This window comes from Syngnathus acus, chromosome 10, assembly GCF_901709675.1.
Source record: "Syngnathus acus chromosome 10, fSynAcu1.2, whole genome shotgun sequence".
NCBI classification, from domain to species: domain Eukaryota; kingdom Metazoa; phylum Chordata; class Actinopteri; order Syngnathiformes; family Syngnathidae; genus Syngnathus; species Syngnathus acus.
In genome coordinates, this window is record NC_051095.1 from 21,436,167 (window position 1) to 21,561,724 (window position 125,558).

The window sequence follows — 125,558 nt, forward strand, 5'->3', positions numbered from 1 at the left end:
CTGTCTGCGCTGGCCGTGCACGTGCCAGCGATTAGCTTTTCACTTGTGTGTGACTGTGAGCCAGCGACGAGGTTAGCTTGCCTCATTAGAATGAGAGCACTTCAACGGATGGCCGAGATTTAACGCCCCTCCCGATACGGATTCATTCATTCTATTCTTAACTAATGCTTCCGCTAGTAGACAGGAGTTGGATGATGCATGCGCGTTGCTATACCGAGTGTGACTGTGATATGATGATGATTATAAATCCAAGGGAGAGGACAGATGGTGAGGTACTTTCAAGGTTCAAGCAGGTATAACAACTCTGCAGAGGCGGAGGGAGGGGCGGGGTCAAATTAGCCAGAGCCAAAGACAAGACGAGAGAGTGCAGGCACAGTAAAGGGAGAGCTGGTCCTTGTTAGCACACAATTCATCAGTCTCGGGAGGTCAGGGTTCACACAGCCCTGAGGGGGCAGTGTGTGACCCCTCACCTTTCACCCATGACACCGATCCCAGCACCTGGAGCTGCGGTATTTCCTCATAACATTTACTCGCAACATTTTGTCTCAAAAACCACATTGGTGACCCAGGGGCGTTTTCGGGGCTCATGTTCACTTTGAACTGGTAAGTAACATTCGACAGTCTCATAGCGGGTACTGGTTTCCACCCGGAGACTGGGTGGCATAGAGGGAATGGAGGTAAAGCAGCAGTAGGAGTGGGGGTGCGATAAAGAGATCACAATGAACGATGTTGCTCGAGTGTGAACGTGAGCAAAATAAACAACCCCCTAAAATAGTTTGGAGACTTGTTCATCTATCACCTGTGTCGTTTCTGTCACGTGTGAGCAATGCGGTGCTTGATCACAGAGCAGGAAACGGGAATCATCGACAATCTCCCAAACTGGGTTAACATTGTTGAAAATCCGTCCGGGGGCACTGATGGTACTTAGGTGACACATCAAGTGACACAACCATTTTTCTTTGAGGTTTTTGTATAGCACACCATATGGCTCGCAAGTCCGCTTTATAGTTTTGAGGTTTGGAGTCGGAATCCCAGCTCCGGCTTTCTGCGTGGACTTTGCGTGTTCTCCCCTTGACAAAATGATCCTTATGAACCCCCAAAAAAGGCTGGAAATGCTTGAGAAAAAGACCACCAGATCCTCTGTGTCTTATAATATAGTTGTGGCAAACCTCAAAATATCCCAAGGAAAAATAATTATGGAATTTAGCATATTTCTTGTCATGAGCTTCTTTTATGGGCGGATCTGTCACATGCGCTCATTCCACTCCACATACTGCTTGGCCTGTGGAGGTTCCTGACGTCAACCACCGGTCTGCATCTCATTGTTTTGTTGTTTTTATTCATGAAGGTTTAGGTTCACTCAAGGACACATTGCCACCCCCCCCCCCCCCCCCCCCCAGACCCCTACCCCGCTCCTTCCACTGTCTCTACTGAGCAATCAAATAGGTGCCATAGTATATCAAAAGCTGTTATCTAATGCTAACGCTAATCTGATATTTGGGCTTGCAGCTCTGCTTACCTTGCGTGAAACTACCGCTGGCTGATTTAACTTTATTACCCCACAATTATAATGAGCATCCATCACAATATGGAGACATCCTTAGCTGGACATGAATATAGCATGATTATTAGAAGCTAATGCGGCTGGAATGAACAGCAAGATGGATGTAAGTGACAGACGCAGGGTGGAGAGCAGCTTCCAGGTCTTGATTAGCCCACTATGCCCGGCCGGGAATGATATGTCTGTACGCAAGACATGGGAATGAATTGGGGTCCGACAGTGATCTTATTTGTGACCGCTTTAGAAGGAATGCTGTGAATCCGAAAAATGTCTTTAAAACGTCTCCTAAGAACTGGAACTTGGGCAATGAAATGAGTGATCTTGGAAAAACAATCCACTAGCCCGAGTATAACAGAAATGCCCCTAGTCAAGCCAGTATGCTGACAAAGCAGACCAAATAGGTGGGGATAATGATTTGACATGTTTCCAATTTATTTTGAAACCGCTTCCAAGTGTACCTTTCCAGGGTAAAATTGCTTCCATTTCATAGAGGTCTGAATTGGCAACTGGGATTGGAACCACTTTTTCCATTGATTGGAAGTTGGTTCCAATTATGGCGTGTAATTCCAAATACACAACATATTGCAAAGAAAAATGTTGATTTGCGTTTCCCTGTAAGGCTTTCACACAGGATTCTGAGTTTCGAAATTTCAAATTGGACAAATATGCTTATTGTTTTCTGTCCTACTGATGACTTTTCAACATTTAATGTTTATATGGAAACCATAACTGCCCGCTTTAACATAGTTGACATACTATTTTTAAAACTCAGTTCAAAGCATTGTATGAGCCGCTTCTCAGATGAGTTTACAAACTCATCTGTCTTACAGACAACAGTTTACTCAACAGCTCTAATAAATATGACACAGTGGCATTCACTTGCATGGCCTTCACCCGCTGACCGTTCAACTCTGACCTTTTACCCCACCCAAGGTTGTTGACCTTTTCCTTCATACTCATCCTCATTTCCCGTGAAGACTTTATTCACCCTTGCTGCTACCAGCTTTTAAAGTATTCTTTCTTGCTGATTGACAGATTGCAAGAGAAATGAGCCAAAATGCTTCGGGCTAATGAGACAAGCAGGGACACACCCTTGTATGTCCCTCTGCCTATCTTTTTTTTGGTCTGCTCCTTCCTCTGCTTCCGTCTCCTCTTTCTGGTGCCCCTCCCGCCTTTATTTATGCCTGCAGAACCACTTTGTTGTGCTTTTAGAGGCCGGGTTTGTAGTTGGAGCAGATGCTGAGGCTGATATTCCCAGATCCTGCAGCGAGCAGAGATAAGAGCAGATTTATGCCAGAGTGAGGGAGCATGGGAGTAATTGCTAATGCTTTGATGGTGAGGCTGAGTGTGTTTGTGTACCCTCAGCTGCTTACTAACAAGGACACCTTTAGATTTACAACTTTGTATTACCTTATTTTTTGTCTCCATTGCTTGATGCCAAAAGTGCGCACATTTCTATTTTCACTATTTCAAATACAATAAATTGATTTGGGGGAGTGCTGGGCAAGGCCCAAGATCTTGTGAGAAGGCTGCAGAGAAAGGTTGTTGCTGTAATGGTCTTTATTGCCATATATAGTATCAAATGTAAAAAAACAAGTTAACCCCTGTAAAGTATATTCATCAAAACTATGATATTTAATGACAAGCAACCAGTGGCAGAACGGCTTTCTCATTTTCAGAAATAGATAGAAACAAAAATATAGCCATGGTTGTTAATTTTACACTTGATTGTTGGCCCAAAGACTCAACTCCATTTTCCATAATATGTTGCCTTTTGTAATAAATGACAATGGACATGATGATGATGTTGCAATATCTTTAATGTGGTTCAGTTTCTTCAGTGAATATCTCTATTTTTCATCTGCACCGCTCAAATTCTTCTTCCGTCTTGCTGCGTTGTATTGAAAAATTGCAACCTAATTTGACGTTAGGCAATAATTTCATGGTTTTATCGTTTTGTTTCTCGGTACCACTCAAGCAAATTTGCTGTGTTTTTCCTTATGTCTAGCCATTTGCAGCATGCGGGCACTGCCTTCAGGAATGTTTGTGGCCATTGTATTTATAGCTGCACTGAAAACGCATGACATCATCAGAACAACGGATAACATATCTTATGATAAGGTTATCTCGGTGGGGATTTTCTATGGCTCAAGTACAAGTGTATTTTCCCAGAAGCAGATGATGGCTACCGGAAAGATTTGAGGGGGGAAAAAAAGGCACATATGTATGAAATTAAAAATACATATATTAAAACACAGCTCCCATTACAACTTGGCATATAATTAATATGATCAAAGCTGCTGTGGGACTCTTCGCTGCACCTTCCAGCGTAAAATAGAAACTCAGATAAGGTGACTTTATTCAGTCCTCAGATTAGAGGTGGAGTGTAATGGCTCTTGAATTCAGTTAAGCAGTGAAGTGAGATGAATCATGTGCTCCTGAATCCTGAGTGATGATGTCACAGAGGATGTGTCAGTGACACCAGGCAGCAACAATGACATCTTAAGCCAATGAGCTTTGGAGCCTGACCTGACTCTTGACTGCTGTAAGTGGACTCATACTGGACGGATGCACACACAATTGCATGCACACACACACACTTACACACTTAAACACACACACACACACACACGCCCCTCATACAAATCTTATCTTCCCACTTTTGGCTTGGCCCTCACCCTCGAGTCTTCCTGTTTATTCCCACAGCCACTGGCAGTCGAGCTGTAAGAGGAAACATTTTGAAGAGGAGAAGGTGGAGATAAGTGGATGTTCATCAGAAGCCCACGCGAGATGGAATAATTACATGACTCACACCACAAGATCTTATAACACAAGCCAAAATCAGTATATGGAAACAGGAATCAAATTAGATGCTAAATCCCTCTGTGTCATTTAACACCAATCATGTCTTCAGCACGTTAGCTCTGTTTGGGCTCCTTCTTTTTCTTCAGGTCCTGCCAAAGAGAGCCAGCGCTCAGTTCAGAGGGAGTGACGTGAAGAAGGTTGGAGGAAGGAGGGGGGGCAATGAGTCAGATCCTCCACTCCAATTATTTCTGCATCCTGCAATGCGCGCTCAAAAGCATAACAGCCTCATGAGTAAGAAAAATACACATCCACAAAATAACCCACACTTTGAAATGCATGATTATTTTCCTCCCCCAAGAAATGCACGCAGCAGATCGAAAATAACACGAGAATCGCAGACACACAAACACACATCAGTTGAACCGGAGGTTGTTGACCATCACACAGCCGAGGGACCGTGCTGGGGGGAGGGTGGCTGAGGGGGCTTGGAGAGGTCGCTTTGAAGTTTCTATTCAGGTCTTTGTCCCATTCAGGCTGCTGGCAGTAGACATCTCTACGAGAGGTCGGCTTCTCCCATCATCACACCGTCCCGCCGCACACACACACTCGAAAAGAATAGCAGACATGTCTGCAGGTCCTGTCCATCACGCAGAGCGTAATTAGGATGGATTCAAATGCAGCCCTTTTGTAGCTTTCTCACTCTCTCCTCTCTCTTTCACCCCCAAGCGCCACTCACTTCACTCTCCTTCACCAGCTCCCTCCCTGCCGCTTTCTCTCATTCCAACCTCACCCCCTTTTCTCACTTTTGTTGCCTGCTTTTCTCAGCAGGGAGCGAGGCACCTCTCCAGACGTTTTTTTTCTCTCGCTGCCCTCAGCCCCCTTCTATCCCCTTCTTCTGTGGACGCTCTCCCACTCGTTTTGGCGCTGAGTGTGACCTAATGTTTGACAGACAAGTAGCCCTGGAGAAAAGATGCATCTCTCAGAAGCTTGTAATTCTATTAGAATGGACAGAACATCCCCCCCGGGCAAGAATTTGGCATATACTCTCCATCAACTTCGCTCTTCCCCAAGCCCTCCAGGCCGCAGACTGGCAAAATGCAGTTTCACGCGTACAAATAATCACACAGTTAATAAAATGTGTGTGTCTGCCAGCGCGTGCCTTAACGACCTCTCTTCCTTCGTCAAATTTGTGATCTTCAACTTCAAAAGGACAATTTCTCCTCTTGAAATCTCATTTGAGCTCTTGAAAAAGCTGTAACGGCGGGAGCTGTGGTGAGTTAAGATTAAAGGATCACAGCCATCCACTAATTAGGATTGCTATCAAGAGCCGCCGCCGTGTGTTTATATGTCGACAAAAATGGTTACACAGAAAACGTCTATTGTCTGGGCTTGCCATCAGATCTTATTAGTGATGTGACAGAGGAGGGATAGGAGGAAGGGGGAGCGATGCTTCCATCTCCTGCCGGGATGTTCCAACCAGCATCTGTTTATCAGAGATGATTATTTGTCTGTAATCAGCACTTCACCGTCAGTCATGAGATGATGGATGGGAAAGATGGAGAAGGAAGTGAGCCATCGAGCGAGGAGGAAGATGTCTGGCCGGCAATCAAGCGCTGCACAAACAGGAAATGTACGTCTGCGGATGGGCCCGGCTGTTTTGTTTGGCCTTACTGGTATTCCAGTAGAATCAAAGCGGAATGAAACAACTCGTGCGACAGCGCCCAGAATAGCCCGTTTACATGAACCGAGTTTTCCCACTCTTTCAATGGCTCGGTGTTTGGAGAGAATCTGTGTTGTTTATGGCCGTGTGTATCCGGCACTATAATAGAGGACACTTAACTCTGCGTGAGACGGATGGCAAACGGGTGAGTGTAAGTGTGTGTTTTTTTTTCAGGATTCTATGTGTTGTCTCGGTCGTTAATGGCCGCTGGATATTGATTACAGCTGGAACGTCAGCGTCGCATGTTCCTCGTCCTCTCTCAGATAACGAGGGTTAACCACTTGACCCCGTGCATGCCGACGGGCTGGGCTCATAGCCGCATCCACGTGGCCCGATAAAAAGGCACGGTTAACGGAGAGGCTACGGTCCGGCACGCTCCGAGCCCGGCCCGTAGATCACGGCGGTGTCACGGAGCCGCACCGGGGGGAAATGTGCCAGACTTCATTAAGGGCAGATTAAAAGCAAGAGAAAGCTACTTAAACTGTGATTTATTTTCACTTTGAGGTTGCTGGCCTGACTACCGGCTGGCTGCCTTATCCAGGAATGATGTCATGCTTTCTGTGTTTGTTTAGTGCAAATATCAGATTGGACAGGAACTTTAGCCTTTGGTAGCGAGGGTTCAGCTAGGGGGAAACAAAAGAGTCAAAGAAAACTGCTCTGCTTTCATTTGATTTATGCTGCTCGAGTAACCATTATTAGAATAATGGAAACACATTTTCGACACACGATTAAATTCATGTCTATTTGTTGCGGCGGCTCCTAAGTTAATTCTGTGGCTATTAATAGAAGTACTAATCACCGCCAAGTATACACATTAACATGATGACCTCATTACAGGGAAATGCCACCATTTCTTAGACGACAGTCTCTTCTGTGTGTGTGCGTGGGCCACGGTGTGTAGGGACCTGAAAGCATCGTTCAACACTCCTTTTTCCCTTATAAGCACATCGTTCTTTCTTAAGCCGTTGTGTTTTTCTCCAGATCTTTCACATTCTTTCCATAATCCCCGAGAAATAGATACAGCGACTTGTTGTTCTTGTTCCAATGCCACGCGTCATGGTAAACGCTCAACATTCATTTTGATTGCTTCCCACAGCAATATTGCCCTTGGCAAATAAATGGCTTTTGATCCCGAGCTATGTAGCCTGATCATGGTCGTGCAAGATGTCGACTATTAACGCCTTGGAGTCCCATTCCTATTGGACTGCTACCACCGGCTGTGGTAGACCTCAAGCTCTTCGATGCAGGCTGCTTTCGACAAGATCAGGTGACAATCTGAGGCTCTGCGCAGCAGAGGTATCAGGTTAAGCCCAAACGTCAATGTCTTTAGGGGCCGATATAATTAGTTTCTGAGCTATTTGGATAATGTCGCTTTTTATTTTCACGACATTAAAAAAACAAACCAGATTTCATTTTTTGGGTCATTAAAGTCTTGACTTGCTGTGGCAGTATGTTTAGGGGCATTATTCATTCATAGCGTTTTGTAGCATTTGGCTGGATAAGAATGCATACTGCTCGATGCAGTGTGCAGAATTGTCAGTCAGAACTGGAAGGCAGTAGGAACATTTCACTTCTAATATAGTTCCACTAGTATATCTTGAATGAATGAGCAACTTCTCTATTTGTGTCCTGGAACAGCATGACCTTCAGGTCACTTCCCAATGGCAAAGACGCAAAGACTCACAGTTACGGAGTCCCAGGTGTTGACCACACATACGGATTTCGGAGCAGAAATATTGGACATGTCCAACATTTACGATTATTGGCTCAGACTGTTTTCTCAACAGATCAGGGAGGAAAAATGGGGGTAATAAATCAGGACAAGCTTTTAGCGGCCTGTATATGATCAGCCATTTGCTGACTTAATTCTCCTCACCCTCATACCGACCGGCATGTGCGTGTCCTGTTTAAAACCCATGCTTATTTCATTCAGAAATAAATGAAAAAATACAAATTGAATTATCTTTCTGTTTACAAAAAAAAGGAATTCCTTGGATCCATGGATCAAAATCGAATGGGTTGTTCCTCTGCCCATGCCAAGTTGTTCAGTGAAAACAGTGGTCTATTCTGTGGTCTTGTGTTGTCCTGCTTCAACAAATAAACAGACTACTTGATAGAGGTGACACAATTGTGAAAGCACGTTTGAGAAAAAACGTTTTTTGCAGTGTGGCAGAAATTGTCTCACTCGTAGTTTTGAAAACTATCAGCCACATCGAGTGTATCGTTGTTCACAGCCAACAATGTCCAAGCAGAACAATTAAATGCTCTTTCAGTACTGAGGTGCTTAAGAATACCCGTTTTTTGTGAGGTTTTTTTTTTTGAGGGGTGGGTGGTATGCCCTGTAACTTCTCGTATGGGCCTCGGCTCAATGAAATTTTGGAAAGGCGCTGCTCAACAGCCGCATGCTCGCCTCACATTCTTACCAACCATCACCGCCGTTAGGGGGCAGCATTGCTTGACCAAACCTGGTCAAAAGTGAGGAGAAACTCTCTCCATGCGTCTTCCAAACTAAACACACACGGCACACTCACAAAGGGGGCACAGACATGGACATGATCAATTATGTGTCAAGCATTTCTTCCTCAGTGAATGAATGGCCTGCAGTGACTATAGGCTACCGGCCTGCTATTGTTTTTAAACACTGGAGGATAAGTTCTCATGCAGTTCATTATTCCGAAAGGGGACAACTCGAAAGAGATCCAAAGAGGCCATTAATCACCATTCCCTTCAAAGAGGGGAAAGACAGGACCAGAATAACTGCCACTGTAATCCTATACAGTCGCTTCGGAACATTTGAAACACTTCAAGTGTTACAAATTTAGACGTTTTGTTTACATAGAAATGATAGTCGCTCACTTAGATTTATTTCAGCGTCAACATTGGAGATATGTTTATGGGCGAGTGTTAAAGGGCCATTCCGGCAAGTTTGAATTTATAGGGGCGAGAGTTTAAAGTCCACCAGGATGTCATACAGTTCGCTGAAGTTCCGCTATGACAAAAAGTCATCGCAAAGTCCAAATGAATTTGGGTCGATGAGGTGGCTTGGGTGTGTGGAGCAAAGCCCGATACTGGTTCGCTCCTTCACCCACCCCACCCCAAGAAATGCCATCGCTTCCTGCTTGCGAGTTGAAACGGAGCGATGTGATTGGCTGATACGCGCGTGATGGGCGGTCCCCAAAGCCCAGCTCGCTTCAGATCGGGTTACAGTCAGGCTGGAGCCGCTGAAGAGAGTGCGATTTGGACACGGCCAAAGAAATACACCGGGATGCAAGAAAGCGCTTGGATTGTGAATCACTGAGCAAGCTGACTTCACCTTGTTTTGTTTTATCCACCCGCACGAGTGCTTTATTATTGTTATTATCATTTTTATTTTTTTATTTCTGGCCAAGGAGCGCGTCCGAGTCGGAGCACAGACCCGGCGGCAACGCACGCCGAGCAGCCCCTGGAGACCGGAGGGGAATTTACAATAGAAACTCACTTCATTCCCAATAAGAATAGCGGGGAGTGACAAAGCACCCTGGAATGTCTTGGAGCTTTTGGACCCCCAACTGGACTTGTGACTGATGGATGGATGTGGAGGCAGCGACAGGTACCAGTAGACCGACAAAGAGCGAGATTTGACAACGCTGTCTCGCTGTGCGTCCCTAGCCTTTAAAAGCTACAATTTATTTCTAGTTTAATTCTCTTGACCAGAAGGTCGCCGCTCGTGCGCCAGCAGCCACAGGCCGTCCAGGACACTTGTCGTGCACCGAAAGCGAGGGTTCAGTCAAGGACACTGGGCCCGGACTAGAGCTCACGAAGTTGGCCACAAGGACATGACTGTAATCGCGAGCTCACATGCTCCCGACTGACCGACGCTCACCTTCTCACCGGCCCACACTCTCATAAAGGCTGTCCGACTCCGCGCTGCCGTGCTGGGCTTTGCGTCCCAACCTTCTCGGCTCCCACTCTGTGTGTGCGTGCGTGCGTGTACATTTATCAGCATGGCACTACTGGCTTGTTGGAAGTATTACCTCTGGATCTTTATCTTGACGTGTAGAACGGTGCTACTTTCAGCCAAATCTCTGGAGAGCATCGTTTGGAGCTCGCAAAATCCCAAGTAAGTCTCTTGTTTCATTTATTTTTTGACTCATCGGGTGCGTGCGTAATGGAAGAAAACTTGCCAGGGCGCAGTCCTGTTTTAAATGTTCTGTGAAATATGGCAATTATTCACAGCTAAACTAAAATTTTTTTTTTTTGTGTGTTGATTAATTTCAACCACCAGCTACAGGCGTGCACACTATAAACAAAACTTCCCTACAGGCGCCATGATAAATGCTTCATTATGACAAATTGTAACATGCACCTTTATACGCCACATTAATAAGAACATTTTTGCTCTAATCACGGCTATGTGGGAGTTCTTAGAATTTTCCACTCATTTCTCCTAATTGTTGTAATCAGCAGGATGTAGTAGATTACAAGTGGAAAGGTGCAAGCCAGCTAAATGAATCAAGTTTGGTCCAGGTGTTCTGAACACTGGCCCATTGGAGGGCAGCTTTGCACCCTTCCAACGCCGACCCACGGAAATGTGTGAAGCCGTGCTTTCGGATAGCAGGGGAATAATAAGTGTTTTAAACACTTGGGAGCTGAATTGCACTTGGATCCGATTTGAAGTTCTGTTCATCAACTCAGGGAAATCAGGGGTTAGGTTCTCTGATGCAAGCTGCTGGGAAAATATCCTATTTTTCTCATCAAAACACAGCAGTGCAAGCCCAGACGGCTTTTAATAAAATACTTTCTGGTAGCAATTATCACCCACTCAGAGTCAACTCCCGTGTTTGCGTGGTGTTGAATCGCACACGCCTTGTGGGAAAATTTAGTAAAAAGAAACAAAAAACAAAAATAGCCTTTATGTGCTAGAGAGCTGACCTTCAGCAGCAAGCGAGGCCAGAATTGATTTATCCCCGAAATGTCACATGTCATAGGAGCTTGTTGTGCAGCCAGTGGGTAGGAATATTAGTTGTGCTCATTGGTGTATTTATATTCGTACAGAACGTATAGAGAATGTGCGTGAGGTCTGAGTCGGAGCCTCACACGGTGACCCGCTCGTCAGCCCTGGTTGCCTTCAGAAGCAATAATCAGATACTGAAGTTAAACTCATTTAAACACCCTCGGCGGGGTCTAGACAAATAAAGAACAATGTGACATTTATTACATTTATTGATTTATTGTTGATGTCACCTGAAGGGATTTTCTTCAAAAGTTGCCACGCTGCTTTAGGGAGTCAAAGATTATTCTTCCATCTGTTTCCCCACTCCGCTCTACTTCAATTCCCCCCGCTGACCGAATATTTCATAAAGTTCACAGTGGAACAATAAGGCGCTCGGCAAAGTGTTCTCCCCCAATCTAATTATCCCGCTGCTGTGTGCTTTGAAAACAATAGACAATTATCTTGCCGTTTGCAGGCTTGGCAATAACAACAGACAAACCTGTTTTTCTTCTGAAACGTATCCGTCAGCAGCGCTGTCTGACGGGCAATAAAAAAAAGAATACTTGTACAGCAATCAGCATTGTTTTTTTTTTTCTTTTTTCAAATAAATCCGTCCGAGTCGGGGCCTATATCGCTCCGCTATGATAACGCAGCGATGTACAGTACAGTACACTATCAGGTGACTTATCTCGATTTATGATGTCCTACTTTCCGGTCCCAGTTTGGGGAAAACTGCTGTCTGGGCTAATAAATTAATGCAGCCCTCTGCTTGCACACTGTACCACATATACACACCAAATAACACAATACCAGCACCTCCCCGCAGGCCATGAGTTATGAGCCTAAGTATAGGAAAGCAGAAGGGCTGGCCCTGTTATTTTTATTTAGGTGTGTGTGTGTGTGTCTGCATTTATGTTCACGTCGCTGCTGGTGCTCCATTAGTTATAGATTTTAATGTGTTAGAACTCTGGCGCCTGTCTTATCAATAATTGCAAGTCTACCTAATTGATTTCTTTTCAGTGTGTTTGAACAGCAAAGATACATCATGACAAAAGTGCATTGTGGGAAAGAGTCAAACAAACTTTTACTTCAGGCTTGAGACGGTAATCCATTAACTGATCAACTGAAATTCTGTTGATTCTATGGAATTGTTTGTGAATTCATCACTGAAACTGAGGCCAAATGAAATGCGCTCTTTGGTCCAAGCCAGCAGGGGTGCTGTTGATAGTCTCCTCTGTGCGGCATTATTTCAACTCTGGCATTTTTACAGGAGTTCACAACATTCAGTATGAATTCCTAATACCACCATTAATAACAACAAACTGTTGAAGAGAAAACAATTAATGGTTAATTGATCATTTATTTCCCCTCATAGTTATTGAAGGACATTTTCTAAAATGGCCATTCCTACTTCAGTATAGATAATTGAGATAGTGGAGGAGAAGCAGTGCAGGAGCTTGGATGCTTCAGCATCTTGGCTGGTAAAAAAAAAAAAGAAAAAGTAACATTTTATCAGAGCAAATCGGATTAGCTCTCATTTAGCTGAGTGGGATTACTCCAGAAAATGTCACTTTCTTATGACTGATCACGTCCTCTCGCTATGACTGAAACCCGTACAGCAACACGCACACGCACACACACACACACACACACACACACACACACACACACACACACACACACACACACACACACACACACACACACACACACACACACACACACACACACACACACACACACACACACAGGAATACTGCAGCGATGCCAATTTCATGATAATCTGACAAGGTTGCTGCGAGTGGCTCCTGCACGTCCTCTAGTCCAACCCTGGCAAGCTAATATTTACCTCATGACCCGCAGTCATGGCGGCCTGTTTGCCGTAGCTCAGGAGGCAAACAGCATGATGGGAAAGGCTGGGAAACTTTCTTGCACACCTTTGAAATAATAAGGCAAGACAACGACTGCAGGCTGGCCGACAGTCTGGTGCACTGATGTTGAACTCGCATTTTGCTGAGGCTTGGAAACACATTTTCTTGGCCTCTGACTTGCATTTGCAGGCCACAAAATACAACAAAAAAAAATAGCATAAGAGGGTTTTTGTGTTGAGAAAGGTCAACACTAGTCTCTCGTTATGTCGCTCCTTGTAATGCTGCTGTCAATTGGTCTTAGCTGGCTGACTCACTTTAACAGTTGACTGCTGTGGTTTAGTGCATGCTTAATGCTTCACTAAATTTCAAGACTAATGTGGATTTGATTAGCACTGGTCTTTAATATCTTATTAAAGGAGAAAATAGCCTCTTGATAGGAGTTGTTGCAAGTTGAAAGTCAAAAAGGGTGATGAAATTGCTTTCTTCTTTCAGATTACCGTTCTATTTAAAGTTCAAGTTTTTCTTCTCTAATTAGCTTGATAAGGTAAAGGGGAAAATGTTTTTACAATGAGCAATTAGTCCAAAAGAACCTATCTGTCTTATCTTTGTTTTTGTTTTCTTATCAAGCTCTTGTCAAGGCACGCTGTTTGAAGGCACGCCGGCAAATTCTCGACTTCTAATCAATATTCAAAAGACTGATCTGTGCCGGCATTCAAAACACAATTTCAGGAGGAGCTTAAAAAGAAAAACTTGCTCGCTAAACCCGAAACCGCCATAACCTGTTGAACAAGAAGCAGAAAGAGCCCAAGCCCAGCAGGAGGATTTGGTTGATTGCACGGAGAGCTCCTCTCTGCTGCTGACTGCTGTGCGGGTCACTGCTGAGAGGGTCAGAGGCCTGCTTGCCCCCCTTTATCCCTGCGATATGCACCTTAGTGCCCCGTTCACTCTTAAAACTGGGAATTGTGTTTCCCTCTGATAGAGATCTCATTACATGCAGAGGAGGACTTAGAGCCCGAGCGCCATTCCGAGAGCTGCCGGGCGGCTTCAACCAATAAGAAATACTTTTGCAAAGCAACTGGCGCAAACTGCTGCAAAGGCAACCCGTGTCTCAATACGACGACAGCTGCGTTTGCTTTTATGTGCCTGCACTTCTGTGTCGACATGTCTGTTGTTTCAGGGCCGCGTAACGACACACACACCTGGGCCCAGAAAAGGAGTAGCAGCTCCTTGGGATATTTCGGGAAAAAAATGTTTTCTTTTCCCTCATGGTTTCAATCCAGATGGAGTCACTTTATCCGCTGGTGGTTTGGCTGCCGCGTCACTGAAAACTGATCATACTGATTTTCTGTGCTATTGATGAATCATTTTGCTTTATTCAGGCTCAGTTCTGTTCTGTGAAACGAGTTGCATTCGCAAATCATTTAAGTTGTTTTTCCCCGCTTATCCTCTGTGCGTAGTCCATGTGTTCCCGCCCGGCCGGCCGACGTGACATGAGCTACAGTTGGTTTTCTTTGAAGACATATTATAGGACTGATTCACAACTGGAACAACAGCTGAATGTAATAAATGACTCGGAAAGACAGGCCTCCGCTGCCCTGATTCATCTCATATTAGTTACTTGATGGACAGAACATTAATTGAAATGATCAGCTGCCAATACTGAAGTCATTCATAATTTTGATACTTATTTTTTTTCCCTCAAACTAAACTTACTGCCCAGACTGGGTGACACTACTTTTAGCTTATTCCTTGACTGTGTGTTGCCAATCTTTTTTTTTTTTTTAACAAATTGCGGCATTAGAAAGATGATACTGTGGCCATGTTAATAAAAATTAGGATGGGAAGCAAATGTAGTGTATGTATACTACTGGAATTATTACATATATTTTAGGGATATATTCTTAAGCCTTTAACACAATTTGACATCAAAGAATTAAAAAAGAGATACAACAATTAGACATGAATTAATTTAAATAGTTCTAGTTCTTTAATAAGTGTGTACACTAACTTGTAAGGTAATCATGTCATAAAAATCTATTATGCATTTAGTTGTTTATTGGGAAAAAAAATCCTATTCTTGTTATTATTGTCAGTTTGGTGACAGTGGTGATTTTTCTTGCAGTTAAATTTAAATCAACAAATGATTTAAACTTTAGGAACCCATTAATAACACCCAAAACTTTACGACAAATTTGAGTCCTCCAAATGACCATTATAGAAAGTGTTGATACCGGAGCACTTCTCGGTTGACTGTTGAATTTCGCACATAAAACGACACCTCAACACTTTACAATCCTGCACATTATTGAGAAGGTATAATTACCATAAAAAAAACTGCCAATTTGGTTTTACTGCACTGCGAGGACCGCTCGGAACGAGTAAAATCAGTACAATTTCTGCCACTGTGCAAGTTCACACTCTTGCTAAAAAACACGAAGGCTGCATGTGAAAGGGGCAAGTGTAAGCTTATGGCAGGCGGCAAACGAGTGCTTGAGAATGTCGCCGCGCTATTGTTCTTTGTTCGGCCGCAGTGGAACATTAAGGAAGTGTGAGGAGTGTGCCAGTGCTCCCCTGTGAAAGTGTTGAGGAAGAGTGCGGAGTGGCTCAACAGTGGCTGCCTTACAGGCTGTTAGCGAGCGACCTTCATTAGACAGAAACCTGGCCTGGCGGGGAGTGGGAGGAAGTTCCCATCAGTCTCGGCAATGCCAAGCGCCTGTACGGCCACGGGAAAATCTTCCTTGAATATTTTCTACTTGCCTCCTCGACTGAATTAATTGAAAATGTTGGTATGCCGGGTTTCAGGAAGTAGGGAGAAAGTTGAATGCGCAAAGTCGGCCTTTGTTTGGCCATTTGAGTTCTTTTACACAAGAGCAGATGAAAATGAAGGGGATTAAGCAGCAGAGGAAAGGAAGCTAATATAGAGCGTTGAAACACAGCCCTGGGCTCAACCACACATCCTTTCAGACCAGCGTACAGCTCCCAGATTACTTCCATGTGTCAGCGCGAGGTGGAAGGCGAGGGAATAAAGAAGCAGGGGGACACGGGGAGAGAAGTTGAGGGATTGAAAAGCGAGCAGCTTTGGATCGCTGGAGATCAGCGCCGGTGTTGGACAGTGGAACGGATCTGTGTGACAGCCATCTCTAAAACCATTACCCTTGCGGCTCCCGCCGGAGAACTCGTAACCTCCTCATTCGGACTGACTTCATCGTCTCTCTCGCTGTGCAGCTGAGGCCGACCTCATCAGAAGCGGGCCCAAACTGCAGGGCAGGGCGACCAGCAACCTTCACAGCCGGCCGCGCTGCACGTCCAATAGGACGACATGACTCGTGATTGGCACGGATGTGTTTTCCTCTGGTTAGCGGCACCGCAAAGACTTTTGTGGGGACGCTGCTATTCACTGTGCTTGGACTCGGGGGAAGGGGAACTACAGCGTCCAGCAAGGAAGCATTGGAAGGACAATTTGTTTTCCAAAACCTTAACTTATATGGCTCTTCTCAGAAAAGTGTCACTCTCATGGGAAAATTATTTTCTATTTTTTGGAAACAAAGTTATTTTTCAAGTTTAGGCAGTGTATATTGAAAGGGATGCTACATGCCTGACCTCAAGGCTTTTAAGGTAGATTTCTCCCAGACGCACACCAAAATATAAAATAATGAGAACGTTACAGTGAAAAACGGGAAAATTACAGTATTAAGCTGGGAAGTGATTCAAATGGATTACATGTTTGAAAAAAGTGACTAATGTACAGATGAAATGTTATCAAAAGTTCATATAACAAATCTGCCATGGTTATCAGAATTATCAAGATGTTGCCACAAAAATATCAAAGCGACACTCACCAAAAGCATTGCAAAAAGTTCGGTCGGTCCGTCCGTCAGTCTGTCCGTCCTTCCGTTTGTAGGTCCGTCTGTCCATTTCTCCCACTATCTATCTATCTATCTATCTATCTATCTATCTATCTATCTATCTATCTATCTATCTATCTATCTATCTATCTATCTATCTATCTATCTATCTATCTATCTATCTATCTATCTATCTATCTATCTATCTATCTATCTATCTATCTATCTATCTATCTATCTATCTATCTATCTATCTATCTATCTATCCATCTATCTATCTATCTATCTACACTGTGTAATTTTGTTTGAAAAACACATGGTATTAATTTTGTTTGAAAAACACATGGTATTGCTGCTTTAGTACTTTGGATTTAGTGCATTTGAGACTGTAAACCAACAAAAATGAATTTCCCAGAAAATGTAGTACTTAAAATGACCACAGTGATATATTTAACTGAAGACAGAAGACAATTGTCTGTTTTTTAGCCCAATTCCTTTCTTTTTAACCAAGGTCAGCAAAGGCACAATTATTGGGTGGCTATCAAGATCATCTTGACGATTGTCTTGTGGTGTGGGTGTGTTGATTTTTTTTCTCCCTCTCTCAGCTATCTGTTATGAAAACAGGTGGGGCCAACAATAAAATTTTTTCGAAGTTAGTGATTAAAAAGAGATGTGTGTGTGTGTGTGTGTGTGTGTGCGCGCGTGCGTGTGTGTGATCAACACTGAGATTGGACAAGGGACAGACTATGTTTGCGATGTGAAATAGAAAGTAAATCAGAAGTGAGGATTACTTCAGAAAGGACATTCACTCGGTTGATTGTTTACATAATTCCCCCGCCCCCCCAACTGCCCTCCAAGTAAAGAAATGCCACATTGCTGATGTCGTTCCGAACAGGCAAACAGCCAGCCTAGCTTATTTCTACTTCTTTTTTTACTACTCCTTCTTTGCAGACTGAATGTCCTGTGGCATCATGCTGCCCGTCACAGGTCATTCCATTTATGACACCAAACGTCTGGTATTGAGGATAAGCCTCTCGATGCGACCGTATTGGTTAGTTAGTGTTTTGCATCGCTGCCTCACAGTCAGGCGATCCATGTTTGAATCGCTTTTTAGAACATCTCTGTGCATAGTGTGTATGTTCTTCACGTGCTTGTGCGGGTTTTCTCAAAAAACATTTTGAAGATGTTAATTTTATATGTGTGACTATGGATACAAATGATTTTTTATATTAACATTCATATCTATTTGTGCCCTGTGAGTGAGTGACCCAGTCTTAAACCCTGCCACTTGCCTGAAATCAGCTTGTCTAGGCTCCAGTTACCTGTGACCCAAATAAGGACAAGCAGAAAATGGATGGATAGACTCTTGATTGCCAATGGAGGTATTGTGATACGTGATTTGGTCAGTACACCACTCAAAATAAGAATAGTAAGAACACACATCCTGGTGTTTATTCTTGTCGTGTGTGGAGTTGTCACCTAGAAAAAGAAAAAAAGGGTTAAGGTGCTAAAAATGTTGTCTTGATGAACAATTTTGTGTGTTAAGTATAATTATTCAAAACCCAAAAACTTTTTTTATGGTAACCTGTAAATAGTTTCTTTGTATATATAAATATAAATATAAAATAATTCTACACTGTCCCCCTGTATTGATTGTATGCCATAAGATTGTGGTCATTTCGTTCAGAACTTTTCTCAGTACTTGTGCGCTGTTGAAAAGAAAGAGAAAGTAATTAGCATCAAAGTACTTATGACTTCAGATATGGCTGTAAATCCTGGACGACTGAATGAATCATGGCCGCACGAAATGAGCTCTGAACATCTCATCAATGATCATCATGGAGCTCTTTGTTCACTGTTATGACTACACTAATGGAGTGACAGTGTAATTGAATGGAGTGGTAAGATAATAGAATGATAGAATGATAAAGTAATGGAATAGCATGGTACAGGAGCCCGCTTTTACCCAAGGGATCCCCCAGTAAAGTGTGTCAGCATGGCAGATGGGTGGTCTGCAGTAACCCCCCTCTGTCCAACACACACAGCCATGGTAATTATAAAGCATCATAATCCATCTACGGCATACAGAGGCAGAACATGGAGACTATTAGTGAGAGCATGGAAATGGCACAGTGTATAATCCTCACGACTTTGCCACCATTAGGCTCCCTGGGCCCCCAGCAAAAAAACAAAACAAAAACAGTCATTCCTCCAGTAATTTAGTTGTGCCCCCCCTTCCCACAAGCTACTTCTGTCTCATGTGAGTGGGGCAAGAAATGTTTCGCAAATTTATAGATGAGTTGATATTTGTCCTTCGCCTCCACCATGCCCACTGGCAACAGCCCCGAAAGCCTTTGAGTGTGTGTGTGTGTGTTTGTGTTAACCCATTCTGCCAAGTCTTGGCTCGGCTTTTTCTAAGCAAACTCCCAGCAAGAAGCCGCTCCCCCCTGTGTCAGTGAGGAGCTGGAAGAAAAGGCCTACGGGACTCCCGCCGCTCCCAGGCCCGGGCCTGGCCCTTCTTCCCGCGTGGGCCGGTCCTGGGATTTGCTGCGCGCCGGGGCCCCGCGTGGCAGCTGTGAGTGACGCTTCAATCGGCGCTCCCCAGGACACCGCAGCGCAAGGCCGCATTCCCTTTCACGCCTCGGAAACGGCGGAGAAAGACAATTACACACATATTCAGCAACCTCCTCTCCTCAGTCTCTCCACAAGCACGCATCTGTGATGTACAGCCATTTAGCAGATCAATGAAAAACTTCTCTCAAGTTCCTTATGTTTTGCAAATACGAATTTGCAAATTGGTTTAGCCATCCAGTCTGCCTGTCTGCAACTTGATTGAAGTTGTTCTTGTTTACTTTATCCCTTGAATTTTTCCCTGCCAAAGTAAACAGCGTAACTCAGCTCTTTCCTTTGAATGTCCCGGGATATTTAGAAAATGTAAGTAATGGAAAAACATTTGAGCCTTAAAGTGGAGTTAATGCTATCATGTATGGATTGTCCGTAAATTGAGTTTGTCTCTGGCCTGGTGGAGGAGGAGGGACTCGCCAGCCAGCAGGATTTGAGTCTCTTAATTGAATTATTTTGATTGCCGACTTGATTGATGGAGTCAGATGTGGAACGTTTTCCGTGAGTTCTGTCCCACTAATTTGTCTTCCAATACAGCCATACCAGACAGATACAATAGGAACCTGCTATCAATCACAGCGACAACCCGGAGCGTTTTGTTTATAGAGAAATGGGCCTGCCATGAGCTCTGAGTTCCACAAACCTTCCAGACAACATAAAACCAACAATGACATCAGATAGCTGAGCACTCTAAAGTCTAATCTTCATATAATGCCACGCTAAATCCCACAGAGACCTACGGTGGGGAAAATGTTTTTTTTTGTTTGTTTTTTTTGCCCCTGTACTGTGCCTTCCTCTCATGGCCTTTAGCTCTGTGTGTGTGTGGGCGAGTGTGTGTCCTCGCATGTTGGGAGGCGCGACCAAGAATTCAAGAGTGAATGGAGATGTCACTGTCAGACACTGGCCTCCTCATGAATCCCCTCCAGGATGACCATATTGGCAGCTGTGTGTGTTGAGTGAGAATGCATGTCGGGGGGCATCAGCCCCCTGCCCCTCCTCCATAGCGCCCTCCACCCCCTCACCTCCCACGCCAAGTTCTTACAGCGGTGATTGCTGCGCAGTGGGGCACACGTCTATATTTCATCCTATTCATATGAGGGGAGGCTGCTTCATCCCTTGCACATGTGCTTCCCATTAGATGGGTGTTTATTCTCCCCCATGATGTGCACGGCCATGGAAGCCTCTCATCGCGCCTATATTGGAAATAGCAGAAAAGGCCTGCTAAAACAAACACAATTTCTTCAATCTTTGCAGCCAGCAGATGAAATGCACAGAGGATTTATATTGGAAGTTGTCTCTTGGATTCAGCTGTGGTCATAATGCACACTTTAATATCAAATAGGTTGGCTATTATGCGGCGCTCTCCCTGCAGTCTCATCTTCTCCTGCACTGAAAACTTTGACTACTTTTAACTGTTGTGCGCATCTGTCTCCCACTGTGAAACATGACAGGCCGCACCGCCACATCACTCCTGTGCTCTCTTCCTCTGTCTCCGAGATGAAAGCCCTTCTCTGCAGATGGTCCCTTCATGCACGCTGGGCCTGGCTCGTGTTGCTGCTTTTTCTCATTTAATCGCTGCACCTCAAACTTGTCGAGACTTTGTGTGTGCATTAAGGTCTTTTTTGAAAACTTCCTAACTATGTCTGTATTGTGGACTTTCTCCTATTCTGCCGCTGCCCTGCTCGGGATTGGAGTGGAGACGGCCGGCCCACATGTGGCCACCAAATAGAGCTGAGTGGTGGGTCTTTTGCACAATGAAATGGCAGCAGGAAGGGAAATGATTTCTCTTCTTTTGAAGGGACTGCGGCAGTCGCTTCAAAGCAGCATATCTGGCTGAGACTTTAAGCGGCCTTCCCCCCGCATTAGACGTGCGTCCCGTGATGAGCCTTTGAAGGGAGCAAGCATTCCTGGCGGCGAGATTGCGCTGCACGGGCGTCGGGGTTCGACCTCTTCAACATTGTGCCCTCCGCTCCACCGAAAGTAAACGTGTTCACCCGAAAGCTGCAATGTGACAACGGAACAGCTGCCGTGTCACGTTTGGATGTAGCGGAAGGTGGCGTGGACGCGAGCGCTCACTTACGAGTCAGCTGTGGTCGGCTCGCAGAGATTAACATTTAAGTGCGCGCTACAGATGGCGGTAATAGCGATCGGATAGCGTTTGTAATGGAGACGACCCAGTTTGTAATGGCTTCCTAAAACAACACATGGAGCGTCTTTACGAGGCCGCAATCCGCCCGACTATTGTAGCGCAAATGAATGGTGTGAATGGGAATAGCACCATGTCAAACAAGCTATTTATTAACACGTAGCCACGTTTCATTTTAATACCGACAGCCTGCGTCTGGCCCGCTGAGTGTTATCAGACTATAGCAGTCAGGCCGTCGCTCCCCTTTTGCATTCACTGTTAATGAGCCCAATGATGTGTGTCTGCGTGATTGCATCAGTCAATAAGGTGTTCAATAAGGCCTCTAGAAACCTACTGACAACTTAGGCATGACTGCTGGGATAAGATCTCTAGGCAAGGGAGGTGAGAAAGATCATTTGTCTGGCATTGGGTAAGGACATGCGTAACTGTCTTTTACTATCACGACTTGAGAGTAAACAGAAAATAGACCTGTCGCTCAAATTGTCTGATAAGAGACTTGTTTTAAGACACACAAGGCAGCTGTGTATTAAAACGGTGCCCTAGTTAGTGGAACACGGGCTGGCTATCTCCCATACGCAGATTTGGCTCCATTTGTTTTATGTAGTCAGTGCAATTTATTCTTTTTTAATTTCAAATAGTTTTTTTTTTTAATTACGTCACTGCTTGAAAGGTTGCTTGTGCTTCATTAGGCTCACACTTCAAGATTTGAACACAGGCTTCTTTTATTTTGTATAGTTTGCTCTCTCTACCAAAATAGGTTTCTTTCCACAATCAAAAATAACGAGCAAATACCCCTGCCAGTGTGATAAAAGCCGCTTCTATTATAAAGCGCACAGCATTTGATTGATCTGTCCCACGCTCTTGATCCCTGGGCTTGGCTGATTAAACCTATCCATCAGCTTCTCTTATCAGCGTACTCACAGATCGACCGCAGGACACTGAACTAAACCCCTCGTATTGTTGTTACACCGAAAAAAAGTCAAAGGCTAAGGACGGGGAAGGGAGAGGTTTGCCAGACAGAACTCTTCTCTTCAAGGCCAGAATGAAGCAAAAAAAAAAAAGTCACGACATTGTTTTAAAGAAATGCCGTCTGTTAAAAGGGGTCTTAGATAACTATCTGTCATGGGTGGCACGCTCAGCGGCGCACACTTAGCTGCTGCACATATTGAAATAACCTTTCAGAAGAGGTTGAACAGCAGCACTGCACATTGTGACAAGAGTGTTTCCCCTCTAGAGGGAAATCAGAAAGTGATGTTTCCTGTCCACCGTGTCAGCTCGCCACTGGTGATGTGACCCCGCACCTGCTCGCCACTCACACACACATCACACAGATAATAACGTCTCCTTCACTGACAAGCTGTCATTCCCACGGCGGTGCACGCACACGCACGTAGGTATTTGGTTGAAAAGGAGGGCAGACAGTCGGCGTTATGAATCATCGCAATGATTTGCAAGTCAAATAGGCAGTTTCATAAGACGCGCCAGTTGTTTTTTGGAAATAAATTTGAATTTCCCATCATCCGAGTGACTGTAAAAGCAAATCCAGGCTACTAAAACCGGTATGATTGCATGTCACTTTGCTCTCATTTACTCGTGAACATCTATCGCCATCATGTTGTCAAGTAGATAAAAACATTGGTGTAAAAAGCCCGCAGATGGGCTTTTATGACTTCTAAGGGCCGTTTCGTAAAAGATAAAACGGCACGCATTGATTTCAAATCTGAAAAAACAAACAATTTCGCAAAGATCAAGTCAGGCTCTCGCGGCAGATGACGATCATATCACAGCTTGCATCGTCGCATTCAAATCAGATAGCAGTGTCACGAGTTGACAGCTTTCTTCCCCACAATCTAAACACTTAGTTGGAATCTGACGTTGACAGGAAATGGTTTATTGAAATCAAGTTGCAGCGCGCCTTGCGCAGGCAGGTGGGGACCTGCCAGCGAATTTGTGGCAAGGGGGAGGCAGTGTGTGAACTTCCCCCCAAATGCTCGCCAAGAGAACTTGCCCACACGGCACATTCATTAACCTGCGAGCCTAGCTAATCTCTTAGCCGATTCATTTAGTCCTCAGAGAACTCCTGCGTATTAATATCCTCTCTGTGTGGCTACTCGTGGGATGCAAAAGGAGCGTAGCCATGGCGATGATTGTGTCATTATTTTGCAGTCACATGAGTGATATCCCAGAGGGCTGAAGCTGGGTTGTCCAGGCCGGTTGAGAGGGACTGATTAGAATTGCAAATGTCCGCCAAGTGTTGTGTTTATTGTGTGTCTCAATATTGGAGACAATCAGGCGAATCAAAGCCCTCAGCTGGAGAGATGGGACCGAGGCACGGTGGGCCTCTCTGGTTGGCACCGTGTCCTCACTGCTTCCTCCCCTCCTCTCCCCTCCCCTCGCCTCCCCTCCTCTCCTCGCTGCTCCATCAACTGGGCTGCGCGTGACGGCTCTGAAGTACTCGGATACAGCTGGAGAAAGACAAGGAGACGTGCGGAAAGAGCCACTAAATCTTGCGTGCTCAATCACTTGTGACGTGGCCGCCCTCTCGCGCGGCTCAGAAATATTAAACACGTTTTATGATAATGAAAGCGCCGGACATAAATATCCCGAGCAAAGTGCTCAAGAAATTTAATGTCTTGTACGTTTGCTCAGAACACAAATTTGTCATTGATTTCATCGCTTTCTGAATCATTAGAGGCATAATCATCAGCTTTTCATCAGTGGAATTTCTGTTCCACCCCACATAGGCAAGCTTGCAACAAGGAAAAGGGAGTGAGTGAGTTCACATCCAGACAGTATTAAGGACTCAGGACACCTGCATGCGGGCCTGGAAATGGATCCTATTGGCACGGTGCCTTCATTATGCCGGGTGACAGGCGGCGGGTGCCCCAAGCAAATCACTTGTGAATGCTTCTTCCTCAATGACCGGCCATTACCTCATTATTGACTCAGTGTTTGTACAAGATTCCACCAAATCCATCTGAAAGCCATCCAGTGGTGTTATGTGAGTCAGGAAGCTGCTGTTTCGGCTCCGGCTCCTCTAATTGCCTCTGTCAGTTGCACTTTTAGAGGCCCATCCGCTCTCGTCTTGCCACTGTTGGACTTGGAAAGAACATGCGGGTCCATACTGTAAAGTCATTACTCGCGCAGGGACGGACGTGTGTGAGGGTACGTGCATGACCCTGGTAAGACCTCAGGACATACATGCTCTCTGCATGACCAGTCCCGACAGGAACGGAGCGACTCAGGTACGGGCATGCATATTGAGCAAGTTTGACTACAAGGAAGTGACTGTTCAAAATATCTTTCATTGCACTTGTTCCGCTTAAGGCAAAGGGAAAGTTAAGGGGAAGAAATCACTCACATTTGCAGTGACTTGCGAGGCCATTGTTCGACATTTGTGCTCGACGTGATATGATCAAGAGTCAGCAGCCATGAAACATAACGCTGACTGTAGCTTTTGTAGCTTGTGGCCTGTTTTGTGCCTTTGAGCTTGACAAGCAGCCAAGAGAGCGAGTCTTAGAATTTTCTCGGTGTGTGTGTGTGTGTGTGTGTGTGTGTGTGTGTGTGTGTGTGTGTGTGTGTGTGTGTGTGTGTGTGTGTGCAAGGAGAAAAAAGAGAACGAGAGGGAAAATTGTGTCGGATCGCAGACGTGGCGGGCTTGCAAGTGTGTGAAAGCAAGGAGAGAGTTCATGAGGTGACATCTCATCAACTGTTTGACTTTTCTCAGTTTCCCACGGAGGCACTTTTAAGAACAATGCTGACGGGAAAACAAACCCACCCAAGAGCAACGATTCAAATGCCACAAAACATCACTGTTTGTCATTCGCCTGAATTATTGGTGGCGCCCAAGATTACAGGCAGGGGAAATACATGAGCGACTAGCCCATGTGTAGAAAATACGTATCAGCGAGCAGACTCATCCAGCTATCCATCTCCTAGTGCAATACAATAGCCGGAATACATTAAAATAGTGCTTGTCTGAAGAGAAGGGCACACAAGATAAATATTGTATGTTCCTCCCCCTTGCTGCTGTCCCTCACATTGACAGAAGAACAATGAAAGTATTTTGAACTTTGCTCTCTGATATTTTACATCTATCTTCAATACAATGAAAACCTATTTCAGTCTGTGCACTTTGTCTTCCTTTTGTTATTAAAAGTAAAAAATTGTCTTTAGTATTCCACACTCTTTGTTATACACATTAACATATTGACAGTATATGATATCCCATAGTACCATGAACGTAAGTCATCCCCTCCACCACTTTATAAAAAAAAAAAAAAAAAAATGCAGTAAAAGTACTGTTTCGACATACTACATATTCAAGTAATAGTAACAAGTATATTGTTTCAAAACTACGCTGGCAAGGACATTTTTTCCCAAAAGTTATTTGAGTGAATGTAGCAAAGTAAATGGATAGCACCTCCCCTATACACACATCCTGTGCAAGGTGTACAGTATCGCACTGAGAGAACTGACACATTCCAAGCAGAATTTGGGAACATTAACTTCAAAATGCAGCTTTTCTCCCAATCGCCCCAAACTGTGCCTCATTATTCAGTCTAAAAGCGTGATCCCATGTGTTTAAATGAGCCATGCTGAGATAGCAGGGCAATTGTCAAAAATTGAATTTAACCGTGACTGGCTCTATTGAAGCCAAAAACAATTAAAGTTGCCAGGGCAAAGCTGTGTGTGCGTCTCTACATGAGCGTGTGTGCTTTTATTAGTACAGTGATGTGCTGATTAGGTTGCATCATTAAATGGCTGGTTGCTGAGAGATGGTTTGCTTATAATGGCGATACGGAGAAGAAAATGGCTGCTGGTTAACAGCCTATGCTGTCTGCTTGGCTTTGATAATGGTTATGATTCTTCCCCCCCAGTTTCTTCCCTCAAGTGCGAGTGAAATTCAATCTTTTTGGAGAGTGAGATGCTATTGTTCGTCTGGGAGGTCTTCCTGCTCGCTTCCCTCGTCCTCTGCTCAGTGCTGATTGCAACCTCACATGCACGTCCAGCTCTTGACTTGGGCTCTGCGGCTCTTGGTCCTTGGGGGTCTCTGTGTGACTGTCAAGAAAACCTTCTCCAAAAGATCTGTCTCTGTCTCTGTCTCTGTCTGTCTGTCTCTGTCTGTCTGTCCCCCCCCCACATCCGACACGTGTGTCGGGCAGGCTAAGACAGAGCTGCTCAGACACGTTCAGGCACACATATATCTCCGAACACAGTCACACATTCAGTGGGTTCTCGCCAGGCGGGTTTTGGCAGCCACTGTAGACTGGGCCTGTGGAGAGATCTTTATGGAGCAAGCAGAGCCCATCTGTGGCTGCTCCTCGGGGATGGAAGGCAGCTGGCTGCATGTATGTGTGCGTGAGACAAAAAATGTGTGATGACCAAGCCTTATGTGTGTCGCAGAGGAATGAGGCTAAACTTGAGGAGATACATGAGATATGTGCGTGACTCAGACGCAAAAAGTGAAACGCTACGAAAAAAAATAGCGACCATATAAGAAAGCAGTCGTACGCCACTTACAGTATCAAGAAATCATTCACTCTAACATTCAATCCAAAGGACAATTTTGAATGTTACCCAGAGAAAACCCTCACAAAAGTGAGGCAAATGTGCCATCCACTCATCCACCCTTCCGCCACACCGTAATGGCTTCAAATTTACATATCATACTTTGGCCAAAGAAATACAAATCAAACCCTTCCAATGTTATTCATTTTTGGGGTCCTAAAAGGCAGTACTGCATTATGCAGACACTCATCATAAACTAAATAGGACAAGCCAAAATAAACATCTGGCCCCCAAGAAAGACTAAATCTGATGGCCCATTTATTTATGTTCAGAAATTGGTAACAGCATGTTTGAAAATGTGCGGTTACATAATACATGACAATGTTCAAGTTTTTCTTTCCAATGCATTTTGGCGTTTTCCAAGCCTAGGATCTTCACTTTTTGTTCGTAATGAAGACAGGGCAAAAATGGGCTCCATGTTTTATCTGCGTGACTGCACAATTGTTTCTTGGAAGTATTGGAGGTCAGAGGTCCCCTCTGCTCATAGGGCCGATGGATGCTAAGTGGAGACACAGCGAGCGAGCGTCTGGGCCTCTTCTCGCTGTCACCGATCCTGACGATGACGTTCAATCATGACCGCACACAGCCCGTGTTTAACTGGCCTGCTCTTAGAGAGGGCTGGGCCCGGCTGCGAGGAAAACCGCAGAGGCCATGAGAAGAAACAGATTATGCGCCTTGGACTCCGTAATGAGTCCTGACACTCGTCTCGCTCAGCAGTCCTCTTCAGCCTGTTGGTGTACAAGCCGGTCCACTTGTTTCCTCCTCGTGGCAAGGCCATCTGGGTGTCATCTTGTTAGCTCATTACGGCACCGTGTTAGCCCCCCGTGTGACAGTGATCGAGAGCGAGCATGTACTGAGCTTGTTTGGTGAACATGAGAAGTGTCTCTGTGTGTATGTGTGTGCACGTTAAAGCTTCTCCATGTGCGACTGTTATGAGTCACACAGAATGTGGTTTTCTCTGTGTGCCAGCCTGTTGACTAACTCAAGAGTGTGTGTGTGTATCAGTGAGAAAAAGAAGGAGGGTGTCTGCCTTCACACGTACAAAAGAATCCCTCTGCAGGGAGATTGGGCTTCTTCTTCATTTCATTTTTGCTTTTCCATCTCTGGTCACAGCCTACCCATAATGCAGTTTGTATAGCTCATAGGTGATCCAATTCCGCTGCTGAGTGGGGTCTTGAATAGGGATCCAGTCGATCTTGCTACGCTAAACAACTCCTGAGCCAGATGGGTTTTGTTTTCTTTAATTTGAGGAGGCTTGTCTATGCCGCCTCCTTGTGCACTCCCGTGGAGGTGACTTGTTTACTGCGTTTAATGTGAGGAAATCTGTGTGTACGCTGCAGGCCGCGTGTTTATACATGCGAATGTGTGTGTGTGCGTGTAGTCGATGGGATCATCTGCCTCCATGCCAGTCTGTCACAATCCAACATTGTATTTTAGCTCTTTGTGCTCACAAGCTTGATGAGCAGCATGCTTTCTTAAGACGGTAAGTGCTAGAGAGAGACACACCTTTTGAGACTGGCAGCTCTCAGGACTTTGAAGGATCCACTCAAGCAACCCGACAGTGACAGCTTTACCATGCATGTCTTTCTCCGTAATATGAAATGATCACACCAGTCAACAACTCTCAGTGGATCTTAACCACACATGAAGTGAGACGGTTCACATGCCACTGCTTGAATGTTTCTATTGTGTGAGCATCACTCTATCTCTGGTGGAGCTCATAACAGTCTGACAGATAATTATTTCACTTTGATTTTGAAGGAGGACAGGCTGAACCCTGTGTACCTCATGATGAAAAAAAGGCCCTAGCCGTCACAGCGTCATTTAATCGTCATTTAATCTGGCTTTCATTTTGTACATATTACTCAACACTCAAGTTCTATACTGCAATACACAGCTGAAACGCCCCACAATCGCTTCCCGACATCGGAATGTTACGACGTTGCTCGATACATTAATCAGACGGCACAATCCGACGCTCGCACGCTTCACGACATCGAATTGGTCTATGTAGGCCTATAGACCGGATGACGGTAACATTTCATGATCTGCCATTAAGGAAGTACATCCTCGGAATCTATAGACTATTGATTGAAACGACACGGTCACCCTATGTGAGGGGTCTTTAGTGATAATGTGCAGGGCGAGAGTCAGAAGCCACACTGATTGTGTGTATAATGTGAAAAAAATGGTAATTGGCTAGCAAGACTTTTCCTGGTGTGATAATTAGCACACTGATAAGGAGGAGAATGAAGTATTTTGTGATGTGGACTGCATTTGTGTATGCGGGTTGGTTTTCACACTCTTGTGTTCATTTGAAAGGTCATTCGGCAATCCCGAAGCCATGTTGGAGAGCGTGAGAGGCTTTTTTTTTCTTTGCTGTACCTGCATCTGAGCTGTTGACTGATAATCCTCTGGATGTGTTGTGGAGAATTGATTTCTATCTATATGTGTGACATATTCCTGCTGCTGCTCAGGAGGAACAAATCAATTTTATGTTGTTTTGTCGATATGGAGTGTCTCTGGCTCTTCCTCCCCCAGTTCCTGTGTTTTCGGGTCCATCCATTCAAGCAGTAAAGGCTGCCTGCCAGCGTGGCACTCGGGGCACCGGCCTGAGTTGACTGGACGAGGCGAGGGGGGTGGGGGATGAGGGCCGCTTTGAGGCTCTGTGAGGGGTTCTGAGTGGGCCTCGGCGTAGGCGGTGTTTTATATAAAAGTCGGCGAGGGCAGGGCGAATGAATAGGGGTGGCTGGGAAGGTCCAGGATGCACCCCACAGTGCTTTTGTACACTCTTACATCCATGTGTGTGTATGGGAAAGTGGGAGGCTGAAGCATATGTGAGATCATGTGCTCATATTCACCAGTGGAATGTAAGATGTGTTTTTTGGGGGCGTTTGGAGGCAGGGGTCGGTTCTTTTCCTCCGCTTGGTTGTTTTCTGTTCTCTGTTCTGCGGTGTTTTTATAAGCTCTTTACAGGATTGAGCTCACATTGAAGCCATCCAGATGAAACAAAACCAACCTCTTTGGGTTGTTATGAAAATAATTCTTTCTATTTTGTTTGGTGGGGGAAGATCCACCTAATTTGACATTAGGGGATAAGGCCTGTCTCACATTGAGGGATTTGCCCCCCCATGAACTTTAGTTTATCTCCACGCCTGTTCCTCTCTGCACCAAAAGTCCTTTCATCAACATCTCTTACAAAGTCTCTCAACATCATGAATGAAAGATGCAATTCAACCTCCCTTTTCAAACCGCTCTCCCTTTTGACCCCCTCTAAAGTACAATAATCTTGCGTCCCACATCCCCTCCTCTCCATTGCGTGGCTGTTTGTAGCAATGGATTGCTGCTGATTAAGCCAGCCGAGAGACAAACGGGAGACAAAGTCGCAGCCCCACCAGTTTAGTTTCACATCCTGGACGCAAGTTGGCATGGAGCTTGCCAAGTGGAGGGCTTTTAAACTGGGCTAAACGCTAATTGCTGCCCTATTTCTTTTATGTTGCTTCTTTCCCATCTGCGATGGTGCTTTCAGACCTCCGCCGCAGCCAGAGCCTCATTACAGCAGACAGTTGACAAAGACTGGGAAACAGAAGCGGGATAGCAATCTAACCGCCGACTACAAGACATGCTCGGAAAATTGAATCAATGACAGGGGCCAGCTTGTGATTAAATCCTTGCGGGATATTAAGTCGTTGGGATTTGGGAAATCTTAATTATTCATCTTAATGGTTGTTGCTGTCTTTGATACTGAAACAAGTGGTATGTTAAACTGACAATCGAAAGCTGGGATTGGTGGCCTTTTGAACGAGAACACTTACAAAAGCAATATCTGCTCAAAAGACTAGAAAGGACCTACTTGTTGAGTGAAACAATTCAAGGTCTAACTATGATAGTCTTTCTTTTCTCCCCTCCGGTTCCACACTTGTTTGTCTGCTATATGTTTTGTCTGTACAGAAAGGACAAGTGGAGGGGACACAGCCAGAGAAATGTGGAGAAGGTGAATGGGTGAAAGGATAAAGCAAGAGAGGATGGGATTGTGGAGAGAAATAAAGGAGAGAGAGAGAGCGTGAGGACTAGAGGGAAGGTGGGGACTGGGGAGTAGATGGGATGGTCAGCAACAAAGCCCAATGTTGCCATGGAAACATGTTTATGCCTCACTGATGCATCTTGTAGATCCAATTAGGGACTGATTGTGTCCAGGTCTTCATAGACTCACGTACGTGAACCTGGGTATGGTGTGTGCGTATACACGCACGCACGCGCGCGCGCATGCACACACATGAAGGCTGGCTGTTGCTGCTGAAATGCAGAAATTTTTTAAAAGACGTTAGCCAAAGGATTCTCTGCGTTCTCACTCTTGTAGGCCCTTGAATTAGCGCAACCCCCTCACCTCACCCTCGCGAGCCATGAACAATGGCGATGCAGCCTTTTTCAAATTTTTGCCCTCATATCATGACCAAAAATGAACAAAAAATGCAACGTTAGAAGCACCTGCGAGGGGCGATTTGGTCAATTCCATTTCACATTCCTCCTTTCATGTGATTGAAGGCATTTACTCAGTAATGTCTCTCTAAGAAGGATGCCCATGAATGGTGAAAGGCTTTAATCCGATCATGTTCATTTTCATGGGGAGTTATTCAACGGAAATGAGACTTTTGAAATGATTGCTTTGTGCCATGGCTGACCTTCTGCCATATCCCCATCATATAGCACTCACACGCTCTTCTGTCTTACTCATATTCAAAGTACTCTACCCAGCCCATCTGAAGTGTCAGTTATTTAGTGGGCCATGATGAAATACGGGATGCAGATAAGGTGGGAGATTAGAGACAGTGACCCGGCCCCTGATGTCTTGTTAAAATGTGAGGTATCAGAAATAACAGCAAATGCATTGCACACAGTTAAATCCTGCTAAATCCGCCGGCATGGGCAGATCTTACTGATAGGCTCGCTGCTGTGCTCACTGTCTGCGACCATAACACACAGATACACACACGCACACACACCCGTGGTCAGTCCGGCTGTCTGGGTTAATGCTTGGCTAACTGGGACAGCAGATCTGAACCATGTTGACATTTTAAGCCTCAAACAAGTCCAGAACAATGATTCAGCCCAGTCTGACCCCCCCCACAATCTCCCCACCCCTTCCCATCAGACCGCAACCTCAGCCCGTTTTGCTGAAAAAAAAAAATCACATGCACACACACACAAGCAAACACACCTTTGTACACACAAACACACACACACACACGCACCCGCTCACATGCTGACCTGTATAAACACACACACACGACTGCCCAAACACACTACAATTCCACGGTGTAGCCCTGCCCCCACTTGTCACACACACTCACACACATACTCGTCTCCTGCTCACAAGCTTTTGTGAATAAAAGAGAATAGAAGCTGATCTGATTGAGTTGGCAGAAGCAAGCGAGGTGGAGCGGTACAGTAAGGCCAAATGGATTATCTTAATCCCCTAGCAGATGATCAGTCAGTGGGAAGATGAACCAGGAAGCCTGACCCCGCACTCTGTTTGCCACCTCATACTCGGACCACTGTTGTCAAATAGATATCATGTTCAAACCGGCCTAATATGTCAATTATGTTTACAGTATATTCCGTGCCACTCTCCCTCTAATCCTTTTCATAACTGCCATTTTGTGTGTGTAGCCTGCTTGTTTCCTTCCTTCCTTCTGTGTGCTTTATTTCCAACCTGTGTATGAGAAGGAACCTCTGAGGATTTGTGTCTGAACATAGTCAAGCTGCAACTTGTCATGTGTTTGCGGGCCCAAATTAGCGGCTCTGCCTAAAAGCCAATGCACGAAGACTTTAAAAACATTAAAGCCCGAGGTCTTAGGACTATATAAACTGTTTTGAAATTATGTGGCTGCTTCTCTAGACTTCTTTCATGATCTCTTACTTTCAGTGTGTCCTTTTTTTGCCTCACAGATTCGTTGCTGGCAAAGGCCTGATTATCTACCCAGACATCGGGGACAAGCTGGATATCATCTGTCCCAGAGCGGACCAAGGCCGAGAATATGAATACTACAAGCTGTACTTGGTCAAGAGAGAGCAGGCGGAGAGCTGCAGCACGGTCCTTGATCCTAATGTCTTGGTCACCTGCAATAAGCCAGAGAAGGACATCAAGTTTACCATCAAATTCCAGGAGTTCAGCCCCAACTACATGGGCCTGGAATTCAAGAGGAACGTCAACTACTACATCACATGTAAGTTTTCTACGAAAGACGATGTATTGCTGTCGTGGTTTAACATTCACTTAAGCAGAGAAGCTTGACGGAACAAGTAATACACTCTGCTACACACTCTGTTGAGCGTTGACATGTGTGACGGGGGGGGCTCCTTAGTTTAACTGTCCTTTAATGGTGACTGCGGCATCACCGTGGCAACAGCCCAAAGTCATGTACTTGGTAGTTGTTTAAGGTCAAAGTGGAAGTGGATTCTCAGTTAATTTGATGGTTTGTATAGTATGGGCATTTCTAGATTAGTTAAAAAAAAAATCCCATTCATCATGCTTTTACTTAAAATATGCTGAGGTACTTGTGGGTTTGAAGGTAGAAATATCGCACTGGTTATAAAGCACATAAAGAAAACATGCATTCCACCACAGCCAGCGCCAGCATTTTATTACTGTTTACATTATAACCCACCCGTAAGAAAAGCAATGAAATCCGACACAATGTTTTACTATAAACGTCATGAAACTCAGCATTTAAGGTTCAAGAAGTCTTTAATGACTTCTCATAAATAAGGCCATTGTTGAGGTGCCTTTGAGCAAGTTGTTGTATACGCCCCTGCAGCTTACAATAAGGGCAGAACTTTTTGAGAGCTCTCCTTGGATGTCTGCAAAGTGTGTGATCTTATTATCTGTGTTGAGTGCAACACAAATACACAGCAATTTGAACGTCCTCATGAGGAATTATTATCAGTATTTTAAAAATCAATGAAATTAAAATTAATACCAGACCTAAAACATAGATAGAGAGAAATGTTGCTTGGTAAATTATAATATCATTGTATCACGCTGATAGAAACCCACAGGATAGTATGATTTGATTTATAGTCTCATCTCATATGAAACAGAACTATTATACAGCTTTTTTTTTTTTAGATTGTGCTAGTGGTCCTAAAATAGTGGCCACTGTGTATGTTAGAAAATAGTCAAATAAATTTTAAAATATTTTTGTACACTCACTAAAGTTGTCAAATATAACACTATTTATCATAATGGGTATTGTACCATATTTAGATTGTGTTGGTGGTCCTAAAATAGTGGCCACCGTGTATGTTAGAAAATAGTCAAATAAATTTAAAAATATTTTTGTACACACACTAAAGTTGTGACATATAACACTATTTATCATAACGGATATTGTACCATATAACAGCATATTATTTACACACACAATGATATTTATTGTGTATGAACGAGTATGTATATATGAATAATAATAATAATATATGAATATTATCCAAACACATAAAGCGATACCAGATAATTTCCCTCTGTAGTCCATCTCTTGTTAGAGTTTCCTTGTTGCTACTGAGGGAATGGAATGCTATTATTTCTTTTCCTCCGCTAAGTATTACCCTTGCACCGATAGGGATTTCTTTTCTCATTCACCACATTTATAGAACCAACGTGGCATCTGTCCGCTTGTCAACATTATTCTTCCGAGAAACTATATTTTTCCTCGGCGCTTATCCACGTACTCCTTTTACATTTTGATGTTCATCTAGGACTTCAGAACAAGGTGACAAGATTGTGTTCCTAAAACGCAACCTCTGAAACACTTCATTTATTAGTGAATACATGCTAGGCATAGGTGGATGTTACTTCAAGTATTTATTTCCATTTTTTGCACTTAACTGCATCCCTTGGAAAGTGGTTGAAGTTCCAAATATTTTCAGTGGTATTTATTTAGCCACTGGATATTTGTGTTTCTTAATCTTTTATTTTTATTTTATGGTCTAGATAAAATGTATTTTATAAATAAACAGAGAAATTATTCCTCCCAAAATGCCCTAAATTTCACATGTCTTTAAGAAAAAACTATTATGTCGGGATATTTCTTGTTATTGGAATGTACGTTTTTATCCATAGTGCATACCTGTAGTTTCGTAGAGAAATAGACGTGGGAATGTTCATCTATGACCTACTTACCTTTCACAGTCTTATAAATAAACACAGTTGAACATTTTAAATGTTCTCTGACATCGACAAATGGCCTCATGTTTGAACGACCAGTAAAACTAATTTACAGAATAATCTGGTGCATAAAAGAGTGTGACGTTTCTACACTGCTTGTCTCTTAGAGTATGTTAGCACCCCCTGAAATAAAAATTCATCCACACTCTTTTAGTAAATACCACATTTCTTTCCCTTTTTTTTCTGAGGAAGTTCCATTGATATTTGTGAACTCAAAGGCAGAGTTTAAATGAGGCATGGGGATGCTTTTAAAGGGCTACAGTGGCCAGGTACATATTATGTGGGCCGGAGGAAAAAAATGCTTTCATTTTATTTTTAGAATACCCAAATGACTTTAGGGAACCCTTTTGGTATTAATGTCTCTGCTCCTACCGTTTGTTGCTGTTTTAATGCTACATTTACTTTATGATCCCAGCGGCTACCTTTCAAGCATGGTGAACAAGAGGGGCTGGGTTAGAGACAATGTTGGGGGACAGGATGGGAAATGTTGACAGGCTGTAATCCCCGTTGATTCCTCGCCAGATTTTTAACCGTCAAAAACTTTGACAAAGCAGTCACGGGGTGAAAGAGAAACTTCATCGGTCGTAGTAAAATGAAGTGAATGCTATAAAACATTACAAAATGGAATAGGACGTAACAAAACTTGGAAGTGGTCTGTAGTAGGATGTTCCACTGTGAATTTTATACGAAGCAAATTTTAAATTGTTTTACTAATGATAGGAGAGACACCGAGTGGTGTTTTTTGTTGTAATATCAATAATTAAACTTAAACAAAGAATATGATTGTTAACAAATAAATAGCTTCAAAAATAGAAGAATGGACTTTTTACCCCACAAGGGAATAGTAGAGCTTTCAGACAGGAGGAGGATTTGAAGAAACAATTTGTGTTTGTAGACTTGACTTGACAATAGCAACTTTATTGAAGCACTCTAATGTCTTTGCTGTGTAAGAGTGTATTGATGGGAGCAACTCAGAGTACTTGCCTGCAGTATTTCGGCAGACGTGCAGATTCCATCCAAGTGATGGTGCATCATTATTAGCCTCATATACTGTAAGTTTCTCGTGTCAGCAGCAATCAGATGTTGTATTTGTCTTTGTTGTATGTTAATGCTGTTGTCCTTTGCAACAGGACGAGCTGACTTGATTTCTTACTCTGCGGCCTGTGCATTACACCGTGGCTCACTTCATCTATCATGTATGCTGTACATACAATATAATGACCATGCCAGCCACATGCAGTGTGCATTTAAACCCCCAAGAGACAGTCAGTGAGAGGTGAGCACATATTTGCGGCTTTTCTGTGCTGTAGAGTCCACTGTATGTTTGCGTACAAAGGCTTGCCTTGTAAATGTCACAAGTGGGAATGTAGTCCACCCACTCGGCAATAGGAAGCAAATCTAAATCAACAGAGTGAGCTTATCTGGCCTGATTTATTGTCAAACAAGGGAGAGAGATGCAATGCGAGAGCTCATTTCAAAAGTCCATCTGCACTTTGACCCTATGGGTCTTTTCCTTGATCTACTTCACTGCCCCCTCCACTTTATGCTTCATGACTGAGGCTGAACAAGCAACAAAAGGTGTGGGGTAAAGTAAGCAACAAATGGTGCCTGTTTATGTGGCTCTCTGTTGGCCTTGTGTCACTGCAGGGGATGTCCGCCACTTGGTTCCGTGCATCCCAGGCAAGCTCTGACAGGCGTGCGTGTGTGCGCATGTGTGTGTGTGCATGTAAAGGGTCACAGAGACACAGCAGGGGTCAGTAATGACAACCCTGCTCTGATCTAAACTCAAACTCCAGACCAGCTCCAGCAGCCTGTGCCATCCATCAGTACTCACACACACGCACGCACGCACGCACGCACGCACGCACGCACGCACACACACACACACACACACACACACACACACACACACACACACACACACACACGAACGCACACGAATAACCAAACAAACTGGCTGCATTTCATTGTGTTGTCTAAACACGGGATTTGGAATGAGATGTTTGTGTGGAAAATAGCTGTGTTGAGTTTAAAGGCTGTAGATTGCAGAGAGAAATGACTTCAGACTCAAGGCTTTTAAACTAAATAAATTAGGCCAGGGAAAGGGCTTAGGCCGGTCAGCTATTGCTGCAGATAAACATGTGGAGTCACTAATCATTGCCTTTGTGGTGACAGTCAAGATACATTTCTGACAAGCATCGTTCTGATGAAAGGAGGAGCCTTGCTAATTTCAAAGCTAACTTAAAACTGACACGACTAGCGTGGAATTAAGTGCTTGGCTGGTCCAGTTCACTTTTCTCAGACGTTTGGCTGGAACTGCGTTTAAGTGGAGAACATCTAACGTTGAACAGCAAAATAGCACGGAAACTAATATATGTTTGCCCTCTGGAGAGCAAATCCACTCGCTAAGCAAAACTGGAACTGGAGATAAATTACAGTAGACCAGGCTGTACGTAAGGTTGAAAGTACAATATATGAATATAGTATAAATTATTAATAATATTCAGCTGTAACAAATTAATGTACATATGTAAATGTAATATCAATATAGTATAAATTATTAGTAATATTCAGCTGTAACAAAGGACTGTTAAGAACATAGAACATAAAATAACAAAACAGAACATATCGCTTGCTCATGTTATTTGTTTGTTTTTAAAATAGAGTCCTGGGTTTTCATTTTGAATTGTTGTCAAGTCAAAACAAAAGTAAAAAAAATACATTTAGCTTTGCTTGTATAGGCAACAAGAAAATAACTTGCTGCTATACACAATGCAAATGTAAGAAATAAAAACTGTTGATTAAAAAGAAAACCAAATTATTCATTATATTGTCACATTTTTGTAGTTTGTTAAAAGCCTTGTTTCAGGTCCCCGGAATTAGCCTAGAAAAAGAAAAAAAACCCACGACATTTATCTGTATATTTCGAGCCTTGATGCAGGGTAAGTTTGTTCATTTTTACTCTTTGATTGAGTTCTCTTGCTAAAATAGTCGCATGAGTGCTGACTATGACTGTGTTCTCCAAGGCTGAGGCCGTAAGGCAATAAACAGAAGCAGCCAGTCCTCATACACCCCTCTAGTCCTTTCCCTTCATTCCTTGTGTAGCTGGCAGGGTAAGCCTGATCCTTCCTGACATCTGTCACTCCCCATCTCAGTGTGCCGTCGTGGACTCAGACTTCCAGAGCGGAAAACTGCCGCAGCGGGGCACAACCTCACCGTCGGAAGACTTGCGCCCTCGTAATGACTTGCGGCAAACAGCGGAGATGTTTGTGCTCCTGTCACTCAGTGAGTTTGACGCTAAATCCCGGGAAACTATCTCAACTATGAGCAGCAAGGGAGAGCCAATGTGTGTCCACAAACAACCTGTCACGTAAATATTTAGAATTACCTTTTCTTCTTCCTATAACCCACGCATGGTTGCTCAAGCCATCTTTAGACACAAGCCGACATTTGACAGCTGTTATTTGACACTGTAAAATGATGTCTGTCGTGCTCAAGCCTGACAGGGTATTTTTTTCTTAGCGTGGGTTTTATTTATGATTAACAACCTACACGTTAAAAGTTGCTGTTCCTTCCCTTGCCGCGCCATTGGCTTCTGCAAACACTACAAATAAATGTTATTTTACAAACCATCTTGTTTTTGGGCTGAGGTTGAAGGTCAAGTATGAAATCCCTGGTCAGGGTTTCATCAGATTGTCCCCCTTCCCCTACATTTGCCTGGAAGTAAACGTAGTATGTGCAGATCATGCTCACTCGCATTTGGTTTGATATAAACTACATCAGGCCCCGATTGAGATTCTGCACAATGTTTCTAAAAAGAATGTTAGATGTCATCTTTTGGAGTTATCAGTAAATTACCATAATCAAATCACAGCCCCCTATTCAAGTGACATGCATTTGTCAGCTGCGCTCTTGAAAAGACAAAGGCATTTTGAATGTCAGATTATAGAGATGCAAATGACTCACACATTTTCCAACTTGCAATTAAATGGGTTTTTAACATCTGGTAACCTCCCTCGATAAAATCACGCAAAGATTTGAATTACAGGAAAGAGACTGCTGCAGATTTTCTTTTTGTCTGAATGTTTGAGCCTCGTGCATGCTTTTTATCAATGTAGAACAAAGGACAGACTCTATTGTTGCACATTTATCAGACTGTAGACATTTCAAATCACTTACAGAGCGAGCAGCGTGATTAGATGTTCTTATTTTTGACAAGCATCGTAAATGGATGAAAAATGAAAAGCTACACCACCCATAACAGTGTTTGAATGCAGTTTTATAGCCAGCATACCAGTTTGTGTTTGGAGTCTAAATGCTAAGTTAGCCTTCAATGCAAACATCACCTGAAGAAAATCCAAGTTGCTCATTGACTCGGGCTAACTGTCATTGATGTTACCGATTAGCGTTTTAAGTTGCTAATCGGTAATACTTTTCAAAGTAAACCCCGCTAACAGCGAGGTTAGCCCCAGTGGAGCAGCACGGCCCAGGATAAGGAGATTTAACCCCCCTGTCTTAGTGTTTATGGAGCAGCAGCGTAATATGTGACTTTCTGCTTGCTTTGCAAATCTATCCAGGCCTGCCTCTGGTACTTCTCCTTTGGATATTTCATTCTGAGGGGGTTAGCAGGCACCGCATTATTGCCTTTCGTTTATTACAGAGGAGTTTGTTTAGAGTGGGGTATGTCGGGGGGGGGGGCGTCCATGAAGACTTTGTTGCAGAGACAGGCAGGCCTGCTTACGTGGCCAGACAAGTGAATGGTTGTCATTGGTTACGACTAAAGCCTTCCATCCTCGATGATATATTCATGTATTCATCTCAATTAGTCGCCTTCGTACGACTCCTAACACACTCAACCGAGCTCCACGCTTACCTTATTAGAATACTTTACCCCACGCCTCGCTGTCTCCCCCCCTCTCATCATCCCAACCGTCATTATTCAGCCTGTAAGATCTCTAAATGTGTTTGTGAGCCTTGCTAAGATTGTGTTTGAGTCACTCGCTCTAACTGATAGCTTGGATCTCCTTACAGCACAAAAGCACACAGACAACAACACTCCCATTCATTTTTTGTTTTGTATTTCTTCTCCACCTCATTTGCCAACCTCTCACACAATGTTCCTTTTCTCCGTTAGCTCTTCTCAAAAGTTAAAAGTAAGCTTCCTTGTTTCATTTATTTCCATCTGCAATGTCAAACCCATCTTGGTGCATTTAAAACCTCAAAATAGCTTGAGGCAAAAAGAAGAGGAGACATTTTAAGACTGCTGGAAAGATTAATGTTTGGGGAAGTTATTGCAAAGAGTAAATATTAGAGAAGAGCATCATTGGCCTTATTTATGGTGAAACATTGCAGTTTGTTCCTGAATAAGAACATATAAGCATGATGAAACAATGGCAGCTTATGCTCTTTTTAACACATGCAAATGGATGTTTCCTCTTCTAGTTCATGTCTGAGGTTGTTTGCTCTGTGCTTTGCCAACAATACATATTCTTTTTTTCATGGGCCAATGGCTAAGCTGAAATCATAGCCCTCTGTCAGATGCCCCCCCCCCCCAGGAAAAAAAAAATCAGCGGTTTCTGTTTTCCAAGGCACGTTCTGAAACGACTTTGTTTTCCAACAGCCGCTCTGTTGCACCCTCACGGCTCCTGCCAAGAAGTCCATCTCCCCGAGCTGGAACCTGAGCTTGTTTTCTCAATCTCATCGGAGAAATATGGATTTATAATTATGGACGTTATTAGTTTTAATGCCTTATCCTTTTCTGAGGAAAACCGCTGCCTGCTCGACGTTGCCGCAAATGAACGGTGGTGTGAACATTACTGCCGAAAGCCAATTTTTTTTGGGAGGGAAGCAAGAGGAAAGAGTCTCAGTGATGAAATTGAATCTGCTCTGAGCAAAGCAAACAAACATGAATCACAAGGCGGTGATAGAGATTGCTGTGGTTCTCTGACGGATAAATAGGGAATATAAATACTGTTGTGCGGGCCAGGGCTGAGCCTGTTTCTCTGAATTCAGCTCGGTGGCAAAATGTCCATGTTCCATTCCAACCTGACCACAGTCGCACAAACGCAGCAACAGGAGGAGACAAACGTGTGCGTGCAAACACAGGAATAAATATCCTCAAAGCCACATCAGCAAATTCAAATCTCTATAAACTCATAACCTCACACTCGCATGCAAATAGAAATCCGGAAAAGAAAACAGCAAACCGCATGCACTCATTCTCCTGCCTACCTTGACTAGCGACTGCTGTGCGCATGTGTTGATAGGCACTCAAACCACGACAGGATATTTTCACTTTGATTTTGGGTGCGAATGCTGGTGACCACAGTTTGTTCACGTTGATGGATGGATACTGAAAATAGTGTCATCAAATAAGTACGCGCTACATAATTCAGCCTCTGATGGCAAGATTTGATTCTAATCCAAACCCGCGAGTCTGATTTTGTTCCCTCATTCTCTTCCTTTTCTTTTTTTCCTGCAACATAATCTTGCTCAACTCTCTCTAGCCTTTCACTCTTTAGATCCTCCCTACCTCTCCTCTTCTGCCGCGCACTGACAGATCCTTCAGGAAATTGTTTCGAATCTGCCAGACATTTTTGTGTTGTAGCTGTTTATTTGTATTGGGAGGCTCAGGGGCTCCAGGGGCCTCGAGAAGCCGTCGCTCCCTCCTGTATTGGAAGCGAGGTTAAGCTCCCAAACGCTTTAACCACTCTGCGCCGAAAACGCCGATCCTCGATCAGCATGGCTTTATCGTGTAACCAATACCGGGGATGAGGTGAGAGGAGCACCAGGGAGGACGTAATCAGTGTGTGTTTGCGCTCCAGCTACAGGCTCGGTGTGTATTAGGATGTAATCAGCATTTTCTCAAACCGTCTGATTGGACTTTTGACAACTACTAAACAAAGGAAAGAAGAATATTTTTCTTTCCGGCTCCGTGTGACCTTATAGGGCAGTGGTGTTCAAACTACGGCCCGCGGGCCGCAATTGATAGTTTTTTTAATTGGCCATTTTTAGTTGGCCTGCAATAAATTCTATAAATAGAATAGAATATGGCCCATACTTCAGCTTTTGCCTGAATGTATTGGATTTTTTAATTTCAACACCAGGGGGATCTACTGTTCAACAACTACTGTTGTCAAGGCAACTGCTTGACCAATGAGGACAAAAGTAGACAAAGAAGAAATTTATCGTCCCCAAGATACTCAACATTGCAGAACCAAAGAAACTAAAGTTAGAAAGCGAGTGAAGATAGTTTTAGACACGTTGGTACAGTGAATATTTCTCCAAAGAAAAGGCTACAATGGCCAGCTTCGTGGTTGCCCAACTCATCGCAAGAAATGGCAAGCCTTTGTCAGACAGAGACCTCATACAAAACTGCTTCGTTAAAGTTGGTGAAATAATGTGCCCGGAAAAGATGCAGGACTTCAAAAACGTCAGTGCCGTTTCCAATTAAAGTGAGGAAAAGATATATTCCACAATACCCGATCTCGAAAAGTTTGTAAGTATAGGCGTTCGAAAGTAGAGGCCACTGTAGATTGCTCGTTGATTTTTGGCACGATTGCCATCGGATCATCACTGTAGTTAGACAGCCCGATTTACATACCCAGCGCAGCTGATGTTGACCAGAATCATTTACCAAAATTAGATACACTTCTGTTATTAAGTCCAGTTCAGTCATCAGTCAGAAATCTGATGCTGCTGTTCTGAGAATGAGCTACCAAAGCTTTTTAGGAATAACTCAATAAAGATCCATTCATGGAAAGCAGTGATGAATGCAGTGTTGCCTTTAATTATAATCAACAATATAACATATTTGACAACTTTTAATTGATTTTTCCAACTTTAATACACTAAAGTTAAGGCTAAGTGTAAGTAAGTGGCCCTCCCACTCCCATTTGTTTATGCATGTGGCCCTCATTGAAAAGGTTTGGACACTCACTGAAGTTCGTCAGCTGTGGTCACAACATCACAAATGACATCACTCAATTTGAATAAGAGCTTGTGTGGGTATTAGAGACCCTCTGAATTGTGTTCAATTGTGTTCACTTTGTGTATGCTAGCAGGTAGCTGTCCTCTTGGCTTTAGGTACGACGTTGAATGCACATGCTCGGTGATAGGGACAATTGTAAGCCCCACCACCACCACCATGTTTTTTTTCCTCATGGGCTTCTATTTTCTCTTCCTTACAATACGTGGAATCTTCCAAGTGCTGTCACTTCTAGTTGATTCCATTGGATTTATTCTTAAAGCACCAAGTCACAGTAGCAATTATCTCTTGTCATACAGCGCAGGATTAGGTGCACCTTATATAATTAAAGAGACTCCGTGAATGAGCATTTGGCCACAATGGTGAAAGAGAAAATCTCCTCTAGCACAGAGAAAAACCCTAGACAGTAAGAATTGATCAACTAAATATACGTACGTTGATGTTACAGATTCTATTTCGGGGACATATTACTAAAATTAATAATATTTTCTTTTAATTATTGAACATTGAAAAATCACTCAATTCTACACACTGTCCCTTTAAAGAAAGCAAACAGCCAAGCATTCATGCGAATCAATCAATTTATTTGTCTTACTTCTCCCTGAATCAAAATCCGTCAGACATTTTGGACAATTGTAAGCTTCCATATTGTCAGCCACATTCCAATACCTCGGAGCGAGGAAACTGGAAATATGCTGCCAAGAAGAGAAAAAGTAGAGATTTTCTCACTGTTTTATTATGCTTTCTACTTTTTTTTCAGTTCCACAAGCCATATATGAATTAATAACAGGTTATTGAAAAGTATGATTTGATGTCGCAATGCATCTAAGAAATAATGATTTATTTCACTCCTATTTTCTTTCATTTTCACTTCTTGTTTCTGGCCAGGTAGCCCAATATTTTCTGTTTTGCATCCTCTATGTGTGATGGCCCGCAGTGTGTTGTTGTTTACTTATTTCTGTGCCATCCTTGACGTGTGTTATTGCGGCGAGGACGGCCCGACCCGCTTGTCATAATTCAGCCTGAAAAGGTCAGTGACGATGAAGCACCCTTCTCTTCGATGCATGAACAGACACAGTCTTGGAGCAGTGCACGCACATGAGTCATACGCACACACACGCACACACACACGCACACACATACTGAAATCCCAGCACATTTGCATAAATGCACACACAACTGCATTTTTTACACACATAAGCGCTTGTGGCGAGTGTGGATATTTTGTCTTTGTCTCTTTGTTAATGTGTTCCAGCTCCTTGGCTCTTTATTTTTTCATTCAGGAGTGGGGGGCGGCGGGTGTCTTACTGCTGGGGTATTGCTCACAGATGAGCTCTTTGGCACGATAGATTTTTGGAGCCTTGTGGCCTTTGACATGCCACTACTATCTCCCATCACATTCCGATCCATCCCACTGCTCCTTTTATCAGCACAATTGGCTGATTTGTGGCTCGTGGACCTTTCCATTGGAGGAGGGTGACTTCTTTTTGGAGTCCAGAGTCCTAACCCACCTTTTACTTGAAAGACAACCAAGACCGGACAAAAGATGAAGAGGATCAGTTTTATCATCGGGTGGGATTTACTGAGTGAACCAGCCTCATGTGATTATCAGTGCAAATGAGGTCCAAAGCGCAAAACTTCAGTTAACCTCCTGCTGGGAACAAGCTCACCAGGAGACCCTTTGTCTGCATGTATCTGTTGATTACATAACCAGACAATAGAGCATGGCTCACAAATGTGGTGTTTTGTTCTAGCAGAAAACAACAAGTAAAGCTTTTAAGACGAGGTTTTTAATCAAAAAATGTTATCCTTTATCTTTTTAATTTATTTATTAGCCTTTATTCAAACAGCTGATCTAAAAACAAAACGAACAAGGTGATGAAATTAACACGTACATTGACACGTTCCAGGGAAAGAATGAGCTAATGAGGGATTCAAAAGCAGACAGGGGGCAGCTTCTTTCATGAAATCAACATTTCCACCCCCAATAGCTTTTCATAGCGCACATACCACAATTACATACAGTCGAGGTGTCAGCCTCCTGCCATAAGCGGCTGTAATGAAAGGTTGTCATAAGGAAAAGAAGGGGTTTCCATTCGACGGGAAGGCATCGTAAAAGATGAAGGTCTGGATTTATTCATGCCGCAATAAGAGCCTGTCGCCTGCAGCTTGTCATCTCATCCTCCTCTCACTGATCTCCGTGCTAAAAAAGACGATAAACATCTGTATCGCCATATAAATCAATGATTCCTCTCCGAATACTCGGTCTAAAGCATCTCAGGTCCCTGAATGTTTAAAATCCATGACTCAGTTTTCCTCCTCTTTTATTCTTCTTCAGAATGGCATGCTTTTGTCGCCTTAAAGTGAGAGAATCTAAGGAGGAAAAATCATTCTTGAGTGAAATTGCGAACTCCTAATACATGGCGAAGGGTCACTTTGGATTTATTTTACTAGGTGTGCTAATATCACCATGTAAAATGGAGCACTTCACTTCACTGTAGCAGCTTTATAATAAAAGGAGGGCATATGCTCACTTGAAAAGCAGCACTTGACGACCAAAATGTTCCTTTGACATACAAAAGTGCTCCAGCTAAAGAGTGTGTGACATGGAAGTGTCAAGAGACTGCATTGTCTTTGTCTTTAATAATCCCCATGCTGAATTTGCTGTGTCAAGGCTTTCTGTTTTGATTGTTTTGGAAATATTTACTGCAGCCGCTACGAGTTATTTCATTTCATTACAAGACTCTTTCAGTTTTCCCTTTGTGATACTTTCCTTTGGTCATCAATTTTCTCCACACATGTGAGTTTTTATGCTTAATAGAGAATGAAAATATAATTATATGCTCAATTTAACCGTGTTCGCCATTTTCTTTGAAGCAATGGTGGGAGGACTTATCAAAATGTTCAGTAATGCGCCAGTGGTGATGACAAGCCAGTCGTGTCAGATGTTGAAAGAATAACACTACCCCTACTGCTTTCTATTGTAAAGAATACATTGGACATACATATAAATACATTATTGGGTCACTATTTTGCCCCCCCCACACACACACATCCTAAGCAAGGATAAAGCTTGTGTATTTACTATTGGCTAGACACGCTCAATAAACAAGCCCTGTGCATATACTAGTTGAGACCAGGATAAACAGTAACCAGCAAAACTCATATGAACAATATTAACCTTTTGCTTTCGAGTGTGTGTGTGTGTGTGTGTGTGTGTGTGTGTGTCGGCGGGGGGGTAGGATGACATCTCTCCCCCTGACCCAGTTTTTCCTCTGCTCATTTCTCTGAACACGCAACATTTCCAGTGCCATTAGTTAACCCATGTCACCATCTGAGAAGGGAGTTTACAGGCAAGTATGTGCACTGGCTGTATTTTTGTCTTCTAGTGCTTGTGTGGGTTGTGTGCTGCACTTAGGGTATGTTTGTTCACCTGCGTGTTTTATGTATTCAAGGGTCACCAGGATTCCACCAGGGCTGAACCATTTAGAGAAAAACAAAATGATGGCCATGTTAATAGCAAGCATAAAAAAGAAAAAGAATCCCGATCAGAGGTTACTGATGCTATGATATATATTGAGGGGATCCCGATCTTCCAGGCAATTTGGGGGCAGCGTGATTCTGATTTTATATTAACAGCATTACCTTTTGATGATACTCCTCATTCCTGACATGACTCACCAATGTATCATTCAGCATCCTTTGTGGCTGGCAGTGCGCATTACTGTCAGACATTTGTGTAGCACTATGTTCCAACTGGCCTACCCTTTGCACAACTATCTTAAATGTTTTTTTCATCTGGAGCAGGCACACTTAGTATATAAATAAATAATGTCATTTTAGCTGTTCATTTACGTAGTGTCCATTTTTTATACTGCTAGTGCAACTAGCCGTGATGCTAAACGTTCTAGTCCAGCAACAAAGCATTGGTCAAGATGGGTAAGCAGTATTCATTGCATTTTGGCAGCTTTTGTATTGACCTGGCATATCTGTGTTGTCAGTCATTTTTGCAGGTGCAGATCTGCACTTGAAACCTGGAAAGTACATAGAAAACACATTCGCGCACATGAATCAAAATATTACTGCAAGCCTCAAAGCCCTGTTTTAGGCTGCACATGATGTGGATAAAAATGCTGAGGTTTTCAGAAGCTGGAGCTCAGTCGGACTGAAAAGTGCCATTAGGGACAATTAGCTACTCTGTCATTAGGGAGGCTTGCGTAGGCTCCTGCCAATAGATTATATTATTGCTGAAATAGCTAGTAAAGGTGAATTGTGAAATGTTCCGTGCAACACGACCATGATGGGCTTACATATAACATTCAGGGTGATGATGATATTATGAGTGAATATTTCAGCAGCTGTCATGCTCTTACATTAATATTATGCACAAGCGTTAATGAATCTACACAGCCTCCTGCGGGAGTTTCTATTTTATTGTGCCAATCGACCATCATCAAAATTCCACTATCCTCACTCCCCTTGGCGCATTCCTGTCAGATTATATGGGTATCTGCTCCAAGGCATGCATGCACATTTTGAGCAGGTCTCATTCCGTGCGTAGTTGCGTGCGCGTGTATGTGTAGAGGTGGCAGACGCACAGGGGAAAGCTGGAGGATGCGATGTGCTCCAAGATGAGTGTGTCCACATCTGTCATGTTGGAGTGGGCTCACTCTGCTCCTGTTTGAGACAGATGACTTATTCTGCTCCCTGTGGTCGTCTTGTTATTCAGCATCCTTTATCGCCGACTGATCTGACAGGCGACCTGCGTCGCATGCACATATTTTATTTCCTCATATCCGTGCATATGGAAACTTCCGATGCGATATTTCCGGTGCGCCGTGCTGGCGCTTGCAGGACAATGCTGTCTTCAGGTGTTTGTGTCACGGATGCTTTGTGCAATGAATGAGAGCAAGGGGGTTTTGCGGCATGCTGAGTTGGGAAATGGAGAGTGGAGAGTGCAGTGGTGTTAAAGCTCTTCCCTGCTGGATTCAGCACAAGGTGACACAAAGACACCCGCAGCTAAATGATGCAGAGTCTCTCTGTCTGCTGGCTGATTCCTCTATTCAGACAGCGCAACACACACACACACACACACACACACACACACACACACACACACACACACACACACACACACACACACACACACACACACACACACACACACACACACACACACACACACACACACACACACACACACACACAGATTCACTCTCAGACGCGTTGGGAGGTGATGACAGGCCCTCCGCAGAGGTTAAAAAGCTTTTATGGGCAGTCCTGAAGAACCAACTTGATAAGACTGGCACTGAAAGTCCTTAGATACAAGACCAAACCATTACCAAGAAAAAGAAGATGGGCATATACTCAAAGGTGTCGACACGCATCATGAAGAGGCCTGTCCAAGCACGCGCACACGCACTAACATACCGATGCAGAACGCAATCACAACCAAATATAGCGACGAGCAAACACAACCCAGAGTGGAGAGTTAGAAAATTGGTTAGTGTGAAAGAATCAAGTTGGCAGACATTTGTTTTGCACGCGTGCACGCACACTTGCGCACGTACACACGCACGTATGCTCCCTCTGCCTCACAGACAGAGAGATCACCTCCCACTTGGTTTTCGCTCCAAACTAAGCTCACCTCCTCACTTCATCACCTCCTTTCAAATTTCCCTCACCGCCATATGCATGCACGCACATGGCAAGCCCTCCTCCGCCTTGTGCACGCGCATACATGCAATCACACAAGCGCACTTCAGACAGATCAAGTCTCACTCCTCCCTGACTTGCACACTCTGGTGTGCTTAAAAAAAGGAATCACCAGCTTCCTCTCCTCTGCTGATGATTCTCACCCAGCGCTCCTCTTTCAATCTATCTCCTCTGCCAACACCCCCATCACCACACACCCCTTCCTCCCTCCCCCCTTCACCCTTCCACAGCACCGCCACCCACCCCGCGCAAGCCCATAGTGCTCTCTGCTGGGAGGATTTAGAGGTACCCTGTAATTTCGGTGCCGGAGGAGCTCTTAAGTCCCTCCTGATCTTCTGGCTACACAAGCAGCCAGCCTGCGGTGTTTGTCTGGGTGTGTGGATTTTTGCGTGTGCATGCATGCATGGGTACATTATACTTGCTTTTAATGTCTTCTGTACATTTTTGGTAACTATTTTAAGTGAACGTTTTTCCGTGTGGGACTGCGAGTTTATGCACTTTAATTTGTGTGTTCATACGCATGAGCGCAAAAGTCTAATCAGGTGACCCCAGAAAAGGTGTGCCCCTTCAGGCTGTAGTTTGCAAGCAACAGTTGTGCTTTCTATGTCCTAGTCCGAAGTATGTTTTTTTCCAAGCTACTGCCAGGATCCATTATGGAAAAGAAACACCATAATGAAGTACAAATCCGGCTGCGCATACCTAATTCATCAGAGCTGATATGAAAAGTCAAATGTATTTTCCTCGAGCTGCAGCAAAACCTGTCTCGAATGCTATCCTCGACGAGACGGCGAGCAAGAGGCTCTAGGTTGATTGCATTTCTCCATTTCTATTTCTAGGACAAAGAAATGAACGTCTGATAGGCTGGGACATCTATTTAGCTCCATTTCATTCAGGCGTAATCAGGATTTGGCCCAGCCCTAATACTCAGGATTAGAAAGGGTTCAAAGTGCAAACATCCACATTGTTTATATTCCAGTCTGCTATTCCACTCAACATGTCATGTCATGTGTGTATGCGTGCAATTGTGCGTGTACGTGCGAGCGTGTGTGTGTGTGTGTGTGTGTGTGTGTGTGTGTGTGTGTGTGTATGTGTGTGTGTATACATGCTTGTATGCATGTCAGGGCTGCAGGAGGAGGGTTATCTCTGGAATCATGCCCATAAACCCAATCTAACCCTCTCTGTGCTCATTCATGAGTGAAATATTTGTGCAAATAGCCTCTTTTCCCCCCCTCCCCCGCTCCTCTTATGCTTTGTGAGCGTAAATAAAAATGAGATGGAAATATGGCAGGTATGAGAAGTGGCCATTTCTGTTGTGATGCAGTGTTTCATGCATAATCCACACTCCTGAGTGCTGCCTGCTTTGCCCGAAATGGCCAATGTTTTGCTTTTATGCTAAGTGTTGGTTATCAGATTGTGGTTTTTTTTTCCCAGTCCCCCTCGCAAATATTGACATTATAATGGGCGGTTGCTGTGACTATGAGGTGCCTGCTCAGCTCGCCCAAATGTAAGTCTGAATGCTGTGCAGAGCGTTAGTGGTGCTGATGGGAGGGAAAAGGGGAGCACTGTGTGAAAGGTAGCCAATGAATGTCACCCCTCATCCACTTTCTCATTAAACAACCTGTTCTCTGTCTGTCACATGGGCTGTCTCTATCCTCTCATTCTGTGCTTTGGGCAGATGCCGCACACACAGGCTCACAAAAGTAGATGTATACACCACACACAAGTACCCACACAGACAGCCGACTGCGCTGTATGGAAGCGAGCCCCTTGGGCTGGACAGGAATAATAAGCAGCAAATGATTCATGACGGGGATAGGGAATGTATTCAGCAGGACCACCTGAGTGACCTCATTTAGCAGACCTGAGAATAAATATAGAGCAGTGCATCACACTCTGGCCTTAGCTGGTGTCGTTTGGGTCGGTCAGCGCATCATCTCTTATACGTCACTCGCTCTTCTGCTTGGATCACCCCACCCTCCCCACCATGAATACCTAGAGAGGGATTCTGTGCATTTGTGTTGTGATTCATATACACTACTGTGCCAAATAGGGCTGGACAATGTGACTGATAAATATATCCTGATAAAAGTCATTTTTATCAGGTGATATCAATACACAATACACACATTTTTAATAATTCCTGACAAACATTTAAGTTGAAAAATTCATATAGAACATGTTAAATCAAAGATACCTCAAACTATTGCTGTAATACACAAGGTAAGAAAAATCACTTAATGAGAATGCTTTGTTTTGGTCGTACAATCCAGTGATTGTTCCATATCTGCGGTTCGCTTGAGCAACTGACTGACAACATTCCACCGTCGTGCCTTTGTGACAAGTTTGAAAATAATAATTACAATTAAGTTGGAAAGAAAAAATGGGTCCAGAGGATGTATATGCCATTTTTTTTTATTTTTTAAACTGCAAACACTACCTTTAAGGTTAAACACTAGTCAGTTTGATAGGCTTGCCAACTGCTTTGTTTGTATTGGGACATTTTTGCCCATTTAAAATAAAGAAAATACTGTATGAATAATCATCTCCATTATTATTATTATTTTTTTGACTGTGTAAACCATTGTTCACTTCAAGCAAAACTTACACTTCTTTCTCCAAGTACAATGACACATGGTGAGGCAACTTGAATGATCCGAAACGTTAACATATACTCTTCTTCTCTTATTCTTCTCTATTCCTAACATGAAAAGGTATTTTTTTGGCCTATTCGAAAGACACAAAAATTAATCAAAAGCAAAATAGGCACAAAGGTAATGCTTTGGTATTTACTGATCTGAGATCTCACTCGATATGCGAAGTCTGGAAACACATTCCAAATGTACGACCTCAGGGGCGTTTGACTTTAGAAGTTCCGCTGTACTTATTATGAATGTCGACACAAAGTAATGTGTGCATGTGTAGCATTGGAACGGAAAGCTTTGTTCAAAGCCAGCTTTTTCTCCCGTTAGGCTGTCTTGGCTCCAACATGTGACTTTAGATATTTCCCATCATGGACGTTTGGCACCTGGTTTCTCTTATGACTTCAGCAGCTGTAGATCTTTTGTTCTCCCACCAGTCACTCTGCGGCCAAGCATCCACACCCACAAAGAAAGCTTTAAATCATACTTCCATAAACAGCTTTGGAACTGACTGCTTTATTCTAAAGAGGAACATTTCTTCATGCAATGACCACCTCTCTCTCTATTCTGGGCCGGCCGGCCGCTGTTGTTAATCCGTTTTTCTTCGTCATTAAATCATTAACAGAAGGCTGTGAGTTTCTTTGTTCTTCTTTTTATCCCCCTGTGTCTTTATCTCAGTGGAGACTCAGGAAGACCCAATTCCCCACTTTCCTCTTTCCAAAACACGACATGACCGACGAACTGGTAATATCTGGAAATCCCGATTTGGATTAACATCAGTGTGCAAGGATGAAATGAAAGAGCGGAAGAGGGTTAGATGGGGAAGGGAAAAATAGAGTGAGAGGAAGAGGAGATGGAGTGACTGAGAGGCTTTCAGATTAAATGAAAAGCTGACAGCGTGTCAGGTTGGGATGTTTGAGAGCTGCGGCTGGCAATCATCTTTTCCTGGGTGAACTCGTGACATGATCGATGTAAATACTCGGATATGTGACAAGTTATAACGACAAACACAATATTTAACAGTTGGTGAGTTTTTTTGTGTAAGTGTGTAAAGTGCAAGCATGCACCTCATGTGTTCAACAGTTGTTGCTGTCGCCTGCTACTATCTTGAATAATACTCAAACGTGGGATTCACAAGGAAGAATACACAAGGAAATGTGGTTACGTTTGGACACAGTTAATCAGATTATTATTTCCGCCGGCACGACTAAAGCATGGAATTATTTGACGTTTAAAATGGCCCGAACACAAACAACATATAAAGTGATCATCTCTTCATAAATCCGGCCTGCCTCCAGCTGTTGGCCCAAACAGAAGCCTCAAAGGGCAAAGCTATCATTGTGCCACATCGGTAATGCTGGAACCTGTTCAGTCAGCCTGAAGGAATAGTTCATTTAGATGACAGATGCAAGTTAACACTGGGAAGATTTGCTCTCCCTGAGTGGATATAAAATTCAGAGCATGACGCTCAACTCTTAGTGTGATTATTCAAGTGCCTCTGAGCACATTCTTCAAAGAGCTAATTCTTTTGGTTAACTTGGCTCCGGAAATGTAAAAACTCTGAAGATGGTAAATTGGTTGGAAAATGGATGACTAAGGTGCAGAATGTCGAAGACATTACGACAGTGGAGCGGTTCTGCTCTCCTTAACAGTTGTCCTGACATGCTCTTAGCGTGGCCTTAGAACTAATGTTATCCCCCAACCACCCACCCCGTCCACAATAAAAAAATAAAATCGATAAATTAAGCAAGCAATGACTGAATTAGTAACCTCGATTTGACTTTTTCCTTTCTTTTTTTATATAGCTAGGAAACAATCCTTTTTGGCCCTGGAACAGGGATAAAAGTCACTTTTTTCAAGGAGTGCAGGTCTGGTTTATTTTAATACCATGCAGGTTGGATTAGTAAATGCCAATTAAGTACATTTATTTGAGCACTAGCACCGGCATTAACTTGTGGTCACATTGTTGTGGTTCAGTTAGCATTGGCCTTTTTATTTTTTATCGCAGCACCAAAAGCAGCAGCCAAAGCAATCGATTGGAATGTGTTTGTATCAAAACTTAGAATTTGAGACATCAAGAAGCATTTCCAAAGTGTAACCTCACCAGCCTAAAACAGGTTGTATCTATTAGTTTGATTGTCCGCCACCGGGATTTAGATAATAGAAAAATAACACCACGATAATGGGAAACACACCACAGTATCAGTTTGTTTGAATTGAACCAAACTTAACATAGACCAAGATGGGCTGTCACTTGTATAGCGTTTTTCTACCTTTGGTAGTCAAAGCGCTTCACACTGCTCCCTCATTCACTTACTGATGACATGGTCACAATAGCTGGGAATCGAACCCCCAAACTCTGAGTCACGCCGCCCCGAGGATATTAAAACTGTGCAACTTCCTCTTGCTCACATAATCCTCAGTATTATTTTCCTCACAGCTTTTTTTTGTACAATCCATTATTTCTTGATGAGTTTCTAATGCCTGCCTGCTGTCTACAAGCGAGAATTTGCTTGTGACGTGGCATTATTGCATTAATTTGCACAAATTACCACATACTCTAGCCACGCTAATAACCAAATGTTGTGCTTCTATTCATAATTTAGAGACTGAGTTATGATCTGATATATAGCACAATATTATTGCATCATATTATTTTATTGTCCTCTGTTTTGCCAGAGTCTGAAGCTAAAACTCATCCGGGCCAACAAAAAGTCAACATTAATTATATTTAGAACTGACAGGACACAGATCAACCGGATTAGTCTTTTGAGAGCAGCACAGGCCCATTTTAAGCCTATTTGAAACAGCACAAGTTAAATTGCTTGTAGATGCAATGATTCATGTGGAAGCAGTGCTTGGACCCAGCCCACAGCTTTTCTACAGCTTAGGCGTCAATGTTCCCGGAAGCCACAGCATCCCTGTTTACCCAAAACCTAGTGGATGTTTGGTCATTTTTCTCCCTATTCAAGTCCTGCTGTTTTCTCAGGGTCTGTTACACTATTTATGAGATGCCATAGGGAGGACAGGGCTGCTCCCGGAGAGCCCCGAAGACTCAAAGGCGCACCGTGGTTCAGCCTGGAGCCTAGCACAGATGCCAGTACGTTCTCTGAGCCCGTCACGTTGTAATGGGTCTCTCACGTTCCGTTAAGGCTTTCTACGGATGAATCATGAACACCGGGCAGCTTTGGTGCCCGTTTGTGGCCAGGGCAGAGTCGCATCAAGCTTAACTGCCGGGCCCGGCTCCAGAGTTTACATCAGCGAGGGCGGACACATACTGCCGCTCAATAAATGTTTGATACCACCTTCAAATTGTGTTACACCCCTATTACGTACTGTCAAGTTGAGATGCGTGCCCCCCATTTTTCACTTTTGACAATTTAAACATCTTGCCACTACAATCACAACTTGTTACATTTGTCCATCACGTCCCCTTGTGTTGCCTCAAAACCATCCCATTTTGTCCACAGTGGCTTGAAATGGGACCACCTGAAATGTAGTTTAGATACAGTATAGCTTTAGCCTCTCTTTGTAGCAATACAGCTGGGTTTCCAAAACCCTGATCTGGGTTGTGTTTCTCCCACGAGGTGTGGAGGTGAGATTGCTATGTGAATAGTGTGATGTCATACCAGGGCATTCAATTGGAAGAAAATGAATGTGAAAATGAACAAAAGTTACAGCAGTGGAGGAAATCCAGCATTTTGGCTTCTAACTTTCTTTATATTTTATATTTAATACATATCAGTCCTATACCAATAAACTTGTCTCCTAATCCTTTTAGTGCTGTTTTTGGTGTAATCTCCTTAGTGTGTGTCTGCTTAATTTCCTGTTCCTGTCTGCCTTCGGTCCAGTGTCAGGGCACAGTTATCCCCAAATTGCAGCACCATGAACTGTGTCAAACATCAGTTGGCCACACAAACATGTGACACAGACATAAAATATTTTTATTTTACTTGTGGCTTTAGAATGAATGTCACTTTTTGTTGTAAGATTTTTAACATGTCGTTTGGTGAGAAATTAGTATTTTTAAAACCACTTCAGACAGTAGGAGAGCATACCTATTTTCTTTGGGGTGTGCAGCCTTCTAATTGGGTTGTACCCCATTTTTCTCACAAAATCACTGTTGCTGCCTGTGGTGGTTCGATATGCTTTAGGTAAAAGGGAAGAAGTCGAGCTAGGTGAAGGCTGAAAAAGTAGCCGTTTCAAGGGAAGGGAGTATGTTTAAACAACAGACAAAACGGAGATGGAGATCAGTCGGGAAATTCCAGACGGAGAGCTACCACGGCATATTAACCCCCCCACACACACATGCACACAATGCCTTGCGCATAGCCACTCAGTGTTAAGGTCAGCGCTACACTCCATCTCCCCAGGTCATTATCATAGGCCCTAAAATAGACAGCCAATTGTGTCATGGTGTGTGAAGTGAGCGTGACATTGAATAAACAGCCCTCGACCCTGAGCCCCTCGCTCATGTCAGACCAGAACACATACTTGAAAAACAAGCGCAGAAGCTGACACTCACAATCTGCACAACTGGACACAGACAAATATTATTGTTGCATTTAGTTCTCTGCGCTACCAGACGGCCATGGCACAGGTGGCCCCGATCTGGGAAACTGGAGGTGCCCGAACTCTGGCTGGTATATCTCACGACTACAAATAGATGACTCCCTCCACCACAACCAACAATAACACACACATGCTGACCATGGCCTTCTCAACCACCTCACAATCCACTGTCCAATTTCCCTGTTCAATTCATTTGATTACACTTTATTATGTTAATGAGAGCTGCAGTGTAGAGGTGCTGGTCCTTGTTTTAGGGTGAGAATGGCGAATAGCTGCAACGACTAATCACTGCTTGTTTGATAAATATTGATCAGTCCTGTGCGTTATGGACGTGCTCATTAACCAGTGTATCCTTTTTTCTCTCATTTCTCTGTCTTCCTAAACCCCCCCCCCCCTACCTTCCTCCCTGTCCTTGCCCTTCTGTTCATCTCCTTCTCCCCCATTAGCAACCTCCAATGGAACAGTAGAGGGCCTGGAGAACCGCGAGGGAGGCGTCTGCAAGAGCCGAGCCATGAAAGTCATTATGAAAGTCGGACAAGGTAAATGTGTACGCACCTCCAGTGTAGAGCACAATGCAGCGCTGATGCCTTACAGCCATGTTTCACTTTGCTGTGACATTTTCATTTAGCACTCTGTCTGTGTCGAGTGTGACTGCCTGCCGCTGGCCTCCAACAAGGCTTCTCCTATTTTATTATTTTTATTTATATGTCAGTGTGCACACACTTGTCCTCTTGTGACATACATTCAATAGATGATCTATCAGGCACAACCAGGTAAAGCTAATAAAATATTATACAACAGCCCTGCAATAAATCCAAATCTTATCTAGACACGATAATGTATACAGGATATAATATGTAAAGTTTTTAATACATTAAATATAATCTTACATATTTGTTATGTAAATGTTACTTTTATTAGACTTTTTCCAAACATTTCATTATTTTGCATTTCATTATTCATTATTTCATCATTATTTCAGCATACAAGCATACAATCCCATATGAAAATTGTGCGATATTTAAATTACGTGGGCCAGTATCACGATGTTGATATTTTTTACATTTATTGTGCAGCCCATTAAAAAATGAAGCTTGTTAGTATACATATATATACATTTTTTAATCCATCCACAGTGGTTAGCTTATCCGCTGCCTCACAGTGCAGAGGTTGTGGGTTCAAATCTTGATTCAGGCCTTCCTACTCCAGTTTCCTCCCACATTCCAAAAACATGCAAGGTAGGGTCTTTAAATTTTCCATAGGTCTGATTGTGAGTGTGAATGGTTTGTTGGTTGTTATTAGCAATTGGCCCGAGACCAGTTCGGGTTGTACCCTGACTCTCACCAAAAGTCAGCTGGGATAGGCTTTAGCATACCCGCGGACCCTAGTGTAGATAAGTGGTGCAGAGATTGGATGGATAGAAAATATACATTACATGCAGCATGTCACGAGATAGTGTTAATTGTTATGGCTACAATTTCTGTACAAACATTTTACATTGTATGTATAAAAACACATTCCATTCTGTTGTAGCAATTCAATGTAAAATCACTATTTATTATCATTTAGAACAACATTCTCCACATAAATCTTTACAGGATATAAAAAGGTTTGGCAATGCATCGCTCCACAATTATGCTGTTGGTAATGAAACATCAAAAACTAATTTGTCAACCATTATTAAATCACAGTACAATCTTTGTTCTATTCATATTTAATCCCACATCATTTAACAAATGTACCTGCACTTTTTGTTACAAATAAGGATTTATGAATGTGTGCAAGTCATCAATATATCATTTATATACTTCTGTTTATCAATATAATGAAGAACTCCAATTACACACAGTCATGGTGCATGCATAGTCGATGTCATTTTGCACTGATTTGTAGTTTATGAGCCGACATAACATACTTATGTGTGTGTATGTTTTGTATGTGTGTGTGTGTGTGTGTGTGTGCGTGTGTGTGTATGTGTGTTTGTGTGCGTGTACTGTATGTGTGTGCACTTTTAAGAATGTATGCACGTATGCATATGAATGTGTGTGTGTGTGTGTGTGTGTGTTTGTGTGTGTGTGTGTGCATACTCATGCACATATATATACATATATACGTATATATATATATAGATATAGATATAGATACATATAGATAGATATACACACACATGCAGTACATATGCATACACATAGATATGATTTCTTTATGGCCTTTCATGTAACTGAATTGGATTTCTGTCATGTGTTCTCAAAACTAAGTTGTGTTCGTGCATAAGCGGTTAGTGGGAGCCAAGTGACTATACTGGACTTAAATAATTGGGGTTTGTTTAGATATGTTTGGACACAACATTTGCTTCGCACCATAGTTTACTTACTCAGCAGATTCCCATATCATGTATTTGAGAGGGTGCCTCACACAGATGTGTAAATATGCACCTTCTTTGTAGCATCCTTGCACGCACCCACGCTCATACTAATGTCTATCTAAGGGCATGATCTTCTGGCAATGATTTTCCGGAAAGAAAGGGGGCGGGCTTGCATGTCAAACACACACACACACACACTCACACACAACTGCAGATGTCTATATGTGTGTTTGCAAGTTGATATTTGAATGCCAGATAGCAGAATGAGCGCAGCATATCCTGGCACTCGATTGAAAAATAGAATCTAACGAGCTGCTGATGTTAGCAAGGTCGGCGTTAGAGCAAATTCAGCCGATACAGTGAAAAAATGCCCGCAATCATTTCACAAACAAGCAGGCGTTGCATTATTCTTCCATGTAGGTCACTTAAGGCATCCTGCAGGCTGAGATCTCACCACCAAAAGACAACACAGCTGCATGAGTGCAGGCAAGCTTCGACTTTAGGCTTTAGTAAGGGGAAAACAAATTTGGGCGCTTAATGGAAGTCAAAAGCAAACATCTGACGCAAGGAAAGTTCTTGGAAACTTCTTCTCACTTCATTTGTGTGCCTGTTGCTCCCGGCTGTTCCTCATCTTCAGGAGAGCATGCGCTTGCAAAATGGTTTGAAGCGGTCTGTCACTCACAATCACTGTGCCCTGAAAACCTGGTTTAGAAAGATGCAGTCTGAATTTCTTTTTTTTTATATATATATATTCAGTAGATAGAGTGCCTAGCCAACCCAGAAACAATTTGGCAATGGCCTGTGAGTAATTTCAGCCCTTTTACTTGAGTTGTATTGTAGCTTTCAGTTTACCAATATGTGAAAAGTGGAAAAATACTCTACCATACATTTGTAACTCCTGTAACCAAGACTGATTGTAAAACTGCATTTGGTTTTGTTGTACCTAAACAAAAATGATGATGAACATTTGTAATTTGACACATTTCTAATGATATTTGGAAAACCCAACTTCGGTTCATTTTGTTTATTTAATATAAAAAAAAAGAAATCACACACAAATGAAAAGTGCATGCGCTATGAATGGAATCTGGCTGAGTGTTTTGATGCACTTTAAACGACTTCCATATGCGAAGATGAAAAATAAAAAAAGAGACATTCCCTATTAAATCACTTGATCAGTTCTGTGATTTTTAATTGTTTCATGCAAAACGCTAGTTAGCCTGGCAGCTCCTCCCCTTTGCTTCAATAAACTTAGTTGCCCTGCAGCCATTTCCTGCTGTGTGGTCTGACGTGCTCATTAAACACAGAGATAATGTACTTTCAGTCTCGGTCGTCTTCTCTGGAGATGTCAGGCTGTAAAGTCTAACCCACTTCCTTGGATGATGGTGTGACATTGAACATTCAGAATTACAGATAGTTATGCACATTAAAGCAATTACACCATTTGGCGCATGTCATTTGTCATTCAGTGCTTTAAAGAAATAGTGTTGACAATCCATCGTTGTTTTATGTCCAAATCATAATTGAGCTGTGTTATTAATATGTGTGAGCCATTGCACAATTCTTTACATGCCAGAGTTAATGAGGGGGGTTGTTTCATTTTTCAGACTTTAGTGGTAAATTGGGAGAAAAAAGACTTCTACTGCACATATTACATGGCTTTGGTGGTTATGGGTCAGAGTAGTCATGTTATTTTTTTAACAACCCTTGATAAAGATGTGGAACCCACGAAGAGGGCATTTTCACCTTTGGTACAAAATCCTGCTTAATTCTCATAAGATCGGGCTCCACCAAATCACAGCAATCTCAGAGCATGTTTGAGTTGGGCCATGGTTTGAACCACATTTCTATTTTTAAAGAAAGCCAAAAAAAACTTTTTAACAGGGAGGAAGAAACAGATGGACTTGGGGCGGGGAAACACCCGCACCGGTTTGTGGATAATTTATGAACTTTGTGTCGTCTGTATTTTGTATTTTGTTATATAATTGAATATAAGTCCAATTCCAAAATGGTGGTCCATGCTTGGCTCCGACCCCAGATGTCATTGTGTTTAATCCACATTCCCTCTGTCTCTCCAGCCCAGTGCCAACACTTCCTGTAGCCAAATCTCCCATATGTCCACTCCCCCTCCTTTTGCACTTTGCTCCGCGGGTTGCAATTTGGTGACCCATCACAGTGTGCAATATGTGCATTGTTTTATCGCGGGCCATGTGACGGTGAATCATCCATGGTGAAATGATTCATCCTCTCAAGTCATTTTACCTTCAAATGTTTTGTATTCCGTCCGTTGGGCCGTTTAGATAAGGATCTGTCCAAATTCTGCACCTCTGTTGTTGTTCAGTACTCTTTTGTCTGCCGCCATCGAGCCGCCCAATTCGTTGGAAATATGTTGACTCACCTCCTCGTATGCAACTCCCTTCCTCCCTCCTTCCTAGCCTCTGCAGCTTTATCATTGTCTCCCTCAACCCCACGCTCCCCTCCTCGCCGTCTCCCTCCTTCTGGCGGCTTGGCACTTCTGACTTTGTCGCTGTCTTTATAGCTAAGGGAAATGTCAGCGGTACGTATCGAAAAATGGGTCAGAACACGCAGTGAAGCAGGCTGCACATGCTCATTGGGTAACAAACACTATGGGGCAAGTGAATCAGATCACTGTGTCCCCTCACATCAACCGTAATGTGCGAATGTTTCCACCTCGTACTGCTGTCTTCTCATCAATTATTGACACTCCACCAAGGCTCACGGCATCGCTCGCTATAGTGCCGCGCTCGTGGTGAAGTGGTGGCCTGAGCATTAGGAAGACAAATGTGTTAATAGTGTGATTGTGTTTGGATGCTCAAGATGAAACAAAATGTTTGCGTCTGCAAGAATGTTACTACTTTTCCTTCTTTCTCGCTTGCCTCGTGCTATTTCATGCCGTGTTGAATACAGAAAATACACGTGGCATTTCTGCACGCATGCAAAAGCTGCCTGCTCACAAACACTCGTCCTCACACGTATCCCCGTGAGCGGACCCGAGGCACATGCAGATAAAAGGCCAGACAAACGAGGTGCATCGGATATTGTAGTGTGCAACCTGTCCGACCGGCCTCGCTAATAGTTTATAAGCGTCTGCCGCCCGTGCCCTCGTAAAAGCCGCACGGCCGACCCACCGGTGCTCACCGCACAAAGACTTCAAAGTACGAGTGTTGAAATCACTACAGACAGACTGATAAACTATCTGGTTCCCTCACGTTCCCCTTGGAGCGACCCCTCCTCTTCCTCGACTCCCACTTCTCTTCCTGCCCTCCTCCTGAAAAGTGTGCCTCTTTTCAGGCAGAGTTAAAGCCAGTGCAATAAATAAGACATATTATGGCCTTTTAACATGATGAATAATGTAAAGCAATAAAAAGTTAATATATAACGACTTCACCCTCATTCTGCCATGCCTAAGTGTATTGTAAGTAGAGTCTGGCTTGTGTGTGTTTACCCGTGTGTGTGTGTGTGTATGTCTCCGTGTCAGAAATGTCTGCTGATGTAGATGTGAGCTCGTTTTTTTACGACAGGACAGGGATCTGCTGTGTTTCACAGACGCTCGCTAACTGGTCCTTCCTCTTTTTGTTCTTTCATGGTGACTTCGAAGAAGCTCCCAACACGTGCAAAGATAACCTTGTCTGTACTGTACATGAAAGCTTTATCAAAAGATAACACAAATGATTCCGTTCTCGAGCAGACTAACATGCCATTGTGATGCCGCATATGTGCATTGCCAACGACTGACTTTTTTTTCTCATTTCCCACAGTCCCAAATGCAGTCAACCCTGCAGCGCCAGAGGATCCGCAAGATAACGCCATACCGGAGTCTAGCCCAAATCCTCTAGACCCGGATCGATTAGGACCTGCGATGCCAGGAAATCCTGGTAAACACTCTTTATGCTCTCATCAGAAAGTAAATGTTAAAAATAATCAGAGCCCACAGGCTATCTCTAAATCATCATTTATTTATCTATCTATTTTTTTCATGCCGTTGATGTGGCACAGGTGGTAAACAAGTGTCGAAATTTAACTCAATATTGCACATAAAGTGTGTGCAACATCCAAGACTGTACGTTAATTGGCCACATTAGAAACATGCACGGCATCTAATGAGATCTACTACAAGATTTTTAGAAGCAATCCTCCCCTCATATAAATAACAAAGCTTAGTTGTAAATGCTCGCATCACAGATTATTGAATGTCTGTTGCAGTTGTGTCGACCTCCAAATCAATAAATAGCTGGTGCTAAACTTCACTCACTAACAAATGGCACACATTGTTGGCAACGGGTGTAAAAATAGTGTAGACCATGATATTTAAAAGAGGATTTTGCTCTTTAAATAGAGCTGATGGTTTTCACCATAGAAAATTGGTTTCAAAAAAGTTTTAAAAAATAACTGCTAATTTTGGGGAAGCCAGCAACCGCATTTTTCTTTGATTTTGCTCGCCCCGATGAACAGGGAGACAACACCTGGATCAGTGGTACTCACTAGGTGGCCGGCGTGCCTTTTTGTGGCCCTTGAACAGTTGCGGCGCTCTGCAAGATCAGACGGAACCAGTTTAGTGCGCAGTCAACCAGCCCATTCATTATGTATGTGAAGCCGCGGGTGCATGTAGCAGGTGTGCCCTAATTGAAAAAAATTTACTTCGCTATGTGTTTTGGTTGGATCAGTATCTGTGTGTGTAAGTGTAGTTAAATTAGTGGCATGACACAAGTCATATCTTGTCAGTATTGTTGCACCAGAATGTGCGCTTTGATTGTTTAACATGATATATATTAGTATGTGTAATCTAACAGCATTTTTGATATTGTTTTTAAGTGGAGTAATTTATTATTGTTGTCAGTTATTTTTATTGACAAACTGTTCGGATTTACATACCAATCTGTATTTTGTTATTATTTCTGACACTCTAAGTGTTAAACCCCAATATATATTTAATTATTTATTCAAGTTTGTACTTCTGTTGCTTAAAATGAAAATGACATTTTGTTATGCACATGACAGCATGATCGCATGCCACAGTTACTGTCTCTTTAGTTTGAAAAATATATTTGTGGCCACTTGGGATTAGTATTTTTGCTGAAAAAACACTATTTCCCCACAATTTTAGTTGGCATCTCAAAAATGTTTACGTAAGTGGAAAAGTTCTGCCTGCCACGTCTCCATGTCCCTATGGTACGCTGGTAGAGATGCTATTTGCAGACACAAAATTAGCCAGCACAATTCGTCTTAGGTTTGACATATGGATTAAATTATTAAATTTGCATATACTCCAACAACAATGTGCAAAATGAACTGAATGGCAATTTAGTGCATTTGGCAGATGAAGTCCTGGTTGTGCCCGGTTAGTAGATCAGCTCCTCCATCTGTTTGCACCCATTTCTGCACATAAAAAAAATTAGTGACTCAGGGTCCAAGAGTTATGCCTAATTGTTTGACTATCTTTTTTAATCTGGATGAGAGAGCGAGAGAGTGAGAGAGACAAACACCTCATTACCTTTTACATTGTATTGGAGCTCATTAACTTGTGCAGGTTTATCCATGTCGGGTGAGTGCATACTTTATTACTGAATTAATGACACCTGCAATTAGGATGGTTGAAGAAATCATTTGAGCCTCCTCGGATGCCCTGAGCCCTTCTTGTTTGCCTTTGTCACCAGCATCTTTCATCAGATGTTGTCCTTTCTTTCAAGATCACTTTTCACTTTTTGACTTACTTCACAATGTGTGCGTGAATACTGTACAAACACTGTATGCATACTGTACATATTTATACATGGGCTATTTCCGCGAATTTCACAGATTTCCGCAATGTTTAAAATTCTAGGTGGTGTAAAAAATAATTCTTTGAAAAGTTAGGGGAAAAACCTTATTTATTTTATTTTTGTTCTCCTTCCGCGACTCTCACCTTCAGAGACTTTTTTTCATTCCCGGGCCCATGCCTAATACATATATACGTGTGTGTGTGTGTGTGTGTGTGTGTGTGTGTGTGTGTGTGTGTGTGTGTGTGTGTGTGTGTGTGTGTGTGTATATATATACTATATATATATATATATATGGATGAGAGAGAGCGAATATATGAATATATATATACGTGTATATATATATATATATTTTTTTTTAAAATATTTTTACTTCACCGTCTGGCCCAATGTGATAAGGTACCCCTCCATTCAATAATTGCTTATTTGACATTAGCTGATCTACGAAACGATTTCCTAATATCCCTTTTCCCTATACTCAGGCTTTTTACCTGTCTGCCTCTGTTAGATCAGTGATTATGTCAAGTGAATAGGTGAAAGGTGGAATGAAGGAAGTGTCACCGCGGCTTGAGGAGCTGATATTTCTGGAATGAAATTTCTGACAGCCTCGTTCCAACATTACCGTGTGCAAAATGTATGAAATTCCTGGCGCCTCTGATTGCACAGATAAGGCGAGGGCTCGGTAGCTTTCAGTCGTGTCATTTTCTTGTCATTAGCCTGAAGGCGCAGCGTTCGGCTTCTCTGCCAATGGTTAAGTGCGCAGTGGTCAGTCAAGTGTGCAGACATAGTCATTATGTAGGATGGCAATCTGCACGCTTATCTCAGGAGCGAGAGGCTCCTCAACATGTTGCTGGAACGGAGGCTTGTGGACAGTAAGGAGGTGGTGCTGCTGATAATGGGGGGGTATTTGCCAGCAGCTGCATGCGTGCATGGAAAAGCGATTTGGTTCAGATTTCACTCACTGAAGGAGGCAATCATTCTTTCTCATGTCAAATAACAAAAACTGCTGGTTCCCCTCTTATTTGTTATTCCCCACCACCACCACCACAAACCCCTCTTTTAAAATAAATAAAGGATGCAAATCAGATGTTATTATATCCCCATGTCAATTCGTCAAAATTTTGCTGTCCACTCAAACGAACTCCAAATTCTGTGGGAGGCATTGTTTTTAGTTGGCCAGTTAGCATGGTTGCTTAAAAGTGTACCAGTATCTCAATATTTCACTGTTCATCAGATTATCAGCCCCTGTAGGCATGTAAAAAAAATATGATTAATAATTAGTTTTTCACCAGGAAATGCATTTTCTTTGATTCAAAAGCTATTTAGACACTATTCGAAGTACTTAATGCCCTTATAACTTGATATGACGTTGTTAATACATGACAATACTCAAATTATGCTTTTTCTTTAGTTTGATGTTGATTTTTTTTTCATAACCACCTTTCTTGCTTGCTGCGCTTGTTAAACTCGGTTACAGCAGGCCCTGCAGATATGCCCTGAAGTCACAACCAATTCTCAAAGTGACTTTTTTTTTCCCAGCTGGCAAATGGCAAGCGTTACTACCGGTAACTGCTTGTTTTGCGAATGTTTTAAACCCTGTCTCCTTCTCTCCTCAGACACGATTAACCAGGACCAGTCCAATTCCTCTGCAAACTCGGACGGCATCCTGGGCTCCAAAGTGGCCATGTTCTCGGTCATCGGGGCGGGATGTATCATCTTCCTTTTGCTTATCCTCCTCCTGGTCATTCTGCTCATCAAGATGCGCAAACGGGCCAGGAAAAACACACACTCGCAGCCCCGCCCCTCCGCATTATCACTCAGCACGTTGTCCAATCCCAAGATGCCCGGGGGCACTGCTGGCACGGAGCCCAGTGACATCATCATTCCGCTGCGGACAGAGAACAACTACTGCCCTCACTATGAGAAGGTGAGCGGCGACTATGGGCACCCGGTCTACATCGTTCAGGAGATGCCCCCTCAGAGCCCCGCCAACATCTACTACAAAGTCTGACGCTCAGCAGCGGAAGCAGCCCAGAGGAGATTCGGATTTCGGTTCTTGGAAGAACACTGCTATTTGTTGTGGGGACTTGATAGTTACTTCAAGCCCGTGTTATTTCTACCACCTGCTGCACAAATCTGGAGAGATGCGCACGGACGAATATCTAGACTGATGAGAGAGATTTATTCTGTGGGTTGTTATTCTTTGGCTTGTTTGGAAATCCCCACCCTTACTTCCTCCTCCCTTCACCTCCCACCTAGTGTGTCTCCGTTGAGGGGTGGCGGAGGTGCGGGTGGCTGGAGCGAATCAAAAGATGGAACTTTCTGGTTTGCTGTCCCCCTTTAATGGACCGGATGTAACCCTAACTGGCTCCCTGACGCTACAACACACAAACCTTGCACGCTAACCAGAAACAGGCAGTTTGTGTTGCACGTGTGTGTGTGTCTGTGCGTGCACCTGCGTGTCAGAGGGGGTTCCATGTCGGGCCGGGCCGGAGAACTTTCCAGATAGCTCAGGTATCAGACACAGTGTGTGACATATTGTGTTCCTGTCCCTTCGCACCTCGGATATTTGCCTTACTATTTTTGATGGAGGACTTCCCTGATTCAGTTCACAAAGCAGTTGTATTTTGTTAGACTTTTCCTACAAGTGCACAATGTATAGAGTTGAATAGATTATCATTATTATTACTCATCACACCCCTCATGTCATCCATCACAGTAGAAACTTGCGCCGTTGCTATCAAGGGAGTGTGTCTTTTTTCCCATGATCTTTGCCATTACTCTGGTATTTATGACCTACTTATGTGTATTTTAGGGTGCGTCCTGTGTGTGTGTGTGTGTGTGTGTGTGTGTGCGTGCGTGCGTGCGTGCGCATGTGTGTGTTTGGGCATGCCCAGACCTGGGACCTGAAACGACCTACTTGCTTGGGGAGTTAGAACAGTGGAGTTTCTGTATTGGAAGCTTAAAAAACAAGAAGCCAAATTCCTCCAGCATTCCACTTGGATCTATTTGAACATGTCATTATTTCTGGTGAGCGTGGAGGATTTTTGTTTAAAAAAAAAAAAAAAAAGGCAACAGACGTGTGTTTGCTCCAGTTTGTGGTGCAATGGTGCAAGTAAGCAGTTTGGTCTAAGGGGTGGTTGGCCTACATAGTTAGGTTATCCTATGTAAGTTGAATGGCTAACCACAGATGGATACACTATCGTCTGATGCCAATTGGCTGCCATCTGTTGATGAGTCAGTGGAGTTCACACTAATATGTGCCATCTCAATGCCCACGTTCACCAGCCGGGGAGGAGAAAATGTCGGGAGTTGGCTTTAATTATGGAGGAAGACGGCAAGCTGAAATAGTTTTCTTTCTCCAGGCTCACACTGGTTCTGGTGGGAATTAGGGGGTGGGGGGGTGCGCATAAAATTCCACGGTTAAGGTGTCGAGCCCGTGAGGAAAGTGCAGCTGACTTAGCAGCAGCAGCACCGGGAGCTTGTATTTGTGCGCACTGCAGCTGTAGCACACATGTCGCGTTGGAGTTAATTGCTTGTATTTGCAGTTTGTGTGTGTGAACGCTTTTGTGGTTGAGCAGACCTGTTTGGGGACAGGAAGTAGGTGCTCAGCCTGGCCGCCAAAGTTAGGAGCACGTAATGATGTGTAAGGGGAGAGGACGGCTATTCCTCAGCATGCAAGCTGACACACACGTGCGCACACGGACACATTAAGACTGACGGGTCCAGGTTGATCTCCGGGTCAGACTGCCGCTTGGTGTTTACTCACCGTCAGAGGCACCTATCATCTTCAGCCACATCCATGGATGTTAGCCGCTGAGTTAAAAGGCAGCCCCGTTCGAGGAGCCCGGGAAAGACTCTTGCGTGTCGTTAACCTCAGAGTTAACAACCTAAACAGCTGCCTGGGCTTTTGTGGTCCTGTGTTTTAACTCAGCATGCAGCCCTCAGCGTTCCTCTGCGAAAAACATCGACATCAAATATTTTGCTTTCGGATCAGCGTGCCCCCACCTTCACTAGCCAAGGGAGTCATTACCACATCACCGCAAACCATATTTCATTTTCATCCATACTTGTGACCACTTAATCTTATTCAAGTTGGGGGAGAAACATTAAAAGAGAAATGTAAATATATGCATAGAACCCAATTGAAGATGTAATTTCACCTGAACACTGCTTATAAGTAAAAAAAAAGAATGAAAATAAAATTAGAATTTTGTAATGGAGGATATTTGTAAATAGCTGTCTTTCTAAAATGTGTTTTGTATGACTCCTTCTTGTCTCACTTTGCAATACGTCTGTTTTCATTTCTTCCCAAGTCAACCATGTTATTGCAACAATGCTGTCAAAGCAGACTTTGATTTTTGACTTTGACTTTGACTTGCAGTGTCCCGTGTTGTCTTTGTTACCGCAAGTGTTGCAAAAAAAGAAATAGCTGGGGGTTCAGAGTTTTGACGTGGCCATTCAACATGCTTCTTGTTGTCTGTGACACTGAGCGGCTTTGAAAAGGAGAGAGTTCATTCCAACCACCAATGACAAAATCCTGCCCATGTTGCAAGCAGCACTTAACTATGATAAACGAATACTTTGATCAATTCCGGTGTTTATGAGTTACCTACACTTCTGCCTACGGTATACAGTATAGCAAACCAATGAAAGATGAAACTCGTGTCTGTTTTAATAAGTACAGACACACACACGCAGGTGCGAAGAGGCGGGGGAGGAGAGGAAAAAGAAAAGGGGCCATGTATGACAGTGTGACCGCTCTCCAATAAATCATCCGCTTCCCACCGCTCATTATCTCCCAGGCTGTCCTTTGTTTTACTTTTTTTTTTTTTTTCGCCGCCACCTCCCTCAGCCCTTGTCATCCTTCTAATTTAGCACGTGGATGTTGCTCGCCATGAGCCTCACCGTAGGCTGATGTCTGCCATTGTTCAAAGCCACAGTATTATTTTTCAGTGTGCATGTATAAGCAAAAGCTGTTAAAATTGTTTCCCTATGTTTGAATCATTACTGTCACATTTTATTATTTGATTTCAGTTTTTATTTTGCATCCATTTTTTTCTTTTTTTTTGCCGCTTCTCAGCGTAACCTATCGGCACCAGCTACAACGGAACGACAACGTTCCGCCAGTTTGGAAAATACTGCATAATGATAAATAAATTTTTCCCATGGAACTTGGCCTTTCTTTGTTCTGTCTTTGTTTTTTCCCAGCAAGCTTTAACAACACAAGATTCTTTTCTCATCTTGGTGACCACTTCATAGCGGAGGCAGGAACTAGGCCGCCCACTCTCGCTGTGCTTCCCGCTCGCACCAACACCACCTCCCCTTCCCCCCGGCTCACCTCGGGGGTCAGCAAGACACAGATGGGTTTGTTCTGATACATTAGTCAGATTGAAATCACACACCGGCTTCAGAAATTCATATTCGGCGGGTGTGGTCACGCTTTTTAGTAGAGTAACTAATATCCGTATCAAGCCACTCTGCCGTGTTGTCCTCCGAAATTACATTTCTTCATACATGATTACATCTGATTGGCTGCACTTTGCCTTTCCATTGAGTTTGTCCGAAATTACAGGCTGTGTTTATCTGACTGAAGAGCAAATTCCCCGTCCTTGGTGAAAGCAGAGATGGCGTGAAACATCATTAAAGCAATGGGCATTTTCTCTGACAAACACATCAGTCTTGGTGGGTATACTACTTTAGTGGACGTGAGTGGGCGTAGATGAAGAAATTGATGGCCGCAGAGCAAAAAAGTCCACCGAGAAGAGATATGACATGCCTGTGGCTCCAGTGCACCCCAACAAACACACACACATATACCACATAACACCGCATACATACTCTGTTGCTTTCATGGTGCCCCAGGCCAGCTACGTTCATCTGCTTTCCTGGCTCAGTCCTAAGATGCCCCAATAGATCCACATTACTGTGTGTTTATTAAAACCTTCTCCCCACTGAGCTATTCTATGTTGCGTGTGTGTGTGTGTGTGCGTGCGTGTGTGTGTGCATGTGTGTGTGCGTGTGTGTGTGCATTTGCCACAGACATCCTGTGTTGTTGCACTCATCGTCACAAAGTAAGAATTTTTACTGCAAAAGAACTCACTGGAGTCTATTTTTTCATCATTTTTGGGAGCGAAATGTATGAGATCATTTTTTAATGAATTTATTACTCCACATTGACTTGTCCGGTATATTTAAACTGAATAAGGATTTGACTCTTTAAACAGTATTGCATCATTGAAATATTTTAATTATTAATAAATGTCTCTCCTCGGTTTTCAGCATTTCCATATGTCAAAACGTGTACATATTCAATAGCACTTTTTTACACCCCTGTGAGTTCTCACTTGATATGTGAGCATGTGCAATTCCCAAAGCAATTTTTTGTCTTTGTCATGTAACATGGAGGTTCACACGTCCTTATAGATGGAACAAGTCACCTGGGATAGCAACAGCTGCCAGCACTTTGGAATGGCTTGGAAACAATTTCACGTTATTTTTCTCATATCTATGTCTTTGAATACCAATTGCGAAAGACACTTACTTTGCATTTGTAATGTGGCATGAACAAAACAAAAAACAATGAAGCAGATAAGATGTCAAAACAAAATTGCCCTATTTATCCTACAATGATAGTTTGAGTACGGGTGAATGAAATGGGAAACTAACATTTTGTGCTAAACATTGCTATTGTCATTACACGGTTTGGATCCTAGAGTTTTCTAATTTTTTCAGAAATCACATTAGGGGCTAAATGGAGCAGCATATATGAAGTAGCAACCCTTATGTGGGTTCCCCCCTCATACCTTGGCAGCTCCCACATTCCCAAAGCATGCGTGTTAAGACTCTAAATCAGAGGTGTCAAACTCATTTTTGTTGTGGGCCATAGCGTAGTTATGGTTTCCCATGTGTGGCCATTAATGACTTAAATAGAAATGGATGGCTCCTCATACTATCACATGCACACAACAGCATCCAGTGATAAAAAGTAGGATCGTGACAACAATCCGTCGCAATATCTCACTGTTACTAAAAGGAAGACAATTTACAGACACATGATTTCCCTTTGCGGGCCACATAAAATGATGTGGTGGGCTGGATCTGGCCTCCAGGCCTTGAGTTTGAGAACTATGCTCTAAATTGTGCCACAGGATTAAATCTGAGCGTAAATTCTGTATTGTCTGTCTGTGCCCTGCAATTTGGTGTACCCAACCTCTCAGACAAAATCAGTTGGGATATTCTCAGATTCACCCGTCAGGATATTTGCTCATGATATGAAATAAGGGGTCTAATTCAACTTGGTGCTGCCAATGGAGCCTGTAGGGAAGCCACAAACGGAAAATATAAAGTTGTCAGTTGAGAGTGTAACACGATAGTGAACCAGAGGAGGGAAAGAATTCAATAACTTGTACAATCCTTTTGACGGCGCTCGTCGGCTCAATCTTCAAGTTTCGACTTGGTTTGTCTTGATGTTATTTTACACCGTCGGCTTCCCGTGCAAAATCTGCTTTGCATTCCCACATTCCCCTTGATCCGCTGGCCAGTTCAATCTGGTCAATTCCTCTGCTGTGACCGCACGCCCGGGGGGAGAGGGCATCAATAGCTCTTAAGCCTGTTGGTGTGCCATCTCCAAATGTTTTTTCATATGGAGCGTGCAGGAGACCCGTAACTTACACCGGAATCAATGTGACATGCAATGGGAATTGTTCTTTGCCATGTAATGCGCATATCAATATTTTATGAGTTAATGCATCACTCACCGTTCGTAAATAATGCACACAGGCCTTTCATCAAATGTTGCTCATCAAATATCAAGCAGATTTTAGGATGGTTCACAGAGCTACGAGATGAAGGCACGAAAGGAGAGTTAATTATAGTCAAAGATTCTCTCTCGCTTGAGACAAAACACGGTATGAATGCTGAAAAGTCTTTATTTCACTAATTACTCTTCAAGTTCTCATCATTCTACCCCATTCACATTTTGCGCATCAATTCCAACTTTTCCGATTTGAAAATACTCACCACATTCATTGGAAGAATTGTTTTCCACATTCCCCAAATTCCTACATTTCCCACAATTGTTCCTTTCCTGTGAAAATGCTTCTCACTGGTATTTTTGTGGACGTTGTGCAATATGAACCCATGCTTCCATGTTTGATAACTTATGAAACCAATTCAAATCATTTCAACATCTGACATTTCTGCACATTCAGGACATTTAAACTGTTGTTCACATTATTTTTAATTATTCCACATTGTCCATAACAACATTCTCAAATCAATACAGACATTTTTCTGACCTACATTCTCCTTCAGCATTTCTCGACCGATTCAAAACATTACCTTTTTTAAATAGTTCAGCTCATTCAGACCTCCTGGATACTACTACTACTACTTATCACAGTCCCCAAATTCTCAATTTTCACCATAGATTTTCCAAATTATATAAATTTAGGTGATTCAATTCATACTACTCGAATTCCAGTGTGAATATCATCAGTTATTTTTAAAAACATTTGAGCAAATGTGTTATTTCAACGGCATGTGTCCTGCTGGCAGTTCTTCACATTTATCAGTAGCCAAGAATAGCTCTTACTTTAAAAAAGGTTGCTGATCTCTTTTCTCTGTTCTGCTGATCTCGTTTTATACCATAAAAAGAGGATTTAAACCCACACATGCGCACACATAAATTGATGTCACTGTTATGACCACAATGTGACGAACTGAGCTTATAATGAATGGGCCCTGTTCTCAGATTCATCAATCATACACAGAGTGACAGAACTTTAAGAGAACTACCTAAACACACACACACACATACGCACACACACACACACACACACACACACACACACACACACACACACACACACACACACACACACACACACACACACACACACACACACACACACACACACACACAGTGTGCATTACAGGTGTGGAAACCACGTTTGGAAATGGGAATAATTCCATCTTTTTATTCCGCTCCACCCCTTTTAAAAAGGAACAGCTTGCTCTCAGACTTCCTCCGTCTCACATCCCATTTCCATCCACACTCCCTCCCTCCCTCCCTCCCTCCCCGATCCACACATTTTTCATCCCACCACCAACATCAGCACCTTTCCCCTCCTCCATCTCCTACTCTCAATTAGGCCTTGCCTGGAATCGTAGACATTATCTCTGCTGGCCATTTATATAATACGACTCCAGAACGCATTTGCACAATTTTCCAATTACAGTATTATGCCTTGAAGCTTTGCTTCCTTGTGACTTTCTCGTTCCCCTCGTTCACTCAAACTACTTTTTGTGTTTGACACCAGCAAAGAGTCACCTTGCCAATACAGTCATACGCTGAGGAATGGGAGCTTTCTTTTTTCGTATCGGTGTTGGGAAGCTAATTAACAATTTGTCCTGCTAAATGGCAGATAGGTGAAGGACAGGGAAGAGCGTTGCGATATCTGGGCCACATTTTTGATGAAAATGTTGAGTTGTTTACAGTAGCAGTATTCTTCAGAAAACAAACTTAGGAAGACCAAGTTAACTGTACTACAATGTGAACATTTCAAACATCCATCCATTCATCCATCCATCCATCCATCCATCCATCCATCCATCCATCCATCCATCCATCCATCCATCCATCCATCCATCCATCCATCCAGCCATTTTCTGTACCGCCTGTCCCCACGGGGGTCGCGGGCGTGCTGGAGCCTATCCCAGCAGTCATCAAGCAGTAGGCGGGGGACACCCTGAACTGGTCGCCAGCCGACCGCAGGGCGCACAGAGACGAACAACCATCCGCACTCGCACTCACACCTAGGGGCAATTTGGAATGCTCAATTGGCCTACCAAGCATGTTTTTGGGATGTGGGAGGAAACCGGAGTGCCCGGAGAAAACCCATGAAACACAGACATCATAAATAATTCATGATGGTTTATAACCAACAAGGAGCCAGCAAAATATATTCTATAATTTGTACGTAGCAACACAGAAGAGCTAAGATTCTTTTTAATGGGGCGGGGGGGGGGGGACATGTTTGTTCAGTATTTTCTTGTCAAGCAAAGTTAAATCTCTTAATCAAATAATTACAGTTGTATGTGCAGCATGAAATACATACTGCAATACATATTTGGTGCTTCACTGACATGCATATCATATACAGTATATAAAGTACAGTTGTCAGTCACAGTCTCAATTTTAACTACTACTACTACTACTACTACTACTAATAATATATTTATTAAATAGCAACATTTGTCAGTTTGAATTTATTATGAAAATATATTGATTAGTGAATACAAATACAAAAACATCTATTTTACTCATCGTGGTATTTCAAACAATTAGATGACAAAAGCGTTAGTTCTAGGAAATGATGAAACGATTGTATCAAAAGAGCCACTAGCTGCACAAGTCACCGTAAAACACTAAACTGGACTAAACATTGGCACTTACGTATATGATTAAAGACTTCTCCACTAAAAGAATTTGTAGTGATTTAAGAGCTTTTCGGGGGTGAGATTGATGACAAATTGTGCCCACCCACTTTTAAAAGCTCGCTTCCTGTTTTTTTCCATTCCCAGGCAGGCAGGCAAGCATTGCAATGTGGATTTGTGGTCTGTCACAGTCTGACATCACTCAGTGCCTGAATTGGTAATTCATTGCCACCAATAAGTGTATGCACAGCCCTCTTGTTCACTTCAACCTGTGAAAATATGATAGGATTAATATGATTATATAAGATTAGCAGAACAATTTCAGCTTCTTACGAACAAACATGGGGGCTCTGTGTCCCAGACACCTGTCAATCAGCAGCCAAAGAGCTCCCTCCCCACCACCAACATTGTTCAGTTGGTTAGGTGGCCACCCGTACCTTCTTTTGCGGACTGGGCAGCGAGGAGTCCCTCTGCCCGCAGATGACCGCGTTTGCCGTCCTGGTGTGCCAATTTTGGATAAATATCTGCGAGACAACCCATGGAGGTCGGCTTATGGAAATGTAAAAGTTGGACTTTGAAAGATTCAGAGCAGCGGACTTTGAGCAAGGAGACCAACTGTGTGGCCTCTTAAAGCACCTTCTTGTCGGATAGGCAGCCGAAGGAGAAGCCCATAGGTGCAAATGTAGGTTAAATGAAGCCTAACAGATTTCAGTTGAATATATAGCGAACTATGAACAATTCATCTTAGATAAAGCCTCAGAACGCATTGTGTTTGCGTATCTTGTTGACTTATGAAAGAAAAGAGACAGACGTGACAGAAAAGGCACCTAAGCTGCTCATTTTGTGCACACACACACACGCTGCTCAGAAACTGCTAATTTCTTGCTTTTTTAAGTCCGTCATAGAAAGGTGAATCATTGTATGGGGTTTGACATAAACGATGTCTGTACAATGATTTCCAATGGACAAACTCTGATTGCTCCCTCACGTGACTCCCACCAAGACATGAAGGGAGGGGGCGTGGCCACATTCCTCTTTAAAAGTGGTCATCTCTAAAGCAAGTAGTTATTTCATTTTTTTCTCCAAAATGACCTGTGCTTGTTCATAAAAAATAGATCATCACGGCTTTTGTGTCTCTTTAACCTACACTCGAGGTTGTTCAGTTCTCAGGAGAACAATTATCCACATTTTGTGGTTTCAGTAGCATCATTTGTGAGTTTGTGTGTGAGTGTGTGTGTGTGTGTGTGTGTGTGTGTGTGTGTGTGTGTATGTGTGTGTGTGTGTGTCCGTAGCCCCTGTGAGCAATCCTCCTCCCCTCCCTTCATTGGGGCTTGGGACCAGCATAGCCAAGTTGCACGAGTCACTACACAACATAAATAGGCCACAGTTTTTTTCCTCTATAGTTGCAACATTCATCACAACATTACATTTTCCCTGCAATCTAAAACTAATGAGCTTTACATTCATACTCTAAGGTTGACGCCGTCTGTTTGGATTATAGAGTTGTGCTCCAGGGTGGCCCAAGAGCTGAGTGGGTTATTGTATCAATTCCTGGAAATCCAAGCCAACGCACAAACATCACTGACCACCCATCTGCAAAATAACTGACCTAAATACTGGCTAACATCTGTGGGGGCAGAAGTGTCGGAGGCTAAGGGACAGAGAATATGCAAATGAGAGCATGCATGATTGTCTGTTTGACTGTGACAGCAAAAGAATAATAGAGTATTGTGTACACTAACAGAGCTTCTGTGTGTTGAGATTTTCATCCGAGCTGAAAAAGGTCACATCAAAAGTAGTTGAAGCGTAGAAGCGCAGTCAGGAGCACCAGTAAGGACACTTGTCAGGTTGTATTAGACAACGCCTCACTTGGGTGACTGACCTGAACATGGGACCCCGGGACTGCCCTAGTTTAAAGGGTGCAGCAAAAGATTGGCTGTATGTGCGTATGTATGTGCGTGCGAGTGTGTGTTACTCTGCCTAGGGTATAGCCATTTATCCATTGGGAATCAAAAATTGCACTTTTTGCAGGAGCAAAAACCGCTCTGGGGGAGTGTTGTTTCCAAGGCGACTACTTTTTCCGCACGTAAGACGCTGACATCAGTCGAACTTAGGCATGGGGGGTTGGGGGTGGTCGGCTGGGTTAAGTGAATATTCATGAAGGGCAGGGACTCATTTCAGCTCAATAATCACACACGCACGCACGCACACGCACGCACACGCACACACACACACTCAAAAGAAGCACACAAGAAGTACAAGGACTTTTTCCATTTCAGCAGGCACATATTCATCTCACGCTTCACTGCACTCATTCATATCAAAGGTGAGCGCTTGTAACATACAACAGCTGAACACACACACTCAAAGACACACGTTCACACACACCATCTAACTTAACTTCCCTCGTAAAAATAACGTCTGATAATCGTGAATAACATCATGACGGTAGTTGTTTCTGCAGCCACAAGCTCAATTAGTGCCTCTCTTGTTTCCTCATGAAATAAAAATGTCTCTGGGCTAAAGCTGCCATATGCAAAAGAAGCAACGGCTTCACTTTGAGCAGATGGCTCCTAGATGCACCGACAGCTGGATACGCGTTCATGCCGACATTGTTATACACTATAATTATTAAGTGGACCCATTGTAGGAGTTTTCCTCCTCTGCTTTCTACTTGGTACTGCGGAGGCTGAAGTGGTTGTAAAGTGGGAGGAGCGGACTGCGTGATGAGAAGATGAACTCGAGGGCAGCCAGTCAGTCTGGACGTTTGGCAGCGAGACAGCAGATTCCATTTCCATGCCATTCTGCCTTGTCTCTAGCGGAATCGGACTTGACCTTCACAGGCGGACGACTCTAGAGGCCCGGGCCTGGGCTTTTTACCTCAAACCAGATATGCTGCAGCAGCAGCGGCACACAAGAACGCACAATGGGAAAAACATTTGTGCATTCTGCAAGATAGAATGCACGCACACACACACTCCAAAAAGTCTCTTATAATTTAGTGTAAAGGAATGATACAAAGGACTGAAGAGACCAGATTGTCTTTAGAGAGCCAACCCTCGGCGCAGATGGCTCTGTTTTTCATCTTTGCTCTCATGAGATCTCATTTTCTGAGCTCTGTTCTACTATTTCACTGTTTTCTACCATTTCAGTTTGTTTCTATAAAACACCAGCTCAATCCGGTTTTACAAAACAAATATCAAACAAAAGTAATTACGTTCCAAGGCTGTATTTTTTTTGGTCTTATTCTCTTAGTTGGTTTGAAAACCCACCCCCCACCCGCATCTTTAAGCAGAACAGAACTTCAGCCACTCAAGGTTTTGCTAACCCCCCCCCCCCCCTTAAAGCTAGACTGAAATAGAGCTTTACAAGAAAGTGACTCTGGGCTCTCCGGTTAATTGACCACCTTAATGAGTGTCAAACTGTGTCGGTCATTAGATTGGGGGTTGCTAGGGGTCACCGCTGGCGTGAGTCAAACAGAAAGAAAGTAACGATGACAAAAAGGAAGGCTGTGGGAATTGTGCTGTATATTTGTGTTTGTGTGCCTGCGGTGTGACGGATGGTGTGGCGAGATTTGTTCATGTGCACCGCTTCGGGGCAGCACCTGTCCCGCTAAGTATCCCTGACATAACAGTCGGAGCGGAGGATATTCTTTCATATCTACCACATCCAGATTTGCCCTCCTTCATCATTCCACCAGCTTCATTAGTTTTTCTGCCTCTGCAGCAGCTGGCCGCTTCTAGACAAAAATAAATCTAATAAACAAGTCGGGGGAAATAGAAAAAGCTCCAGTAGTTTGCAGGACCCTGCTGGGCCTTCTGTCATTTTCCATCTCCCCCTCAGCTCCACGATTTTAAAACCAGTGGCAGTAAATGACCGGCATCATTGAGTCTGTCGTCGCTGATGAGATTTTTACTTTCTGATGATCACGACTCCCTCCTGAGAGGCGTGCATTTACAGCCTCATTTCGAAAGCATATTGCAAACAAACACGCCATGTCCTTGTCCCTGGATTTGGTGTTCCATACAAAAGCTCCTCAAGGGTACACGCAGACTCGCTCATACGCGTGCAGGCACGTGCACACACCTAAAGCCGCTGTGTTATTGGATTGAAATGGAGCCCACCATTCATTTCCTTGGAGTATTGATTTAATCAACAGCGTATCATGTTGGAGCCCGTATCATTTGATGAAACACATACTGCAGGCGGCCAAAAGAAGCGATCCATCACCATTTAGTCGGACAGGCCTGTGTAGTCTAAACACGGAACCATTACGCATGGTTTAACATGGACACTTTGACCTCTGGGAGGTGACAAGGTCAATGATATCATTAGACAGGAGTCAGTCTGTGTGCTGGAGTGAGACTAATTGCTATCAGACCTCATTCACAGCTAATAACTTCTTAGATTTGCTTCAATACTCATACGATCCAACGTCGAATATTTAGTGTCACTTTAGAGGCAACACGTGGCAAGCTGCCACGCATTTTGGTGCGAAACGGTAGCTTGGTGGCTCCCTTTATCCTAAGGCCCCGTTAATCTATTCAAAGGTGGCTAAGCTTACAAAATGGCTCCAGGGTGATTTCCCACACACAGATAAAGCCCACACTTGAAAATCACTTTCAAAGCAGGCGCTCCTCTCCAGATGCTTTGAAGCCCAGAAGAAGAGCCCGGAAAAAGCGCCACATGGGATCCAGACATCTCTTGGGTTGGACAGAAATATTACTGATCCCGCTTTGGCTACTGATTCCGAGCTTCCATCTCTTGACTCAATCAAGTGACACCAACCTCGGCTCACCCTGGAGGCGCCCACTGCCGCACGCTTGCGTGCGCGCACACACGCATATAGCCATCGGCCATCACGGCTTTGTCAGCGACCTCACTGGACCATGAACACAGACGGAGCGCTGTGGAATGTCAGCGGGGTCAGTATTGACTTGGTGCTCAAATGGACGTAGACGAGCACATGCAAGCACACTCACTCGCACGCACACACAAATGAGCAGAGGAAAGTTGATCCAATGACACAAGAGCTGCCCCAGTGTGCAGCTAACCGCCTTATCTCCCTCTGGCCGCGCTCGTCTTTCCTCTCAACATTCTTTTGGGTATTTGGCCGAGACCTTTTCTTTTTGTGTGCCCTTTTCAAAGACCTGCTTTATGTTGGGAGTCCTCCAGCCAGCGTCCTCACTGCCCCTCTCGCCTGCTTTCCCTCCATATCGCGTTCCCTCTGCACCGACTTGCTTCCTTGCCATCACATCCTTCTCCCCCATGCTCTAATTTCCTCCTCCCACTATCCCAGCCCAGGACTGAAGAGCATTGCCACCTGCAGTGGTTTTGCGTGAGTCCAAGAAAGAAGCGTAACGGGCCTATGCGCCACCGCAGCGTGAGGTTAGACTAACGAGACCGGCGATTGGTTCTTTGTAATGGAGCGAGAACATCTTAGTTGGAAGAGACAGGGGGAGTGTTCCTGGATACGTATGTGGGCGGATCTGTGAAGGGTTGCCCAGCAGCCTCAAAAAGCCCCGCAGTAATCTGTCATGGGATAACTGGGACGATAGTGATCACACTTCAGAAAGCAATTGCACCCTGCTACCTACACATATATGCGCTTTGTTTAGATGATCTGCGCATTTTTCGTCCCCCATGCTCTCCTACGTGAATACAATCAACACAATACCTGTGTAGCTTTCGGGAAGCCTTTGGACTAATCAGCTCTGACAGGTGGAACAAAACCATTTAATACAGGGCTGATTTCACATCTGAGCGGCTCGTCATTTACATAAGCCTTGACAGTCTGCTCACTGAGCTGCGACAGGCATGTGGTGCGCCCAGAGAGACTGGAAGGCTGTTCCAAATATTCTACCCCTGACCTCATCAAGGAGAAGGCTACGCTTTGCTCCATTACATGCAAAGACTCATTAGGGTACACGTGTGCATGTCTCAGCAAACGTGGGCTCACATGAAAGGCATACTGTAGAAGCAGTATTGTGCGAACGAAGGTCTCGAGCCACCAGTAGACATTTTGTAGCCCTTTATAAGGCAAGAAATCAAAGGACATGCCTCACTACAAGCAAAGAGAAACACATGATTAGTCCCTTAAGGCCAGATCTCACTGACCAGCAAAGGTTTGCAAGTGTGTGTGGGCACATAGCTTTCTTGTTTCTTTCTCCATCAGGGTTCGTTCAAGGTTGAAAATGGTCGCAAAGACGTCCACCAACTATTTGAATGGTCTCAAAGGGTTTGTTGTTTTCAACGCGTTCAAAATTTGATGGCATCAACAAAAACTGTTTGCAACCATTCGTCTTTGGAACTGTTTGCGATATTAAACAAACCATGACAAAAACATCCAAATTTTGAGCTTTCCTTTAAAAGCATCAGAAGAGTAAGGCAATGACGTACAACCATTTGGAATGTCCCGAAGAAGAAAAAAACAGATGCAGTTGATGACAAAAACATTATGAGAGCTATAAAATAGGCCCAAAAACGATTAACTGATGAGTTCAAGTGCAAAATCCTACATCATTTTGCCATTGCTTACTGGCAGACTCCCTATGATGGCGTACATTTTCCAACCCTGAGAAGCCAAACAATCCTATGAAAACTTATGGAAAATAAAGGTTTTATTATTTTAAATACCATCCTTGAACCAATTACGAGCGTATTTACGGCATCACAAAACGGTCATTTGTCATATACGTCGTTCCCATGAACTCATTGCTAATACTGGTTTGATTGTGCGTTGGATCTGAGTGTAAAATATGATTATTGTGTGAAATAACCCAAGAGAGATAATGTCGTTGGTGAGATTGGTGTTGGTAATCAAGGATTCTCAGAGGAAGCTTTCGCTGATGTTTGTTGCAATCAAGTAGGAGCTTGAAGAAGATAATTGACAATGTGCAATCAGTGTGACTACAATTCAGATACAAATTTAATTGAAGGTTGAGAATTAGTTAAATTGACTGTAGTACTAATGACCTCTCTACCTTTTAATTTTATTCACAAAGCATACTAGTACTTAACCATTTATGTGTTATTTTACAGTTATGTATGTGAACATTGTGGATTGTAATGATGACAATGAAGTTGAAACAAATGGAAGCAGAAGATTACAACATAATATATACTCGTATTTCTTTCATTCTTTTTTAAGGCTATGGTGTTTCATTAAAAGTAATTTGCTACGACATTGTGTTTCAGATCCTCATGTAAATACTGTACCTGAAAAAAAAACTAAAATGTTCATCTCATCTTAGAAATTTGCCTCACTTTCGGGAGAGGAGCGTATATAACAAATGTGTCATGTAAAGGAAGGTCACTTTCTGTCACGTTTTTTTTTAAAGACATTAAAAAAAAATTACATGTGCTTGTTATAGCGTTGCTAAAATAGCTAATCTAATGATGGCCTTTTGCACAGTGCTGCACGCACAGTCAGACACAAACGCACGCACGCACACATTCTAGTGTCCTGTGGTTAGCAGTGAGAGGAAGCAGCGGTGCGTCTCTCTGCTGACTTAATGTCTTTTAACAGTTTGGCTCCAGGACCAGGACTTGGCCAGAGCTGAGCTGAAGCCAAAACTGGGCCTGATCATCTGTGACGGCAAAAAAAAAAGCCTGGGGCGGAATCTGCGAGTGTATGTGTGTGTGTGTGTGTGTGTGTGTGTGTGTGTGTGTGTGTGTGTGTGTGTGTGAATTGTCCTTTATCGCACTCTACTTCCCTCATTTTCTCTATTTCAGTCTCTCTGTAGCCGCATGTGTGTGCATGAAGTGTGTGCAGATGTGTGTGGGAGAGTGACTGGCTGGCGGAAGCCAGAGGGGACAGAAACACCAGCGGACGAAATTTCACCAGCCAAAGCCATTGATGGAGGCATTAAAGTGACAATAGAATATTTACGGCGCACACTGCTGATTCACTCTAATCGGTCGCACATCAATATCACACAATGCTAGCACACTGCAGTGCGTCATTGGAGAAATTAGCCAGGCGTACAGCCGTGCTGCTGACACACATTTGCACGCACACAAAGTAGAAAGTCCTAACTGGTAGTGACTTGAAGGCAAACATGGAAGGATTGGGAGCAAAGCAGAGGACAAGCAAGCGTGGGGAAATAACTGCTGCTATGCTCGAGTAAGTTTCTCTCAGTTGTGAGAAGAATAGATTGCCGCGTCCCCTTGTGGAGCACCTCTCAGGTGGCCAACGAGTCACCTTGTCTTTTAATTTCACAAGTGCTGCGCCGTAGGAATGCTGGGGATTAGAAATATGATTTTGTTCTTCTGCGTGTTCATATTTGGAAATCATTTAAAGGTTCCCCCCCGCCACCACCACCACGACCCCCACCCCCCGTTTCCCATCAAAGGGTCACATAGAAATCTGCATCCGATCACACAAACATGCTTTTGCGTTTACTCACTTTCCCTTCCAAACCGCCATCCTCGGCTTTCACAGCTAGTTAGATCAGCGCTCACATGTAAGACAGACCTCTTTCGTCCTGTCTCGCTTTCACAGTGCAGAGCTGCCAAAATGGCCAACATATGTTTGGAAAATGAATGTGCTGCAAAAAGGTCATACAGCTACGCAGTACACAGCTTTGGGTTCGTCTGGTTAAGTACAGGCCACCTCGAATTCACCCTGATTATGGGCTACTTGCTGTAGCTTTGCGCGCTGGCTGCTTTTTAAATATTTCATATTATTCATAATTCATCAACTCTGGAAAGTTAAGAGCACTTACAAAGGTTGTAATTTGAGAGAAGAAACACGTGGAAGTGGGGGCCCATGTGGCGACAGTGATAGATTTAAGCAGTGCTGATTAGAAATGTACAAATGAAAGTTGCATGCATTAGAGACGAAATGGAGACAGACGTATTACGTGTTGCTCTACAACCCAGTTCACCAGAGAGTTGGAATACATTGATGTGTAATTAATTAAGGAGTGTGGCCTTTATCAAATGAATCACATTCTTCTTATTTGGCACACTTTGTTGGGATTTCAGGGGAAAAAAGGCAGGCCGTCTTTCTGCAGCTGTGAGTTGAAGTACGTGCTGTGGACAGAGAGCTCGACAGACAGATGTTATTGACTCCATGTGGCAAATTGTTGAGGTTAGAAATGATGAACGGAGCAGAGATTCATTTTTAGAATACAAATGAGCAAAAGACACACACAAAAAAAAAATCATCAAATGAACAAGACATTTTCACATTATAAGCCACCACTATAGACACAAGATATAGTGTTTAAGAGGCAGATTCCATTTTGGAATTTGAATTCCCATTTGCTGAGGGGGGAAAAAAAAGGTAATGAAAAACAACCCGACTTTTATTGAAGTGTAGTTAATAAAACATGGAAGGCATCAATCTTAGTAGGAAGCAACAAGAGATTTAAAAATGTGGTGGAAATTCGAACACATTTTTATAACTCTTGTTGCAAAAAAAAGAAAGGGATCGATAATATGAAAACTCCATTATATAATGAATGAACCAACATTTTGTGATACTAGTTTATCCTTATTAGAAGTAGCTATTAATATAAAAATACATCAACAAATATTGAACATTTTGAAAAAATAAATTTGAATATTTTCAAAATTTAAAAATATTAAATTTGAGAGTATTTTATTAAGTGCACAGACGTTCATGAGCAATGGAATTTGAAAATAGGTGCCTTGTGAGAAAATGAAGCGGATGTCAGTTATGTTGAATATGAATTTAATGTCTTTTTATAAATCCTGAAAATTGTATCATTTTAATTCGCTGATAATTGTGGTATATTATTTCAATTAGGAAATTAATGAAAATTGTTAGTAAAAATTTTAATCAGCCCCATACACAAATTAACATTACATCACAGCTAATCAACATTCACCACAAAATATATATCTAAACTGTCCATATGTTTTTCTACAGTTTTAAAGTGCTATTAAGCTATACTATTAAACCACTAACTTGTGGTTAGGACTTCCAAATCATTACCCAGGCAAATTGTCTAATTTCCATTTATCTGGTAGGTAATAAAAAGGTTGCTAACATGAGGACCACATTTGGGGTTGGCATGATTTTTATTTTTAAATAAAATAGTTACTAGAAGAGTTGCTAAACACAGCAAAAAAACACTGAAGACAAGACTTGTTTGCTTGCTTGGATGCTCAGAATGTGAACAGGCCAGATGTGGCCGATGAGTTTGCTCCGTTTTACCGTTGGCCTTTAAGTTGGTGCGTCGGGGGGGAAATGAGCACCAAACAACAAACTCAGCTGCTCATTTGAAAACCACACAAAAATGGAGATGTGTGACCACTGAAACAAAGTGAGGAATAACGCCAATCCTGCTGTGAAACGCCGGAAACATAAGTCGAGTCAGGGTACTGTGGCACAGTGGAGGTGTGGATATTGACCAACAACGCATGACACATGAAAGAGTCCAGCCTGCTGTCTGCTGTCCTTCATTAGAACTTGTCCGGGATGCAGATGGCTATACTTACCCTTAATAGAGCTGATAATTAGCTCCGCCATTCACCATTCTACTGGTGTAAACACACTGCCACTCACACACACACGCATTTACCCACCCACAAACGCACACACACCGCATATTTCTTTTTGTACATGGAAGGGAATCATTATCAGGGATAATTTGAACACAATTTTGAGGCTCACCTATTAGCTCTGTTTTGGTTCCTCCTGGTCATTAGCAGAGCTGTCAGGAAGATTGAATATTACACATTTAGAGGGGGGTCCCCAACTCCAGGTGTCAGGAAAGGTTAGGTAGAGCAAATGCAATGACAGACTATCACACATTGCAGCCACTGCCTGTCCCCTCAAGTGCAACCACATTTACATTCCTGGTTGAGAAATGAGTTTGGTTAGTCATTTTGCAAGTTTGTCTATTTATCAACAGGGGTTTTATGGTTCTGGTTGAGATAATTCCCAGTTCAGTGAGGTAAAAGAGGCAGTTCAGCACGTCTCAACGGGTCTTTTTTCTCTACCGGTGAAAGATTAATCACTCTTTCAGAAGCTGCACGGAGAATATCAATAACGGGACCAATTAGGAATTTGAAAGTCCACCATTGTCTGTGCAAGACTTCCTCTTTACAGGATTAATTATCCCGCTGCCTTTTACCTGCTGATTTTATTGAAGCTTTCATGTCCCAACTTCTATCTGTCCTTTAGGTATTAATATGCAGATCGAAATAGAAAAGTGATTTTCCCTGGCAAACAGCGAGGTCATGCTTCAAATCAGCATAATACTAATCTACATAAAATGGCTCCAAAGACACACCGCAGTCTCGTTAGAGTCCACTTGGCAGTGACAAGGTTGAGCGGGCTTGTTGTTATCAATGTAACACTATTAATTTGACACTGGTACATTTCATTTTTATGACTCTCTATATTTTGCCTCAAAGGCTTTGAATTTACAACTCTCATTGGATATCAGTCTTTGTTTTTTTAAACTTCTGTCACTCAAGTTGGCTATTAAGGTGAAATTGAAAGGCACTGGGAGAGATATCCCTGCCAATGTCTGAGGGCTCATAGAGCAGTGATGCATGGAGAAGACAAGGCCAGACTAATGAATAATCTGCTTGACTGTTCTTGATATTTACAAGCTGACTGCGAATGGAATCATCTCGATAGATCATCTTTGGTTTCCGCTGTGCCCGTTTTGTATTCTCCGAGCACATTAAGGGTACGGCGGAGAAAATTAAATCATGAAATCATTACGGAGAAAGGTCAGAACATAAATATTTCATAATATGATATTTTCTAGATAAGATTGAGTTTATGCTCGGTGATGTTAAGGTTGCGTGAATAGAGAAATATCAGGCTACTGTTTTTATCACCGTCGGGAGCAGTCATGCTGTCGGTGTTCTACATCACCTTATACAAATGTTTGGCTCCACTTCAGTCCAGCTGTCTTGAATTTATGAATACTTTTTAACACTTCAAGCAGATCAATGGGACCCGGTACAACTTTGCATAAAACGGTCCGGTAACCCAAGTGTCCGCAGCGTGTCGTGTCTGTCCTGCGCTGCTTGTGCGCTCTGCTTCTCCACACCCTTTCCTCTCTTAATGATCGGGATTAGAGAGGATGGGGCCTCTACTGTAGGAGGAAGCAGCTGCTTCCATGCTCATTATAACCTCACAACTCCATAGAGGAGGAACAGCTGGAGTACACGTTTTAGAGTGAGAGAGCTGAATTCGACCAAGTTCTCATGTGGGAATAAACATTCCACTGTGAGCTGTAGCAGATGACAAGCGGAATTTGGGTAAACTGATTTATGCATTGGTAGAATCATTTCTTTGATTTTTTTTTTTTTTTTTTAAACCCTGCAAGCATAAAAGCATGTGGGAATGAGGTACAGTTGTGGTGCCTTACGTCATTTTCCATGAACCAGAAAAAACCCCATTAAGTTTTATGTGCAAACAAAAATATAGCAGTGCATTAAAAAAATGACTTTTTTTAACTTTGATATACAAGGAAATTGTTTTCAGCAGCATCAAATTTAAAAATGCTATAGCGCATGGAGCAAGTCACAATACGTACTTTATACATACGTGCTCACTTAACTCATGCACCTGGACATGCAACTCTTCTATCAGTGCAGTGCTGAGCTATTTTTAACATTCAAGAACTCTGTACCACAGGTGGTGAACACGTGACCTATATACTTGGACTGGAGATCGGCGCTGATTTTAGGACATACATCTTGCTTAGCAAGAACTTGTGAAAGACTCAAATTGACATTTATGAGACTTGAGTCTGACTTGAACTCCATGACTTGACAAGTTATTCTGTTTATATCTGGGGGAAAAAAGTGTGCCTTTTGATTTCTTGTGACATGCATGCCACCAATAAGCATGGACGAGGGCTAAGGCTGACGTGTTGAATGAGCAAAATACAAATACCTAGGTTTGTCACTCAAGAACAAGAGATACGTCATGTTTCGGTCAAACCAAGCGCAATTGAACTACTCTTACGATGATAAAGTCAATGCAGTTTGCCGTGTGTTGTGGGAGTGATTGCCGTGTTATACGCAACACAAGGGTGAGCCCGTTCTGTTGACTCTGAAAACTTCCTTGTTTACAGCTGTTGAACTGTGTGTGAACCAAGATTGCGATACCATTTACCTTTAGCCAAAGTTTTAACACTAGTCACCTGATTGACCACAAAAACCTGACACTTGAACTGAGCTGTATAGACTTTACATGTACCGTATGTTCCGCACTATAAGGCGCACCTAAAAACCTCAAATTTTCTCATAAACCGACAGTGCGCTTTATAATCCGGTGCGCCTTATATATGGACCAATATGGATTCGTGGATGAGGACTAACTTATTAAAGTAAGCTTTACGTATTTATTTTGTGTGTTGTGTGGTATTAACGTTTGAGCAACGTTGAGTTATTTATTCTATGCACCTTATAATCCGGTGCGCCTTATAGTGCGGAGCATACGGTAATGTTTGGCTTCTTAGAGCACATACTGCTGATTACTTGTCACAGTACTGCCGACAAACACAACCAAGGCTCTCCTGATTTTGTTGGCGGTTCAACCTTGGTGGAAGTCCGCTATTCTAGTTACTTCCCCCCCACCCCATGACATTGCTTACCATAAATTCCGCTGAACCTTTGATTACTTGCACACTGACCTATAATCAGGCAAATTCTCTGAAGAAAGCTTGGTTGATTCATGCCTAAACAACATCAGCGTGTCACCTAATAGGACACTTTAATCAAGGGTTTGTGGTGTAGCTATATGACAGTTACCTCTATCGTGCGTCTATCGGCTGCTGATGATGTTAACAAGATGAAGTGGTGTGAAAGCGGCGTTGGAGGAGGGCAATTGCACTGATAAAGCTGCCGTTCCAGAGCTCGCATTAATGACTTTGTTCGTCTTTTGAATTCTAAACGTATTCACTGGCTTGACGAAGGGTTGCGTGTATGACAGTGGCAGGTCATTTTCTAACAGAGAGCTCACCTGTATATAGGCTGCTGCGGCTTCAGTAACAGAGGCAGACATTAGGTTTGAACGTAATAAGATTTTACAATGTAATAGCCAGAGCGGTCTCGGTGGACATTCTTCAAATATATGTAGAAATTGAGTTTGCACCCATTTAAGTGCTTTGAAAGCTGTCTGGCTCCAGGCGGTATCGCAGGCCGTCACCCCTGCTGTGAGAATGCAAAACGTCCCCACTGCCAAGCGAGGCCAAGGCTGAGGCGAGACTGACTCCGTAAATTACCCAACACCTCGCCTTCCATAATTCTCCACTAATTGTCTGGAAGGCTCTGCATTCAGGAGTGGAATAATACTGACCGGGTGGCGTATTGAAATTCAACCCTCCCCTCCCCCCCGGGGTCACATTTACAATATCCAGCTCCACAGGGCTGTGAATCTTGATTTCAGCCTTCCGCATGAGGTAATGAAGGGCTGTATGCATTCAGCAGAGCTCCTCCTCCACTCTGATGAGCTAGTGGCACCTATGGGCCCATTATCGCGGCACTGCTATGACAGGTACACTCGCTCCCCACCAAGACACCCTGAACTTTCATTACAGAGAACCTTTGAGGAGGCGCCAGAATCGTAACAAGGACTTTTATGCTCCGACATCTTTCTCATCAGACATGGGAAATAACTTCGGTGATGGGTGAGAGTAAAAAGAAAAGAAAACAAAAGGAGGTCAAAGAAACGATGGCGTAACGTCTTAAGTGTGGATGCGGGGGAAAATCAGCAAAACAATGAGTGGGAATAGAAAAGAAGAGGTGATTTTGCATGATAAAATGGCACTTAACAAAAGCTCCACAGCAGGCCTAAAGCAACTTCACTGGAGTCCCCTTTCCTTTGTAACCCGCCTATTGAATGGCTGGGCACCATGTGGACATGCATATTTCCTGTACCTTTAGTGACTAATGAAGTTGACACAGAGCTTTCAACTATTCATGACTTGAGGCCTGAATTATTTGTTGGCTTGATGGGACCAGGCCAATAGTATTTTAGGCCAGCAAGACCCGGAAAAAAGAAGAAGCCGCTTTCCTCTGTGGGAATCCTCTGACTTTGATTCCAGAAATGTCTGTTTCTTGCATCAAGGCTGAGACGTTTGCAGCAGGGTCCTTCGGAGGAACATTTCATACAGCTGCGAGCGTGAGGGAGAGGGAAGAAGCAACGCTAAAGCTCATTACGCCTCTTGCTTACAGGCGTTGTGTGGATATTCTATTAGCCATATCTGAAGAGTAATTGTACCATTGGGGGTGTGGTGGCATTGTGGGGGTGCCAAGCTTTCTTTCAGAGACTAGCGAAGTGTGGTAATCTCACACACCATCTCATTACAGTTTAAACCCCCAGCAGCTGCTCGCATTAGACTTTTTATTACACGCTGCTGCTCACAGCTGTGCCTGGCGTAGACCTGGACAGGATGGCGAGAGATGGCAACAAACACAGACAGACAGACAGACAGACAGACAGACAGACAGACAGACAGACAGACAGACACAGAAAGAGACTCCAGGATTCCAGCATGGCTTTTGGCTCCCCCTAAACAAAGTGGAAAGATTGAAGCAGAGGGTTCTAATGACCGTAACAGCCTCTCAGTGTGATAACACCGCAGTCCCCTATAGCTCCAAACTGGAAGCGAGGCCAAGGACAGTCGCGCAGATGGACCAAGTCAGACCCGCTCAGATTCGGGTTCAATCAAACCTCCTTGCCCCATGGTCACGCTATGCCTCATGCTGAGACACCTTCCACAAGAATTTGTTTCATTCTCACCACTGCATGGGGCAAATGTTGGCTATCACATCTGTGTTATGCGACTATGCGTGATGTAACTATGCATTCATACAGACAATGAGCCCATTCCTTTTGAAATAAACCCCTGCACTACCTCATTAGGTACAAAGTTAAAATGCAAAGTTAAAATGCAGTGCATTTGTGGAGCACTGTAAGATGCCTATACCTGTACCTGCCCCACTACAACTGTATCAACCTTCTCTCAATATGATTAATATACACTCAGTAGCTATTAAGTGTCCCTGCAGAAAATATTGACATTGTATTCATACGCCAAGATGGACTTACAATATTTTGCCCCTCCCATGCAGGTAGATTGCGTAACCACAACATGAGAAACTCTCAGTATGATGATGCAATCCAATTCTATGCCACTGCAAGCTGCCACGATATTAAATGCTGTTAACTAATTAGCCCTGCAAGGGTATTGATCAAAACAGTACTTTATAATCTTTATAAAGGGACAATGTTAATTACAGCTCTGCTTTTGCATATCATTTGATTGTTTGGCGCTCATGACATGTTGGGGCCAGTAATTATATACTGAGCTGCGTAATGTGAACTACTAAATAATACCAATGTGAAGAAAAATTGCAATGAAAACACACAGTATTGTGCATATTTGTTCTTTCAGCAACACTAAAATGCATGCAGCACATCAGTTATTCTATTTCCACTTAATTTGGCCGAACATTGTGTTTTAATTACGGATAAACTTTGCTTATTGATAGATGCAAGCAATATACATATTGACAGGCAAAACTCTTCCATTAGATGTAGATGGTTCATTAATTCTGTGTACTCACAGAAAGGCATTACTTTCTTTGAGCGTATCAGCTTTGTGTTCAGTCAACAGCTAAGTAAAATTAGTGAGTAAATTGCAGAGGAGAGGGGGACTCCAGTCCCACGAGGTGGCTCAAGTCAGACCCGAGCCACTAATTTTAGGACTTGGGACTTCTTTGGCAAAACCTACCATGAACTTTACGTTGACACAGTGTTGATGAGACTCGACGACTGGCTTAAACTACTACATGACTTGACAAGGCATCCTTTTTCATTTGAAGAGCTGAAATTTCAATTTGGTGTTTGACAGGTTATTATTTTTTTGTGCTGTGTGCTAGTGATGGATGATGACAGAAATTTGTTATTCAGTACGATACAGATTTTTTTTTTTTTTTATTATGATATTTTGTCGTTTTATCCAATAAAACACATGGCAATAACTGACCTTTTAAATGTTTTAATGAGTTTTGTTCATGACATATTGGTGATTACAAATTACGTGACTTAATTATTATCATGGAGGTGAGCAAGCTTCCAAAGGCAAACCTTCCTAGAACTTTACTCGCTACTATTATGTTCAAAACAATTAAATGCAAGGTGTCAATCGTGAATATTCAAATAATCAATTAACATTATAAATCCAAATGAAAGCTTATCCCAGTTGACTTGAAGAAGTGAGATACACCCTGGACTGGAAATGGATATTTTTGGTTCTTCAATTGACCTAATAAGAACTATGAGGTGGTAACCAAATGGCCTCTGTAGCGTAAAATAAAGGAAAGCAAAATGGCACATGACACAAGAACCAAAAACTCACAGACACGTCAAACTGTGAATTGAATTAAAAACTCTTTGAGTCGCACAACTGTGCATTATGAGTACAATAATGTTAATTGGTGGTGAAAGATGATTGAATTAAATTTTTGTACATCTGGTCATGTTATTGTGTCTGCCCATATTAATTTGCCATGCATATACTGCGTGGGTGTTTGTCAGAGTGTGTGTGTGTGTGTGTGTGTGTGTGTGTGTGTGTGTGTGTGTGTGTCTCACCTTGACTTGAGTGCGACTGCCGCATGCCGGCAGAGGACACTGGGACACCGAGCCCAGCTGGGGTGGGATGAAGCACAGCTGGGGATAATTAAAGCCAGAACTGTCTCTGTGAAGGAACTGGACAAGCAGGACAGGCTGAACCCGTCCAATGCGGCCCAGACGGAGCAGCTTGAATGTGCTCTTCCCCACACCCCTTTTCTCCTCCCCGCTGCGTTCCCAGATCACAGAAAAGCCATGAGTCTGACAGCAACTCGGCAGTCAGGATATTTCTGGATACCAACCCAAAGAAACAGGCAGACTTTGTTGTCGCATCCTGAAAAGTAACAACACTTTCTGTTGCCCTTTAGCCCCTTGCATGTGTGCATTGCAATGTCACACAATGTAGTGGTGGAGGTATCTGAGAAGCAATTTGGCCAAGGGGGGTTAACCTGTAACAGACCTGTCCATTTTGAGCCAGAATTTTCCTTGGCTCCATATGAGACGTGGACGGCGGCCATATCACAGCCAGGGCTCGCCTGCATCACGCTGGGGCTGGGGTTTGTACAATTTGAGCAGTGCTGTTTCCTGTTTCTCCTCCAAAAGGCTGATTAATTTACAATGGCACCGCTCGCACTCCCTCCCTCCCACCCTCTCTCTTTCTCTGCCTCAGTGGTTCTGTATCATTTGAAATGAAAAGGTTTACTTTGGATGCTGCTAACAGTCACGGTGAAGTGAGCCTTTCTCCCCATCGCCCAAATATCTTTTTAAAAAGCTCAACAGCTTGCCAACTCAAACAACATTTGACTGGATGAATTGACCTGTCCTATAAAGACTGCACTTGCTGGGATGATAAAACGCCACTTTCCGAGAATCATCAAACTCCATGCTGTTGCCAGATCTGCTGGGGTGAATGACCTAGAACGAAAGAAATTGCAGCGTGATTACCCAGAAAAAGGGCCTGAGGGAAGTGCATGCTGCTCGATGTCTACCTGCGCAGTAAACACCACTTTTACTCCCCACCGGTAGTTAGGACACTGATGAACACCAACATTTGATTACAGGAACTGCGTCAGGTCATCAATAATGCTTTTTATGGCATCTTTCATCAGGGGGGGAATCAAGCTGTTGCTGCATCAATACAGTCAATACGGCGGTCATTTCACGGCCTTTATTAAGTTACATTTTAGTGGTCTGTAAAGTTTGACTGCAGGCATTTCATTTGTCATTTCTTGACACCTGTGTTTAAAAGATGGCCTGCTTGGATCATCCAGGGATGTCCATCTTGCTCTTCACTGTAAGCTTATCTTTCCCCTCTGGCTGGTAAATAATGCAGGTGTTCCATCTCTTTATCTGATGTGTTGAAACCTCAAATACCCCTGGGGTCAAACAACTTGGAGCTTGACAAAAATCAGACAGTTTCTTAAACCGCATAAACCTGCCTTCATGCAAGATGTCCGATTTTCTTGTAACACTTCAGATCAGTGAGCATCTACATTTTTTAAAACCAAATTTTTCAAAGCGTTATATACCTACAAAATGGGAGTACATCATTTCTTGATTTTCAACTTTAATAAATAATTTTGTGGGCTGGAGTCTACCGTTGTATAATGGTTGAGCTCACTGGAAATGCTGTAAATACCCTGCAAAGCAAAAGAATGTCTTTTAAATTTGACACACCACTGAGAATAGTGTTGATGACAACTCTTCCTAATTTAGCTACGCCCCAGTCACTGTCAATCAAATACCACTTCTGTAGATAGCAAGTGTGTACTTACGTATGCAGTTATATATTGAACTTTAAAGGGACAGTGCGTAGAATTTAGGGCAATCTAGCGGTGAACCAATATAATGCAACGACCTAGGATCGAAGCGTCTGCATTTTGAAGCAAGTGCACTACGATGCCTCAGATAGACCACGTATCGCAAGGCTACCATCAATTTCTTTTACAGTAGTGCAAGCTAAATGTTATCACAAACGACTTTAAGTGATGAAGGAAGTGCATAGGATTTGTTACACATGCTGGGATCATTGATCTAGCAAATTTGAGTGATTGTCTCCTTCGGGTCGTCGCAGCTGAACGACATGTCAGCGTCCTGTACGGTGGGGCACGATCCATGTACCGTAATTTCTGGACTATAAACCGCACCTGAATATAAACCGCACCAGCTGAAATTAGGGGAAAATCTTGTTTTGTTCATACTTTCTTTGCATTTTACTGAAATCTAATAGTGTTTTTAATGAATGAACAGTAAAAATTTAAAACATTCTACCCACTGTCTCTTGAATGTGTTTCAATCAATGAAGAATTCATACTATGAGCAGCCACTCTGAACCTATTGTATTCGTATATTGGTGACCTTCTGTACTATGAAAATGATGGTAGCCTACACGATTAAAAATGATGTGAGAAGGCTCACATTCAAAACAAGTAGTCCAAGGACAACTGACTCATTCGCGGCGACACATTAACCAAGGCACCTGATGACTGAAGAATGAAGCTCAAGGAGAGTTGGCTCTGATCCACCCAAATAGTAACAATTTGTCCATGTCCTGTTATCTATGGTTTAAAATTTACAAGAATATCCTTGAAAAAAAATGGTCTCCAAAGAGATGAATGTTGCGCAATACACAATTACATATAGTCATGCTCAGTGTTTGCAGATTTTCTAGCAGTTTTAGCGGGAACAAATTTATCATTTCATTTTACAGAGACTTTATAATTTTATGGTTTCAACAGCGTGATCCTGGAAAGGATCAATTTTATTCAAATCACATCACAGATACGTAGTATTTACATACATACATATTTAAAACAAATCGGTGGACCAGTCCAAACTGGTCCACTGCGAAGTTTGCCTGTGAGTACCTCAATCGTGCTAGCCATAAAACGAGCCGACAAGGCCAAAAGGACGCTATTATCTATGGTTAGCTCAGTCATTTTTCTTATATGCTACATCAGCCGCTCGTTGTCTAGTCAACGACTGTGCAATACATCTTCATTATTAAAATCATTACAATGTATCCCTAAGTAGTAGAAGGGATTTTGGAATAAATCCCAAGGTGCAGCCTTAAATGAAAAGAGGATCATTAGCTGTGATCTTACTATTTACTGCCTGTGCCTTCACGTGAAACCATATTTTATCAGTTCAAAGCGTCTCTCCCCCTCAGAGTACATTTCCATTACGGGTGTGGCTGTTGCATTAAGCTGTCAGCTGCTCGAAAAACACAGATAAAGACGCGCGCTCCGAGACACGTGCAGAGGCCGTAATCAGTCAGGCACGCATTTGCAAAATAGACTGCGGGGGCATTACCGAGCGGATTAGGAGCAAAACTGATAAAGCGTGTTAGTAGAGCAGCACACTGTTTGTTTATTTGGCCTTTCCTGTTTGCTCAAGTCACTCACTGTAAGCAACACAAAAAGCAGAAATGACACTCATTTCATATCAGGTAGAGATTAAAGCATACCACTGATGAAAATGCCTCAGTGACACACACATACACACACAAGAACATATTTGCATACACAAGGCAAGCATTTTAATTTCTGTCTCGCTTCATGTCTGCAAATGGATGTTTAATAGCTAACCATGATGTTGAATGAGCTCATATTCCTCTTCTCTACCATACTATCTTATGCATTGTGATGTCTCCTCTGTTACTGGAGGTGGGGGAGCACCTCTCTGACATTGGATGGAGGATGGATTGGAGGATGACTCAGAACAGCTTGTTAGAGTAACATGTATGACCATGTAAGAGCACTAATGAGTGGAGTACTAGCTGTGAGAACCATGCCTGGACAGCGGAGAACATAAATCTTCTGTCCTGCTCTGGACCCTGGGGACTGCACCAACACAAAAACGGTGCTATAGGTGGCCTGGATGTACAAAATGTGCGTCTGTGCATGTAAATGAATTCTTAATGGAAAGGAGCAGAGCTGTGTCCTTCAGTGGGTCTCATGTATTAACTCGGCTGAAAGAAACAGGTTGTGTGAATTATGATCCAACAATCGTGTTCCTCTTGTGCTCGACATCGAGTAGATGAATCCAATACTGTCTTATATATCGTTAGCACAAGACTTGCTCTCGGTTGCCTCTTTTTATTGGGACCCAGTTTGCAAATCAATCCAGTCACACTACGCTTTGCACAAACTATCCTGCGGGTTATGATCATTTCTTTTCAGATTCTCAGTACATAAACTGTAATTGGGTGTGTGGCATTGGTCTGGTTTAGTGCATATCGCTTCCTTCCTTCCTTCCTTCCTTCCTTCCTTCCTTCCTTCCTTCCTTCCTTCCTTCCTTCCTTCCTTCCTTCCTTCCTTCCTTCCTTCCTTCCTTCCTTCCTTCCTTATTCCAGAGAGGACTCTTATCATCTGTGCCTGATTAAATACAAGATACTCATCTGTTTTCTATGCAGTGAAATGCTGTTGGACAAATGGCTGCAGTGTAAGGGGTCGAATGAGGGTTTGAAACTGCTATTGACTTATGTGTAAAGGTTACTGCTTCCTACGTCAGTGTTTATGCTACAGATTTAGAGTCGGTTTTTATGGAAATTAACTCGTAATAACAAGGTTTTTTTTTTTTTTGCTCATGTAACCACATTATTGTCCAAATGATCCATGTTCAAATGGAGCCATCAAAAAAATGAGGTGAGAATTTGAGTTATGGAAGCATTGTGTGTCCACTACTCACAGTAAATGTACGCATGCCTTTTTTTCGTTTTGCGCATCATGTTCTTATGCATGTAAGTCGTTCATAGACATATTTTTCTGTTAAATACTCAGTCGGTTTACAAGAAATAATAACACTAAAAACACTTGACATTTTCTGCATACAAAACACTCCTGTTATGTAAAGTAGCACCCAAAACAAACCTGTTTTTAGTTTAGTTTCAAACTATGTTGAATAAAAGACCCAGGCACTGCTTTGAAGTTGAAGCTATGCCCTAAACTAAAGGGTCGGCGTCTGGACAATCTGCTTGCATATGTGCCACAGGAATGCGAAGCAGAGTGTGTGTGACAGTGTATGTGAGAGTTATATCGCCCCTGGGAGCCGCTATGGTCATATTTTAATAACTCGCACTGTGTTGGATTATGTACTGCGGGCTTGTAATATCACACCGCCAGAGCAAAGCCCGAACAGACTCTGTTCGCAGCGCCGTGGCAGCAAAAACATATCGAGGGACCCACCAAAACATTTTGTTTCCAGTTCTGCAGCTCTTGTGAAGAAGCAAGCTCCCATATGATTCTAGTTCAAAGGTATGCTCACCCCTTTTTGTCTGCCTCAGCATTTACTCTCAGCTGGCTACAATGAGCAGAGCTGCAGGTTTGATGGGATTTATGGTAGGTGGCACACCCTCTCTGCTGCCTTTTGAAGAGCAAAAACTCGCACACAAATGCACGGAATATTAACTCCGACATGTTGGGCCGTGTACGCAGTAAACAAAAGTGGCTCATTGACTCACACCAAAAGGGAGGTGGGGGGAGTAATGTGTGGAATGATGAGCACGTATAGACCAAGGTTGGGATGCTATTCAGGGCGGTGGAGTTGCAGTTTTAACTGCCACCACGTTGAAGGCTGTGGAAGGCAAAGTCTTTATATGCTATGTTGTTTCTGTAGTCAGTGTCATTTTCTTTGTGTTTTTTAAACAAAGTACAGCGAAGTAAAGTATATGAATGATGTCATGTGCTTGGGAGGGTGGCAGCACAATCACTCATAAACGCTCCATCCATAAAAGCAATAAAGAGCAACATCCTTTTTAAGAAGGAGTGAAAGAGAACAGTGTGCACCCAGCATGAGCGCATCAGCGTGCATGGACAGACTCATGCATGTTCATTTCTCAGACTGCCGGCTATCGAACAACCCATTCGCTGGAGTAGGAGGGGAACATTGCAATTAGCCTGCTGCCGAAAGCGTAGCCCCATTCGCACGAGACATGTTTACTCTTCAGTCACGGTATAATTAATATGTCGTCTTTTGTTTTCCATCCCCTCGTAAAGTTGGGAACATGATGGAGGGAGGGGGGGGGGGGACATGCAACGAAATACTCTTTTTCAAGCTCATTCAGGCCTCAGAGGACGGCGAAGGGCTTTGAGGGGAAGAGAGGTCTGTAAACATTACGGAATGATGCAAGCATGCTTGACAAATGCTCCTGTTTAGAATATAAGCCCTGAGAACATTACAGTAAATGGCTCTTTCCTGCTATATTCTCTCTATACAATATCCATTTCAAAGCGTACCCGGAAGCAAGGTGTATTTCTGAAATGTTGTTCAGCTTTCCATTTTTCTTCTTTTAAAGAGAAGAACAGGCAAGTACAAATGGAGGGGAAAAAACAGCGACTCAGAGGGACGGCTGTAAATGGGACAGTTTTCAGCAGCTGCATTAAGAAATCTGTTTGGGTTCCGTCTCCCAAGTAAACTTGTCAGCCTGTGTTGTCCAGCCTGCTATGTTTAGGAGAGCTAAAAGAGTTGTGTTTTCTGGCAGTGGCACATAATAAATGCTAAAGCGCTGACCTTACGTCTCTCTCCCTGATGTTGCTCTCCTTCCATTCTCAAAACAGACTGAGAAATCCTCCTGAGCCGAGGTCAAGAATCCATCACTGGGATTTTGCAATAACACACATTTCCATACAGGCTCTGTGAGAAACGGCCTGCGGGAGCAGATGAGAGCCAGTGAACTTCTTTTCAAAACATCAAAATGCAACTTATCCATATTACTTTCAGTCAAATCTCCAGCGTGTTGACGAAGGTTAAAATGCTCACACCTCTCGCCGTGTAGCTCTTGTTTACAAATGCTAATGTTGCAACGTTGTATTGTCTGCCCCCATTTCCATAATTTGAGTCATGAATGTGAATTAGAATTGCTTGGTTTATTTCCAACTCTGCTCAGAAGCAAAATCCATATTTGGCAACGCCAAAGAGAACCAAGATTGGACTTTTGTGACGGATGCCAGACTACACACAATAATGCACACACACAAAGACAAACACACACGCATCTTTCCTGGTGCATCATGTTGTGAAAGAGCTCCGTGATTATGAATTACACTTCTATGCTATCTCTTCTGATGAAAATGTATTTTCCTTGTCCTTGGAAACGATGCACAGCAGTCGATATAATTCTGCAGACTCAATAATCCTTTCCACTGAGAGGCAAACTGACTGAAGTTGCTTTTGCTGGTGAAACAATAGAAGAGGGTGCATACAGTTTGTGCGTCGGCGGGGGTATATATTTTTGCACACTCGGCGTTATTGGATTTGGATTGTAACACGGTAGAATCCAGTTGGGCTGAGAGAATATCATGTTCGAATCACAATAGACATGGCTGATTGTTATTGCAGAGCTCTTCCATTAATAATTCAATCATTTGACCCATGACATGGCTTCCCGCAAAAACAATCCGATCCTCTTAGGGCTGGGAGAAATATTTGAAATCTTTAAGTGTGTGCATTTCTTTTGACCTTCCTTGCATGACACATATCCCATGCCTGAGGCAACATCTACAATTACACAGTTTAGGAGATGGCAGGAGAGGAAAAGAGAGGAAGATATGTCAAGACAGTATAAAATTGAACTTAGTCAGTGGTGTCTGTCACTCCTCATCAACGTTAATGTTAAGAGCACTTTTTTTTTTTTAATATTTAACAGCAATGAACTGTTTATAATGATATGATGGTTGTTCTTGTCACTCATTCTTAGTTTGTACACAATTTGTGTCTGAGTCCATCAAATAAAGAATGCATTTTGAACCTCTTCAGTTATGAGTGACTATCCTTCTGGAAAAAAAAAACCTAAAAAAACAGGGTAAGGTCCAAAAGATAGGAAATCTTGTGGCCTGTATCAAGTTTGGCGCTAATCAAGTGAATCAAAGCAGAATGAAGAGAGTGGTTTGAACTGAACAAGTTCTAGGCTTCGTTTTATCTTACAAAATAATAGTCAGTTTGAATGAAGTCCATCTTATGACCAGAGGCTTTGCTTCTGAACAATCTTGTTAAGCTAATTACAAGCTCAGAACTTTAAATTATGCTCAATGGCAAAGCTGCGGGTTCCATTTCTGAATAGTGTTTAAAAAAAGGAGCATCCATCGACCCAGAATTACATTGAGACATTTTGCGGCTTAACTGCAATCCAGCGACATCCTGTAGTTTCCTGACGAAGATTGATATTTCTTTCAAAGACTTCAGAGGAAGCACTCACTCTTATTATAGCTGTCCAATGACATTGCAGCAGCTGGTTTGATTTATATTTGTTGCACACACACTGAATGCTGTTGCCAATGCAATCTGTAGCTTGTTAGCCGTAATAAAAGGGAGAGTCGCTAACACGTTAGGTCTCACAGTTCTGGGTGGTTTGACACCAAATCAACATGGACATTCCTGTCATTTTCTACTTGTCGGTTAAAGGTTTGTTGTATAAATGTAGATAAGTTAGATTAAAATGCAACACTCTTGCAGTCTCTGAAACAGGGCCCAAACTTTTACTGGAAACGTAAAATCCTCAAACTTGAATATCCTTGAATGTCAGAGTGAAGAATGTTACAGTGTTATTCAAAAGGTTTTATGATGGTGAAAGTTTGACACTGGAACGGATTCATTCTACCTCTATGATATCTGAGAAAGTGTGTCCCGCCACTGAAGTTAGTGTGTCAAAGTAAAGATGTATCGCTGCAGTGAGCATATACATACATACCAGAGGAATGGAAATCTGAGCAGCAGTGACTGTGAGAAAAAGCAAAAGACGTGCAAAGACTGCATTTAAATGTTTAAACAGTGCGAGGGAATGGAAGCAATGCCCGCTAATATTAGAATTCATTGTTTTCGGGAGTGTTTCTGACAGAGGAAACATTCCACTTCCAGCACACACAGCTGAATGAAGAAAGAGAAAAATACTTGGGCAGCTGCTTGTAGACGGAAAACAGCGGCAAAAAAAGCATGGGTGCCATCTATCAAATTCCACGCTGAAGCCTTGGAAGGGGAAATCTGTCCTGTTATGGCTGCAAACGAGTGCCGTGGCGCTGCTGTCACATTGGGTTTGGCCGGGACACGATGGGAGCGACGAAGGGTGGAGCACAGAAACTGTGTACGGAAATAAAGAAGTAGAAGATAGCTAGAGCGCCATAAAGGCCCACCTAAAAAGGGGAGGAAGGGAAGAGACCGAGTGGGCAAATTGGGGCATGACAGAAAGCGAGAGGGTCAGTTGAAAGATGAAAATGGATACAGTCTGCAGAAAAACACATGGCTAATCACTGTTGGGTCAGTCAGGAAATAGTGGGGAGAAATATTTACACTAATTACAGCCGGCTAATGCGTCTCCAGGTATGAAGGCTGTTTCTCGACCGTAAGATAAAGCACACAGCGTGCATTGTCCATTAGAACGCAGAAGAGTTCGCAACATTATTAACACTTCACCGACAACAAAAACAAACATATTAGACTATAATTTGGTCTCTTTGCACATCCTGTTGTTCAAATGCTCATTAGGGCAAAAGTAGAACATTAATTCCTTCTGTGCTTTCACCCAAAACGCAACAAGGCCTCCAATTTCCCGTGCACTGACCTACAGTTGTTCGAGTTAGAGGTCCCACTTCCTGCACACTTGACAAAAACGGCTGCCTCCACTCCGTCCAGCACATCAATATGATAAATGTCACGCAAACAAACAATCGTCACTTGCAAGGTAAAACACACACAATGGTGTAAAAAAGGCGCATTGCTTCGCAGACAGAGCCAAATGCATAGATTTACAATAGCACTCTGGACTTCCCAAACATGTTTTAATGCATCATAAACACTTTGGTGTTTCTGGTCTCTGGTCCAATAAAAACAGGGAGCGCGGGGGTGTAATATCTGGAGCTGGGGGAAATTAAAGCTGAAGTTTCTCTCCTCCTCAGTGCCCCCCACCCCCTTCCTCAGACACACACACACACACATACACGGGCACGCAAACACGCACGCTTAATCAGCCAGTGAAAAATCCAAGACTACATCTACACCCAGTGGAAGGAACCTGATACAACCGCATCTCCCCCCTTCCCACATTCCCCTTTTCCCCTTAATCATCCACACACAGATGCTGATAAATTACAAGCAAGGTTCAGGCAACGTATGATTAACTGGAGTTAATGAAGACTAAGAGAGATCTTGAACAAGGAAACCATAGAACTCTCTGACATAAAGCTGGCACTAGAAAACTAGTCGACATTCTTTTCTCTGCCTTTCTGCTTCTGCTGCTATTTCCAAAAGTCCTTTCAGTGTGCGGTGACAAACATAACCCTTCTGACTGGTGGAAAAATAAATCATACTTTCAAGCGAAGACAAATGCCTTATCCGCTGGGAGTAGCCCCTGGCTGCAGGCACATAATGGCCTCTCGCTTTCACTTTTTCTCTCAAGGCAGGGAGTTTCCCCGGACTGGCCCGAAACGTCTAGCCGCACAAGCCAGAGAAACGGATATTATGCTTTGGATGGACACTGTGCTGAGGCTGGTAAAAAGTCCAATGGGCAAAACTACTGTTCTGCTCTGAGCCATCAGTCACGTCTTTAACTATCAGAACATACGCATGACGAGAGGTCATTATTCAAGGCTGATCCTGTGACCAAGCCATAAAAGTCAAGGATTTCCTAACGCTGCTTTGCAGGCTTGGCCGAGAGCGGGCCAGCGAGTTGGGTCAGCTGCGGGAGCCTGTCCTCTCTCCTCTCAGTGCTATCAGGTTGCCACTCCTCCTCCTCCAGCCCATTACACAGGCCTCTTTATGCTGCGCTAAAAGCTGCTCATGTTCAAGCACTCCTGGGAAAAAGCTCCTTAAAACACATCAGGATGAGAGGCCCTGTCTGGTAAAATATTAATAGGAACTTAATTGGTTGTTAATGGACTGCTACTTGAGAAGGAATCTCCTTCCATTAGACAGGCCACCGAAACGAGACGCTCAACAGTGTCGTCTTACCAACTTCACTTTCTAATTGTTGTCCACTCACTGTAAGTGTAAATTGCACGGGCTTGCAGCTAAATACGTAATTAGTTCCATCTAAGTTCCTGCAACATGGTCTCGAGTTGTATGAATTTAATACAGGCCGTTCCGTTACTTCTGCATGAAAGCTGAATCCAAACGCCTGCTCTATTTTCATACTTTTCAGTCATCTTCTCAGCAAACTCCTTCCTTCTGTGAATTTTCCAACATAAGGAAGTAGTTTTAACTTTTGTTTGCGGCCATTGTGTTTGTGCTCTCTGCGGTTGATGTTAGCCAACAGGAAAAATCCTTCTTCTGCTAGAGTAGGCATGTAATATTGATGCCGAGCAGACTTGGAAAAACACCCAAATGAAATGGAATCTAAACCGAGTTCAAATGTGGACATCAACACATACATTTTTGATTATTGCAAACCGACAAGACGCTATTCCTTCTAGAGAAAGCCATGGGGGCAAGAGTAGCGAGGAATATATTCACAAATGAAATGTCCTTCACATCAGACTTTCCCATCAATGCAACAAATAGGGGAAAAGTTGCACAAGTAACTGGTTTAAACTGCCAAGGGCGCCATTTTCGAACTTGCTTGTGTGTGTGTGTAATACCTATATTTTGCAATTTGCAACACTTCTAATAGATTTCCACAAGCTAGAGTTTATATTTGCTATCACGCAAAAATGTGATTGACACTTGCAACGGCAGTTTCCTCCAGTCATTGAGTGAATGAATACGTGTCCAGTTACATTTCAAAGTACATGTCAATGGCTCCAACAGATGGCGAGCCAACAGTCAAGTCCCATTCGGCCCATCCTCGTCCAGCAGCCGCCAGTAGATGGAAGTAAAACTACAGATATACTGTAGATCAGGGGCTGCCAACCTTTTTAGGGCGGAGACCTACTGCATGTACTTCTTGGGCAACTAATTAATGCAAAGGAGCATTTTACACATTTCTGAAATAACACGTTTGCTAAAAATGATCTTTATACAGAAGAAAATAATGAAAGGCTAGGGTGGACTACAGTGACTTCCTCACACATTACATTTTGATTTGTCACAGAGTTGCATAGCATACAGTGAAATGAATCTCAGTGCCACTATTCAGGACAAAATACACACAATTTGCTCGACAGTGTAAATTTATAAGAACCTGCTTCCAAAATGCTATACGTAATGAAATTCCAATTAATTCCATCGCCATGGGCTTTTATACGCAGTTTTATTATATCACAATGTAACCAAAGCAAGAAAACTAGTAGGAGCCTCAGACTTTTGCAAAGTATTGCACCTTGTCATAATGCACAACAGCTTGACCTCTGTGCCGCCAAACATTCCACAGTACACTTTTGTGATCTGTTTTTATTACATGTTGTCATAGATGAACAGGTTCTCCACTGGAAATTTACATCGCAGCTACAATGGGGATTCACAACAGAGCACTTGCAAACAACACTTTGAAAAAAATACACTTGTAGAAAAATTCCAACTGTGGAAAAGTCAAATTACATAAAATAATACAAATAATAAAAACTAGCAAATTGTAAAATAGACTAAGCTAACCACTTGTCAGTGTGGGCTGCTTTTGTTTTGTTCTTTTCTCAAGTTACCATCATAATTGTACAAATATATGAACACTCCATTGCTTTCAGAAATGTTTTAAAAAGCTTTCAGCAACTCTGCATGAACTTTAGTTAGATAAGGTGCACACTGTAGAAAAAAAGCTAGGGGGGAGATGCTAGTGCATAAACCACAGATGAGTTGACTCTGCAAACAATATCTCCCCACTACCAATTTAGCTTTCAAGCTGAAGGTTTGTGTTGCCATAGTAGGCCAAAGTAACATTTGATCCACTTGACACAACACGCAAAGAAGGCACAAAGAAGAACAGAGTTGATACAATTAGAATACATTAGGCAGAAAAAAGGAGCTCACTTAGATTTTATCCAGATGCGGTACCTCTGTGCCAATCCATCATCCACTGGCCCCATCATTCTTGATATTTTTACCACAACCGTTTAAAGGAGGGTGTGTCAGATCTCAAGTGACATATAGCACAATCAAAGATTCTGCTCTCTGGACGACTTGTGGAATAAGATGGGCGTGACCATGCCTGAAAGGATCCTGGGCACATGGACGCTTACAATCTCTGAGATCATCTCCGGGTAGTTGACGCTGGTCTGCAGGGACTGAGTTTCAATGAAAAGCTCATAAGTGAATTGATGCAACTTCTTCACAATCTGCAGGAAAGGCAAAGAATGAGGGTCATTAAACACACTGTGTTCAACTGGAAATTTGACAGCAATGTCTGTATCGTGACGTAGCGTTTGGAAACGGCAACTGTAATGTTTTGACCAGCCAGGCTCCTTTGCTCTTTTCCTAACATGTAGTACCAAAGAACTCTTTCTCTACATTTCTTCATCATTGCTGCTCTTCACTTCGATGAATACTTTGGTGGGACATTGTCCATATACGCCCTCTAGTGGTGACATATTCAGCAAGACCTTCCATTCTTTTCTTCATATGTAATAATAATTCAAATGTCTTTCAATGATTTACTATTGGAACATGAATTGCCACAATAACGGGATATATGACTATATGCGTATATGTACATATATGACGTGTTGTTGGTGTGTATTTCTCTTTTTAAGTTTTGACAATAATGGTTCTAATGCTAATCAATGCTAAGGGTTCCTAAATACACAAGCATAATTCTGGGTTTACAAAGTTGTCCTAATTACACATTGAATTTTATTTATTTATTTATTTATTTATTCATTCATAACTATAAATGTAAGAAGGTAAGAGAAAGTATAGTTATGGATAAATCACCCATCCCTTTATGTACTGTTTCTGTCCACATTACATGTAATATGCAACAGCAAAAAATTTGATTTTTGCAGTTTTAAATTACTTTAAGATTAAATTCCAGAACCACCAGCTGTAGGGAAAGATAAATGCATATAGGAACTGTAGACGGGCTCTTAATTAGACAACTTCATTGTCCAATTAAAGGACTATTTTTGGTACTTACTGAGGCATTTGTAAGAGCATTTTTTAAGCTGTTTTTTTCTGTTTTGCTCCTTTATGCTCCACGGTGTAAGTAACACTATTTTTACTGCCTATTTTGCACAATTTAAGTGAGGTTAACTAACTGTGGTGAACTGTAGTGCAGGAATTGTCAGTGTAGTAATAGTGCCACTAGTGGTAAGACAGCTCTCTCTAGTGGTATGTGAATAAATTACGAAACTAAATACAAATCAATGCACAACATTTAAAACATAAAACGCAGTCACGCATTTTGGAATGATTAAATGTAGTAAAGGACATTTTCTACTTCTCATACACAGTACATTTGTTAAGGACATTTTTAAGGACAGTTCAGTTTTATGTAACATTTTGAAAAGGTCAAGATTTTCCCAATCGGATGCTCTGTATCCGAGCAGGTCCAATCGTGTGACAGACGCCAAATGTCTCCGATTAACTTTCAAAACATCATGCCACCAGCGAAACCCCCCCCCTTCACTGATCAACTGCTGTAGCCTTCGGGTGAAAATTTCAAACCGGAATCCGATTTGCTGAACTGGAATCCTCCATATTCAAACAATGCCAAATCCAAATCAAAAATATGTGCATTTCGTTTTACAAAGCCTTGACTGTGGGGAATGTAATTTACAATGGCTTCTTGGTTATAGAAGGGGATACAAGAATGTGACTGTGCTCGGGATGTCACAAACAAATCTTTTTAGAATCATTTTCCTACTGTTTACCCTCCCCTGATTTTTTTGGCCCAAATAATTTACATCACACTGACAGAGTCACATTGAATCTCTACTAGCCAACAGACAAATCTTAAGTTTAGCGTTCGTGCAGTTTAACACAAATTAGTTTCCATTTCCAATAGTTACACATCATAATATGATATCAGTCTCACGTCTCGTCCCCAGCCGTTCCACTATCACTCCGTGACAACCAGGTCAACAAACACCAAGCAGTACTTTGCATACAGGGATGCTGGGGTAAACTAACTTCTAACTAGCGACGCCCGGTAGATTAAAAACACGCTACCCTGCAGCTGAGCAGCAAGCAGTGCAATGGGCTGCTGTCACAGATAATAATAATAATGTCAATAATAGTAATGATTATTATTATAAGAAGAAGAACAAGAGAAAGAAGACAAATCACAGTTCGAATCCCAGTCATAACACTCTAATGGGTCGAACAGACACTAACTCCAAGTTATGGCCTGTTTTAAAATGAGTGTGAAGCATCAGGAAGCCCATCCGGCGTCAATACTGCGCCAAAACATAATTATTCTAACAGACTTCACTGTTGCAGTGTTAACTTCCACCAAAAGAGGGTGCTAATAGACTGTAAATGTCTGTGTAGGTGGGGTACAATGAAGCCCGGAAAAAGAATTCATCATCAAAAAAAAAAGTTAGGTTGAGCACTCTTTAAAGTTGACTTGGGCGACTTTTTTTTGACAGTCCCTACAATGTGCTTGCGCATGTTTCGCCACTCCTCAGTGAGCGGTTTTGTCACCCTGGCCACCTCACTGTAAACTCTCTGGCTACGCCCCTGATTCTGTTACACAAAGCAGAACAGAAAAGTCAAACTTGGAGGCACATGAACGTTGATGATTGCTTGCGGTAGATCTTCTGCACCCCGTGGAGCAGTACTCCAACATATGAGGTGGGAAATTACAAAATGAGAGGTTTTATTAAAGCGTTGATGTAATTGAAAGAGAGGAAAACCTTACGTAATGATGTTAATTCTGGATAATGGGGAAAATTCACTGCTGGTGGATGTGGAAACTTGGATGCACTTTGCAGTTTAGTGACACCAACTCCCAATGACATTTAGAGTATAAACGACTTGGACGTGGAGTTGTGCACATTACCGACTGGAGGTAGTCCAGTAGCTGTGTGAGCTGAAACAGCCTCTGTGTCCGGGCAGTCTCGCCACGGTGGCTGGCCAAGCGGTCCAGTTCCTTGATGTAGGAAGTCCGCAGATCATCAAAGCAATGCTGGTTCTTAAGGCCCTCCACTGGCACTGACAACACAAATACAGAACACGACGACTCACAGCAACTCTCAAGAATCAACGTCCATTCAAGCAGCTCTCCCAAGAATCATTTCAGATTTGACTTGACTAGACTTTGCAAGACTCACCGATGCTGAAGAGGACCAGTGCTTTCATGCACAAGAACTCCTCTTTGGTGACCTTCAGCATGCATAACCGTTGGGACAGAATCTTCATTCGGACACAGTGCTCATACATACTGGATATATGCATCCGCTGGCTGCATGGAAAAAAAAAAAAAAATGTAGGATCAGAACAAGGCGCACAAGATGTGAGAAAAGAGGGTGCACTGTGAAGAAATAGGAAAAAGCGAGGTGAGAAAGATGAGCGAGATGGATAATGGAAAAAAGTGAAGGACAGACAGGGAAAGGAAAAATAGAGGTCATAAACGGGGGCAGGCGTATCCATTACCATGCGGGTCAGAGGAAGCCCAAAAGCGTAAGAGTGGCACCGGCACACTCTCTACTGTGTCCTTGCTAAAACTGCCAAGCGGAAGCAGCTTGTGGCAGGCTTACGGCCTCTGAGCCAAATTCACCTTCAAAACTCAAGACTATTAACTGAATTACAACTTGAACAAGGATGATTACTTTTGCGTTACACTTTGCACCCAGCAAAACTTTAAGGGTGCACAGCGGTTTCACAAAATTCGATCATTTTTTAACAGAACTGTGCAATGTAAAAGGGTGACTTACTCATTGAAAACAAGGTCTGGAGCAAAGTAGAGCAAGGAGCTGTTTGTGTGGGTGTATGACCTCCAACCCAGAGCAAACACCATCACCCCCATCCAGGACAACTGAATGACAGTCATCTGGTCATTCACATGCAAGTTGCAGAAGCCTGTTGACAAAACAACATTTTATTGCATTTGTTGTTAACAATGTCATAATGGTCATATGCTGTATACTGGACCCAGAAGAATGCTACTAAGTACATATGCCACTGCTAATAAAAACAATTGTGGAGAATCCAATTCTTAGTCAGCAGCTTACTTGCCCGTTTACAGTGGGCGGTGCAATTATAATTGTGGGAGGAGGGCAGTACGGTGGTCCGCACATCTGCCTCACAGTTCAGAGGTTATGATGATGATGATAGAACTTTATTCATCCCACAGCGGGGAAATTCACTTGTCACAGCAGCGCATATGAGTGCAAGAATAATACGAGTGCAAGAATAAAACAAGTGCCAGAATTACAAAAAGGGTTAAATAACAGACAAGGACAAACACAAGTGCTGCTAGTAGAGACGAAACACATTCATTTTATCAGGTGGCATGCATGTTGTAAAGTCTGACAGCAGAGGGAATGAAGGACCTGCGGAACCGTTCCTTCCTACACCGAGGGTGCAAAAGTCTGCCGCTAAAGGAGCTGCTCAGAGACCGCACAATCTCATGGAGGGGGTGAGAGGTGTTGTCCATGATGGATTTAAGCTTAATCAACGTCCTACTCTCACCCACAACCTCAATGGAGTCCAGGGGACAGCCCAGGACAGAGCCAGGACGCGTTCAATTCTTCCTCCGGCCCTCCCTGTGTGGAGTTTGCATGTTCATGTTCAAAGATTCAAACCCAGAACCTACTGAATGTAAGACTGAGGTGCTAACCACACACACTGTGCAATTTTGAAACTGTATCTGTCTTATGTTTCACTATGTCAAAATAACAAAATACACATTTAGCTGACTTTCCTATGGAACTGTTAATTTCAATCCAATGCTAATGTGCCATTCTTGACTTGGATATGAACACATGTGGTGACTATTTGATGCCCTGGGCGGGCCCAGAGAATAACTGGCACTAACTCCAAATGAATGATGATCAATACTTTGACAGCTAATGGCTAGAATTTATCCACATTTTGTACTGGATTAGTTTTATAGTTGTTTTGAATTGCAGTGAATTACCTGGAATTGCCTTGGCCCAGCGGACAACTGTGACAAGTTGTCTCTCCCCGAGCTCATTGAGACTGGTAAGCAGGGAGGCGGCACTGTCCGGAAGGGCAGGGTCGTGCCCGGCATTGACGACACCAGGCTCAATGTCCTGAAGCACGTTGAGCAGGAATAGGCGGGAGCGTACAGTTGGAGGGATGCTTACAACCGCACCCTGGGAGCCTGGAAAGAGGAAAACAGACAGCAGTAGCAGTCAGTCGGTCAGTCAGTCAGGCAGCCACAAAAAGAGGAAAAAAAAAAAGAATCACATGGGCAAGCTAGGGTGAGTGCGGCACTATTTGCAAGCACCTCGAGCCCCGGAAACGGCATGTCTTATCCCCGGCCTGTCTCCTCCTTCTCCGTGTCCCCAGGCTGCTTGCTCCTCTTCCCCGCTCCTCGTCTGGCCGACTCCCTTCAGCCGGCGACCTACAATCCACCATGAGCAATTGAAACAAGCAGTAGAAGAAACACGGCAATAAAAGAATGTATTGAGTTGAGCTTTTTTCTTTTATAATTTGGCTGCACAATGGCAAACTTTCAGACAAAGACCCCACTGGTTATTATAACCATGTGGGAAAGTTTGCCGTCATTGGCTGCTGGGAAAAAAGAGTGCCCAATTGGCCTATCAAGCATGTTTTTTGGGATGTGGGAGCAAACCGGAGTGCCCAGAGAAAACCCACGTGGGATCGGGGAGAACATGCAAACTCCACACAGGGAGGGTCAGTGGTGGAATCGAACCGGCACGCTGCTAACTGTAAGGCGGACGTGCTAACCAGTGCTCCACCGAGCCGCCGCAGTTAGAACATTTTATTAGTAACTTCTGATCCAATATATGTAAAGTAATGAATCTCCACTGACAGTTGCTCTCCCCTTTGCTCTAATCTCCAGTTCCTCACCTTTTAGGCTCATTCCTGACATGTAGCACCGCTTTAAGCGACACGAGGCGCAGTTCTTCCGCCTCAGCTTGTCAATAGTGCAGTCGTTTCGGCTAGCACACAGATGGTTCTGTTTACCTGTAAAAAGGGACGGAGTGGTGGGGCATGATGGGGCCAGTTCAACAATGCCCTTGCTTTATGTTATGCATTGTTATATGCAACAATAGATTGATGTCGGCTCCTACGTAATAGCCCTGGTTGGCTTTGCGTGTGAGCGAGAGTAAGAAATGGAATAAGCGGATGAGCAATGGTGTGTATGTGCGTGTCACACCCACCAGCGGCGGCCCTCTTGAAGAATACTTTGCAGCTGCCACAGGTGACTGCTCCATAGTGACAACCTGAGGCATCATCCCCACAGACCTGACACACCCGGCGATCTGACAGGAACACAGCTGGGAACAGGTCTTCAGGCCTGAACACACATGTCAAGTTACCGTTTTGATTTTGGTCAACGTGCTTGACCTTAGCCAACATTTCGTCCGCCCATCTACAGCGATCTGATTACACTGAATGGTATTATTGTGTCATATGGCTGCGTTATGAAGCCTTGCAGCTTTCTGCACCGTTTTAACAACAAAATGCAACTCGCCACAGGATCAGCAGCAGGTGCTGTATCTCATGTTCACATGGATGTATTAGCCTGTTTTGTGCAAAGAGCACTGCAAAAGTTTAGGCAGGCGTGAGCTTTGAGCAGGCACACAACAAGGCCAAGGCTGTGAGCTTCACATGGTGTTGTGACACAAATTGTGTAACACCGATAGGAAAGCTGAACTGAGCCAGACAGATTTGGTAGATTGGTGCGTGAGGCTGGCCCGCACCATCTGGCACTGTGCAACCGTCGCGAAATGAATATTGTTGCCCTGCACGACATTAAAGCATTAGAGCAATGACTGAAGAGAACATAAACCAAAAGTTCAAAAGGACAACATGAAACAAAGGAACGCTCATTAAGACCAACTGTGAAGCTTGACAGGACAATGCAGTCAGCAGACACGCTAAATGTTCCCTTTTGTTTCCGATTAGAAGAAAGTTGTAGCGGATGAATGAAAGTTAGGAAAGAATTCCCGCATGAGTAGTTTGCTCTCCCCTGGTGCGATGGAACCAAACAAAAGAATTGTTCTTGTCACTCTTACTGTATTTACCTGAAGCCGCCGCTCTCTGTGCACTCCATCCACGCTGGCTGCTCAGTCTTGATTGACGGATAAGTGGGCTGCCCGTGAAAAGGTTCACTTTGGTAACTTTCCATTTGGCCGTAGCCTCGTGCCGTCGTGGCTGCGGCTCGCATGCCACTTTTACTGTGCTCACCCTTGTGCCAGACACAGGCACACGCTTGCATGGATCGGGCACTTGCTTGTCCACAGTTACAATATTTACACTCACGACTCTTCTCAACTCGGCCGCCGTAAGCGCGTTCATTTGCGCGCAAGGCTCCCGGGGTGTCTCGGTAGAAGTTCGGGTTCTCGGCGTAGGCGGAGTAAAGTTTGGATGCGAAGAGATGGTCCATTTGGGAGGGCGGTTCCGTGGCAGAGTGTGCAAACAAGTTAGAATCCTTGCTCAAGAACGTGGATATCACCGAATCGCGCGACACAGTCTGCACGCCGTCCGCTTCGCCTGACCTCAGAAGGTCCATGCAGCTCACCTGCTGGATTCCGTGGCACACGTCTCCGAATTCGCCCTTTCTCGGGTCGGCGTTGCGTCGTGAGTGCACGCTCAGAGCCGCGCCGAACTCCCCCACTGGACGGAAACTCTGACCCACAGCCGACTCGCAGTCAGCAAATGTGCCACCCACGTTGCCGTTAGGTGACGACAAGGCGTCCAAACCCAGGGACACGGACACGGCCCTGCTGAACTCGGCCGTAGTCGGACATGGACAGGTGTCAAAGCGATCTCTCTCGTGTCTTGAAGAGTTGCCCGGCTCCTCTAAGTCGGACAAAGTGGAGCGAAAATCCATCCCGAGCACAAGCGTTGACCGTCCTCGACTGAGCAGTCCTCGAGTTACTCTCAAGCTCGAGAGAGATGTGGTCGTGTCAGGGGGAAGGAAATCCGGATGAGTCTGAGCCGATCAGCTCTCGACGGGAAAGAGGGGACGTCCTGACGATCGAATCGGCGGGTTGGGCAACTTTTTCTCTCTCTTTTCTCCTCCTCATTTTTCAATACAACAAATCCTGGTGCACACACAATGCCAAACGTAAATGACTTAAAAACGGGCTCAGCGCAACTTTGCAGGCATTTGTGTAATCACGAACAGTGACAAATACCCCCTCAATTATACAATAATTCCGTTATATTTGCCAGCGAGTGACGTACCCAGATCTCGCGAGAGGAAAACCCCTGTTTGGAAAGGAAAGTGACTTTCACAGGGCACTTACAAGAGACGTCCAGCTCTTGCGTGTTCTTTGTTTATATTTCATTTAGTACTTAAAAAAAAAAACGTGTCCTAAAAGCAACATATCTTTACATTGTGGATTGCACAAAACGTTGGCATGAAATAGCCATTTTCCAACCTTTAAGTTTTACAAACACCCTCAAATAAATCTCCCTCTCTTTCTCTCGCGCCTGCACGCACGCACGCACTAGCGTTTTGAGATGGAAAGGGATTATCAAGTGAAAGACAATTTCCAATTTCGTTGTTCTGCATCTCACTACCTATTACTGGCATTAGTACATCATTAAAGATACTGTAATGCCCCTCATTGTGGTCAAGGCTGCACACAGTCGCTGGTGCAACTTGGTCGCTTTTTATTCAACAAAAACAGGCAATAGAACACATTTATACAAGAGCTGCTGGTGGCCACAACTCACCCCCATACGCTCGACACACGCACTAAATCACAGCGCAGCCTCTCCAACCTCTGCGTTCCCCTTTCTGACGTCGGTCCACACTCAACCGGCCCCGCCTTCACACGCCCAATAATAAACAAACATTACAATACATTTTTATTCATAATTTTCGGACCATTTAAGTGAAAATTGATTATTTCCGTGATCCACCTGATAATCTCTCAGGAGACAACAGTATATGTCACTGCACATTGCGAATCTGGTATTACTATTATCTTATTACGTTCCTCTTTGTTTCATAGTTTTGTCTTGTTTTGCCGAAAATTAAATGATGCATCTTATAGTGAAAGTCAAGACCAACATTTTCTTTACAATAACATGTTGTATGTGCCCCCACTAGACTAAACATGGCATTCCTGGTGTATGTTTGAGGGATTGTGGATGGAAATTAACTAACAGTAATACTTGGTGCAAAGCATATTTTCTTTTTCACAAATGTCATGTGTTCATGGTCCCTAAATAAGCTAAGTAAACAGTACCAAAAAAAAAAAAAACATTGCACGAAGATACACTTTGTGTGGTTCAAAACAATCAATCATACCAGTGGGTCTCAACCTTCTTTCAATAATGTAGCCCCTGTGAAATGTTTTTTTCCAGCCAAGAGCCTCCGAACCATTTTTTTGGATGAAAAAAAAATTAACTAGAAACTGAGGGACGTGCCATGACTGTCTGACTTATTAAACTTTAGAACTACATTTATAGTGGTATATATATCTAGAACAATTTGGAGAGGAAAAGGGGTTACGAAAGAAAAGAAAATAATTACATTAATTTTAGAGATTCATGAGTGCAGGAATAAAATATCAACATAAAACATTTTCGTTTGAGATCATAATACAGACCTGCTCTCAAAGTGAAATAATCTACCTCATTTGAACTGAAAGCATAAACTAAATTAAAAATACCTATTTCCTAATTTAGAAGACTGGCAATATTAGTATCATTATCAACTATCAACACTGAATATTGTATTGTTGCACCCGCTCTCAAAGTGAAATAATTTACCTCATTTGAACTGAAAGCATAAACTGCCAAAAAATAAAAATTAGAAATACCTATTTCCTAATTTAGAAGACTGACAATATTAGTATCATTATCAACTGTCAACACTGAATATTGTATTGTTGAACTGAACGTTTTTTTTTTTTTGCTTAAACGCTACTATACGCTAAGTTAAAAACTCAAGTCCTCTCTGATGTGCCTTTGGATACTTCCAAGGGTATACGTAGGCCCATCTGAGAAGCACAGAATTATACTACAACCCACATCTTTTAAAACCCTTTTAAATATTCAATCACAGAAGCACTTAAAGTTTAGAAATTTTGCACCTCGCCCCAAGTGAACAGTGACCCTCTATCCAAATTAGCGTAGACATTGTTACATCCCTATTGGACATTGTTACATCCCTAATTATACATATACATTCCCTATTCATCCCTATTTTGTGGCAGATAATACTCATAAAGATATAATAAAATAGAGACAGATGTGCATGTCAATAATGAACGTAAATGCGATTAAAGGCAGTCAGTACCTGTACATTGACAAATTTAGGACTTAAAAATAAAATAAAAAATGAATATAAATATATAAATAAAAAATAAATCGCTGGGCTCTTAAATATGAAGAGCACAGGTCACAAAAGCAACTAAAACTATATAACATCACTAATAAAATCTGGCGCAAACAGAAAGGTAGCTGCAACAAAGGGGCTGTTTGTCTTGATGGGAACAAAAGATTTAGTTGTATAATAAAACAAAACCCAGATACAATTTCATCTTTTGGACGACACAAAAATGCTTTAAGCATCCATCATTTTTATTCAGATGTTGGAACCTTCACCTTGACTCAGAATAAAAGCTTCAACCAATAACAAAAGGGAAAAAATGTTGCACACATTCCACTAAAACAGACAAAGCATAAAGATTATGGTCCGCTCAAAGATTCCAGTGACCTACTACAGGAAGTTAATGCTGCAGCGTCCTGAAAATTTACATTGTTCCAGTCTAGTCGTTGCACTTTGGGGCTTCAGAACTTCTTTGGCTTTTTAAATTTTATTTATTTATTTATTTATTTATTTAGCTTGGACTTGACACTTAAGTTGATGTGATGGAAAGGTGTTTGAGTGAGTACTGCGCTTCTGGAAACCCGATTGACTAGAAAACCAGTGTTGGGATTCATGGAAGGACTTTTAAAAAAAAAAAAAAAGGCCGACCAAAGTTTTGATTTATATGTACATGGAATCCCTGTGGAGGAACACCTGCCGTCATAAATGTTGTACTGCTTCAGTGATTACTGTTTCACGCCAGTGTTTCCACTTTAAATTATTCCATTTCGTAAAAGTTGAAATTAGGACAAATATCAATGGTACCAGCATTAATAGACAGACAATAGAATAGAATAGAATAGAATAGAATAGATCTTTATTGTCATTGTCACACATGTACAACGAAATTTAAAAAGTGCCAACCGATCAGTGCATGAAATAAAAAAAATAGAATAAATAGAATAAAAAGATAAAAAAATACAAGCTAAATACCCACAGAAGAACATACACAGACATAATCATTTTCTTTTAGCGGCATTCAATGTGACTACCGCTGTAGGGTAAAAACTGTTGGCGAATCTGCTAGTCCTTGACCTAATTGATCTGTAGCGTCTGCCTGATGGCAACAGTTCGAAAAGGGAGTGGCCAAGGTGGGAAGTGTCCTTCAGAATGTTCTGTGTTTTTTTGAGACAGCGGGTTCTGTGTAGGTCTTCCAGTGTGGGGAGAGGGCAGCCAATGATCTTCTGTGCTGTGTTGATGACCCCTTGGAGATTTTTCCTCTGAGCAGCAGTGCAGCTGGAGTACCAAACACATATACAGTACGTTAAAGTGCTTTCTATGGAGCAGCGATAGAAGGACATCAGGAGTCTTTGTGTAATGCTGTGCCTCCTCAGCACCCTTAGGAAGTAGAGTCTCTGCTGGGCCTTTTTAAGCATCTCAGAGGTGTTCACGCCCCAGGTGAAGTCCTCCTCGATGTGGACTCCCAGGTAGCGGAAGGAGGGGACCAGTATTGTGTGTTGAGTGTGTCACGATCAGATGGTTTTGGTGTCACACAAGATTAACCTTCAATAAACATGTATAAATATTTCTTCGGGGTATCGACTCGATTGCACGGCTATTAGGCATTTTGCCTCTCATCTGAGGTTAGTGCTCTCTTGGCTAGCCATGTGGGTGAACTCATGACAGGGTTCCTACTAAATTCCCTACTTTTTCCAGTCCAAAATGTATCGACGTACGTATCAGCGTTATTTCTTCACCCGGTGTACAAATTATCATGGATTCATGGGAGATGTGGAGGTGTGAACCTACAGGTGATGGTTTCCTCCGCAAATCCTTTTATCCCTGATAATTGTAAACCTCGAAGGGTATTAACACGGTCAGTTTTCACTGAAAATAATTAATGAAACAATTCATATATTTTGGAGTCACAAGTTTTACTAAAACAATTTCTTTCCCCTGGCAACACCCGTGGACTTCACTATGAAGACTCATTCCAATCCCATAATTTTCCAAGGGAATCTAAACTCCATTCAGTACCCCAGCAAAGGATTTTCTAGTTTGACATTGTTAGTAACAACCGATGTGACAATAAATTCAGTTATTATTATTAAACATATAAGTGTCCTGCCCCTCGTTAGGATAAGCGATTTGGATAATGGATGGACATTCTACCATCATCAGTATCAGTATGTGACGGTTTATGCAAGGTGACAACGCCGGTCTTCTTTTGGTGACTTAAAATCGTCATGGTGTTAATTCAAAATAGTTTGTATTTGTCGATTTCTATGCCAGGTTTGCATTTTAATTGCCTTTTTCCTTGTTTATATTATCTGACAATGCACACTGATGTAATTTTCTGAACCAATCAGAATCTAGTGTCAACAAGCTTAATGGATCACCATAGGAATAACGGACAAAGATGTTGCACGTAAGCTGCATGTGATGAACGACCTGATGCTGGCACTCCCATAGAGATACAAGCAAGGTGAAACAGCTGGAACGGTATGTGAAGTCACAAACAAGTTCAACGGGGGAAACCAAATACTACGGTAAGCACAGCGAGGGAAATAATGGACGATGTGGGAAATGAGGCAAAACATAAGAATGAAGATCGCCCTGCTAAGAAAGCCATATGCAATTCATGCAACAAAGTGCGACATAAGAACCGAATAAGTTGGAATTTACATTGCAAGGAGAGAGGTGGCAAAGCAGCAGCAGCCTTGGTGCCTTAGGGCAGTGACAAAAGAAGATGGGTATTAAGAGCAATCTAGTTGTTACAAGGTTCTACACCAGTAGAGTTCAAAATCGGGGCAGACGTAATCTGAGAACAGACCTCTCACTCTCTCATCACAACTGTGGCCTGACAATTCTGCTCGATAGCCCAGGTGGCAATGGGCAAATTGCAGCGCTTAGGTCAGATCCAAAGCACAGTGACCTACTATGCTGAAACCACTTGCAATTTATAACTTGTGGGTGCACAATGTCAGCGAGCCGCTGTCTGTGAAAATGAAGCTGGTGAGGTGAGCTGATGAGACAGTGAACAACAGAGGCCACATACAAGCATATGGTGAGCGTGGAACTTTACCAAGTGGAGTAGTGAAAATACAGCAAAAATGAAAATGTTCAGCCATGTGCTGTAGACATAGCACGTGTTCCTCTTCCCTGCAAAGAACAAAACGTTACAGAGGCTGACTGCAGTCCTGAAGAAAAGCACAGGTAAAGACGGCATCTGTGTCGACCTCCAGACTGAAGGAAGCTGTCAAAAGAGAACTTTACATTTTGCCTGCAGTTCAAGAGTTTATAGCTAAATAAATTTCTTCCTTGGATGCACTGATCGGGTTCTACCCTTCCACACAAATCGCCTAAGCTCACGATTAACGCAACCTTTGGCCGCATCAACTTCAACCGGTTTCTGTTTGGAATTAGAAGTGCACCTGAGATCTTCCAGAGAGTGATGATGGCGAGTCTCCAGGACCTTGAAGGTTTGATGTCCTCATGGATGACGTCCTGCCGTATGATGCCACAGAGGAAGAACATGTTGATCAGTTGGAGGTAATACAACGCTGACTTGAAGTTCAAAAAAGTGTTCCGTTACACATGGCCAACTGCGATTCCTTAGGCACCTCATTAACAAGTCCATCATTTGACCGGATCCAAAGAATGCAGAACAGGTGGGGGCTATATGGCAGTTGTCGCCACCAGTTGATGTGGAAGAGCTGAAGAGGTTCGTGGAAATGGTCAACTTGGGGAAGTTTCATTCCCAAGCACAGGGTCAACCCAAGAGCTCCTAAAGCACGGCGCTGTGGGGACATCAAACAACTTTTGACAACAGCAAAGACCTGCTAATACCTGCACCCATGTAAGCCAACTGCTGTCACCTGATGCAAGTACATGGTAAATGGAGTTATGGACTAGGGTGGTGTGCTATGCCAAATCCACAGGGATTGTTGGAAAGCTGTAGCGCATTGCTCCTGGAGGCTCAGTGACGCAAAATCTCGCAATGCACAGATAGAGAAAGAAGCGCTGGAAGGTGTGTATGCAAGAAGGAAAAGGAAAAAATGTATGGATAAGGACAAATAAGAACAGAAAAAAACTTGAGCAGTGAATAAAGAGTATAGTGCCGTGAAAGAGAAAATATTGAAAATGTTACGATAGTGGAAATGTTTTGACACACTGCCAATGTGTTCATATGCAGTTGTTAATGAGTTGATAAGTTTAACGATTGACTTGATTTGACCAAAATAACTCCGGTGTTATTGCTTTTTTCTAGAAGAAGTAACATATATTCAGCCCAGAAGTAACAGTTACATTTAGTCTGATGTTACTGGAAATAACGCAAAAGAGGGAGAGGCATCACATAATAATATATTCATGTCATATTCCATCCATCCATTTTCTAATACCGCTTGTCCCCACGGGGGACGCGGGCGTGCTGGAGCCTATCCCAGCAGTCGGCGGGGGACACCCTGAACCCTGAATTGGTGGCTATGTGAATGTTTGAACTATTAGATGAATAACAGAAGTTCACATCTTTTGTTCGTCCTTTGTGCCCCAGGTTGTCCTCGGTGCAGGTACCTAATTTAACCCCAAACTGGTGTTATAGAGATGCCCGGTGTTCCATGTCTCTGCCTCCATTTATTTTGTCTACCCCAGTGGCTGACCTTTGAGTGAGAAAGTTTAATCAAAACCTAACTTTTGAGTGCACTTTCTATGGCCACATGATATTTGATTGTACAGGCCGTACTTGTAAAGTCATCGGTTACATTGTCAGTCAGATGCCAAAGTATCCGTCCATTCATTAGGCGGCTGGGTGAGCTGGATACTATCTTGACTTTGTTGCAAGGAGTAGGGTGGATCCCGAATTGGTCATCAGTCAATCTGTACTGAGCAGTGGTAGGGAACGTTGGTCTCACTAGAGCCATGTCGTGCCTGTTTTACATGTCGTCCTGCTGCAACACTGGATTCAAATGAACGGAGTTGTTTTTCATACAACCAGGGTTCCCTTCCCTTGGTAGAGACAAACAAATGTTCTTTTGTAATGGCCAAAGCAGACTCAGCAAAATGAATACAAAATGCATGTGAGACCCAAGTACTGAATACTAGATCAAAAATAACAATGGCAAAATGAGAACCAACGTCATTAAATCCAAATGCAAACACGCAAGAAGGCAAGGAAATGCAAGGTAGCAAGGAAAGGTGGCCCTCGTAAGTTCTCTGTTACGTGATACCCAATGAGCCTTTTTTTACATTGCACTAGGGAGAAACTGAGAAAGTTATTGCCTTCACCTTCTTTGATACTTGCGTAGTGGAAAAAGCCAGTATATTTTCCAAGAGCTATCTCGCTATCCATTACAGCATGTGTTCAAAATCAAAAAGTCAAAGTCTGCTTTATTGTCAACTTCTTCACATGCCAAGACACACAAAGAAATCGAAATTACGTTCCCACGGTGACGAGACATAGTACACAATATACATACAAGTAAACAACACAAAAAAATAGAAACAAGAAGGCACAAACAATGAATAAATAAGAGTGATGAATAAATAATAAATAAACAAATAACATAAATAAGAGGAGCAAAAATGGAGCAAGTGTGCATACAGCAGACAGTCAGAATTGAACGCAAAAGTACAGGACGCTACGCAGAAGGGGGGAAAGAGTTCAGGATCCTAACAGCCTGGAGTATGAAGCTGTTGGTGAGTCTGGTGGTGCGGGAGCGCAGGCTCCTGTACCTCTTCCCAGAGGGCAGAAGATCAAACGAAGAGTGAGCGGGGTGACTCACATCACTCACAATCGTGGTCGCCTTGCGGGTGAGATGGGAGGTGTAAATGTCCTTCAGGGAGGGGAGTGAAGCACCAATAATCTTACCAGCCGTGTTCACTATGCGCTGCAGGGCCTTCATGTTGTATTCAGTGCAGCTACCACCCTAAACAGCAATACAACTGGAGAGGATGCTCTCAATGGTGCCACGGTAAAATGTAGTCATGACGGCCGGAGGAGCACTTGCTCGCCTGAATTTCCGCAAGAAGTACAGGCGGCGCTGAGCTTTCTTCGCCAGTGATGCGGTGTTGGTGGACCAGGAGAGATCCTCACTGATGTGCACCCCCAGGAACCTGGCGCTGCTCACTCTCTCCACCACAGCACCGTCGATGGTCAGCGGCAGGTGTTGGGTGTGACCCTTCCGGAAGTCAACAACAATCTCCTTGGTCTTGTTGACGTTCAGCAGGAGGTTGTTGTCCCTGCACCACGTGGTCAGAAGGTCAACTTCCAACCTGCATTGAGTCTCGTCGCCCTTGGTGATGAGACCCACCAGAGTCGTGTCGTCAGCAAATTTCACTATGCGGTCAAATGCGGTTCCTTCTGAATGAATGTTTAGTTGAGCTGGTTATGTCGTTAAAGCACAAAGCTCTTTGCTTTATGCTGATGATCTGGATCAGCTAATATTGCTCAAGAAAAAAAAATATATATAAAAATACAGAAGCTGATTTGCTGGGTCTGATGATGCAGAGAAGAAACCAGTAAGACAGGAGAACATATGATATCGCAAGAGTCTGAAATGTCCAAAATCATAGAGAGTACTTACAAATTCCTGGCATTGCTGTGTTCCTGATGAAATTGTCAGTACACCACTAACAATCACAAGATCAGAATGACTTGAGGATAGGATGACCTTTGCTTGCTTGAGTTGGTGAGCAAACAAGTGGATACTGATGATATAATTCTGCTTTTTTGTTGCTGACTCTTCAAACTAATAAAATGTTCGATACATTCATTCCCATAATTAGACCAGAACGAACTCACGAGCCCATTTCAAACGACAGGTAGTCAGGGATGCACGTGAAGTGGTGCGTCAGTGCACATGCACACTGAAATATCAAAAGAATCCTAAGGTCAAGTCTGTCAAGTCTGTGAACCAAGCATTTTGCAGTTTTTTAGGGGGGTGGGGGGGATTGGTATACATAGGTAGAACAGCTTGTCCAAATCAAAATCAAAAGAGAGAATGTTCCAAGTCAGTGGCAGACCTGGCTCAGGCAGTAGAGCGAGTCGTTCAGAAACCGGCGGGTCGGTGGTCGGACCCAGCTCTGTCCGAGTCACATGTTGTGTCCTTGTTGTGTCACACACCTTGCCTCAGGGACTACAGCAATCTCAGCTTCCTGCAAGTTAACAGTGACAAAACCCAAGCCATGTTAATTGGCACTCCCCATCAGATCCATACCTGCCCAATAACAAGCATCTTATTCGCCGGTCTCACTATTCCCCTCTCAGCCACTGTCACCAACCTGGGTGTGAAACTGGACCCTCAACTCAACCTTGAGTCACACATAAAACACATCTGCAAAACCTCCTTCTTCCACCTCAGAAATATTTCCAAACTCCGCCCCACACTTACCCTGACGGATGCTGAGAAACTTGTCCACGCCTTTGTCTCCTCAAGGCTAGACTATTGTAACGCACTCCACATCAGGATCCCTAGCAAGAGCCTCCAGAGGCTTCAGTACATTCAAAACAGCGCTGCTAGGATCCTGATGAGGGTGCGGAAAAGCAATCACATCACACCCATCCTCCGTTCTCTGCACTGGCTCCCCATCAAATTCCGAATTGATTATAAGATCGCCCTCCTCACTCACCATTGTATCCTCGGACATGCTCCCCCATACCTCAAAGAACTCCTTGCCCCAAAACCTGCCACCCGAAGCCTCCGCTCATCCAATTCACACCTTCTCCACGTTCCGAAAACCAAGCTGCGCACCATGGGCGACCGGGCCTTCTGCCATACAGCCCCTACACTGTGGAACTCCCTCCCCGACCACCTAAGAGCACCCCAATCCACTGACTCTTTCAAAACTGGACTTAAAACTCACCTCTTTACTTTAGCATTTCCGTAATTTCTCTCATATCTTGGTTGTCGTCCAGTTGTTTTAAACTTGTCCTTGTTTTGTTTTCTTGTTTTTTATCTGCCATGTAGCACTTTGAGATTCCCCCGAATGTAAAGTGCGTTATAAATATAATTTATTATTATTATTATTATTATTACAGATGAAAAGTAGCCATTTGGCTAATTCTAGTGCATCTACAGAAATGTTCATTGATGTACACTGTCCCTGTCAAATAAAAAAAGAAAAAAAAGGTCGACTCACGCCATTAAGTGATTCACTGTGCAAACTGCACCACTCAGGTCAAAGTATGTTTTGGTGGTGCAAAATAAATTGGGGATTGTAACCTCGAGAATTCCATCAAATCAGCTGAGTCTGTGGACCGTGTGCGAGACCCCTTGATGACCCCGTATTTTAGATTTCAGTTACATGAATCATGTAAATATTTGTTACATTCCTTCAAATTACAAAAATGTTTCTCGACACTTCCTTTTTGATTTACATGCTACTCTGTGCAACCTCAGATTTTGAACATCATCACTGTTAGTAAGATCTAAATTTTTCTGCCCAGCATAAGTTTGGCATAACGCGTGGTCTAAATTTGTGCAGAGGTGGGCTGGACTAAGCAGTGTGGCGCATTTAAAAAAAGGGATAGTTGCGCCATTGTGGGTGTCAAGTGTCAACTGTACCGACTACATTTGCAATCAATCGAATAGCCAATGACACGTCAGAAGAGGAAACTGATTTGCTAAAATCCATGCATGCGGTCAAAGCATGCAACGTGCATTAATAAGGAATTGAAAGCAGATTTCCACGGATGGATTGATATAAAATTAGCCAAGGATATGTGACGTGAGCCTTTGGAAACCCCTTGCACCCAGATTGTATGAGTCTGCAATGAACCAGAGGGTACAATGCACATGTGAAATGAATAAAATGACATTCACCACACATGTCCGCAGAGCTACGAAAGTGTCTGCTTGCATCACAATCAAATTCATCAAACTCAACTTTATACTGCACCTATAGAACCAACGATTCTGCAATAGGTTGTTGGTTGTTGTAAACAAAACGAACAACGATAAAAACATAGCATCCTTGGTGAAGGCCGATACTCCGCGTCTTATTCCCAATTAACTGCTTCGGTGTAAAAAAAACCCTCGATGTGCAGCATTCAAGTTCCTTTTCCTCCATACCATGCTTGAGGCACGTTCCAAGACATGCGATTAGTACCATTGACTGTTACAGAGACAAAAATCTTTATCTGCACTTTGATTCATTACAGCTTTTCTCTGACTTCAAAGCATATTAGTTTTAAAAAAATTATACAGAACCTCTTTTTAACCACTGCTGGCTTGCCAAATATGTAATTAGCATTAAGAACATCAAGTGCTGGTGCTTGTTCATTTGTCTTAAGGTGGTCTTGGGTTGCCCAACCTTTGCTTTTGACTAAAAACATGGACAATTTACTTAGTGTTAGTTGCAGGTCTGGACTAACCCTCATTATTAGCCTTTAATAATAAATGGTTTTGGTAATGTTCTTTTGACAGTTTCCTGTTTCCAAAAAAAAAAAGGGCCAAATTAGTGGCATTTGCTTGGTCTCACATTTTTCACTAAAATCTTCATTTCTCTTCACTGCACCAGTGTTTTAATTAATCCCTGAATTTTATAGCGACTTTTTATACTTAAAAAGCAAAACAAAGTACTTCACAAAGTGAAAAAAAAACGAATCTCTCCAGCCTGCCTGCAGATTCTGACACTACCATTTCCTGGAACACCTCACAAACCTGTGCCATTTATGAAAGCAACTCGACTTTAATTACATGATTAAAATGAATGAAAATGATTTAATCATTGGAGAGGAATTGTGTTAACGACAGTGTCTTGTCCTAAAACAATTGGCTCATGGGTACATTACTGCTTTTTGCAAAGGTCCACAGATTGACCTTTGAGTTCAGTCAATCAATACTACGTTTGTACACAACTTGG

General features: G+C 43.0%; 2 protein-coding genes across 2 annotated transcripts; one reads left to right on the forward strand and one right to left on the reverse strand.

Moving 5' to 3' along the window:
• The first annotated feature begins 9,285 nt into the window (after positions 1 to 9,285).
• Positions 9,286 to 67,489, forward strand: efnb1 (ephrin-B1). Its single transcript, XM_037263074.1, has 5 exons — positions 9,286 to 10,185; positions 33,063 to 33,340; positions 56,700 to 56,792; positions 62,398 to 62,514; positions 66,012 to 67,489. The coding sequence occupies exons 1-5, from the start codon at positions 10,070 to 10,072 to the stop codon at positions 66,404 to 66,406; spliced, it is 999 nt and encodes a 332-aa protein (XP_037118969.1). The 5' UTR covers positions 9,286 to 10,069; the 3' UTR covers positions 66,407 to 67,489.
• Positions 67,490 to 105,050: 37,561 nt separating this feature from the next.
• On the reverse strand, positions 105,051 to 113,553 carry LOC119129127 (androgen receptor-like). Its single transcript, XM_037262191.1, has 9 exons — positions 112,450 to 113,553; positions 111,583 to 111,719; positions 111,269 to 111,385; positions 110,682 to 110,798; positions 110,349 to 110,555; positions 109,144 to 109,288; positions 108,541 to 108,671; positions 108,270 to 108,421; positions 105,051 to 105,606 (listed from the first exon to the last, which is right to left on the reverse strand). The coding sequence occupies exons 1-9, from the start codon at positions 113,256 to 113,258 to the stop codon at positions 105,427 to 105,429; spliced, it is 1,995 nt and encodes a 664-aa protein (XP_037118086.1). The 5' UTR covers positions 113,259 to 113,553; the 3' UTR covers positions 105,051 to 105,426.
• Between the last annotated feature and the right edge of the window lie 12,005 nt (positions 113,554 to 125,558).

Excerpts from the sequence above, each read along its gene's own strand:
- efnb1 (XM_037263074.1), top strand. The coding sequence starts at position 10,070 with ATGGCACTACTGGCTTGTTGGAAGTATTACCTCTGGATCTTTATCTTG. Across the intron at positions 10,186-33,062 it reads TGGAGCTCGCAAAATCCCAA|ATTCGTTGCTGGCAAAGGCC; the intron begins GTAAGTCTCTTG and ends TTTGCCTCACAG. Across the intron at positions 62,515-66,011 it reads TGCGATGCCAGGAAATCCTG|ACACGATTAACCAGGACCAG; the intron begins GTAAACACTCTT and ends TTCTCTCCTCAG.
- LOC119129127 (XM_037262191.1), bottom strand. The coding sequence starts at position 113,258 with ATGGATTTTCGCTCCACTTTGTCCGACTTAGAGGAGCCGGGCAACTCT. Across the intron at positions 111,386-111,582 it reads CTTCAAGAGGGCCGCCGCTG|GTAAACAGAACCATCTGTGT; the intron begins GTGGGTGTGACA and ends CCCTTTTTACAG. Across the intron at positions 110,799-111,268 it reads GTCAGGAATGAGCCTAAAAG|GTCGCCGGCTGAAGGGAGTC; the intron begins GTGAGGAACTGG and ends GGTGGATTGTAG.